Source organism: Bufo gargarizans, chromosome 5, assembly GCF_014858855.1.
Source record: "Bufo gargarizans isolate SCDJY-AF-19 chromosome 5, ASM1485885v1, whole genome shotgun sequence".
NCBI lineage: Eukaryota > Metazoa > Chordata > Amphibia > Anura > Bufonidae > Bufo > Bufo gargarizans.
The window spans coordinates 341,268,561-341,392,448 of NC_058084.1; the positions used below are offsets into that span (position 1 = coordinate 341,268,561).

Consider the following 123,888-nt stretch of genomic DNA (forward strand, 5'->3'; position numbering starts at 1 on the left):
ATGGATCTGGAACAGGCAGACGTTTTTAAAACATGACGACACAAACAAAATCCTTCTTTAAGAAATGGTGTTCGTTTGTTAGGAATTTTCCAAGTAAGCACCTGAAGTATGGTCACGTGAGGTTGGCTATCTCCTGCTTGTGTGATGTTCACTTGAGGAACCATTCATATGGAGTTTTTTTGTCAGCTGAATTTGCCACAGATTCCACGCCAAAAACATCTGTACGGAAACCACCTCCCACTGTTTTCAATCAGAGGTTTTGGTATTCTATATACCAAAACCTCCTATTGAAAACAGTGGAAGGTGGTTTCCGTACAGATGTTTTTGGCGTGGAATCTGTGGCAAATTCAGCTGACAAAAAAACTCCATATGAATGGTTCCTCAAGTGAACATCACACAAGCAGGAGATAGCACCTGAGGTATGGTCAGGTGAGGTTGGAATATCTCTCTCTCTCTATCTATTTAAAAAAAGAGGCAGCACAGTGGGTTCAATCGGTAGAAGGGTGCACGGCCCAAAGTATAAGCAGTCCTTGTATATAAAATATCAAAAAAAGGCAGCACTCCAAGGATTAAATGAAAAAACAATCGCCTTTTATTCACCCATGTGGGCAGCACAACGTTTCGGCTCAGCACTAGAGCCTTTCTCAAGGCTCTAGTGCCGAGCCGAAACATTGCGCTGCCCACATGGGTGAATAAAAGGTGATTGTTTTTTTATTTAATCCTTGGAGTGCTGCCTTTTTTTGATAGAGATATATATTTATCTATCTATCTATCTTACTTGGAAAATATACACATACATATACCCCATACATTTTTTTTTTCCTGAAAATGAAGTATTTCTCCCAGAATTTTTTTTTTTGGGTGGTGTTCCAATACACATAAAGGAAATAAACATGTGTAATTGCAATAATTTTCTGGGAAAAATGCTTCATTTTCAAAAAATTTCAGGGGTGCCAACACTTATGGCCATGTCAGTACATATACTAGTGGCAATAAGGGGCACACAGCCTCCGATTGAGAACAATGGGAACTGGTTGCTGCCCTGTGTTTTTTTGCATGGAATCTCTGCCAAATTCAGCGGTCAAAAAATTTATTTATTTTTTGTTTGTTTTTTAAATCATGGAAACATCCTCTGCCCTGATCCAATTATAAAAGCAATTATACTAACGTTCCCTGGCCCGTCTAATCCAGTACTGCAGCCAGTGACGTTGTGGGTGCAGTGGTGATGTCCTGTGCACGGCTGCAGCCAATCACTGGTCTCAGTGGTTACGTACCATACATCACTGAGGCCACTGATTGGTAGCAGTGGTGTATGGGACACTGCCACTGCAGGATGGGAAGAGGAAGGAGCAGCAGTGCTGGATTAGAGGAGAAGTTAAGTGCCTTTTATTAATTTATTAGGGCTAGGATGTTTCCAAAAATAACACTGAAACCCCTTTAATGTTAGGACACTGGCAGAGAAAATAAATAAATCACTGCTGTTAAATTCACAGCACAAACCATTTCATTGTTCACATAATCTTTGGCGTGATTTGTCAGGTTAGGCTACTTTCACACTTGTGTTCAGAGCGGATCCGTCTGGTGTCTGCACAGACGGATCCGCTCCTATAATGCAGACGATGGGATCCGTTCAGAACGGATCCGTCTGCATTATAGTTTAGAAAAAAAGTGTGAAAGTTGCTCAGACGGATCCGTCCAGACTTTACATTGAAAGTCAATGGGGGACGGATCCGTTTGAAAATTGAGCCATATTGTGTCAACTTCAAACGGATCCATCCCCATTGACTTACATTGTAAGTCTGGACGGATCCGTTTTCCTCCGCACAGCCTGGCGGACATCCGAACGCTGCAAGCAGCGTTCGGGTGTCCGCCTGCTGAGCGGAGGACAAACGGTGCCAGACTGAGGCATTCTGAGCGGATCCGCATCCACTCAGAATGCATTAGGGCAGTACAAATGCGTTCGGGGCCGCTTGTGAGAGACTTCAAACGGAACTCACAAGCGGAGCCCCGAACGCTAGTGTGAAAGTAGCCTTAGACAATCTAAGCAGATGCAGTACTAAATTCAGGACCCGTCCCGTTCCTACGCTGAATCTTGAAGTGGCATCAAGGAACAGAACTGAGAATCGTAGGATGGTCATATGTCAGACACACTGCTTTCTCAAAATAAAAACTACAAATTCCAGGTTTATTATACACGATACAAAGGACGGGGACTTTTGTTAACATAAATAAGATATTTAAGGCTTGAGCCCTTTCCCAGCTCTCGGATCGGGAAGCTTGTAAAGCTCATAACACGTCCTACTTGTCAAGAGGTATAAACTGTAGAGTGGCTCATCCGTCTGAAGTCAATCTCATGCCAGTTCTTACTGTCCAAGTCGGCATTAGAACAAAACGTATGTCTAAAAAGCACCGGTATCAAGAGGCGGTAACCGCTTCAGTATCTGTACTTGGTGGAGTAGTCCTTGGGAGACACCACTAGACCTCTGCCCTTCCTGGCACCTCTGTAGACAGTCTCCACAATGTCAATCATCTCCTGCTTGTCTTCCATTGCCCAGTTAATCTTGTTATTGTTACCTGTGCCTAAATCAATCATAATGTGCTTGTTCCTGTGGAGAGGACACAAGAGGAAATTGTATATCAGCATGTGAGGGCACTGCAGTAGTAATGAGAAGCACGGGTATTACTGTATGGACACAAAACATCACAGCTAGAACTACATAGCTCAGCAAGCTGCATGCAACCCAACTAAACGTATTCAGGGAGCCTGCACACAGTCCGGATTAACCGCAGCAGTACCAGTGAAGTGGATGAGATTAGGCAAACCTCCCGTAGACTGCTTTTTTCTTGGAAATTGACCTGCTGTGTGGATTTTGATCTATTCACGATGGCCATTGTTGTTGCGTTCCCGTTGTGCCGATTTTACCTTTTGCAATGGAAAATCCACCAAAATAGTGATAAATAGTGCGGATTTCATGCCCATAAATCTGCACTGTGTGCAGCCACACATTGTGGAATAGATGCGGTTTTTCTACACGCATTCCAATGCAGAAAAAACGCAGCTTATTACAATACCAGAAAAGTGTATCAGATGACACTAATCTCATGTACACGTTGCAGATTTTTCCCGTGTGGAAATTGACCTGCTGCCAAGATTTCAATTTAAACAGCATGTCAATTATGTTTGCGGTTTTAGCTGCGAATTTCACTCTTTTCCATGGCAGGGTCGCATCAAATCCGAACCACAATTCGCTGTTAGACCATGCAGATTTTGGTGTGGATACGCTGCAGAAACGCACAGAAATTTGTGCAGGTCTTTTGTGTGTTCACCTGCACTCATGTGAAGGTGACAACTGAAGAATTCCAACATATTCAGGATTCTTATGAAAATGGCAAGTCACCTGGAATCTTTTTTCCCTAATGGCAAAATCTTGAGCTCACTTATAGGACACAGTTAGGCTACATGCACACGACAGTTGTTTTTTGCATCTGCCCAAAAAAACGGATGCGGCATCAGTTTTTTTTGGAGGATCCATTTTTTTCCAAAGATCCCTTGTAATAAATGCCTATGCTTGTCCGCAAATGTGAAAAAAGTAGGACATGTACTATTTTTTTTGCTGAAGGGAAACACTGACAATGGACACGGAACACAAACAGATTAACTATCAGCATTTTTTTGCTGACCCATTGAAATGAATGGGTCCCCATCCTATCCGCAAAAAAAAAAAAAAAACTGAACGGAGGCCGAGAAAAACAACTGGCGTGTGCATGAGGCCTTATGCTGCAAATTTAGGATGCCTTCACACATGGTGCAGTCAATAGCAGGCGGTGACGAGCCTCCCTAGCATTGCAGGTGAGTGACACTAGGGAGGCGAGTCCTTGTCACCGGATGTTTTCATCCGCGCGCGAGGAGAAGCAGTGGCGGCCGTGTGGGGTTCAGAAGCGATGCAGGTGCCGGGGATCAATGTATGTACATTGTGTGCGAGTGGCCTGGGCATATGGCGGGGGGGCATTTCAGGGGTCAGATAACCCCTTTAAGGGTTAGGCTACATGGTTTTCTTAGTGCACGACAGCTGATGTGCCCAAAGATTGCAGTGGGATCACAGTGTTGCGGTGCTAGCATTGAAAAATGAATGCAGTCGCAGCATCACCTCCAAGTGTGTCACAGCCCCAGAATCAAAAAAAAGCCAACACTTTTCTGGTTCTGAGGTCAGAGCAAATGTGCGAGTTGTGCTGCAACCCCATTAGTTTCTATGCCAGCACCGCTACCCTGTGATCCCTGGATGCGACATGACCAAGATCGCCGTGTAGCCGAACCCTAAAAGATGAACTTGTGTTTGCCGAAAATGCAATCCCACAAATAGTAGTGATTATGTGCATATCGCCATAATTATCTTATTTTTACTAACAGAGAAACCAAATAGCACACTGCCAATATTACAGAAACCATAACGGGGGCAATTACACAGAAAGTTCAGTAAGGCCTCTTGCACACGGCTGTTGTGCGGCCGTTCCGTGCATTAGGGACCGCAATTTACGGTCCCTAATGCACGGGCTCCATCCGTGCAGCAGCCGCGACGGATCCAGACCCATTCAACTTGAGTTCTATTTTTTTGCTGTGCAGAGGCACGGACAGAAACACACGGTAGTGCTTCCGTGGGGTTCAGTGCCTCAGTTCCACACCGCAGCTCCGGATTACGGACCTATTCAAGTGAATGGGTCCACCTTCGTGATGCGGGAAGCATGCCGTGTGCATGAGGCCTAAATAACCATGATTTTCACCTGCACTGCCTACTTAGGGCCAACTGGGGCCTGCCGATGGCTGAAACATAGGGTTTGCATTTTTTATGAGGCAGAAAAGGAAATAATTCTATAAAACTCACCGGAAGAAGAACATGACTGTACAGGGATCGTATAACTCGTACATTTTATTAAAATCAGGGACTTCTGTTATATCCACCAGATAAATCACTGCAAAGTTTTTCACCTGCAGGGACAGCAAGATAATAAAAATGTCAGCTATTTAAGGCCTCTTTCACACAAACGATACGGATAGGCTATAAATGCGTTCAGTGAAACTCGCACTATTTTGCAAGCAAGTTCAGTCAGTTTTGTCTGCGATTGCGTTCAGTGTTTGTTATTTCCACACGGGTGCAATCACTTTTGATGCGTTTTTCACGCGCGTGATAAAAAAAACAACATCTCAGCAACTTTAAGTGAAAAACGCATTGCATCCGCACTTGCTTGCGGATGCAATGCGTTTTTCACTGAAGCCCCATTCACTTCTATGGGGCCAAAGCTGCATGGAAAACGCAGCATATAGAACATGCTGCGATTCTCACACTACGCAGAACTGATATATGAAAAAAAACACGCTAATGTACATTGAAATGAATGGGTCAGGATTCAGGGTGGATGCTATGCGTTCACGTCACGCAATGCACCGTCACTGAAAACTCGCTCATGTGAAAGGGGCCTAAGGGTCAAACTGCACACTTTCCAGAGACAGACCTGTCAAATATATGCATCTTAGGCCTCCTGCACACGAACGTGTGCACCCCATGGCCGTGCTGCGGCCCGCAAATGCACGACCACCGACCGTGGGGCAGCGGATCGCAGACTCATTCACTTTAAGGGTTCGAGATCCGCCCGTTCCGCAAAAAGATAGGACATGTTCTATCTTTTTGCGGAACGGAAGTACGGGACAAAACCCCACGGAAGCATTGAAGTGAATGCGGAATGCACACAGAACGGTGCCCGTGTATTGTGGATCCGCAAATGCGGTCCGCAATATGGCAACGGGACACCTACGGTTGTGTGCAGGAGGCCTTATAGTGGTTTCACACTTTTATTTTTTATGCAGCCTTTTTTTTGACAACCTAAGCGCCGTGGCCAATAGGATATTATGAAATGTCCCACAAACACAGTTTTTTTTTTTGTAGTGGTGTTTTACGATCATTTCTTTGCACCTCTGCATTTATTTATTTTTTGCAGCATACCCCGGGTGGGGCATATTTCAGATGTTTTCCCATAGACTTTGTTAAAGGAAAGAAAAAATAAATAAAGAAAAAAAAAACACCACCCCAAAAAAACGCCTGAATTTTTAAAATATTGTTATCGCTCCCCTGGTTGTTCTTTTCATTCTCTCTTTCACATCTAGTACACCGCTTCAAATTGGCTGGCCTTAAAGAGGACCTTTCATCAGAATTAAACTTCTAAAGTAACTATACAGGCATGTAGAGCAGCGTCCAGGGACCCCCCTGCACTTACTGGTATACCTGGGCGCCGCTCCGTTCTCCGGTAATTGCCTCCGTTATCTTTACAGTTAGGCTCCACCCAGTGGAACCTGCCGTCAGCTCATTCTCCCATGCTGCAGCGCTGGCCAATCACAGCGCTCAGCTCTCTCTCAGGCTATGAGCTGAGCGCTGTGATTGGCCAGCGCTGCAGCATGGGAGAATGAGCCGACGGCAGGTTCCACTGGGTGGAGCCTAACTGTAAAGATAACAGAGGCAATTACCGGAGAACGGAGCGGCGCCCAGGTATACCAGTAAGTGCAGGGGGGTCCCTGGGCGCCGGCTCTACACACCTGTATAGTTACTTTAGAAGTTTAATTCTGATGAAAGGTCCTCTTTAAGTAATTAATGCATGTAACACCACCAGGGGGCGCCGTAACAGGTAAAAAAGTAGGGAGGCGTAATTTTTAGTGACCTAGCAGAGTAAATGCAGACACATGTGGGGTCATTTATCAAGATGGTGTAAAGTAGAACTGGCTTAGTTGCCCTTGGCAACCAATCAGATTCCACCTTTTATTTTTCACAGCTCTTTTGGAAAATGAAAGTAGGAATCTGATTGGTTGCTATGGGCTACTAAGCCAGTTCTGCTTTACATCAGTTTGATAAATGACCCTCTTGGTTCGATATGCAGTAGATCTTCATTCTGACCTTCTCAGCTATGCTGTACAAAACTTCATCCATCTTCATACATGTTGGATCCCAGTCATGTCCAAAGCGGATAACCAACACACGGTCTTCCTCAGAAAGGATGGCCTGGTCGACTTGCCAGCCATTGTGTAAATGTGGAAGCATATAAGACATCCTGGCAGGTTTCTTTTACCTTTCAAGAGAAAAGCTACAAAGCAATAACAATACATTAGTATTAATACAGATGAACCCCTTCCCTGTGTCTGGTCAGAATGGCTCAATGCAAACCCAGTAGAAACATGGTCGGGCTGGAACTCGTGGCATCATAAATCATTCATTTGCTGTGAGGTTGGATGAGACGAGCCGTGCGGTTGTCACACGGACCGCACATGTTCATATCACACTGCACATATGCCAATGGTCATTCTGTTCTAGTAAGACCTATGTGTATGCCACAGGATCCAGTCAAACATATCCTTCTGATGTGGCCTACAAAATGTGAGCTTGCTGTGTCATATGGAGTTGTCCTTTAATACCTACAACCTTTCCGACCATCTGGAAATGACAAGTGGTTCACTACATCTAGTGTATGGACGTTATAGGGGGTCCCTAGCGGTGATACCCCTTTATTAGCCAGAGTGCGGTATGGAAGGGTGAAACGGCTGACATTGCAGCGATGTCAGACGTTTATACCAGAGTGTCAGCAATGTGCTGACACTCTGGTATACCACTGACCACCAATGAATATTCAGGGGGAGGCGGGGGATCGCAGACATGGTGACAGTTTAATGCCAGGACGAGTATACTCGTCCTGGAGCGCTAAGTATCAGTGCAGTATCAGGGCAGGGACGTTGTTAGGCCAAAACATTCGGGGCTTGAGCCCTGGATGTTTTGTCCAGTGCCCCAAATGTTATGCTAGTAGCATTTTATTATTTACTTTATTTGGCTATTCCAGGGCCTTTTAATATTGATTGGACCTGGGCAACCCACCACAGATCATCCCTCCAACCCCCTTGTACTTGTTCCGCTGATTTGCTATTTGCGGGCTGCGCGGGCATGAGTTGTCACTTTGGTGCGCAATCCCATCCTGTGATCCCGCGAGACCCGCAGCGGGAGGTCACAGGTCTCGCGGGATCACAAGCCGCAGGACGGGATTGCCCACCGAAGTAACTGAACTCATGCCCGCCAGCCCGCAAGTAGCTGATCAGCGGAACAAGTACAAGGGGGGTGGGGGGGATGATCTGTGGGGTTGCCCAGGGTCGACTCCCATCAATATTAAAGGGCCCAAGCAAAGATTTCTGCAGTGGTGAGGAAATTAAACTCAACAGATATTGGAAAGTTACCGAATGTTGCATCATATAATGTCTGCAGTACTGCACTTCATTTGCGTAAACTAGAACACCCCTTTAACCCTTTCGCTACCAGCACCGTACATGTATGGCGCTGGTAGCGCTGTGCAAGCATGACACCCGCTTGTGCGTGCAGCGGGCGGCATGGCCGGCAAGTCTCTGCTGTTTCAAACAGCAGAGACCTGCGGCTAATTACCACAACCGTCAATAATGCTGATCGCGGTAATCAAATGCTTTAGATGCCGTGATCAAGTGAGATCACGGCACCTGAATGCACAAAAACCCGGAAGCTCATGCTTTCGGGCTTAGTGCTGAAGCCCCGTGCAGCCAATCGGGACTTCAGTACATGCGCTGAATGCTCTGAGTCTCTGAAAAAATTGAGAGCATTAATGCTGAAATTCTTATTTTGGCCACCAGATGGCAGACCAACATAAGAAATTAGCAAAATGCAAAAAAATTTGTCATTTTTTAAATCACTTATAGGTCAAAATAAAAAAAACATAATTTATAAGATCATTTATGAGCCTTAAAATAATGATAATTTTTATTCATTTTTTTTAAGTTGAAAAATATATATAAAATAAAAAAATTATAAAAGTTTAAATCACCCCCCTGTCCGTATAATAATAATAAAAAAAAATACCTAAATAACCATAAATATAAACATCCTGGGTATCACCGTGACCGAAAACGCCCATAATATAAAAAAAAAAAAATCCAATACAGCGAATGGCCTAACGGAAAAAAAAGGGTCAAAATGGATGATTTGCCGTTTTTTTCATTGCTTAACCCCCCAAAAAAATGAAATAAAATGTGATCCAAAAGTCATGCACACTTCCAAAATGGTATCAATAAAAACTATAAATTGTCCCGCAAAAAATGAGCCCCTAAACAGCTCAGTATACATAAGTATAAAAAAGAAATGGGGGTCAGAATATGGTGATGTAAAAAAAAATAAAAAAATTATCAAAGTTTTAATTTACTTTTACACTATTTACATACAAAAAACCTATACAAATGGGGTATCGTAACCGCAATGACCCAGAGAATAAAGGGCATGAGTCAGTTTTGCCATAAACAAAAAACAGTGGGAACAAAACCTGTAAAACTGTGGAGGGATTGCTTTTTGTATTTTTTTTCAATTCCACCCCATTTGGAATCCCCCCCCCCCCCCCGCTTCCCACTACATTTTATACCGTAATTAATGATGGCACTAGAAAGTACAACTTGTCCCGCAAGAAATAAGCCCTCATACAGCTATGTGACTGGAAATATAAAAGTTATGGCTCACGGAAAATAGGGAAGAAAAATGAAAACGATCAGCCGTTTGAGAAGGCAGCGGCGCTGGCAGGAGCGCCGCGGCCTTCTCGCTGTTTACCGCAGGCCCAGTGACATCATGACTAGTATCAATTGCCTGGGCGGGGCTAAGCTCTGTTCGTTTTAATGGAGCTTAACCCCACCTAGGCCATTGATACTAGTTGTGACATCACTGGGCCTGCGGTAAACAGCGAGAAGGCCGCGGCGCTCCTGCCAGCGCCGCTGCCTTCTTAAACGGCTGATCGGCGGGATAGATCATCAGTTTAAAAAAACTGCAGAACCCTTTAAGCATGCCTTTAATGTGCAGTTTTCAACACAGTGGGCTTGTGCCCCGGATGTTTTTAGACCCTAGCAACGCCCCAGGGTCAGCTGGCATGGGCGCTTCATTAGCAGATACACAGGCTGGCAGCAGCTAAATGTTACTACAGAGGGGAACAGGGACTAAGCTGGGCATCTCTATGGCAAGTCACGAGGAGGACAAGTGCAGTCAAATCTGCAATAATAGCCTTCCTATGGACAAAGCAAAACCCCTGTCACAGCTACAAGACTGCGATCAGCCTAGGCCGGCTGTGAGGTCTGCTCCTGAGGAAAGAGTAACACAATGGCGGCAGAGAGAGCACACCGCGGCCTGGGGCTGGCAGCACGGGCACTTACCACACAGCAGCCACTGTCCTCCACCACACAAGCCAACGGCCCCGTACAGGAGCCTCGTGGAAATTTCCAGACTGGAAGCCTATGCCGCCATGTTTACTAAGGGAAATGGAAACCAATTACCACTTCCCAATTCAGGAATAAAACTGAACCGTATAATAACGAGCTATGGCCGTTTTATTATATTTTAGAAGTCTCTACAGTTGCAAATCGGGATAATTTCTCATAAGCAAAAGTGATACTAGTTCCTTTAATATCTTAGTTCCCGAATCCAAAATGGCGGCTCAAGCATCTGCCCTAACGTTGTCGCGCTAGAAGTGCAAAGTGACATCACACGCGACCCCGCCCCTTTCATTAAGCGCGCGTTAGGCTTGGTCAATGTTAACCCTATGTGCGCCGCTATTTTATTCCCTGCAGCTTTCTAGTGACCGCACTGATAATAAAGTGAGACAGTGCTGTGGGTTAGTCTGCATGTACTGGCACTGCGCATGCCCAGTACCAGCGTTAGCCATTCTCCGGGGCCGCAGCTTCTTGGCTGCAGTTTATCCCTTTCAGGTGAGTAGTAGAGGTGTGAACTCGCCCCTATTTACCGGAAGTCACCAGTTTTTTTTTAGCTTTCCTCACGGTTGCGTCTTGGAGTTGCTCCTGGTAGGTCCTCCCTACAGCAGTGAGGAGGCTAGGGTGGAGGTGCTGGAGGTAGAAACTGCCAGGAGCAGCTCCAATCCAGGACTAGCCGTCTCTCCACAGAACAGACGGCATTGGAGTTTCAGTATGGAGGATGCTAGTGACATTTATCAGTATTGCTGCAGAGCAAACACCAGGTGTAGGGTAGTGGATGTTTATATAGGGGCGCGCCCACTAACCCTTTAGAAAACAATATAGAATATGAGGGAGCTTAAAGGGCTTCTGTCACCCCACTAAAGTCATTTTTTTTGGGGGGGGGGGGGGGCTAGTTAAATTCCTTATAGTGCAATATATGAAAATATAATGGTGTTACTTACTTTCATTCAGCCGTTTCTTATAAAAACGAAGTCTTCTCTTTCGGTGATGTCATCGGCGCAGGCGCACTGAGGGAGTTCTGAGGAGACAAGCCTCCTTATCTCAGAGCGCCTGCACCGAATGAACAGAGGCGCGCGATTTTTAAAATGGTGACAGGGCCGGCCGGAGGAGGAGATTGCGGCTGGCCCTGTCAATCAACACAACGAGGGGGCGTTTTTTTGCGGCAGCTACCAGCAAGTAGACGCCCTACTTGCTGGTAGAGACCTGATTTACATATTATAAAACTTCGTTTTTTATAAGAAACGACTGAATGAAAGTAAGTAACACCATTATATTTTCATATATCGCACTATAAGGAATTTAACTAGCCCCCCCCCCTCCCCCCCAAAAAATGACTTTAGTGGGGTGATAGAAGCCCTTTAACCCCTTAAGGACTCAGCCCTATTTCACCTTAAGGACTTGGCCATTTTTTGCAAATCTGACCAGTGTCCCTTTAAGTGCTCATAACTTTAAAACGCTTTGACTTACCCAGGCCGTTCTGAGATTGTTTTTTCGTCACATATTGTACTTCATGACACTGCTAAAATTGGGTCAAAAAAGTTAATTTTTTTGCACAAAAAAATAAAATTTTTACCAATTTTTTTGAAAAATTAGCAGATTTCAAAGTTTCAGTTTCTCTACTTCTGTAATACATAGTAATACCCCCAAAAATTGTGATGGCTTTACATTCCCCATATGTCTACTTCATGTGTGTAGCATTTTGGGAATGATATTTTATTTTTTGGGGATGTTACAAGGCTTAGAAGTTTAGAAGCAAATTTTGAAATTTTTCAGAAATCTTCAAAATCCCACTTTTTATGGACCAGTTCAGGTTTGCAGTCATATTGTGAGGCTTAGATAATAGAAACCTCCCAAAAATGACCCCATTCTAGAAACTACACCCCTCAAGGTATTCAAAACTGTTTTTTCAAACTTTATTAACCCTTTAGGTCTTCCACAAGAGTTAATGGCAGATGGAGAAACAATTTAGAAATTTCTATTTTTGGGAAAATTTTCCAATATAATCAATTTTTTCCAGGAGTAAAACAAGGGTTAACTGCCAAACAAAACTCAAAATGGGTTGCCCTGATTTTGTAGTTTGCAGAAACACCCCATATGTGGTCGTAAACTACTGTTTGGCCAAACGGCAGGACATAGAAGGAGGGGAACGTCATATGGTTTTTGGAAGGCAGATTTTGCTGGACTGGTTTATTTACACCATGTACCCTTTCAAGCCCCCTGATGCACCCCTAGAGTAGAAACTCCATAAAAGTGACCCCATCTAGGAAACTACAGGATAAGGTGGTTGTTGTTTTGGGACTATTTTAGGGGTAAATATGATTTTTGGTTGCTCTATATTACTCTTTTTTGAGGCAATGTAACAAAAAAATTAAATTCTAAAAATGTTTCTACATTCGCTATTTAGTTTTGTGGAACACCTAAAGGGTTAACATAGTTTGTAAAGTAACTTTTGAATACCTTGAGGGGTGTAGTTTCTTAGATGGGGTCACTTTTTTGGAGTTTCTAGTCTAGGCTACATCAGGGGGGCTTCTAATGGGACATGGTGTCAAAAAAAAAACTGTCCATCAAAATCTGCCTTCCAGAAACCGTATGGAGTTCCCTTCCTTCTATGCCCTGCCGTGTGGCTATATAGCCATTTACGACCACATATGGGGTGTTTCTGCAAACTACAGAATCAGGGCCATAAATATTGAGTTTTGTTTGGCTGTTAACCCTTGCTTTATTACCGGCCAAAGGGATTCAAATTGAAATTTTGCCCAAAAATGGGTGTTTTGGCACCGTTTTTGTTTTATATTTTTAACACCGTTCATTCGAGGCGTTTGGTCAAATGTTATTTTTATAGCGACGACTTTTACGCACGCGACGATGCCCAATATGTATGGCTCTCAGACTTTGGAGACACTAAGCAGGCATCCTAAAAACTGCGGCCCTCCAGATGTTGTAAAACTACAATTCCCACCATGCCCTGCTGATGGCTGTAGGTTGTCTGGGCATGCTGGGAGTTATAGTTTTACAACATCTGGAGGGCCGCAGTTTGAGGATGCCTGCTCTAAAACTAATATTTTTTTGGGGAAAAAAAATTGTTTCTGTGTCTCCAAAGTCTAAGAGCCATAGTGTTTTATGTTCTCTAGTGGACTGTTGGGGATTATAAAAATTTAGTACTCCATGGAAGTGTGATACTCCCTGAAGCAATCGATAACGCAGAGGCCCGGATGATCGGGGCAAGTGTCACATTGAGTTAGGGGTGGGCGATATGGCCTAAAATCTATATTGCGATATAATTTTAAGCATGTGCGATATGCGATATATATTGCGATATATTGTTTTCTATATTGGGGGGGGTGTTTAAATTTTATTTATTTTTTACTTTTTATTTATTAACTATTGGCCTCCTTAAGGGCTAGAACCCTTGTCATATTCACCCTAATAGAGCTCTATTAGGGTGAATAGGACTTTACACTCTCCCTGCTGCCCTGTGCATAGTGCACACAACAGCAGGGAGCTGACCATGGCGGCAGCCTCTGATCTGCCCCCCCCCCCAGCCTCTGATCTGCCCCCCCCCAGCCTCTGATCTGCCCCCCTTCCCCAGCCTCTGATCTGCCCCCCTTCCCCAGCCTCTGATCTGCCCCCCTTCCCCAGCCTCTGATCTGCCCCCCTTCCCCAGCCTCTGATCTGCCCCCCTTCCCCAGCCTCTGATCTGCCCCCCTTCCCCAGCCTCTGATCTGCCCCCCTTCCCCAGCCTCTGATCTGCCCCCCAGCCTCTGATCTGCCCCCCAGCCTCTGATCTGCCCCCCAGCCTCTGATCTGCCCCCCAGCCTCTGATCTTCTCCCCAGCCTCTGATCTGCCCCCCTTCCCCAGCCTCTGATCTTCTCCCCAGCCTCTGATCTGCCCCCCTTCCCCAGCCTCTGATCTTTTCCCCAGCCTCTGATCTTTTCCCCAGCCTCTGATCTTTTCCCCAGCCTCTGATCTTTTCCCCAGCCTCTGATCTTTTCCCCAGCCTCTGATCTTTTCCCCAGCCTCTGATCTGCCCCCCTTCCCCAGCCTCTGATCTGCCCCCCTTCCCCAGCCTCTGATCTGCCCCCCTTCCCCAGCCTCTGATCTGCCCCCCTTCCCCAGCCTCTGATCTGCCCCCCTTCCCCAGCCTCTGATCTGCCCCCCTTCCCCAGCCTCTGATCTGCCCCCTTCCCCAGCCTCTGATCTGCCCCCCTTCCCCAGCCTCTGATCTGCCCCCCTTCCCCAGCCTCTGATCTGCCCCCCTTCCCCAGCCTCTGATCTGCCCCCCTTCCCCAGCCTCTGATCTGCCCCCCTTCCCCAGCCTCTGATCTGCCCCCCTTCCCCAGCCTCTGATCTGCCCCCCTTCCCCAGCCTATGATCTGCCTCCCTTCCCCAGCCTATGATCTGCCTCCCTTCCCCAGCCTCTGATCTGCCCCCTCTGGTAACGCAAACCCCCCCTCCCCAGTATTAATCATTGGTGGCAGTGGCCACAGGGTCCCCCTCCTCCCCCCCATCATTGGTGGCAGTTTGCAGTTCCGATCGGAGCCCCAGCAGTGTAATGCTGGGGCACCGATCGGTTACCATGGCAGCCAGGAGTCACGCTGCTGAAGTCCAGGCTGCCATGGTATGTTAGTGAGCAGAGAGCAGCGCATTATACTCACGTGCGCTGTGGCCGCCGGTCGCTCCTTCTTCTCATAGGTCTGTGCGGCGCATTGCTAATGCTGTAAGCATTAGCTATCCGCCGCACAGACAGAAGAAGGAGCGACCGCCGGCCACAGCGCACGTGAGTATAATGCGCTGCTCTCTGCTCACTAACATACCATGGCAGCTAGGACTACAGCAGCGTGACTCCTGGCTGCCATGGTAACCGATCGGAGCCCCAGCATTACACTGCTGGGGCTCCGATCGGAACTGCAAACTGCCACCAATGATGGGGTGGAGGAGGGGGACCCTGAGGGATATGGCCGGCACATTCATTGGTAGTGCAGTGGCCACAGTCCCTCCCCTCCTCCTCCTACTCTGTCCTCATTGGTGTTCAGCGGCAGCCGCGCACAGTGGGGAGGGAGAGACTCCCTCCTCCTCCCTCCTCCTCCCTCCGCTGTGCCGGCCGGCTCAGAACATGGTGCGCGCGATCATATCGCGGTCCGGCGATATAGGCGATATGGCGAAAATCCATATCGTGGCCCAAATTCATATCGCATATCGCCTATATCGCCTATACCGCCCACCCCTACATTGAGTGGTGGTGTCCTTCCGTATCCCCCTCTTGTGACACACTCTGCATCTTTTTTGGGTTCGTCCCTTCTTTCCAGTATGGGGGACCACACCTGGAAAGTGTTGGCCAGGGACGATCCGGGCGCCTCCAGTTCCCGAGGTACTCCGGCCTGCTCTTTCCCGGTCCGAAAAGATCAGGTCTTTGAGGACTGCCTCATAGAATTGGAGGAATGTCCCTGTGCTGCCAGCGTTTCGGGATAGTACAAAAGAGTTGTACATGGCAACCTGCACCATGTAGACCGTAACTTTTTTGTACCATGCCCGGGTTTTGCGCATGGCATTATATGGCGTGAGGACTTGATCAGAGAGATCAACTCCTCCCATATACCGATTGTAGTCGACGATACAATCGGGCTTGAGGACCGTTGCCGTGGTACCTCGCACAGAGACTGGGGTGGTGCTGTTACCGTGGATTGTGGACAGCATAAGGACATCCCTCTTGTCCTTATACCTGACCAGCAACAGGTTTCCACTGGTAAGTGCACGGGTCTCACCCCTGGGGATAGGTACCTGGAGGGGGTGGGCAGGGAGGCCGCGCTGATTTTTCCGCACGGTCCCACAAGCGAACGTGGATCTGGCGGCAAGGGACCTGAACAAGGGAATGCTGGTATAAAAGTTATCCACGTACAAGTGGTAACCCTTATCCAGCAGTGGGTGCATAAGGTCCCACACGAGTTTCCCGCTAACACCCAGAGTGGGGGGACATTCTGGGGGTTGAATACGGGAATCTCGCCCCTCGTACACACGAAATTTGTAAGTGTACCCTGAGGTACTCTCACAAATTTTGTATAGCTTCACGCCATACCTCGCCCGCTTTGTGGGAATGTATTGGCGGAAACTGAGTCTCCCCTTGAACGCAACGAGAGACTCATCAACCGCGACCTCCCTTCCAGGTACGTAGGCCTGCTGAAATGTGGCCCCAAAGTGATCGATGACCGGCCGTATCTTATTCAGCCGGTCATAGGCAGGATCACCTCGGGGTGGACATGCTGCATTATCGGAATAATGCAGACATTTCCGGATGGCCTCAAACCGGGGACGTGTCATGACCATACTGTACAGTGGGGTCTGGTATAGGACGTCCCCACTCCAGTATTGCCTGACACTGGGTTTTTGGACTAGACCCATATGCAGCACGAGGCCCCAAAATGTCCTCATTTCGGCTGCACTGACCGGCGTCCAGCCACCGGGTCTAGCCAAAAATGAGCCTGGGTTTTGAGCGACGAACTGTTGGGCGTACAGATTCGTCTGCTCCACCATCAAATTCACCAGTGGGTTACTGAAAAAAAAACTAAAAAAGTCTATTTCAGTAAACCCCACTGTGGGAATCTGGATTCCAGGATTGCCAGCGAAATCCGGAATCTCAGGCTCAAAGTCCACTGGGGGACACCAGCTAAGTTCATCGGCAGGGGGCTCCGGTGAACTTATTTGGTGGGCCGGGAAACCAGTACGAACCCCAGGGCGGCTCGTACTAGGGTGGGCCACAGGATCCCTAGCATGTGTGGCCCCTGGCTCCGCCTGGCGGCGTCTCCGCCGCCTTGGTGGCTCATCGTCATCCGATGATGATGAGGAGGATGCAGATGACAAAAGGAACGTGGGGTCATCCTCATCCTCACTGGGGCTCTCGGAGTCGGAGGCAATCTGGGCGTATGCCTCCTCGGCCGAGAACACCCGGCGGGCCATGGGTGTGTGTGTGTGCGTGTAGGTGTGCGTGTGTGGAAACCTTTATTATATGTGCGTGTGTGTGGGGGCAACGGGTGTTCGCGTACTAAAAAAAGGAAAATAAAGGGGCAAGTGTTAGGAAAAAAAAAAAAAAAAGTTCAAAGTTGCTGATCAGCGGTGGGGCGGGCGATGCGCTAACAGTGGACGGACGCTAAAGTGCCGACCAGTCAGCGAACGCAGAAAAATAAAAAAAAAGTGGTGGTAAGGGGGCTAGTGGTGAGGGGGGGGGGCTGGGGGAGGGCTGGTGGGGGGAAGGGGGGGGCTGGTGGTGGTGGGGGGAAGGGGGGGGCTGGTGGTGGTGGGGGGCTGGTAGGGGGGGGCTCTGGGGTCTGATAGATGGATCAAAAAAGTTTTGTGTAAAAGTTCTTTTTTTTTCTCCTAACTAACTTTTCCCTTCTTTCCCTTCCTAATGGTGCCTCTCCCTCACTGACCCTAACCTACCTGAGTGGCGATGGGTGCAGGAGGGTGATGGATGCCGATTAGGGGGACACAGGAGCTGGTGCTGGACAGGAAGAGGAGGGGAGAGAGGAGCGCAGGAAGTTTGAATCTCGCGCCTCTCTCCCCTGCACCAATCAGCACCCTGGACAGCAGTGTTCAGCACCAGGGCCAGCACCGCCTCCTCAAATCCTCGGACTGCGATTGGTGGTGTAAAATTACGCCACCGATCGCAGTCTTTTTCCGGTTCATCGGGTCACAGCACACCCGAATGGACCGGAAACGCAGAAAACCGCAGGTCTGAATGGACCTGCGGTTTTCTGCGATCGTCTATACGGGGGGGTCAAATGACCCCCCCCCTGCGTTGTTACGGGATGCCGGCTGAATGATTTCAGCCGGCATCCCGTTCCGATTAACCCCCGCGGCGCCGGAATCACGAATTAAAGCCATGACGTACCGGTACGTCATGGGTCCTTAAGGATTCGGGAAACATGCCGTACCGATACGTCATGGGTCCCTAAGGGGTTAAAATATAACTTTTACTATTAGACCTTTTAAGAAAATAAGCGCCACAAACAGATGATTGAGGTATGGCTTAAAAAGTATGGAGCGGTCTTACCATTCCGACGCACCCTGATAGGGATCAGCCTAGCGTGGTGGAAATAATACCGCGTCTCGGCCGATGATTAGATGTGGTCGTGGGTTGTTTGAAGATGCAGACTGGTGCAGGGAACCAATGTCCCTAGTAAGCCCTGGATGGGGAGTGGGGCATTGCTATTGTTCACCTGCTTGTCTACACCCTATTACCTATTAATGCTCAAATGTATAAATATAGTGCTTTTTGGCTTGCTATCATAGGAGCAATCATGCCCGCTCTCTAGCAGCTGATATCTGACGTCCGAGCATTTCCCAGCGTCATTTAGCTGCCAAGCAACAAGCGCCGTATTCTTCCCCGTCTCTTGGCCGCCCCACGTGACCGGGCGCTGCGCTCCCCTGCCTAGTGCGTTGCTGTCCATGTGATGGCCGCGCCTGCTGGTGGGGCGTGGCGTCCCGGTCACGTGATCAGATCATCCCACTCCGGGAGGCGGTCGCGATACACAGGGCGGGCTTTTTGGTGTTCAAATACAGCGTCCCCATGGCGATTCAGCGTGCAACTGAAGACATCATTTCAGCTGCCCCAGAGGCGCCCCCTAAACAATTTGTGGGGCCCTCCTTTCCATAGGACCATCAATGTCCTGTTCTTTCTAATCCAAGAGATCCACTGATCTAAGATATGTCCCTGACCGGTCTTTCTCATAGTTCTCAGTATATGTGAAATTTTCTGTTGTTGTCTGGATCCTCAAGTATATTCTTTCTGCAGGATTACCTTTTGCACATTTTTGATTCTCCCCCCCCCCCCCCCCTGATGATAGACCACTTGAAACGTGACACGTCGGGAACTATCCTATAGGGCAGGCATGTCCAAACTGCGGCCCTCCAGCTGTTGCAAAACTGCAACTCCCAGCATGCCCTAATAGCTGTAAGCTACCCAGGCATGCTGGGAGTTGTAGTTTTGAAACAGCTGGAGGGCCACAGTTTGGACATGCCTGCTATAGGGCATAAATAGGGATACCTCCCTATCTTAGGGTAAGGTATCCGGACAGGGCCGCCCCTTGCGGGGTAGGAACTCTGTGTAGACAGGCAGGTGAAAAAATAGCAATGCCCCACTCCACATCCAAAGATTGCTGCAGAGCAGTTTATTAATTATATGTCTCTATATATTTTTTACATATAATCTGAATTTTATCATGTCATCTTTTTTTTAATTTTTTTTTATTCTGGTTAACATAAATTTTATTTAAAGCAAATTTTTCGTTTTTGCGTTTTAATTTTTTCCTTCCTGCGTGCTAGTGGTAAAAGTCATAGGGTCAATGGTTCAAGATTATGAGTCTATGAAAAAGTGTCCTTTTTAATGATAAAAATGTAAAAATATAAAAAATAGTAATAAGTGGGTGATCGCCACTAAATAGAGGATAAACAATCGCCACTAGATAGAGGATAAATAATGTGCTTTTTGTAGTGATGCCTCTATTCATGGGATAGTCTTTCATAAATCAATAGCCGCTGGATAGAGGATAAATGGTGCGCCTTCTATAGTGATGCCTCTATTTAGAGTGGTCTTTCATAAGTCAATAGCGATATACATAGGAAATTGCATGATTTTCCTATTCTATGACGTAAAGTCATGATTTTATTAAAGACACGGAGGCGAGTATTGCATAACTCTTTCTTTACTAAAATCCACAGCAGCAAAGAATTTACATAAAAAACTAAGGACAACCCCCAAGAGAACCCCTCCCAATGGACAGTCCATAAATAGGCTCTCCCCAGCCATCTCATCCTCTTTCTTTGATGTGACCAGCCGAACGTTACACGAACACCGGAGCGAACTCCTACTTGCACGGAAAAAACTCCAAACCGGAACCACGAACTGAGACTCTAGAACCCGAGCTCAACCGGAACAGACGACAACCGGAACTACGAACGTCTTGGAGGAAACATCCACCATTTAGTGAACCCAGGAACACCGGACCAGGAATCAACCTACGAGAAGAAAACAGGAGAGTACGGGTAATATATAGGACTTGACAATCATCAATCTAGCTGAAAATAGAAAACAGCAATCATAAATATCATACAATGCGTAAGTAAGATATACACATAAAAATATATACACAAGTACCATGAACCGGTCAACAATAAAAGGGGGAGGGCAATACTCGCCTCCGTGTCTTTAATAAAATCATGACTTTACGTCATAGAATAGGAAAATCATGCAATTTTATAACAAGACACGGAGGCTTCGTATTGCAAGTTTAAAGTGACGAAATAACGGAAGAAAAAGCATGCAGAGGAGGCCTGAAATAAAACTCCCTAAAAGTGGAGGCTCTAGACCAATCTGCTAACCGTAGCACATCCTCCAGGTGGGCCTCTGCGACGGTCATGGAGGTAGCGGAAGCTCCCCTAACCGAATGCGCCGTGAATACCGAAGTATCCACCCCGGCCAAGGACAGAATCCATTTCACCCAACGGGACAAGGTGACAGCAGCAACCGGAAGGAACGGCCTGCGGAACGAAATGAACAACTGAGGCGCAGAGTTGGAACGCAGAGCGGTCGTACGTCCCAAATATTCTTTCAAACATTCCACCGGACAAAGTGCCGGATTATCCGGGAAAGCCGGATAGGACACCGACCGGATACTAGTCTTTGTACGGCGAGAGATGTTAAAGGACACACCCCCCGGGGTAAAGGATAGCGCGTCAAAATCCAAGGCTCGAACATCTGAAACCCTCTTGCAGGATATCAGACACAGCAAGGTGACCAGTTTCGCGGAAAGCTGCCGCAGAGACAAATCCGAATTGCGAGGCCATCCAGAGAAGAACTGCAGAACCACTAGCACATCCCAAGTGTTAGTAAAACGGGGCCTCGGAGGTCGAGACAAACGCGATCCCTTGAGAAGCCGACATACCAAGGGGTGCTGGCCCGCTGGACAGCCCGCAAAACCCAAGTGACGAGAAGAGATAGCCGACCGAAACAGATTAATAAACCAATAAGCCTTGCCCTCATCAAACAGAGAGGACAAAAAAATCGAGCAGGTCTTTCACAGGAGCCGAAAAGGGATCCAAACCCCGCCCCACGCACCAGCCAGCCCAACGTCGCCAGGCTGAAAGGTATGCTCGCCTGGTACCGGGGGCCCATGCACTTTCCAAGAGGATACGAGTCGTTCCCGATACGCCTGCGACATCCCAGCGCTCCCCGAAATTCTGCACGCCAACAGGCGGAGCGAACCGTCTGTTACCAGCGGATGACGCTGGCCTAGAGGTCCGCCGAGGAGATCCGGAAAAGTTGGAAGGAGACGGGGATCCTCTACAAGGAGTTCCAGAAGTTGAGGGAACCATGATTGGGCTTGCCAAAACGGAACCACCAGAACCAACTCCGCCACCTGTAGACGGACTTGAGACAGCACCCGAGGAATGAGCGCAAACGGAGGAAAAGCATAAGCCAGCTGACCCGACCAATCCTGAAGCAGGGCGTCCACAGCCTCCGACAGAGGGTCCGGCCTCCAACTGTAAAAACGCGGGAGCTGGGCGTTCCAACGAGAGGCGAAGAGATCCATAGAGAGGGAACCCCAGATCGAGACGATGGAAGAGAAAACCGCAGGATCTAATCTCCAATCGCTGAAGTCCGAAGAATGACGAGAACTCCAATCTGCGAACGTATTGCGGAGGCCTGGAATATATTCCGCAACCACTGTGAAACCCCTGTCCAGGCAAAAGGACCAAAACTCCTTCGCTATGTGGGAAAGGATCGATGAGTGAGTGCCCCCCATGGCATTGACACGGCTGCCACGTTGTCCATCCTGAGCTTGATGCACGCCGATATCCTGTGGCTGGTGAAGCTGCGGATGGCGAAGGATCCCGCCATCAACTCCAGCGCGTTTATGTGGAGCTGAGATTCGCTGCCTGACCAGGGTCCTCCGGTGGAAACCCCGTCGCAGTACGCGCCCCAACCGAGAAGGCTGGCATCCGACTCCACGATCAGGTCCGGTTGGGGTCCCACGATGGCCTTGCCATTCCATGCGTCGAGGTTGGCGATCCACCACAAGATCTCGTCCCTCGTCTCGTGATCCAGAGACACCTCGTCCGCGTAGGATGCTCCCGCTTGAAGGTGTGCGATCTTTAACCGCTGCAACGCCCGATAATGAAGAGGCGCAGGGAAAATCGCCTGTATGGAGGAAGAGAGGAGACCGATAATGCGTGCAAGGTGACGCAACGAGATCCGAGGGAGCCTCAGTACCTGACGCAACTCCTTGCGGATGGCCTTGATCTTGGAACCTGGAAGGTACAGGGTCTGTTCGTTGGAGTCCACCACAAACCCCAGAAACTCCATTGATCTCGAAGGCTGAAGACACGATTTCTCGGCGTTGATGACAAAACCAAGCCCGGTAAGAAGGGACAATGCCGATCGCAGGTGGAGCAGAAGGTCCGAGGGAGAACGAGCCATGAAGAGGATATCGTCCAGATAGATTACTAGACGAATACCCTGGCAGCGAAGCCACGCCACCACGGGCCTCATCAACTTGGTAAAACACCAAGGGGCTGATGAGAGGCCAAACGGCAGGCACGTGAATTGCCAAAGGTGGCCGTGCCACCGAAACTGGAGGAGACGTCGGGACTGGGGAGCCAAAGGAACCGTCAGGTAGGCGTCCTTCAGGTCCAACTTCACCATCCAGTCCCCCGGGAGCAGAAGGTCCCTGAGTAAATGAATACCCTCCATTTTGAAATGGCGGTATCGAACGAACCTGTTTAGGTTCCTCAAATTTATTACCGGACGGAACAGGCCACCTTTCTTTTCCACCAGGAAAACGTTGCTGACCACTCCCACCGAGTGTGGCGGAGCTGTCTCTATTGCCCCTTTGACCACAAGGGACCGGAGTTCCTGGTTCATGCACGCCCGGGCTGGCCCCGATAGCACTAAGGGCGGAGGTTCTGGAAGGGATAGACGGGCGTCTATCAAATCTATCTGAAAGCCTTGAACCGTGGCAAGTACCCACGGATCGGAGGTGACCCGGCTCCAAGCAGGCAAAAAATGTCGGAGTCTGCCCCCTATACAAGGGTTGAAAGAAAACTGAGGGTTTATGAGACTTACCAAGGGGACGTCTAGATCCCGAGTTGCCTCTGAATCCTCTGGAGCGATACGCAGGGCCTCTGGACGGGAAGAAAGAGGACTGCTGCCTCTGGTCCTGGAACGAGGAATGTTGATGAAAGGGACCTCGACCGTTTCCACGAGTCTGGAACTGGACACGGCCGGACAGTAGGCCCCTGAAGCTGCCGGCCCTAGAAGAGACACGCCCACGGAACACTTTGCGCATCGATGATTGGGCCTTATCAAGCGCCGTAAAGGCCCCTACAAATTTGCCTAAGTCCTTTATGAAACTGTCCCCAAAAAGGAGGCCCTGGGCCTCCTTACCCGTCTCAGTAAGCGCCATGTTTGACAGTTTGGGTTCTATTTTCATGAGAAGCGCTTTCCTCCGTTCGATAGAGAGGGAGGAATTGACGTTCCCTATTAGGCAAATAGCGCGTTGAGCCCAGCCACTGAGCTCCTCCGGGTCAATGGACGTGCCCTCCGTCCTGGCTGTCTCAGCCAATTCAAAAATCTTCGTAAGGGGGCCCAGACTGTCTAAGAGCTTGTCTTGACAAGCCCGCAGAACAGAATCTAGGCCCTTGCAGGGATTAAATCCCGTCTTAGATAGGAATTGTACCATCTTGGGGTCTACATTTGGTGTTTCGCACACCTTATTCTGCATCAAGGGGCGGGGACATTCCGCTTTTAATTTGTTTCGGGTCTCTTTAGATAGTGGCTTCCTGACCCTGTCCTCTAGGTAGCGGGCCACATGTGGGATGGGGAGCCACTCAGCCGACCTAGGATGGTGCAGGCTGTCTGGGTTAAACAGGGGGTCGCCCTGTGGGTCAACAAGGGAGCTAGGTCCCGGGGCATTAGTCTCCTGGGCCGCACTAGAAGCGGGTTGCGGTGACGGGGAGATTCCTTCCAACATATCAGATACTTGGATCCCATCCAGATCCACGTCTGAGGCATAATGACCCTCATCAAAAACCTCCTCATCAGACTCTATATCTGAGTCAGACCTGGGTTCGGGCTGAGCCCGAGCGGATTTCCAGGAGGGCGCTTTTTCCGCCTGGCGCTGGCAGGCTCTTTTGCGTGACCTTGGCACGCCGTCTTTTGATAGAACTAGGCTATCAGTATTAAGCATTCTGGAGGTATCAGAGACCGGAGCTGCAACCGGAGTAGTAGCTGAGGTTTGCGCTCTGAGTGCTTGGGTGATAGATTGACTAATCATGGATGACATATTGCCCATGGCATTAGCAATGGCCGTAGAGATGGACAGCTGCAGATCCCCAACCTGAGGCTCATTCTGACATTGAGCTGCAGGAACTGGGGTAGAGCTAGTGGTGGGGCCAGAAGGAGCATCGCTAGGCAGGGACATGATTGCAGGAGTAGTCACTCCAGAGCAAGCAGGATTAGGTAGGGAGAAAATCGCTACTTAGCTGAGCCCTGGCAGACAGGCACCGATGTCCGGCGAAAGAAAAAAGGCGCCGCCGGCAAACCGGAAGGGGTGGAGATAGCGAACCGCCCCCCCAGAACAAGGGAGTACCAATATGGCGCCCGAGATTCCCTGTCTCAGGCGCCTATACACCCAAAATCTAAAACAAGATGGCGCCCGAGATTCCCGAACTGGCGCCGAAACCACGCGTGACGTAAGCGAAATCTCGCGATCACCGAGACTTCGGCCGGCAAGAAGCGCACGAACGGGTAGAAGAAGAAGATGAGGAAGATGGCGTCCGGAGGGTAAGATAAACGAGGGGGGCGGGGGGGAGGAACCGGACGGAGAAGGGGAAATCGCAAACGCTACCGAGCAGGAACCCAAAAGGACAGCCCAACGGCAGATGAAACAAAAAGGGGGGGTGGAGAAAAGATGAGAGTGACCCCCCCCCCCCCCCGAATAACACAAAATAACACAAACTATTAAATAATAGCCCTAGAAGGCCAAAACGGTAAAAATAACATACATGTGAAATGAGCAATAACAATAATGAACAATACGAATTAAGACAGTAATAAGCCCCACAAGAATAACGGGACAAGAACAATACACTGCACAATGTAAAATAATGCACTTATCTGCTGTGGACAGCAGCAAAGAAAGAGGATGAGATGGCTGGGGAGAGCCTATTTATGGACTGTCCATTGGGAGGGGTTCTCTTGGGGGTTGTCCTTAGTTTTTTATGTAAATTCTTTGCTGCTGTGGATTTTAGTAAAGAAAGAGTTATGCAATACGAAGCCTCTGTGTCTTGTTATAAAATCTTTAGTTCAAGACTTCAAAATATGTGACAGTATATATATGATACAAACAAATCGCTGTATTCTTGTACAAAGCTGTGGGAGGAAGGGATGCTCTGTGCCTGAGTGCGGCGTCCCGCACTGTCTCTGGCTACAGAGGTCACTTACCCTTCACCTGGCGCTGTTGTATCAGGTCCTCCAATGACGGTCGGCTGTTCCTGGAAGAGTATCTTGAATCCAGCGCAGTTCAGAGAAGTCGACAGCGTGCCTCGTGTTGCCTAGGACGCCGGGGAGCGTGGTTCGCGCGACTGGAGTATGACGCGGGCGGTCTAGTGATCGCGATCTTCTCAATGCTTTTTCAGAGCGATCCTTTTGCTCTGGTCAGGATGATGCGCTGTAATTAGTGTTCTAACAATCCTCAGCGATCACCCACTTATTACTATTTTTTTATATTTTTACATTTTTCTACATTCTTATTATTCATTAACCACTTCAACCCCGCTAGCTGAAACCCCCTTCATGACGAGGCCACTTTTTACACTTCGACACTACACTACTTTCACCATTTATCGCTCGGTCATGCAACTTACCACCCAAATGAATTTTACCTCCTTTTCTTCTCACTAATAGAGCTTTCATTTGGTGGTATTTTATTGCTGCTGACATTTTAACTTTTTTTGTTATTAATCAAAATGTAACGATTTTTTTGCAAAAAAATGACATTTTTCACTTTCAGCTGTAAAATTTTGCAAAAAAAACGACATCCATATATAAATTTTTCGCCAAATTTATTGTTCTACATGTCTTTGATAAAAAAAAAATGTTTGGGCAAAAAAAAAAAATGGTTTGGGTAAAAGTTATAGCGTTTACACACTATGGTACAAAAATGATGAATTTCCGCTTTTTGAAACAGCTCTGACTTTCTGAGCACCTGTCATGATTCCTGAGGTTCTACAATGCCCAAACAGTAGAAAAACCCCACAAATGACCCCATTTCGGAAAGTAGACACCCTAAGGTATTCGCTGATGGGCATAGTGAGTTCATAGAACTTTTTATTTTTTGTCACAAGTTAGCGGAAAATGATGATTTTTTTTTTTTTTCCTTACAAAGTCTCATATTCCACTAACTTGCGACAAAAATTAAAAAATTCTAGGAACTCGCCATGCCCCTCACGGAATACCTTGGGGTGTCTTCTTTCCAAAATGGGGTCACTTGTGGCGTAGTTATACTGCCCTGGCAATTTAGGGGCCCATATGTGTGAGAAGTACTTTGCAATCAAAATCTGTAAAAAAAAATGACCTGTGAAATCTGAAAGGTGCACTTTGGAATGTGGGTCCCTTTGCCCACCTTGGCTGCAAAAAAGTGTCACACATCTGGTATCGCCGTACTCAGGAGAAGTTGGGGAATGTGTTTTGGGGTGTCATTTTACATATAACCATGCTGGGTGAGAGAAATATCTTGGCAAAAGACAACTTTTCCCATTTTTTTTTATACAAAGTTGGCATTTGACCAAGATATTTTTCTCACCCAGCATGGGTATATGTAAAATGACACCCAAAAACACATTCCCCAACTTCTCCTGAGTACGACGATACCAGATGTGTGACACTTTTTTGCAGCCAAGGTGGGCAAAGGGGCACATATTCCAAAGAGCACCTTTCGGATTTTGCAGGCCAATTTTTACACATTTTGATAAAAATGACGTTTTTGTTTATTTTTACTTGAAACTTTTCATTTTTTGGGCGGAAAACTTAATTTTTTCAACTTTTGTTTTCACTTTATTTTTTTTGTCCCACTTTGGGACTTGAACTTTTGGGGGTCTAATCCTTTACAATGCATTCCAATACTTTTGTATTGGAATGCATTGGCTGTATGAGTAACACTGTGTGTATTACTCATACCGCATCCGGCCTGTGAGATCCCCCTACAGCCGCATGGGGACCCGATGGCACCGCCCGCCACTGCCGCAACCACAGGTAAAAGCCGAAACCGCAAGTCTGAATTGACCTGTGGTTTGCGGCGATCGCCGATACGGAGGGGTCACATTATACACCCCCCCCCCCCTCGGCGTTGTTACAGGATGCCCGCTGAATGATTTCAGCGGGCATCCTTTTCCTATTAACCCCCGCCGTGCCGCAGTGTACTTTTAAACTTAGGACGTACCGTTACGTCCTGAGTCCTTAAGGACTCGGCAAACATGGCGTATCGGTACGTCCTAAGTCCCTAAGGGGTTAATTCCTGTGGAATACATAAAGGGTTAACAACATTTCTTAAACCAGTTTTGAACAGTTTGAGGGGTGTCATTTCTAAAATGGGGTCATTTATAGGTTTGTTCTATTATGTAAGCCCCACAAAGTGACTTCAGAACTGAACTGGTCCTTAAAAAAGTTGACTTTGGAAATTTTCTTAATTTCAAAAATTACTTCTAAAATTCTAAACCTTCTAGCGTCCTAAAAAAATAAAATTACATTACTAAAATGATGCCAACATAAAGTAGACATATGGGGAATGTTAATTAATAAATATTTTATGAGGCATCACTATCTGTCTTAGGCTACTTTCACACTTGCGTTCGGAGCGGGTCCGTCTGTTGTCTGCACAGACGGATCCGCTCCTATAATGCAAACGATGGGATCCGTTCAGAACGGATCCGTCTGCATTATCTTTCTGAAAAAATTCTAATTCTGAAAGTTAGTCAGACGGATCCGTCCAGACTTTGCATTGAAAGTCAATGGGGGACGGATCCGTTTGAAATTGCACCATATTGTGTCAACTTCAAACTGATCCATCCCCATTGACTTAGGCTAGTTTCACACGTGCGTTCGGGTCTCCGCTTGTGTGTTCCGTTTGAAGGCTCTCACAAGAGGCCCTGAATGCATCTGTCCAGCCCTAATGCATTCTGAGTGGATGCGGATCCGCTCACAATGCATCTGAACGGATCCCATCGTCTGCATTATATGAGCGGTTCCGTCTGGGCAGACCCCAGACGGATCCGCTCTAAACGCAAGTGTGAAAGTAGCCTTACATTGGAAGTCTGGACGGATCCGTTTGGCTCCGCACGGCCAGGCGGACACCCGAACGCTGCAAGCTGCGTTTAGGTGTCCGGTTGCTGAGCGGAACGGAGGTCAAACGGTGCCAGACTGAGGCATTCTGAGCGGATCCGCATCCACTCAGAATGCATTGGGGCCGTACGGATCCGTTCGGGGACGCTTGTGAGAGCCTTCAAACGGAACTCACAAGCAGAACCCCGAACACAAGTGTGAAAGTAGCCTTAAAAGCAGAGATATTTAAATTTTGAAAACTGTGAACTTATTCACATTTTCATTAACTTTTTGGGATTTTTTTTTTTAATAAATAAAGATAAAACATATTGACTCAAATTTACCATTACCATGATGTACAATCTCTGGCTTGGATAAGTAAAAGCGTTCCAAAGTTATTACCACATAAAGTGACACATGTCAGGTAGGGGGTAAATGGCCTGGTCTGGAAGTGGTTAAGGCCATATTCACACAAATACGTGTCGGCCGTGTCTGTGCTGCCGACTGCAATGCACAGGCACCATCTGTGTACCCACCGTCTACAGATGCAGACCCGTTCACTTGAATGATGCAGTCCATCATCCGCATCTAGGTTCCGCAATGCAAAAGTAACACATGCAGTAACCATTGACACTGACTGTCTAAAACCTCAAACGCTGCCCCCCAACATTCTTCGCCAGCTAACCTGGCATCTTCAGGGATTTAGGACAGAGTATGTTTTTTGAGGGCAGAAATGGTGATTTAAACTCTCTGCTTGTGACCTCAGTCGCACTGCCGGCAAATCCTCAATCACAATGTTGCGATCTGCCTGCTCAAGGTGAGTCACGGAGATTCTGATTGTATCAAGCCCGTGACTCCATCCCCTCCCTATTGCTGATGTGTTGCCCGATAGCCAACCTCTTTTCTCCCTCGGGTGATGCGCATGTGCTCGGACTTCAATACCACCGCTGCTCTTGATGTCATCATGTCCATGGACTTTTCTCCGCTAAAAATACCTCTCTCCAGCTCTGCTTTAATACGCATGTCCTGACACTTAGACTTCAGACTAGCATTGAGAATGAGACTATCTTTGATTGATTTATAGCTGTACAGGTCCTTCTAAAAAAATTAGCATATTGTGATAAAGTTCATTATTTTCTGTAATGTACTGATAAACATTAGACTTTCATATATTTTAGATTCATTACACACAACTGAAGTAGTTTTAAGCCTTTTATTGTTTTAATATTGATGATTTTGGCATACAGCTCATGAAAACCCAAAATTCCTATCTAAAAAAATTAGCATATTTCATCCGACCAATAAAAGAAAAGTGTTTTTAATACAAAAAAAGTCAACCTTCAAATAATTATGTTCAGTTATGCACTCAATACTTGGTCGGGAATCCTTTTGCAGAAATGACTGCTTCAGTGCGGCATGGCATGGAGGCAATCAGCCTGTGGCACTGCTGAGGTGTTATGGAGGCCCAGGATGCTTCGATAGCGGCCTTAAGCTCATCCAGAGTGTTGGGTCTTGCGTCTCTCAACTTTCTCTTCCCAATATCCCACAGATTCTCTATGGGGTTCAGGTCAGGAGAGTTGGCAGGCCAATTGAGCACAGTAATACCATGGTCAGTAAACCATTTACCAGTGGTTTTGGCACTGTGAGCAGGTGCCAGGTCGTGCTGAAAAATGAAATCTTCATCTCCATAAAGCTTTTCAGCAGATGGAAGCATGAAGTGCTCCAAAATCTCCTGATAGCTAGCTGCATTGACCCTGCCCTTGATAAAACACAGTGGACCAACATCAGCAGCTCACATGGCACCCCAGACCATCACTGACTGTGGGTACTTGACACTGGACTTCAGGCATTTTGGCATTTCCCTCTCCCCAGTCTTCCTCCAGACTCTGGCACCTTGATTTCCGAATGACATGCAAAATTTGCTTTCATCCGAAAAAAGTACTTTGGACCACTGAGCAACAGTCCAGTGCTGCTTTTCTGTAGCCCAGGTCAGGCGCTTCTGCCTCTGTTTCTGGTTCAAAAGTGGCTTGACCTGGGTAATGCGGCACCTGTAGCCCATTTCCTGCACACGCCTGTACACGGTGGCTCTGGATGTTTCTACTCCAGACTCAGTCCACTGCTTCCGCAGGTCCCCCAAGGTCTGGAATCGGTCCTTCTCCACAATCTTCCTCAGGGTCCAGTCACCTCTTCTTGTTGTGCAGCGTTTTCTGCCACACTTTTTCCTTCCCACAGACTTCCCACTGAGGTGCCTTGATATAGCACTCTGGGAACAGCCTATTCGTTCAGAAATTTCTTTCTGTGTCTTACCCTCTTGCTTGAGGGTATCAATGATGGACTTCTGGACAGCAGTCAGGTCGGCAGTCTTACCCATGATTGCCGTTTTGAGTAATGAACCAGGCTGGGAGCTTTTAAAAGCCTCAGGAATCTTTTGCAGGTGTTTAGAGTTAATTAGTTGATTCAGATGATTAGGTTAATAGCTCGTTTAGAGAACCTTTTCATGATATGCTAATTTTTTTAGATAGGAATTTGGGGTTTTCATGAGCTGTATGCCAAAATCATCAATATTAAAACAATAAAAGGCTTGAACTACTTCAGTTGGTGTGTAATGAATCTAAAATATATGAAAGTCTAATGTTTATCAGTACATTACAGAAAATAATGAACTTTATCACAATATGCAATTTTTTTTAGAAGGACCTGTATAGTAATTCAGATATACAGTCCTGGCTAAAAGTTTTGAGTGACACAAATATTAGTTTTCACAAAGTTTGCTGCTAAACTGCTTTTAGATCTTTGTTTCAGTTGTTTCTGTGATGTAGTGAAATATAATTACACGCACTTAATACGTTTCAAAGGCTTATATCGACAATTACATGACATTTATGCAAAGAGTCAGTATTTGCAGTGTTGGCCCTTCTTTTTCAGGACCTCTGCAATTCGACTGGGCATGCTCTCAATCAACTTCTGGGCCAATTCCTGACTGATAGCAACCCATTCTTTCATAATCACTTCTTGGAGTTTGTCAGAATTAGTGGGTTTTTGTTTGTCCACCCGCCTCTTGAGGATTGACCACAAGTTTTAAATGGGATTAAGATCTGAGGAGTTTCCAGGCTATGGACCCAAAATGTCAACATTTTGGTCCCTGAGCCACTTAGTTATCACTTTTGCCTTATGGCACGGTGCTCCAGCGTGCTGGAAAATTCATTGTTCTTGACCAAACTGTTGTTGGATTGTTGGAAGAAGTTGCTGTTGGAGGGTGTTTTGGTACCATTCTTTATTCATGGCTGTGTTTTTGGGCAAAATTGTGAGTAAGCCCACTCCCTTGGATGAGAAGCAACCCCACACAACCCTGGTCTCAGGATTCTTTACTGTTGGCATGACACAGGACTGATGGTAGCGCTCACCTTTTCTTCTCCGGACAAGCCTTTTTCCTGATGCCCCAAACAATCGGAAAGAGGCTTCATCGGAGAATATGACTTTGCCCCAGTCCTCAGCAGTCCATTCACCATATTTTCTGCAGAAGATCAATCTGTCCCTGATGTTTTTTTTGGAGAGAAGTGGCTTCTTTGCTGCCCTTCTTGACACCAGGCCATCTTCCAAAAGTCTTCGCCTCACTGTGCGTGCAGATGCGCTCACACCTGCCTGCTGCCATTCCTGAGCAAGCTCTGCACTGGTGGCACTCCAATTCCGCAGCTGAATCCTCTTTAGGAGACGATCCTGGCGCTTGCTGGATTTTCTTGGACGCCCTGAAGCCTTCTTAACAAGAATTGAACCTCTTTCCTTGAAGTTCTTGTTGATCCTATAAATTGTTGATTGAGGTGCAATCTTAGTAGCCACAATATCCTTGCCTGTGAAGCCATTTTTATGCAACGCAATGATGGCTGCACATGTTTCTTTGCAGGTCACCATGGTTAACAATGGAAGAACAATGATTTCAAGCATCACCCTCTATACTGTCCTCATACACGTTAGCACGGTGTGTAATCTGACATGTAGCTAAACCTTTTTGTCCTCTGAGAGAAAAGAGACTGTTCCGCTTTAAGGTTCTCTTTATTGCTCGTAGACTGACAGGAAAGGTGAAACTACAGAATAAACAGTAGTATTTTAGAACATAAATACCATGGTATATGGCATAAAACACAGAATAATCTGCTATACATTCAGTATATGAGATAATACAATGATAGTGAGCTATCAGATACAATAAACATAATAAAATGCAGTAAATGACACATAGATAGTGCTCTTACCGACTATGCTCAAAAACAGGCTGAATAACAGATGATGTGACAGGAAAACCAGTGAGAGAGCATGGTTGCTGAGACATAAGATGGTGGCTGCTTGCTGTACCAGCACAAGACTAGCAAGAACCAGGAACTACCCACAATGCTCTGGGACTCCCATAATGCATAGAGAAAAACAGGCTGGGTGAAATACCTAAACTCATCAATAGATGGTGCTGTTACGACACAATGTAATGCAAATGAATTACAACACAGTTAAATGCCATGTCAACTGATAAAGAGACAGAAACAACTGGAACTGAATCTGAGGACAGAACACTCCCCGCTTGACGTCAACCGACGTCACTATTGTATTCTTTTGGTGCAAACAGTAGAACGAGTTCTCCTACTGGTCTGAGGAACAATTTGGTCTCTCCCTGTCTCCGTATTTTCAATTCTACTTTGCGTATAATTCCGTCCTTACTTGGGAATGTCTTAGTCACAAGTCCTAATGGCCACTCGTTTCTCCATGACTGGCAGTCTTTCATTAGGACTACATCGCCAGTCTGGAGGTTAGGCTTGTTGGTTTGCCACTTTCTCCTCGGTTGCAGAGTGGGAATGTATTGCTTTTTCCACTTGTCCCAGAACGAGTTTGAGAGACTCTGTACTTGTCTCCATCGATTTTTGTAAAGATCTTTGGAATTGAATTCTCCAGGTGGAGCACAAATTTGTTCAGTCTTTTGGGTAAGCAGTGTGGCGGGTGTGAGAACTGTTGGGTCATCAGGATCGCTAGAAATCGGGGTTAGCGGTCTGGCATTTATGATAGCCGATACTTCTGCCATGAAGGTAGTCAGGCTTTCATGAGTCAGCTTTGAAGATCCTTCTTGTAAGAAGATTGAGTCGAGGATTCTCTGTGCGATGCCTATCATCCTCTCCCAAGCACCTCCCATGTGAGAAGAGTGTGGTGGGTTGAAGGTCCAAGTACATCCTCGTTCACTGAGGTATCTTTCTATGTTTTTAACATCCAAGTTGGAAGAGAGTTGTAGTTCTCTCGCTGCTCCGACAAAGTTTGTGCCTCGGTCAGAACGAATGTGTTTGACAGGTCCTCTAATGGCAATGAAACGTCGGAAAGCATTAATGAAACAAGAAGTATCCATAGATTCAATTACTTCAATATGGACAGCTCTGATGGACAGACAGGTGAACATAATCGCCCAACGTTTCCCGTACGCACGGCCTCCCCTGGTTTGCCGGACAACCACAGGCCAAGGTCCAAACACGTCTAGGCCAACATTGGTGAAGGGTGGATCCATACTTAGTCGGTCATACGGGAGGTTTGCCATCTTCGGTGCCTGTGACATACCACGGAGTTTCCGACAGGTAACATATTTAAATATGAATCTGCATACACATCTTTTAGCTCCAACTATCCACATTCCAGCTGCTCTTAGAGCTCCTTCAGTAAACAGACGACCTTGGTGCTTTGTCTGTTCATGGTAATGTTGCACGAGCAGAGTAGCTATATGATGCTGTCCAGGAACTATCACAGGATGTTTCTCTGCTAGGCCTACATCGGCTTCCATAAGGCGTCCACCTACCCTTAAGAGCCCATCTTCATCGATCACTGGGTCTAGTTTCCTTAAAACACTGCCTTTAGGCACGGGTCTTTGGCTGACTACACAGTCGATTTCCGTAGCATAGGTTTCATGCTGTACAGCCTGGATAATTACATTTTTTGACCGCTCTAGATCGAGAGCTGTGTAGACATGTTTACAATGATGCCAACCTCTACAGATATCTTTATCTGCCGATGAGGTTGCTTTGTACGACCGAGCAATGTGGGTCAGGCAAGTGATGGCACGGACAAGAGATCTCCAAGTAGAGAACCTACTGAATCTGTGGGATTTCAGGTGGTGGTCCAGAGTCTCCGTATGTAACACAGATACCTGAGGACGTATCTCAACATCAGCATGGGGGTCTACTAGTTCAAACATGGCAGTTTCTGTTGTGTTGGGCGTTGGTTTATACAAAAAGGTGGGGCCTGTAAACCAAATTGTATCCTTGAGACGGTCAGCAGCGACGGATCTGGTTGCTTGGTCTGCAGGGTTGAGATGAGTAGGTACATATTTCCATTGTTCAGGAGAGGTAGATCTTCTGATCCTTAGAACTCTGTTGTTGACGTAGACATAGAAGCGTCTAGATTCATTACAGATATATCCCAGAACTATCTTGCTATCTGTATAGAACTCAGAATCTTTAATCTCTAGGTCCATTTCTGTAGCGATGAGTTCGGCTAACTCCACCGCGGCACATAGTTCCAGGCGTGGTATTGTGTGTTCCTGGAGTGGCGTTAGTTTTGCTCTACTCATGACGAACCCTACATGGCATTGTCCGCTGGTATCTAACGTCTTCAAGTAAGCTACCGCCGCAATTGCTTTGACTGAAGCATCGCAGAAAACACAAAGTTTTTGTGTCTCAACCTTGGTAGTTGGTATAGAAACATATGGACGTGCTATGTGAAGATCCGATAAGGCTGTAAGGGAATTCTTCCAGGCCACCCACGTGGTTCTTTCCTTCATGGGAAGGGGAGTGTCCCAGTTCGACCCTTCTTTGGTGAAGTCTCTTAACATAGCTTTACCTTCGATGAGTATAGGAGCTGCAAATCCCAGTGGGTCATATAAACTGCTTATGGCCGACAGTACTCCTCTGCAAGTAAAAGGTTTTTCTTCTCTGCTAACCTGGAAAGTGAAAGTATCAGCTTTTATGTCCCATAGTAGGCCAAGGCTCCGTTGCATCGGAGGCGAGTCAAAGCCTAGGTCTAAATCCTTCAAGTCTTCTGAATGGTCCTGAGAAGGAAAGGCTTCCATCAATTTCTGGCTGTTAGAAGCGATCTTGTGTAGCCTCAGGTTAGACAGAGAGAGCATCTCCTGGGTTCTTTTAAGAAGACTGATTGCAGTCTCATCTGAGGGCATTGATTTCAGACCGTCATCCACATAGAAGTCCTTCTCTACAAAGAGTCTGACATCCGCTCCGTACTTTTCTTCTACTTTCTGAACTGCGCGTCTTAATCCATAGATAGCGACTGCAGGAGAAGGACTATTGCCGAAGATGTGAACTTTCATATGATACTCTGTAACATCTTTAGAGGGATCGTTGTCCTTGAACCATAGGAATCTCAAGAAATTTCTATGTGCCTTCTTAACTAGGAAGCAATGGAACATCTGTTGGATATCAGCCGTGAATGCAACGGAGTCTCTGCGAAACCGGAGAAGCACTCCTATGAGCTTGTTGTTTAGATCCGGGCCTGACAGCAAAACGTCATTCAATGATACGCCTTCACACTTGGCACTTGAGTCAAACACTACTCTGATTTGACCTGGCTTCTTCGGGTGATACACGCCAAACATGGGCAGGTACCAGCGCTCTTCCGAGTCTCGAAGTACAGGTGCTAGCTCTGCATGACCATTCCGGAATATCTTTTCCATGAAGGTAAAGAAGTGATCTCTCATCTCAGGTTTGCTTCTTAGGTTGTGCCTGAGAGAGACAAATTGCTTGAAAACTTGCTCTCTATTGTTGGGTAAGCGTTGTCTTTGAGGTTTAAAGGGTAGAGGTGCAACCCAGCTTCTTGTTTCGTCCTGCACCATTCCCTGCTCCATTATATCTAGGAACAGTCTATCTTCGAATGACATCGCTATACGATTGTCTTCTTTAGTCTTGCGGAAGACTGTGGATCCCAGGTGGTCTTGATTGGCATCCCAGACAAAGTCATCGTAGGTGGGACCTGCAAAGGTACCTGGTGATGAAGTGCTTTGAGGCAGTTCCTTGATGAAGAAGTGATTTTCGCATGGTTGGAGAAGAGATGGGCGTCCATTCTCAAGTGTACTGGTAAGCATGCTGTAGACAGTTGTTGGTTTGTGTACACCTCCCAAACAGACTTCTCCTACAATGACCCATCCTAGGTCAAGTCTCTGGGCGTATGGAGCGTTGTGAGGTCCAATAATCTGCTGTCTAACCTTGTGGACCTGTAGGATATCCCTCCCGAGGAGTAATACTATCTGAGCTTCAGGATCAAGGTTCGGGATCAGGTGTCTTATACGCTTCAGGTGAGGCTGATGCGCTGCTACTTCTGGCGTGGGTATCTCGGAACTGTTGTCAGGAATCTGGTTACATTCCAGTATAGTTGGTAAAGGCAGACGCACTTGACCATCGCTGGACTCAACTATGTAGCCGCTTGCCCTCCTTCCGGCTGTTTCCACAGTACCAGCACAAGTTCTTAGAGAGTAGGGGGCACCGGGTCCTTTGATGTCGAAGCTATTAAAGAAGGCAGACTTCGCTAACGACCTGTTGCTTTGATCGTCTAGAATTGCATACACTTTGATGGCTTTGCTTCGGTCGTCTGCTGGGTAAACCTTCACTAGGGAGATTTTAGAGCAGGATCTGCCTCCTCTGAGGTCTCTGCAAACCTCTGTACATTTAGAAGTAGCTGCCAAAGTGTCAGTATTTGTGTCCTTCAGCTCCCCGCTTTGCTCTTGGGTTTTGGATGAAGCCCACGATGGTGGCCCAGGGTGTAGAGCTGTGTTATGGTTTGAGCTGTCACATTCGGCACACTTTGCACTAACCTCACAGTCCCTGGCAAAGTGTGAAGTTGACGAGCAGCATTTAAAACGGATGTTGTTCTCCTTGAGGAAGGTCTTGCGGTCTTCCACTGACTTTTCTCTGAAGGTTCTGCACTTAAGTAGAGAATGAGGCTTCCTGTGTAAGGGACACTGTCTGGTCGGGTCCTTGGGTTTGTCTCCTCCTTGATAGGAGCTGAACTCTTTATGGACTGCGCCTGTGGAAGAAACGTTAGTTTTGTGGACCTCCACCGTTGCCCTACGAGGTTTACTGAGTGAGGTGGTGGCACATGACATCATGAAATCAAAGCTAGGATCATTTCTGATTTTTGCTAGTTCAGAGACAAAATCTACAAACACATTAAATGGAGGAAATGGTACATTGTAAGTCTGTTTATACCGAGAACCATACATGACCCACTTCTCTTGCAAGTTGTATGGGAGCTTCTGAACTATGGGATTCACACCTCTAGCAGTGTCAAGAAATGTCAATCCCACCAGATCCCCTTCTGCCTTTGCTACACTCAGTTCCATTAATAAGTCACTTAACTCTCTAAGCTTTGAATAGCCTTTGTTCACTATTTTAGGAAAGTCCTCAATTCTCTTAAATAAGGCGCTTTCTATGACCTCTGCTGCGCCATAAACCTCATTAACCACTTCAGCCCCGCTAGGTGAAACCCCCTTCATGACCAGGCCACTTTTTACACTTCGGCACTACACTCCTTTCACCGTTTATCGCTCGGTCATGCAACTTACCACCCAAATGAATTTTACCTCCTTTTCTTCTCACTAATGGAGCTTTCATTTGGTGGTATTTTATTGCTGCTGACATTTTTACTTTTTTTGTTATTAATCAAAATGTAACGATTTTTTTGCAAAAAAATGACATTTTTCACTTTCAGCTGTGAAATTTTGCAAAAAAAACGACATCCATATATAAATTTTTCGCTAAATTTATAGTTCTACATGTCTTTGATAAAAAAAAAATGTTTGGGCAAAAAAAAAATGGTTTGGGTAAAAGTTATAGCATTTACAAACTATGGTACAAAAATGTGAATTTCCGCTTTTTGAAACGGCTCTGATTTTCTGAGCACCTGTCATGTTTCCTGAGGTTCTACAATGCCCAAACAGTATAACTACCCCACAAATGACCCCATTTCGGAAAGTAGACACCCTAAGGTATTCGCTGATGGGCATAGTGAGTTCATAGAACTTTTTATTTTTTGTCACAAGTTAGCGGAAAATGATGATGATTTTTATTTTTTATTTTTTTCTTACAAAGTCTCATATTCCACTAACTTGCGACAAAAAATAAAAAATTCTAGGAACTCACCATGCCCCTCACAGAATACCTTGGGGTGTCTTCTTTCCAAAATGGGGTCACTTGTGGGGTAGTTATACTGCCCTGGCAATTTAGGGGCCCAAATGTGTGAGAAGAACTTTGCAATCAAAATGTGTAAGAAATGACCGGTGAAATCCGAAAGGTGCACTTTGGAATATGCGCCCCTTTGCCCACCTTGGCATCAAAAAAGTGTCACACATCTGGTATCGCCGTACTCAGGAGAAGTTGGGGAATGTGTTTTGGGGTGTCATTTTACATATACCCATGCTGGGTGAGAGAAATATGTTGGCAAAAGACAACTTTTCCCATTTTTTTATACAAAGTTGGCATTTGACCAAGATATTTATCTCACCCAGCATGGGTATATGTAAAATGACACCCCAAAACACATTCCCCAACTTCTTCTGAGTACGGCGATACCAGATGTGTCACACTTTTTTGCAGCCTAGATGCGCAAAGGGGCCCAAATTCCTTTTAGGAGGGCATTTTTAGACATTTGGATCCCAGACTTCTTCTCACGCTTTAGGGCCCCTAAAAAGCCAGGGCAGTATAAATACCCCACATGTGACCCCACTTTGGAAAGAAGACACCCCAAGGTATCCAATGAGGGGCCTGGCAAGTTCAAAGAATTTTTTTTTTTTTCGCATAAGTTAGCGGAAATTGATTTTTTTTTGTTTTTTCTCACAAAGTCTCACTTTCCGCTAACTTAGGACAAAAATTTCAATCTTTCATGGACTCAATATGCCCCTCAGCAAATACCTTGGGGTGTCTTCTTTCCAAAATGGGGTCAGTTGTGGGGTGTTTGTACTGCCCTGGCATTTGAGGGTCTCCTGCAATCATTACATGTATGGCCAGCATTAGGAGTTTCTGCTATTCTCCTTATATTGAGCATACAGGTAATGAGATTTTTTTTTCCGTTCAGCCTCTGGGCTGAAAGAAAAAAATGAACGGCACAGATTTCTTCATTCGCATCGATCAATGTGGATGAAAAAATCTCTGCCAAAAAAAAAAAAATGGAGGGGAAAGGCGTCTGCCAGGACATAGGAGCTCCGCCCTACATCCATACCCACTTAGCTCGTATGCCCTGGCAAACCAGATTTCTCCATTCGCATCAATCGATGTGGATGAATAAATCATTGCCGGGATTTTTTTTTTTATATATATATATATATATATATACAAAGTGCTTGCCAAAGCATAGGAACGCCGCCTCCTCCTCAGCTCGTATGCCTTGGCAAACGTATCTGTCACTGCAGAGGAGAAAATCCCGTCTTGCAGCGCCGCATACACCTGACTTGCGTGTAATCTGACAGCAGCGCAATGCTTCTGTCAGAATGCACATCGGTGCTGCAGCTAGTAGATCGGTTGGTCCACCTGGAAGGTAAAAAGACAAAAAAAAAAAAAAAGAAAAAAACAGGCCACAACGCAATAATTTTATTAACTTTGGAACAGAACATGTAACTTTAACTTTTGGAACTAAACATTAACCTGTTTGCTTACCTGTTTTTTTTTTGTTTTTTTTTGTTTTTTTACCTTTATAGAACAAACCTCTCCTTCCCCATGGGTCAATGTGCAAAGCGCAAATCGCCCAAAGATGTGGCGAAGTGCGTTATGCACTTTGTCCCATGTGAAAGGAGACGTTTGCAGCAGCAGTGAGTGAATGGGCCCTAATAGCCCTGTGTGCCTGTCCTGGTGAGATGATCCCTATGCTAATAGTGTACCTGTGAGTGGTACTTCCGGAAACACTCTCCAAAGCATAGGGCAGGGTGGTCCGGACAGTCAGGACAGAAATAGCGGGTGTCACGCCTTATTCCACTCCTGCTACAGACACGACATCTTTTTCGGGGTGACGGTTGGGTTGAGGTACCAGGAACGACATTGGGGAAATGTCGCTCGTGTAGACGGCTAACTACACTGGTGGTTGGGGCCACGGAACCTCCTGGATACAGGAGGTTCTCGATGATCTCTTCCTGAAATTTGAGGAAGGATCCAGTTCTCCCAGCCTTACTGTAGAGAACAAAACTATTGTACAGAGCCAATTGAATTAAATATACAGACACCTTCTTATACCAGCGTCTGGTGCGTCGGGAAACTAAATACGGAGACAACATCTGGTCATTGAAGTCGACCCCTCCCATGTGGAGGTTATAGTCGTGGACTGAGAGGGGCTTTTCAATGACACGGGTTGCTCGCTCAATTTGTATTGTCGTGTCTGCGTGAATGGAGGAGAGCATGTAAACGTCACGCTTGTCTCTCCATTTCACCGCGAGCAGTTCTTCGTTACACAGTGCGGCCCTCTGCCCCCTTGCAAGACGGGTGGTAACGAGCCGTTGGGGGAAGCCCGCGCGACTAGTTCGCGCGGTACCACAGGCGCCAATCCGTTCTAGAAACAAATGCCTAAAGAGGGCCACACTTGTGTAAAAATTGTCCACATAAAGATGGTACCCCTTGCCGAATAAGGGTGACACCAAGTCCCAAACTGTCTTCCCACTGCTCCCCAGGTAGTCAGGGCAACCGACCGGCTCCAGGGTCTGATCTTTTCCCTCATAGACCCGAAATTTGTGGGTATAGCCTGTGGCCCTTTCACAGAGCTTATACAATTTGACCCCATACCGGGCGCGCTTGCTTGGGATGTATTGTTTGAAGCCAAGGCGCCCGGTAAAATGTATCAGGGACTCGTCTATGCAGATGTTTTGCTCTGGGGTATAAATATCTGCAAATTTCTGGTTGAAATGGTCTATGAGGGGCCGAATTTTGTGGAGCCGGTCAAAAGCAGGGTGGCCCCTGGGACGGGAGGCGGTGTTGTCACTAAAGTGCAGGAACCGCAGGATGGCCTCAAAACGTGCCCTGGACATGGCAGCAGAGAACATGGGCATGTGATGAATCGGGTTCGTGGACCAATATGACCTCAATTCATGCTTTTTTGTCAGGCCCATGTTGAGGAGGAGGCCCAGAAAAGTTTTAAGTTCGGAAACTTGGACTGGTTTCCACCGGAAAGGCTGGGCATAAAAGCTTCCCGGGTTAGCGGTGATAAATTGTGTGGCATACCTGTTTGTTTCGGCCACAACTATGTCTAAAAGCTCCGCAGTCAAGAACAGCTCAAAAAATCCCAGGGCCGAACCGATCTGAGCCGTCTCAACCCGAACTCCAGACTGGGCAGTGAAAGGGAAAACTACAGGTGCGGCTGAAGTTGGGGACTGCCAATCAGGGTTTGCCAGCACCTCTGGGATTCTAGGGGCTCTACGGGCACGTCTTTGCGGTGGCTGCGACGGGGTCACTACTGCACGTGCCACCGTACCAGCTTCAACTGCCCTTCTGGTGCTCGCTACTTCACCAGGTAGTACGGCAGTGCTGGTACTAGGTCCAGGGAGGGCTGGGCTGCTGGTGTATGCCTCACCACGTAATCCGACAGCACCAGCCCCACTCTGCTGCTCTTGAAGCGGATCCTGCGCAACCTGCGGTCTAGCGACACGGGGCCGGGTACGCCTGGTGGTATCAGGGACCTCAGCCTCCTCGTCCGAACTTTGGGTCAGAGAGCCACTGCTTTCTACAGGTTCGTATTCTGACCCGCTGGATTCATCAGATGAGGGTTCCCACTCCTCATCCGACTGGGTCAGAAGCCTGTAGGCCTCTTCAGAGGAATACCCCCTGTTTGACATGTGGGCAACTAAATTTAGGGGTATTCCCTGAGACTACCCAAGAAAAAAAAAGCAAGCCTGTCTTACAAAGGGGAGGCTAGCGAAGTACCGGAGGCCGCTGCGGTTGATAAAAAATATCAAAACTGATTTTTTTATCGCCGCAGTGCGTGTAAAGTGAATGTGCAGTGATCAAAAAAAAATTTTTTTTTTGTCACTGCGGTGGGGCGGGTGTGGGCGAACGCACGTGTGGGCGACCGATCAGGCCTGATCGGGCAAACACTGCGTTTTGGGTGGAGGGCGAACTAAAGTGACACTAGTACTATTATAGATCTGACCGTGATCAGTTTTGATCACTTCCAGATACTATAAAAGTACAAATGCTGATTAGCGATACGCTAATCAGCGAATAACGGACTGCGGTGCGGTGGGCTGGGCGCTAACTGATCGCTAACTACCTAACCAAGGGACCTAAACTATACCTAAAACCTAACGGTCAATAACAGTGAAAAAAAAAAGTGACAGTTTGCACTGATCACTTTTTTCTTTTCACTTGTGATTGACAGGGGTGATCAAAGAGGTGATCAAAGGGTTAATAGGGGTTCAGGGGGGTGATCAGGGGCTATAGTGTAGTGTTTGGTGTACTCACTGTGAAGCCTGCTCCTCTGCTGGATCCAACCGACGAAAAGAACCAGCAGAGGAGCAGGCAGCCATATAACAGATCATATTTACAAATATGATCTGCTATCTGGCACTTTGATTGGATTTTTTAAAAATCAGCAACCTGCCAGCCACGATCATTGGCTGGCAGGTTGCTGACGAAATACCTCTCGATGAAATGCCGGCGCGAACTGCGTGACTGTGCGCCAGCCTGCCACCTCCGGAACGCACATGTGCGTTAGGCGGTCCGGAGGTGGTTAAGTCTCTCCCAGACCCTTTTTAGAGCAATGTCTGGATAATTTACATTGATGTCTCTAATCCTTCTAGCGTGTTCGGCGGACTCACTTCCCAGCCATTTTACCAGGAGATCCAGTTCTTCACTACAAGACAGACCTAAGTCTCTGATGGCATTTTGGAATGAAGCTCGCCAAGCTCTATAGTTCTCAGCACGGTCGCTGAACTTTACAAGTCCGTTGTTGACCAGCTCACGTCGAGCAAGGAACCTGGCAAAGTCCATTGTGGCTTGATTGGCGCTGGAACCGGCTGGTGGTGTGTTGTCAGAGTGAATGTGTGGTGCATGGCCATACCTGTTGGAAGTCTCTGGTTTAATCCTGTCTGTGTAATACCGTTCTGAAGCAAAGGGCATCTCTCTTAGCAGGGGCGGATTTCTGATTCTCTGTTCTGGAGAGAAGTTGTTGTAGGCAGTTTCACTCTGATGTGTATTCTCTAGTCTGCTGCAAGGAGACCGATAGTCGACTTTCTGATGATCCAAATAAGCAGGTAGGCTTGGCTTGTCAACAAACCGCTTTGTATTAAGCTGTGGATCTGGGTCGTCGTCCGACTTGGAATGTTGATAGACATATTGTAAGGTACGCTGTTCTGGATCTTGGTATTCAACTTCTGGATGGAAATTGCTGCGATGACTCTTGGTTTCCTGAAGTTCCGTGGCTTCTAGATACTCTGCTTCCGCTATGGCAGCTGCTGTCTCTTTATCTGCGGCCAGTTTTTCTAGAGAAGCTTCAAGTTGCGCTTTCTCTAGCTTTATCTGCACCTCTTGTTCTATGAAGCTGGCTTTTGCCTTTGCTGCTTCTGCTTTGGCACGGGCAATGGCGGCAGCTTCTCTGATCGATGTCCTATTAGAGCCACTTATCTGAGACCTTGTCTTAATGGAAGATGCTCGACTAATAGACATGTTGCGACTGTTAGGAGACTGCTGCGATATCCGTAAGTAGGCTCTGCGTGGATAATGGCGGGCTCCGTATAGTCAGATATTCGGTGCGACTGTTAGAAGACTGTTGCGATATCAGTATGCAGGCTCCACGTGGATAATGGCGGCTCCGTCAGTCTGATCTTCAGAGCTTGTTCTCAGCAGTCATTTCACTGCTGTCTTTGGCAGTTGTTCACTGAGCTTGTTCTCAGCAGTCGTTTCACTATACTGTCCTCATACACGTTAGCACGGTGTGTAATCTGACATGTAGCTAAACCTTTTTGTCCTCTGAGAGAAAAGAGACTGTTCCGCTTTAAGGTTCTCTTTATTGCTCGTAGACTGACGGGAAAGGTGAAACTACAGAATAAACAGTAGTATTTTAGAACATAAATACCATGGTATATGGCATAAAACACAGAATAATCTGCTATACATTCAGTATATGAGATAATTTAATGATAGTGAGTTATCAGATACAATAAACATAATAAAATGCAGTAAATGACACATAGATAGTGCTCTTACCGACTATGCTCAAAAACAGGCTGAATAACAGATGATGTGACAGGAAAACCAGTGAGAGAGCATGGTTGCTGAGACATAAGATGGTGGCTGCTTGCTGTACCAGCACAAGACTAGCAAGAACCAGGAACTACCCACAATGCTCTGGGACTCCCATAATGCATAGAGAAAAACAGGCTGGGTGAAATACCTAAACTCATCAATAGATGGTGCTGTTACGACACAATGTAATGCAAATGAATTACAACACAGTTAAATGCCATGTCAACTGATAAAGAGACAGAAACAACTGGAACTGAATCTGGGGACAGAACACCCTCCTTTTAACAGGTCAAGTCTGCCATTTTACCCAATCAGCCTGACATAATGATCTCTAGCCTTGTGCTCGTCAACATTCTCACCTGAGTTAACAAGACGATTACTGAAATGATCTCAGCAGGTCCTTTAATGACAGCAATGAAATGCAGTGGAAAGGTTTTTTGGGGGATTAAGTTAATTTTCATGGCAAAGAAGGACTATGCAATTCATCTGATCACTCTCCATAACATTCTGCAGTATATGCAAATTGCTATTATAAAAACTTAAGCAGAAACTTTTCCAATATTTATTTAATTCTCAAAACTTTTGGCCATGACTGTATATTCAAATATATACTCAGTAGTTTATTTATATCCACCATCCATAAAGATATGTGAAATGAGCTTAAATATAGACGGCATTAAGACCTTCACCCACAGCGCCGTAATAGTACAGCGCTGGCCGGGTCTTTAAAGATGGCGCCCGCTCCTGAGCACTTTTGGTGGTGCTCCGGCTCCCCCGTGTGGCGATCGGAGGAGTCGGAGCTTGTGTGCCGCAGCCTCTGTCTTTGTGAATGACAGGAGGCTGCGGCATAGTATTTCCTATGGAGCCCTTGGCTGTAATAGGGCTCCATAGGAAACTAGTGAAATCGTCATAGATTCCAATGCTAGTGCATTGGAGTCTATTATAATAGCAATCAGATGATTGATTGTTATAGTTCCCTATGCGAACTATAGGGGGGGAAGGTTAAAATAATAAATAAAAAAAACATTTACAACAAATTCAAATCACCCCCCTTTTCTCAAATAAAAATAAAAGAATTTAAAAAATACTCATCATGGGTGTCGCGATGTGCGAAAACTCTTATAGTATAAAAATATATTTCCCATACGGCAAACAGCAAAACGGAAAAAAGCATCCAAATGGGCGATTCACTGTTTTTGGTCACTTGATCTACAAAAAATTGAATAAAAAGTGATCACAAAGTCATACACATACATGGTATCAATGAAACATTCAGATCGCCCTTCAAAAAATGAGCCCCCATACAGCTCCGTACACATAATTACAAAAAAGTTATAGGGGTCAAAATATGGAGACAAAAAAATAGCAGATTTTTTTTCCCAGTTTTTAATTTTTTTATCGCTAAAAAGGTATAAGGTATCGCTGGATTTGTATTGACCGTAAATAAACAACTCGTAAAATTGTGGTGGAATTGCTTTTTTTTTTGCAATGTCACCCCATTTGGAATTTTTTTTTCCCGCCTCACACTACATCACATGCAATATTAAATGGTAGCAATGGAAAGTACAACTTGTCCCGCAAAAAACAAGCCCTCATATGGCTATGTGAACAGACAAATAAAGTTATGGCTCTGGAAAGGCAGGAGCGCAAAACAAAACCTCTGGAGGTGAAAGGGTTAAGACATTTAAAGAAATTGTCTAGATTAGTAAACAATATGACCTGGTTGGTAATAGCATAGGTAGTATAAATGGATGCTAGTGACATAGACAGTGTATGTATATATACAGTATAATAAAGCAGTATATATTAAGATGGAGCATGTATGGTAAGTAGCCTGTTTGGATAAGGGAAACCAAGGTGGTCCAAAGGTCATAGAGTATGTAGGTCAGTAAAATATTTTTGCAAGGGACGCCTGGTGCAAGATATAGTATGTTGGTAGCGAGACAAAGGTACTTGCAATAAACGCATTGGTGGCCGGTGGGTACATACCTTAGTTATAGTAGCATTTTGTGTGCAGGATAGCGTGTAGACGCCATTCAACTGCCTGGGAGTTTATGGGAGCGATGCTAGGCGTCTGACGTCATCATGAGCAGACGCATGCGTAATGAGGTTGTGGGGCACAGACAAATCTGATATTCGTTCCCAAAAAATTGAACTACCCGTTCCCACCACTTCATTTCTGCCAAACATCAGGTCAATCAACTCAAATTTCAAATTTTAGAACAAGTAGCACCTGCAAGACTATGAGGCAATAGGACTGCACGCCTGAAACAACATGAAGCATATTGGATATTTGAACTTAACACTAGAGTTGAGCAGACACCGGGATGTACGGGTTCGGCCGAACTTCACAAAAAAGTTCGAGTTCAGGACCCAAACTTGACCCCGAACCCAAACCCCATTGGAGTTAATGGAAACCCAAACTTTTGAGCACTAAAATGGCTGTAAAAAAAAAGTAATGGAAAGGGCGCGAGGGCTGCAAATGGCATCAAAATGTGGTTAAGAGCATGGCAAGTGCTCTGCAAACAAATGTGGATAGGGATAGGACTTCAAATAACATAAAATACATAAAAATAAAAAAGAATAATCTTGATCTTGGAGGACGAGGTCCATATGGAGTAGGAGGTTGAGGAGGCGGTAGACGTCGCGGTGTAGGTGGAAGCGACGGTGGAGGAGGACGAGGTAGCCAACACAGTTTTTTTGTTTTAATGTTTTTTTTAATTTTTTATTAGTGTACACCCCAAAAGAGTGGGAAATATAAAAAATACAACTGAGCAATTGCGCTATAGTATAACAATGGCTGGGTAAGGCCGGTATACATGTCTATTTCGCACAAGGTACGGACAATTCCTGTGGGATCCTTGCTTGGTTCATTTTAATGAACATGAGCTTGTCCACATTGGCTGTGGACAGGCGGCTGCGCTTGTCTGTGATAGCACCCCCTGCCTTGCTAAACACACGTTCAGATAATACACTGGCTGCAGGGCGTAAATGGCAAGCTCAAGCCATGTGCCCAATTTGGAGACCCAGAAGTTGAAGGGGGCAGACCCGTCATTCAGCACGTGTGGGCGTGTGCACACATACTGCTCTACCATGTTGGTGAAATGCTGCCTGCTGCTAAGACTCTCCATATTAGCTGGTGGTGCTGGTTGTTGTGGCGTGCTGACAAAGCTTTTCCACATTTCAGCCATGCTAACCCTGCCTTCTGAGGTGCTGGTGGTGCCCCAGCTGCGTTGGCGACCTCTTCCTCCTCCTTTGCCTTGTGCTTCCACTGTGCCCCCGCTGTCAGGTGGGAATGCCACCAGCAGCGCGTCTACCAGCATGTGCTTGTACTCGCACATCTTAGGATCACGCTCTAGTGACAGAATTAAGGACAGTAGAAACATAGAATGTGTCGGCAGATAAGAACCATTTGGCCCATCTAGTCTGCCCAATATATCTGAATCCTATGAATAGTCCCTGGCCCTATCTTATATGAAGGATAGCCTTATGCCTATCCCATGCATGCTTAAACTCCTTCACTGTATTTGCAGCTACCACTTCTGCAGGAAGGCTATTCCATGCATCCACTACTCTCTCAGTAAAGTAATACTTTCTTATATTACTTTTAAACCTTTGCCCCTCTAATTTAAAACTGTGTCCTCTTGTGGTAGTTTTTCTTCTTTTAAATATGCTCTCCTCCTTTACCGAGTTGATTCCCTTTATGTATTTAAAAGTTTCTATCATATCCCCTCGGTCTCTTCTTTCTTCCAAGCTATACATATTAAGGTCTTTTAACCTTTCCTGGTAAGTTTTATCCTGCAATCCATGTACTAGTTTAGTAGCTCTTCTCTGAACTCTCTCCAACGTATCAATATCCTTCTGGAGATATGGCCTCCAGTACTGCGCACAATACTCCAAGTGAGGTCTCACCAGTGATCTGTACAGCGGCATAAGCACTTCACTCTTTCTACTGCTTATACCTCTCCCTATACATCCAAGCATTCTGCTGGCATTTCGTGCTGCTTTATTACATTGTCTTCCCACCTTTAAGTCTTCTGAAATAATTACTCCTAAATCCCTTTCCTCAGATACTGAGGTCAGGACTGTGTTAAATATTCTATATTCTGCCCTTGGGTTTTTACACCCCAGGTGCATTATCTTGCACTTATCCACATTAAATTTCAGTTGCCAGAGTTCTGACCATTCTTCTAGTTTTCCTAAATCCTTTTCCATTTGGCGTTTCCCTCCAGGAACATCAACCCTGTTACATATCTTTGTGTCATCAGCAAAAAGACAAACCTTACCATCGAGGCCTTTTGCAATATCACTTATGAAGATATTAAACAAAATTGGTCCCAGTACAGATCCCTGTGGAACCCCACTGGTAACATGACCTTGTTTTGAATGTTCTCCATTGACTACAACCCTCTGTTGTCTGTCACTCAGCCACTGCCTAATCCACTCAACAATATGGGAGTCCATGCTCAATGACTGCAGTTTATTGATAAGTCTTCTATGTGGGACAGTGTCAAAAGCCTTACTAAAATCTAGATATGCGATGTCTACTGCACCTCCACCGTCTATTATTTTAGTCACCCAGTCAAAAAAATCTATAAGATTTGTTTGACATGATCTCCCTGAAGTAAACCCATGCTGTTTTTCATCTTGCAATCCATGGGATTTTAGATGTTCCACAATCCTATCCTTTAACCACTTCAGCCCCGCTAGGTGAAACCCCCTTCATGACCAGGCCACTTTTTACACTTCGGCACTACACTCCTTTCACCGTTTATCGCTCGGTCATGCAACTTACCACCCAAATGAATTTTACCTCCTTTTCTTCTCACTAATGGAGCTTTCATTTGGTGGTATTTTATTGCTGCTGACATTTTTACTTTTTTTGTTATTAATCAAAATGTAACGATTTTTTTGCAAAAAAATGACATTTTTCACTTTCAGCTGTGAAATTTTGCAAAAAAAACGACATCCATATATAAATTTTTCGCTAAATTTATAGTTCTACATGTCTTTGATAAAAAAAAAATGTTTGGGCAAAAAAAAAATGGTTTGGGTAAAAGTTATAGCATTTACAAACTATGGTACAAAAATGTGAATTTCCGCTTTTTGAAACGGCTCTGATTTTCTGAGCACCTGTCATGTTTCCTGAGGTTCTACAATGCCCAAACAGTATAACTACCCCACAAATGACCCCATTTCGGAAAGTAGACACCCTAAGGTATTCGCTGATGGGCATAGTGAGTTCATAGAACTTTTTATTTTTTGTCACAAGTTAGCGGAAAATTATGATGATTTTTTTTTTTTTTTTTTTCTTACAAAGTCTCATATTCCACTAACTTGCGACAAAAAATAAAAAATTCTAGGAACTCACCATGCCCCTCACAGAATACCTTGGGGTGTCTTCTTTCCAAAATGGGGTCACTTGTGGCGTAGTTATACTGCCCTGGCAATTTAGGGGCCCAAATGTGTGAGAAGAACTTTGCAATCAAAATGTGTAAGAAATGACCGGTGAAATCCGAAAGGTGCACTTTGGAATATGCGCCCCTTTGCCCACCTTGGCAGCAAAAAAGTGTCACACATGTGGTATCGCCGTACTCAGGAGAAGTTGGGGAATGTGTTTTGGGGTGTCATTTTACATATACCCATGCTGGGTGAGAGAAATATCTTGGCAAACGACAACTTTTCCCATTTTTTTATACAAAGTTGGCATTTGACCAAGATATTTTTCTCACCCAGCATGGGTATATGTAAAATGACACCCCAAAACACATTCCCCAACTTCTCCTGAGTACGACAATACCAGATGTGTGACACTTTTTTGCTGCCAAGTTGGGCAAAGGGGCACATATTCCAAAGTGCACCTTTCGGATTTTGCAGGGCATTTTTTACACATTTTGATTGCAAGGTACTTCTCACACATTTGGGCCCCTAAATTGCCAGGGCAGTATAACTACGCCACAAGTGACCCCATTTTGGAAAGAAGACACCCTAAGGTATTCCGTGAGGGGCACTGCGAGTTCCTAGAATTTTTTATTTTTTGTCACAAGTTAGCAGAAAATGATGATTTTTTTTTTTTTCTCTTTTTTCCTTACAAAGTCTCATATTCCACTAACTTGCGACAAAAAATAAAAAATTCTAGGAACTCGCCATGCCCCTCACGGAATACCTTGGGGTGTCTTCTTTCCAAAATGGGGTCACTTGTGGCGTAGTTATACTGCCCTGGCAATTTAGGGGCCCATATGTGTGAGAAGTACTTTGCAATCAAAATCTGTAAAAAATGACCGGTGAAATCCGAAAGGTGCACTTTGGCATATGCGCCCCTTTGCCCACCTTGGCATCAAAAAAGTGTCACACATCTGGTATCGCCGTACTCAGGAGAAGTTGGGGAATGTGTTTTGGGGTGTCATTTTACATATACCCATGCTGGGTGAGAAAAATATCTTGGTCAAATGCCAACTTTGTATAAAAAAATGGGAAAAGTTGTCGTTTGCCAAGATATTTCTCTCACCCAGCATGGGTATATGTAAAATGACACCCCAAAACACATTCCCCAACTTCTCCTGAGTACGGCGATACCAGATGTGTCACACTTTTTTTGCTGCCAAGGTGGGCAAAGGGGCACATATTCCAAAGTGCACCTTTCGGATTTTGCAGGGCATTTTTTACACATTTTGATTGCAAGGTACTTCTCACACATTTGGGCCCCTAAATTGCCAGGGCAGTATAACTACGCCACAAGTGACCCCATTTTGGAAAGAAGACACCCTAAGGTATTCCGTGAGGGGCACTGCGAGTTCCTAGAATTTTTTATTTTTTGTCACAAGTTAGCAGAAAATGATGATTTTTTTTTTTTTTCTCTTTTTTCCTTACAAAGTCTCATATTCCACTAACTTGCGACAAAAAATAAAAAATTCTAGGAACTCGCCATGCCCCTAACGGAATACCTTGGGGTGTCTTCTTTCCAAAATGGGGTCACTTGTGGCGTAGTTATACTGCCCTGGCAATTTAGGGGCCCATATGTGTGAGAAGTACTTTGCAATCAAAATCTGTAAAAAATGACCGGTGAAATCCGAAAGGTGCACTTTGGAATATGCGCCCCTTTGCCCACCTTGGCATCAAAAAAGTGTGACACATCTGGTATCGCCGTACTCAGGAGAAGTTGGGGAATGTGTTTTGGGGTGTCATTTTACATATACCCATGCTGGGTGAGAGAAATATGTTGGCAAAAGACAACTTTTCCCATTTTTTTATACAAAGTTGGCATTTGACCAAGATATTTATCTCACCCAGCATGGGTATATGTAAAATGACACCCCAAAACACATTCCCCAACTTCTTCTGAGTACGGCGATACCAGATGTGTCACACTTTTTTGCAGCCTAGATGCGCAAAGGGGCCCAAATTCCTTTTAGGAGGGCATTTTTAGACATTTGGATCCCAGACTTCTTCTCACGCTTTAGGGCCCCTAAAAAGCCAGGGCAGTATAAATACCCCACATGTGACCCCACTTTGGAAAGAAGACACCCCAAGGTATCCAATGAGGGGCCTGGCAAGTTCAAAGAAATTTTTTTTTTTTCGCATAAGTTAGCGGAAATTGATTTTTTTTTGTTTTTTCTCACAAAGTCTCACTTTCCGCTAACTTAGGACAAAAATTTCAATCTTTCATGGACTCAATATGCCCCTCAGCAAATACCTTGGGGTGTCTTCTTTCCAAAATGGGGTCAGTTGTGGGGTGTTTGTACTGCCCTGGCATTTGAGGGTCTCTGCAATCATTACATGTATGGCCAGCATTAGGAGTTTCTGCTATTCTCCTTATATTGAGCATACAGGTAATGAGATTTTTTGTCCGTTCAGCCTCTGGGCTGAAAGAAAAAAATGAACGGCACAGATTTCTTCATTCGCATCGATCAATGTGGATGAAAAAATCTCTGCCAAAAAAAAAAAAATGGAGGGGAAAGGCGTCTGCCAGGACATAGGAGCTCCGCCCTACATCCATACCCACTTAGCTCGTATGCCCTGGCAAACCAGATTTCTCCATTCGCATCAATCGATGTGGATGAATAAATCATTGCCGGGATTTTTTTTTTTATATATATATATACATACAAAGTGCTTGCCAAAGCATAGGAACGCCGCCTCCTCCTCAGCTCGTATGCCTCGGCAAACGTATCTGTCACTGCAGAGGAGAAAATCCCGTCTTGCAGCGCCGCATACACCGACTTGCGTGTAATCTGACAGCAGCGCAATGCTTCTGTCAGAATGCACATCGGTGCTGCAGCTAGTAGATCGGTTGGTCCACCTGGAAGGTAAAAAGACAAAAAAAAAAAAAAAGAAAAAAACAGGCCACAACGCAAATCATTTTATTAACTTTGGAACAGAACATGTAACTTTAACTTTTGGAACTAAACATTAACCTGTTTGCTTACCTGTTTTTTTTTTTGTTTTTTTTTTTTGTTTTTTTACCTTTATAGAACAAACCTCTCCTTCCCCATGGGTCAATGTGCAAAGCGCAAATCGCCCAAAGATGTGGCGAAGTGCGTTATGCACTTTGTCCCATGTGAAAGGAGACGTTTGCAGCAGCAGTGAGTGAATGGGCCCTAATAGCCCTGTGTGCCTGTCCTGGTGAGATGATCCCTATGCTAATAGTGTACCTGTGAGTGGTACTTCCGGAAACACTCTCCAAAGCATAGGGCAGGGTGGTCCGGACAGTCAGGACAGAAATAGCGGGTGTCACGCCTTATTCCACTCCTGCTACAGACACGACATCTTTTTCGGGGTGACGGTTGGGTTGAGGTACCAGGAACGACATTGGGGAAATGTCGCTCGTGTAGACGGCTAACTACACTGGTGGTTGGGGCCACGGAACCTCCTGGATACAGGAGGTTCTCAATGATCTCTTCCTGAAATTTGAGGAAGGATCCAGTTCTCCCAGCCTTACTGTAGAGAACAAAACTATTGTACAGAGCCAATTGAATTAAATATACAGACACCTTCTTATACCAGCGTCTGGTGCGTCGGGAAACTAAATACGGAGACAACATCTGGTCATTGAAGTCGACCCCTCCCATGTGGAGGTTATAGTCGTGGACTGAGAGGGGCTTTTCAATGACACGGGTTGCTCGCTCAATTTGTATTGTCGTGTCTGCGTGAATGGAGGAGAGCATGTAAACGTCACGCTTGTCTCTCCATTTCACCGCGAGCAGTTCTTCGTTACACAGTGCGGCCCTCTGCCCCCTTGCAAGACGGGTGGTAACGAGCCGTTGGGGGAAGCCCGCGCGACTAGTTTGCGCGGTACCACAGGCGCCAATCCGTTCTAGAAACAAATGCCTAAAGAGGGCCACACTTGTGTAAAAATTGTCCACATAAAGATGGTACCCCTTGCCGAATAAGGGTGACACCAAGTCCCAAACTGTCTTCCCACTGCTCCCCAGGTAGTCAGGGCAACCGACCGGCTCCAGGGTCTGATCTTTTCCCTCATAGACCCGAAATTTGTGGGTATAGCCTGTGGCCCTTTCACAGAGCTTATACAATTTGACCCCATACCGGGCGCGCTTGCTTGGGATGTATTGCTTGAAGCCAAGGCGCCCGGTAAAATGTATCAGGGACTCGTCTATGCAGATGTTTTGCTCTGGGGTATAAATATCTGCAAATTTCTGGTTGAAATGGTCTATGAGGGGCCGAATTTTGTGGAGCCGGTCAAAAGCAGGGTGGCCCCTGGGACGGGAGGCGGTGTTGTCACTAAAGTGCAGGAACCGCAGGATGGCCTCAAAACGTGCCCTGGACATGGCAGCAGAGAACATGGGCATGTGATGAATCGGGTTTGTGGACCAATATGACCGCAATTCATGTTTTTTTGTCAGGCCCATGTTGAGGAGGAGGCCCAGAAAAGTTTTAAGTTCGAAAACTTGGACTGGTTTCCACCGGAAAGGCTGGGCATAAAAGCTTCCCGGGTTAGCGGTGATAAATTGTGTGGCATACCTGTTTGTTTCGGCCACAACTATGTCTAAAAGCTCCGCAGTCAAGAACAGCTCAAAAAATCCCAGGGCCGAACCGATCTGAGCCGTCTCAACCCGAACTCCAGACTGGGCAGTGAAAGGGAAAACTACAGGTGCGGCTGAAGTTGGGGACTGCCAATCAGGGTTTGCCAGCACCTCTGGGATTCTAGGGGCTCTACGGGCACGTCTTTGCGGTGGCTGCGACGGGGTCACTACTGCACGTGCCACCGTACCAGCTTCAACTGCCCTTCTGGTGCTCGCTACTTCACCAGGTTGTACGGCAGTGCTGTTACTAGGTCCAGGGAGGGCTGGGCTGCTGGTGTATGCCTCACCACGTAATCCGACAGCACCAGCCCCACTCTGCTGCTCTTGAAGCGGATCCTGCGCAACCTGCGGTCTAGCGACACGGGGCCGGGTACGCCTGGTGCTATCAGGGACCTCAGCCTCCTCGTCCGAACTTTGGGTCAGAGAGCCACTGCTTTCTACAGGTTCGTATTCTGACCCGCTGGATTCATCAGATGAGGGTTCCCACTCCTCATCCGACTGGGTCAGAAGCCTGTAGGCCTCTTCAGAAGAATACCCCCTGTTTGACATGTGGGCAACTAAATTTAGGGGTATTCCCTGAGACTACCCAAGAAAAAAAAAGCAAGCCTGTCTTACAAAGGGGAGGCTAGCGAAGTACCGGAGGCCGCTGCGGTTGATAAAAAATATCAAAACTGATTTTTTTATCGCCGCAGTGCGTGTAAAGTGAATGTGCAGTGATCAAAAAAAAATTTTTTTTTTGTCACTGCGGTGGGGCGGGTGTGGGCGAACGCACGTGTGGGCGACCGATCAGGCCTGATCGGGCAAACACTGCGTTTTAGGTGGAGGGCGAGCTAAAGTGACACTAGTACTATTATAGATCTGACCGTGATCAGTTTTGATCACTTTCAGATACTATAAAAGTACAAATGCTGATTAGCGATACGCTAATCAGCGAATAACGGACTGCGGTGCGGTGGGCTGGGCGCTAACTGATCGCTAACTACCTAACCAAGGGACCTAAACTATACCTAAAACCTAACGGTCAATAACAGTGAAAAAAAAAAGTGACAGTTTGCACTGATCACTTTTTTCTTTTCACTTGTGATTGACAGGGGGTGATCAAAGAGGTGATCAAAGGGTTAATTGGGGTTCAGGGGGGTGATCAGGGGCTATAGTGTAGTGTTGGTGTACTCACTGTGAAGCCTGCTCCTCTGCTGGATCCAACCGACGAAAAGAACCAGCAGAGGAGCAGGCAGCCATATAACAGATCATATTTACAAATATGATCTGCTATCTGGCACTTTGATTGGATTTTTTAAAAATCAGCAACCTGCCAGCCACGATCATTGGCTGGCAGGTTGCTGACGAAATGGTCCTGAAAGAAATGCCGGCGCGAACTGCGCACGCGCGGGCGCATACTCGCGTCATCTCGCGTCTCGCGAGATGACGCGTATATGCGTGACTGTGCGCAGCCCTGCCACCTCCGGAACGCACATGTGCGTTAGGCGGTCCGGAGGTGGTTAATAGGGTTTCCATTAATTTGCCTACTATTGATGTCAGACTCACTGGTCTATAGTTGCTCGATTCCTCCTTACTACCTTTCTTGTGAATGGGCACGACATTTGCCAATTTCCAATCTTCCGGGACGACTCCTGTTACTAATGATTGGTTAAATAAATCTGTTAACGGTTTTGCCAGCTCACCACTAAGCTCTTTTAATAATTTTGGGTGTATCTTATCAGGCCCCTGTGACTTATTTGTCTTCACTTTAGACAGCAAACTTAGAACATCTTCCTCTGTAAAGACACATGCATCAAACGATTTAATAGTCATCCTTTCTAGTGGAGGTCCTTCTCCTTCTTTTTCTTTTGTAAAAACTGAACAGAAGTATTCATTAAGGCAGTCGGCTAGCCCTTTATTCTCTTCTACATACCTTCCGTCCTTTATTTTTAATTTAGTTATTCCTTGTTTTAATTTCCTTTTTTCATTTATATATCTGAAGAATGTCTTATCCCCTTTTTTCATAGACTGAGCTAGTTTTTCTTCTGCCTGAGCTTTAGAAGTTCTTATAACTTGCTTGGCCTCTTTCTGCCTAATCTTGTAGATTTCCTTATCTTCATTGCTCTGGTTTTTTTTATAATTACAAAATGCTAGCTTTTTATTTTTAATGATTTGGGCCACTTCTGCTGAGTACCACAGTGGTCTCTTCCTTTTTTTGCTTTTACTGACAAGTCTAATGCAATTTTCTGTTGCCTTCAATAATGCACCTTTTAAGTAGTCCCATTTCTCCTGGACTCCATGTAATCCGTTCCAGTCTGATAAGGACTCATTTATGACTAATTTCATTTTTGAAAAGTCTGTTTTTCTAAAATCTAAAACTTTTGTTTTTGTGTGGTGGGACTCTTTCACAGTTCTTATATTAAACCACACTGACTGGTGATCACTAGATCCCAAGGTTTCGCCTACAATGACATCATATACCGAATCCCCATTTGTGAATATCAAATCCAAAATGGCCTCCCTCCGGGTTGGCTCCTCAACCATTTGTTGTAGGGATAACCCCAGTAGGGAATTTAGAATATCTGTACTCCTGGTAGAACTTGCTATTTTGGTTTTCCAGTTTATATCTGGAAGATTGAAATCTCCCATAATGATAACTTCTCCTTTCATTGTCATTTTAGCTATTTCTTCAACTAGTAGATCATCTAGTTCTTTAACTTGATCAGGTGGTCTATATATCACACCTACACGAGTTACTGCATGATTAGCAAACTGCAACGTAACCCAAACTGACTCTATGTTGGCCTCACCAACTTGTATTAGGTTAGATTTAATGCTATCTTTCACATACAGGGCCACTCCTCCTCCTTTCTTGCCTTCTCTGTCCTTCTCTTGCCTTCTCTGTCCTTCGTTGTCCTTGTAACGGGGATCCAGCAGTGTGGCCACCCAGTAATCAGCACAAGTTAGAATGTGGGCAACTCTGCGGTCGTTGAGCGATTTTACATGCTGCAGTGTCTCCGCTCATGTGTGCCAGGCTGCCCAGAGGCAACGAAAAGCTGTCCTCTGTGGGAGGTGTATCGTCTGTGTCCTCTGTATCCCCCCATCCACGCACCAGTGGTTTGGGTGCCACCCTGCTGTGAACACGGTTCCTCATCCTCCAGAACTGTGCCCTGGCTGGACAATTGTGTACCTGGCGTTTGTGGGTGCAGAAACCCACCCTCGGAGCCACTTGTGAATGACTGTCCTGAAACCCTATGAAATTATTCCTCCTCCTCCTGTGCCACATCCTCTTCCATCATTGCCAGAAGCGTTTTTTCAAGGAGGCATAGAAGTGGGATAGTAACGCTGGGAACGGCGTTATCGGCACTGGCCATGTTGGTGGAGTACTCGAAACAGCACAAGGAACACAGGTCTCGCATGGAGGCCCAGTCATTGGTGGTGAAGTGGTGCTGTTCCGCAGAGCGACTCACCCGTGCGTGCTGCAGCTGAAACTCCACTATTGCCTGCTGCTGCTCACACAGTCTGGCCAGCATGTGCAAGGTGAAGTTCCACCTTGTGGGCACGTCGCACATGAGGCGGTGAGTGGGAAGGCCAAAGTTACACTGCAGCACTGACAGGCGAGCAGCAGCAGGGTGAGAACGCCGAAAGCGCGCACAGACGGCCCACACTTTCTGCAGCAGCTCTAACATCGGGGTAATTTTTAAGGACCCTCTGCACCACCAAATTCAGCACATGCGCCATGCAAGGGATGTGCGTCAAACCGGTTAGTCCCAGAGCTGCTACGAGATTTCGCCCATTATCGCACACCACTAGGCCAGGCTTGAGGGTCACTGGCAGGAACCACTCATCGGTCTGTTGTTCAAGGCCCGTCCACAGCTTCTGCGCGGTGTGGGGTTTGTCCCCCAAACAGATACGTTTTAAAACTGCCTGCTGTCGCTTACCTCTGGCTGTGCTGAAGTTGGTGGTGAAGGTGTTACACTGACCGGATGAGGAGCCGGTAGAGGATGAGGAAGCAGAGTAGGAGGAGGAAGCAACAGGAGGCAAACTGAAGCACCCTGAAATCCTTGGTGGTGGAAGGACATGCGCCAAACTGCTATCCGCCTCAGGCCCAGCCGCCACTGCATTTACCCAGTGTGCTGATAAGGAGATATAACGTCCCTGACCGTGCTTACTGGTCCACGTATCCGTAGTTAGGTGGAACTTGCCAAGGATGGCGTTGCGCAGTGCACACCTGATTTTGTCCCCCCACTTGATTGTGCAGGGAAGGGATGGCTCACCTAGAAAAGTAGTGGCAGCTGGGCACGACGTACTGTGGGACCGCCATAAGGCTTTTAAAGCTCTCTGTCTCCACCAGATGGAAGGACAGCATTTCAAAGGCCAGGAATTTTGAAATGCTGACATTCAGGACCAGGGATCTTAGGTGGGTAGGGGGGTACTTCCTCTTCTGCTCCAGTGTTTGGAGATGGAGAGCTGAACGCTTCCCTGGGACATTGTGGAGATGCTTGGTGACCCAGGTGGTGGTGTTGCTGTCAGGTCCTCTGTTTGCGGAGTGGCAGGTGCCACTATCATTCCAGAGGTAAAGAGGCCGAGACTGCAGCAGAAGGAGCCAGAGACCTTTCTTGGTTTTTGAGGTGTGTACTCCAATGCAGCTCGATGCCTGGTCATGTAGGTTGTGCTCAGGTTTAGAACGTAAATGCCTCACTTCAGGCTCTGATTGCACAGCGTGCAAACCACTCGTGTCTTGTCGTCAGCACATTGTCTGAAGAACTGCCACGCCAGGGAACTCCTTAGAGCTGGCTTTGGTGTGCTCGGTCCCTTGCTGCGGTGGGCAGTAGCAGGTGTACTGTCTAGGGGTCGGCTGCTCCACTTTTGCACCCTGCTCCCTCTTCTGCTGTGCTGGTGGCTCTGTGCGACCACCGCCTCTTCCTCAGAACTACACAGGTCACTCGCATAACCTTGATTCCATATGGGGTCGAGGACCTCATCGTCCTCCACATCCTCTTCCACCCAGTCTTCACCCCTGCCCTCCTTGTCGGTCTGCACACTTTCGAAAGCCACAGCAGCTGGCACCTGTGTTTCGTCATCATCCGTGACGTGCTGCGGTGGTCCTCTCATGTACTCATCTTGAAAGATAAGTGGTTGTGCATCGGTGCACTCAATCTCTTCCACTTTTGGGGCAGGGCTAGGTGGATGGCCCTGGGAAACCCTGCTAACAGAGTCATCAAAAAGCAGAAGAGACTGCTACATGACTTGGGGCTCAGATTGCTTGGCTGTTTTGCAAGGGGGTGAGGTGAAAGACTGATAGAAATCGGCTGCAGGTGCCAACTCTGTCTCCCACCCAGTCTCCTGCTGAAAGATCAATGTGAAGGAACTGGAGGCACTGTCAGCAACCCAATCTACTATCACCTGTACTTGTTCTGGCCTCACTATTCGTAGAGCCGCATTAGGCCCGACCAAATAACGCTGAAGGTTCTGTCGCCTACTCACATCTGAGGAAGGTGTTTCACTTGTGCGTGTATCTGGCACAGCTCAACCACGTCCTCTCCCTGCAACAGGAGCTCCACAACCGGGGCCACGTCCCTTATTTGACATTCTCCTCATATTTCTTAAATTTAGGATATTGCCAAAAATGGGTGGGTTTTTTTTAAACCCAGATTATTATTGCAGTATTTCAAGCTTGGATTTAAATCTTACAAATGCACATATGCTGTGCTGGTGCACTGAGCTTGCACAAAATGGCCGCTGCCGCCCACCTAACTCTTTTTCTGTGTCACTGGGCTCGGGGCAGGATAAAAAGATTGTGCACTGCACCCACAAAACTAAATCTATGTAGATCGCTGTTAGATTTGAGTTCTGATCATAGATTCTCTCCCTGAAATCACAGCAGCATCCTCTCCCTACACAAGTAACAGCAGAGTGCAGTGCAGCGCTACGTGACTCCAGCTTATATAGAGGCTGGGTCACATGCTACACTGGCCAATCACAGCCATGCCATTAGTAGTCATGGCTTCTAAGGGCACAGAGTTAAACGCTTGTTGATTGGCTGCTCTGCAGCCTTTCAAAAAGCGCCAATAAATCGCCGAACACAGAACCCAAACTTTTACTGAAATGGTCCAAAAATTCGGGTTCGCTCAACCCTACTTAACACTCTTGCACCACGTGGGTTGAATAGAGACTTTGATTTTTGCATTACATCATTGCTTGTACTATATGATCTCTATTACACAAGTTTGAATTTTGTATCACATAACTATGATGTTCTTTGTTATTTATTCTCTTTACTTTTATTCTCTGCAGACTAAATGATCACTGTCAGACAGGTAGTATTTCTCCATCTTCATAGACTAGTGACTATAGACTAAAAATTATAGAGTGGATAACTTTTACATACTAATCGATATACTAAGTTATCAATTCTATGACACCATATGATCTACATTAATCATGTTCTCTCTAGAATTGGCTGGGTAGTGACTGCATGTCTGTTCCTCGGTTCCATTTATCACTACTTTTTCATGTATTTTAAATTCATATCTTCACGAGATCTAAATTCATACAGTAGATACTCTACACATCAGAGTACTAACATATACTCTACTATACTAAAAGTATATATATGAATTCCAGTGGCTCAAACCTCACTTCAACACGGAACGGTGCACACTCCAGCAGACACACCCCTATGTCTTTGTGAGAAAATCGATTATTGTAAATAGTAGCTGGTTGGCCCTGAATATCTGGGGCTGCATAGATCACTCCATTTATAGTTCTTAAAACTGTTTATTCTTGTTAAAAACTCTAAATACACTATTAAACAACAATCTAAAATATCCAATACTGCGCAGTATTTAATTACACCACCAGGTGTCACTTTGATGTTTTCTATAGATGGGTTTATCTAGGAACAATGTTCCTAAAAGCAATTAAAAACCATAACAGTACTCCATTAGTTGACTCCTTGTTATCTTGCATTCATATTCTTTCCTTTAGTGGTTAATAATAAACACTTGCATTAGCATCACTTGATAGTTAGTAATGTTAGTTCCTTTGTTGCATGCAAAGTACGAAGTACAGAAAGTCTTTTAGAAACACTTATTTCAGCAGTTCTGTCAGACACTTGGATAACTTAATGGCCGGTTATTGCTGTTAATTTTTCTGTTATGTTTGAATATATGGGAATCCAGTTTACCACTGAGCATCTCTTTCATCCTAGAGGAGTGCAGTTCAACTCTCTCTTTCAATCTGGAATTATCTATTAGACTATTAGACCGGTGGATAGAAGTGACCACTGCAGACTGAACTTACCAGGGACAGTACTTCCCTTTTATATGATCCTGTCTATAGGAGGATGGTTATGAAAATAATTCTGTAAGAATGACCCCCAAATAAGAGAGGATCCCTACACCTCCTAGAGCAGGAGGTGTAGGGATCCTCTCTTATTTGGGGGTCATTCTTACAGAATTATTTTCATAACCACTGGGTTTCAGGTCCAAAAAGTGGGATTTATTTGACACTCTTCATACACAGCATGGCATAAAACAAAAAACTGCCCGTCTAGGGTCTACTTAAACATAATAAACCTTGTATCCCTAACTCGGCTATATGATAGCGTTCACACATGGAACCAGGTGCGGCTTACCCCCGACATACAGTACACCAGCTCTCAGGCTGTAACAAGTGCAGTACCTTTGGAGGAGGTTGTGGTCTAGCAGGCCTCACGACTCTGACCTTTCAACGCTTGTTCCCGGGCGTCGCTGAGTCCCCCAAAGTTCAGGCTATTGCATAGCCTCGTGGCCACTCAGCCTTGCCTAGCTGAGACCACACTGACAGCCTCACCAGGCCTCTGTCTGCATACTCTCCAGAGTTAGACACACCCAATTCCAGAAACCAGATTAAATGGAATCCCCGGCTGGAGCATGGGGAACAGGCACCCACCCAGCACATTGCCTGTTCCAAGTAAAATCCCTCCCCGGACTGGCTGGAACCAGCTATTCTAACAGTATTGGTGTCCACCAGCTAACTTAGTGGACACCTATCTAGGGGCCTTTACTCCACCAAGGCCGGGCCCCTTGGTTACACGCTCCCGATGCAAACAACACCCCTTTTATCATGCTTCCCCGGGACTTTACTGCACATCTTAATGTTCACATTGCCACAGAGGCCACAAGAATGCCAGATATTCTGGGGGTATTTATGTTAGTAGCCCCCCAAATAAAGCAGAACCGTGGGGAGAAAAGTGTTTTCTGCCATGACCTGTTTATTACCTGGTAGTATGATATGTACTATCGAAAATTTTATATGAAGAGAGTAATAAAAAATAAGTTATTCAAAGAGCAAAAGTCTATGTGTGAGATAATCATACTAAATCACTAAATGCACGCGATCAGGATTGCGTGCGGATTTTCTGTGTGGATTTGCGTGTGGAAAATCCGCACTGTAGGTCATGCACATTGAAATTCCCATGTACACGATATGTCAATTTATTTTATTTTTCCTGACCGAATTTTCTCCACTTCAATGCGGAAAATCCACATGCAAATCTGCATGTAAATCCGCACCAACTGATGCGGATTGTCCGCACAGATTTCCCCGCGACCACCTGCAGATTTCAGTGCGGATTCTCCGCACATAAATCCTAAACGTGTGCATATACCCTTAGAGGGGACATTGTATGTACTGACATCAGATGTGTCACAATTAAGCGGCGCATGCATCTTATGGCACATGTGTGCAGGTCCATGTGCCAGAACTGAAATCTACAGTACAGGGCTCCAGACTAAAACAAATATCAAGGAGCCATTGGCTCCTAACCTGAAAAATTTAGGAGCCAAACTAAAATTTTTAGTCGCCAAACTTAAAATAGATATAATTACGGTATAATAAAAAAAAAACACACACTTCTTACCTAGGGTTGCCACGATACCAAAATTTTGACTTGATTTCGATACCATAAAAAAGTATTGCGATACTCGATACCACGTGAAAAAAATAAAACCCCAAAAAGCCGCATGCATTCCAGATTTTATGGAACGTCTGGACCATAATGGAACAGTCCTAACCTAATTTTTGTTGGGACAAGGTGACTAAAAGATGGTAAATTGCAGATTGTTTTTTTTTTTTTCCTCTGTTATGGCGTTCACCGCTTAGTTCACACTTTTTCAGGCGTAGCGATATGTATATATTTTTTTTTATTGTTTATATATTTTATATGTAAAATTGGGCAAGGGGGTGATTTAAACGTAATATTTTTTTTTTTTTTTTTTTTTTTTACTTTTTATTTAATACCTATTTACCCCCTTAGGGGCTAGAACCTGAGATCTTTCATCCCTTGTCCTAGTCACCCTGATAGAGCTCTATTAGGATGAATAGGACTTCACACTCTCCCTGCTGCTCTGTGCTTTGTGCACACAGCAGCATGGAGCTGACTATGGCAGCCAGGGCTTCAGTAGCGTCCTGGCTGCCATGGTAACCGATCATAGCCCCAGGATTACACAGCTGGGGCTCTGATCAGAAGCTGCCGCTGCCACCAATGATAATACTTGGGGGGGGGGGGGGGCGCAGTGGGGTTAATAGCGGCGGATCGTAGCGCGCAGTCATAGAGGCTGGGTGCCGGGTATGGGATATGGCCGGCACCCGCAGCCTGAGGACCTTTCATTACAATAAAAAAATCTAAACTAAGTATGCTGACATGGAGAGCAACGTCTCTGGGAGAAAAAAACCTCTCGGGCTATGAGCTGAGCGCTGCGGTTGGCCAGCACTCCAGCCTGGGAGAAGGAGACTCCCAGGAGAACAAGAGCAGGCTCCTCCCAGTTGAGCCGAAAATCTGAAGATACTGGAGCCTATACCGAGAGAACGGAGCGGCGCCCAGGGATAATAGTTAGTGCAGGGAGATCCCTGGGCGCCGCTCTCCATGTCAGCATACTTAGTGTAGATTTTTTATTGTAGTGAAAGGTCCTCTTTAAGCATAAACGATATTCATTGGTGGCGCAGTGGCCATAGCGCCTCTCCTCCTCCTCCCTGCGAACCGCCCATACAGCAGTACAGGGGGAGGGACTGCCTCCTCCCCTGTGCTGTTGAGAAGAACATGACACACGCTGACAGCAGCACGTACCATGTCAGTAATGTGAAAGCGGCAGAGGTCTAGGCGCAAATGGCGACAAGACTACAAAGTCTTGTCGCCATTTAGCAATTCTAGGTCGCATTTGCAACCATTTTGGTCGCCATCTGGAGCCCTGCACTAGCAAGGAAGCAGCTGTAGCTTTCAGGTATAATCTCCTCCTCTCTGTAAATTATCATGAATCTGCCCATCCACTTACTGCTCTGCTCTTCCCACTTTTTAGAAAAGTAGCAATCTTGACTTAAAACCCCCAAAAAGGCACAACATTTTTCACCAAACTTTCAGACATCACTTTTCTGGCATACAAAAGTAGTAATATGTCCCTGAATGTGTAGGGGGAAGGTGAAAAGAAAGAACCGTGCAAGTTAAAATAATACCAGTAAAACCTAACTAGATGAACGATGAAAGATTTGTTTGAGTCAGAAATAAATTATTAACCAGACATTTAATGTTTAATCACGGGACAAGCCCGTAAACCAAAGGACATTTTGCACGGACCATATGTATGGCAGGTTTTCGCAGCGTTCCTAGGAAGGCAGGCAGAACCATTTTTTACTTGACTAACTCATTTTCACCTAATACTATTTGCAGGATGAGTAATGGTAAAGAGCTGCCTGGGGCATTGGTGGAGGAGATTGGAGGACCTTATGGAGTCATGGAAGAACATGTGGACTTTCTGAAGGAGCGCTTTAATCTGATTACCATGAAAGAGTTCAAGGAAAATAAGGAACAGTTATCTGAAAAGATCAAGTGCATTTTTAACTGGGCCAACAAACCAGATGTTGACAGCAAGCTCCTGAAGTGTCTACCTAGGCTCAAAGTGATAGCAAGTGCTGGAGCAGGAGTGGACCATTTGGATATAAAGATGATATCAAGCTATGGCGTGAAAGTGGCTAACACTCCTCATGCCGTCACCAGTTCTACAGCAGATTTGGCGATGACGTTGCTTCTGGTATCAGCCAGGAGTTTTATGGAGGGTAATGTATATTTGCAGCCTACACATGTATGTACATCCTTTCTGCACCTTAATAACTGCATACACACAAGAGTATGATCCTTTTTAGCAGGGTCTGTGCATTCTCTAGGAATCAGTTAGTGCATGGGTGACTACCTGCTCCTTATAAGCAGCTACTTGTACAGCGGTGGTCACAGGAAGTCCTGTCCGCTATAAGGCTACTTTGACACTTGTGTTCAGAGCGGATCCGTCTGGTGTCTGCACAGACGGATCCGCTCCTATAATGCAGACGATGGGATCCGTTCAGAACGGATCCGTCTGCATTATAGTTTAGAAAAAATTCTAAGTGTGAAAGTTGCTCAGACGGATCCGTCCAGACTTTACATTGAAAGTCAATGGGGGACGGATCCGTTTGAAAATTGAGCCATATTGTGTCAACTTCAAACGGATCCATCCCCATTGACTTACATTGTAAGTCTGGACGGATCCGTTTGCCTCCGCACGGCCAGACGGACACGCATTCGGGTGTCCGCCTGCTGAGCGGAGCAGAGGACAGACGGTGCCAGACTGATGCATTCTGAGCGGATCCGCATCCACTCAGAATGCATTGAGGCAGTACGGATCCGTTCGGGGCCGTTTGTGAGAGCCTTCAAACGGAACTCACAAGCGGAGCCCCGAACGCGAGTGTGAAAGTAGCCTTACAATACATTGGAGGACATTTACTAAGCATGTTGCACCAGAATTATGGCGGGTGATCAGAGCGCTGCCGTGCAGGGAAAAGCAACGAAGGGACCACACAGCTGAATCAGTGCTGTAGCCCTTTCATTCTCAGGACTGATGGGGGGTGCACGAGATCAAACCCCCACTAATCAGAAACTGATGGCGTCATCTAGCCGTACAGTATCCCATCACTTTATGAGACGGGAATACCCCAAAGCAGGTGCAGATTTCCTGCCACACCGGCTACCTAACCAGTTTTGGTCGAAGTCAGAGTTAATAGAAATGGTCAGACTTTAATTTTGGCTTCAAAATAAAATTATTTTAAGATTGTAACAAAAATATTGAAAAGTCTGATGTTGCTATAGTAATGGTGTATTTACACGTACCGACTGAGCAGGCAGTGATCGGGAAGAAACTGTTCCTTCCAATAATTGCATTTACACACAGCAATCACTTCCACTATATGGGGACAAGGGAGGCCTACTGCAATCCCTTATCCCCATACAGATCGACTGTTAATGGGAAGCAGATAGCCATTTACACCGCACAATCTGCTTCCCAGAAATAATGATTTTTGTTGTCCACATAAACGATTATTGATCGGTGGCACGTTTAGGGTACGGTCACTCAGGTTTCCTAATGCAGTTTTGGAAGGCAAAACTAGGAATAAATTCCAAAAAGAGGAGAACCTGTATCTGTCCTTTGTATTCTTTTCTCCTTTTATAATCCACTTCTGAAAGTGGGGAACGAGTGTTTCTGATGGACATGCTAGCAGCGATCTAGCCGTGCATGTCCGCATCTCTATAGGGTAAAAAGAGGTGACAGAATCCCTTTAATTTAATGCTAATTATTATAGATGAGCCATTTATGAAGAAGTCAGAGGTTTGACTTGCCGATTACACAAACTTGTGCCTAACCTCTGGAAATATTATAACCATGAACACCTTCCCAAATATAAAATATACCTTTTACCTAACCTCTGGAAATAGCCTTAATATAATATACAGTATATCCCTATATAGTGCCACGAATATTATTATTGGGCCACTGTATTGTGACTATGTGCTACTATGAGAACAATTTTATTATCTGAATCTTCAGCTGTTCACACACCTTAGATCCATATCCAGCTAATGTGTATGGGGCCTCCTGACTCATCCTGAAGAAGATATTGGAGAAGATAAGGATCAGATCGGCCAAGTTGGATTTCATCTGCCTGATCTTTTGTACCTAGGGAGACAAGGCTTTCTTGACTTTCACTACACATGCATGCCTTTCCCAGCTAAGGATACAAATGTATGGGAGGACTAGGACAGATAGCTGTCGGCCAACAAGCATTCAGCTTACAGCTATCTCATGTATGGCCAACTTGACTTTCCTAAAGTCTTGAGTGTTCAATTTTCTTCTCAAATAAAATAACATTTTCTAATTTTTTGATTCTGTGTTTTATTTTGTGCACAGCTCATGAGATTGCCGTGTCCCCCAAGACTGAGCGATTCCATGCTAACTGGGTAGGAGGAGATATAACAGGGATGACACTTGGAATTGTTGGAATGGGGAGGATTGGATACAAAATTGCTCAACGAGCTAAAGCTTTTGAGATGAAGATTCTGTATCACAATAGGCACCGCAGGTAACTCATGATTGCAAGTTTTCGTTACACACGGGGGAGATCACACCACTCAGACAGCCTTTGAAACTGCTAGAGAGGCTGGACTGATCTACTGTATTTAAGGGGAATGGAACACCAGCGACCTCCCTATCCAACTGTTTGCATGGACACATAGCCGTAGTTTACCTTTGGTTTATCTGAGACTCTGTTCCCGAGTTATGATACTTTTTCCTAACATGCAAACTAGGTGTTTGGTGTAATGAGGACGTCACCATTGCTCTCATTGCACCCAAACTCTGCTCCTTTGTGTTGCCAGCCTTTTTTCCGTGGCTGCCATGATTGACAAGGCCAGGCAGTGGCAAAGCAATGAGGGAGAGGCTGACCACAGAAAGAAGTGGAGCTTGGGTGCAACAAGAACAATGGTGATTCCCTTGTTGCAACAAACTCCCACGTTGCCTTAAAGGGGTTGTCTCACTTCAGCATATAGCCTTTATTATGTAGAGCAACTTAATACAAGCCACTTACTAATGTATTGTTATTATCCATATTGCTTCCTTTGCTGGCTGGATTTGTTTTTTACACCGCTTGTTTCCATGGTTACGACCACCCTACAATCCAGCAGTGGTGGTTGTTCTTGCACATTTTCGGAAAAAGCTCTAGCTTCTCTGGTGCTCAGGTCCGTGGGCGTAAGCCAGTGCTCTTTCCTATAGTGTGCAAGCACGACCACTGCTGCTGGATTGCAGGGCGGTTGTAACCATGGAAATGAGCATTGTATAATGTGATGGAAAAATTAATCCAGCCAGCAAAGCACGCACTATGGATACTAACAATACATTGGTAAGTGCCTTGTATTAAGTTCCTCTCTACATAATAAAGTCTATTTGCTGAAGTGAGACAACCCCTTTAAGGGGAGTGGGTTTGTTTGTTTTTTGGTATTGCACAGAGCTTGATAAATTCCCCCATAGTGTCTGAAGAGTTATGCCATATGTAATATTTACCAGAAGATGAGCAGGAAAGTCACAAGTTTCCAGGACAGTACTTGTTTGTCACTAGATTTTTTCATTTGAGGAACACAGAAAAGCTACAGTGTGTGTGTAGTTGCCGCTTTGATATAAGGCACATTGCTTAGTATTGCATTAATGACTGTCTGTGGTCATGAGCCATACGGCTGCTTTTCATTCATCTGTTTTATTTCTCTCATTAAGGCCTCATGCACACGACCGTCCCATTTTTTTGCGGTCCGCAAAAAACGGAAGCCGCCCATGTGCCTTTCGCAATTTGCAGAACGGAACGGGTGGCCCATTGTAGAAATGTCTATTCTTGTCCGCAAAATGGACAAGAATAGGACATATATTTATTTTTTTGCGGGGCCACAGAACGGAGCAACGGATGCGGACAGCACACGGAGTGCTGTCCGCATCTTTTGCGGCCCCATTAAAGTGAATGGGTCCGCATCCGAGCCGCCAAAACTGCGGCTCGGATGCGGACCAGAACAACGGTTGTGTGCATGAGGCCTAAGAGAAATAAAATACAAGTCTTACAGGTTTGATACGTTTTAATGGCTAGCAAAAATTAGAAGCAGTGAGGTAACATATCAGGCTTTCAAGACAACTCAGGTCTCTTCATCAGGCAGTGTCTGAAAGAGCAGAGACATGATGTAATGATTCAGATACTGTAGTATTATTTCTGATGAAGAGACCCGTGTTGTCTCGAACCCCCGTCGATCAGCTGGTTGAAGAGGAATCTGCACTCCATGCAAGTGCAGCCTTCCTCACGGCTTCTACTTTTGCTAGCCATTAAAAGGTAACAAACCTGTAAGGCTTGTATTTTGTTTCTCTTAAAGGGGTTTTCTCAGATTTTAATATTGATGACCTATCAAGATAGGTCATCAGTATCAAATTGGCGGGGGTCTGACCCCCAACACCCATGCCAATCAGCTGGTTAAAGAAAAAGCCGCACACCGCGCGAGCTCAGCCTTCCTTTGTTTGTTTACTTGCCCACTGTCAACATCGCAGCGGCGAGGACAGTGTAATTACAAGCCGTCCCATTCACTTCAATCACTACAGTTGAATTCCCGAGGATAGGTCATCAATATTACAATCCCAGCAAACCCCTTTAATGAGAGACAGAAACCAGTTTTCTACTGACTATAACAAGGTACCAGATATTGTTTTCTTCTTTATTCATCTGAAATCCGTATTGTTCTGCAGCCTGGAGGAAGAAAAATCTGTGGGAGCCTCATATTGTGAACGGCTGGATGATTTACTGCAGCAGTCGGATTATGTAATGCTTGCGGTCAACCTAAGTCCTGAAACAGAAAAGCTGATTGGAATACACGAATTTCAGATGATGAAGCCATCAGCTACATTGATAAATATAAGCAGAGGTGTGTGGCCAGTTCTAGCGACCGTGGTTATATCTATTGTGCTGTTTGCGCATTGTACTTATTTGTATATAACTTCTTACTATGATTGTGACCATGGCAGGATTGACCGTATTTTCCGCCCTATAAGATGCACCAGCCCATAAGACGCACCTAGGTTTTAGAGGGGTACAATAAAAAAAATATATTTTTCATTAGACCTCAGACCAGGCCAGCAACCCCCAATGTTAGTCAGACCTCAGCTGACAACTCCAATCAGACCCCCAATGTTAATAAGACCCCAATAAGACCTCAGATGAGACCCCCATACCTCAGATCAGCCCTCCATGCCTTATATCTGTCCCATGCCATATATTAGCCCCCCCATGCCATATATCGGCCCCCCATGACATTTATGAGCCCCCAGGCCACAGAGCAAATAAAATAATAAAAAATAAAAACTTACCTCCCCAGCTCCAGAAGCCCCCACTCGTCACCTCCAGCGCACGCATCTCTTCCTGCCGCGGCTGTGCTGTGACCCGACACGCACAGTGTGAGGTCACAGGGCACCCTCACACTGTGCACAGCCACAGTACAGCTGATGACCAGAAAGTGGTGAGTACAGAGCCTTCACTGCTTCCCGGTCCTCCGGTGCTAATGAGCACTTCCATAATGGAAGCGCTCATTAGTATTCACCCCATAAGACACAGTGAAATTTTTCCCTCACTTTTGGAAAAAAAAACTGCGTCTTATGGGGTGGAAAATTTGGTAAATGCCCAAGTACACAGGGTTGGCCCCTTATATTCTAAATATGTCTGTAAGGTTACATCAATCCGATGAAAGCAAAATGGTGTAGTAGACTATGCTGCTCCATGCAACAAAATACAGTTTTTAAAAAAATTTTTTTTTTTTTTACAATGGGACTCTAGGGTCGGACGCATCTGTTTATGTGCCAGCAAATTAAACGTGATGTGCCCAGAGCCGCACCAGCACATAATTTAGCAGGGGAGGGACCATTGGCAGTAAAATACCATAGAGAACTGAACTATTTTATCTCCTTTTACTTTCCATTTTTTTTCTATTATTACCGATGGTTAAGCGTTATATAGTGCATACTGTAGTAATGTAATATCTATGCGCTTAGGACTTGTTGTTGATCAAGAAGCTTTGGTGGAAGCTTTACAGACAGGTCAGATCAAAGCAGCTGCATTAGATGTCACTTATCCAGAACCACTGCCAAGGTAAGCACTTGACGTTCACTGTGTTCATGTTATGCTTAGCGCTTGATGTTTTCTTAGCATATAGCCTCTTGACTGTTTATCCAGGGGCATCCATGTCCATGGTACTGCAGCCCAGTACTCTTCAATTTAATGGGTTCAGCTGAAGTACCAAGCACAGCCACACTCATATGGATATAACTGTACCCGAATAACCATTGAATGGATTGTGACATTCCAGTGAGCATTGTTGCCCCTTTAGTCTCTTGATCAGAGAGGTCTGAAACATCCACCAATTAAACTTTAATGGTCTATCCTAAGTTTAGGCCATCAGAAGAAAATCAGATACATAAGGATATGTCCATTTTTTATCAGAACCCTCTTGCAAAATCAGGGACAACAAACGCATCCATAGAACTAAGTATATGGTTCATACTTGGAGCCATAATACATCCATGTGCATGTTGTCAGAGATATAAAACAAATGCTTTATATAAAAAAAAGGATCAAAGGAAAAACTTCAAAGCGAATTGATCCTAGAGGTGGACATATAAAACACCTCAGAAAGAGTTTGTCGTTAATCTAATTATATTATGCAATCAGTAAAACATCGTACAAGCATATATATAAAAATATAAATGATTTATTATACAATAACTTAGAATACAATCAAAGCTTAATCAATATAAAACTCAATAATATGCAATAATACACAGTGATATGCAGTGCCCTAAATTCACCACTAGATGGCTGTAACACAAATACCAGTGTTCCATATTACCTCTCAAACATAAAATGTAATACAACTGTCTTGACCACAATTATACTATCAGTTGATTATACACAGAAACTTAATAGTGATAAGGATAGATACAAACCCTTGCTCTGCTCAAACTATGACCAATTTTCGGGTAGTATTGCCACACAACTTATGAATTACCAGGCCTGATATTGACTATGGAATGTGAATATTCCAATCAGAGATTTTCTCCAATATCAGTATTATATCTTTTATTCAGTAATATGCTTCTTTACTGAATAGTGATAATATTGATTGAACTTTTAACATTATACATCCGCACTAAAGCGGGGAGTTACTAAATATCAGGCCAATTATATCAATCAATACTACACATAATAAAGTTATATGTTACCCGAGAATGCAGATGATATGCAGAGTCTAAGGGAAGTCGGCTCTAAAGTCCGTTCTGATCATTGGGATTTTTCTCCTTGGGTCTCTCCTTTTCTTTTTCTCTCTCTTCCTTTCTTCCCTCCTGTATGTGGTTTATTATCCAAAAACGTACCAGTTAGACACACCTTCCTAGCTTGGAGTTTTACAATCATTGTTGGCTAGGCGTGTACATATGATAACGACTATGATGTCACTGTATTACCCAGAATGCATTTATGCTGTTGGTGTAATGTTACTCATTTATACCTAGGTAGCACTATTGCATAAGCTACTAGCATCATTACTGGTAAGGTTTAAATGTCCAGGTCTGACTTCATCTTACATTCCAAACACATAACATACAGGTGCAAGAAAAAGTATGCGAACCCTTTGGAATGATATGGATTTCTGGACAAATTGATCATAAAATGTGATCTAAACTTCATCTAAGTCAGAACAATAGGCAATCACAGTCTGCTTAACCACTTCAGCCCCGCTAGCTGAAACCCCCTTCATGACCAGAGCACTTTTTACACTTCGGCACTACACTACTTTCACCGTTTATCGCTCGGTCATGCAACTTACCACCCAAATGAATTTTACCTCCTTTTCTTCTCACTAATAGAGCTTTCATTTGGTGGTATTTTATTGCTGCTGACATTTTTACTTTTTTTGTTATTAATCGAAATGTAACGATTTTTTTTCAAAAAAAATGACATTTTTCACTTTCAGCTGTAAAATTTTGCAAAAAAAACGAGATCCATATATAAATTTTTCGCTAAATTTATAGTTCTACATGATAAAAAAAAAATGTTTGGGCAAAAAAAAAAATGGTTTGGGTAAAAGTTATAGCGTTTACAAACTATGGTACAAAAATGTGAATTTCCGCTTTTTGAAGCAGCTCTGACTTTCTGAGCACCTGTCATGATTCCTGAGGTTCTACAATGCCCAAACAGTAGAAAAACCCCACAAATGACCCCATTTCGGAAAGTAGACATCCTAAGGTATTCGCTGATGGGCATAGTGAGTTCATAGAACTTTTTATTTTTTGTCACAAGTTAGCAGAAAATGATGATGATTTTTTATTTTTATTTTTTTCTTACAAAGTCTCATATTCCACTAACTTGCGACAAAAAATAAAAAATTCTAGGAACTCGCCATGCCCCTCACGGAATACCTTGGGGTGTCTTCTTTCCAAAATGGGGTCACTTGTGGGGTAGTTATACTGCCCTGGCAATTTAGGGGCCCAAATGTGTGAGAAGAACTTTGCAATCAAAATGTGTAAAAAATGACCGGTGAAATCCGAAAGGTGCACTTTGGAATATGTGCCCCTTTGCCCACCTAGGCTGCAAAAAAGTGTCACACATCTGGTATCGCCGTACTCAGGAGAAGTTGGGGAATGTGTTTTGGGGTGTCATTTTACATATACCCATGCTGGGTGAGAGAAATATCTTGGCAAAAGATAACTTTTCCAATTTTTTTATACAAAGTTGGCATTTGACCAAGATATTTTTCTCACCCAGCATGGGTATATGTGAAATGACACCCCAAAACACATGGCCCAACTTCTCCTGAGTACGGCGATACCAGATGTGTGACACTTTTTTGCAGCCAAGGTGGGCAAAGGGGCACATATTCCAAAGTGCACCTTTCGGATTTCGCAGGCCATTTTGTACACATTTTGATTGCAAGGTACTTCTTACACATTTGGGCCCCTAAATTGCCAGGGCAGTATAACTACGCCACAAGTGACCCCATTTTGGAAAGAAGACACCCCAAGGTTGTAACGCACCAAGTTGATTAGTTAGGATCTCAACTGCAGAGTCAATGGACATCAACTATTTACCACACTGCCTAAGTGCTGGCTGTGTGTTTTGCGGCTGCTCAGTTTGAACCCCAGGCGGCTCTCTCAGTCTTAGGCGGAGAGGTTGGGGTTACCAAAATCATGTACCGCAATACACATAAACAGATTAATTAATGGGGAGGAAGATCTCCTCTTAGTTGCAAAGGTCAGGAGGTATTTTTATAGCAATTCCTCAGGAATATATATAACTGCAATATCAACTCTCACCACTGTGTGGCAGCAATTCTTCAGATTAGTATGTAACTGCAATATCAACTCTCACCACTGTGTGGCAGCAATTCTTCAGATTAGTATGTAACTGCAATATCAACTCTCACCACTGTGTGGCAGCAATTCTTCAGATTAGTATGTAACTGCAACATCAACTCTCACCACTGTGTGGCAGCAATTCTTCAGATTAGTATGTAACTTCCACATAACCAGCGGAGCCTGTTAGCAGGCATGTACTTGCGATTTAGGAGTCCTCCGAGAGGGAACCAGCAGTGGGGGAGCCGTAGCAGATGGTGGTGAATCCTCCAAGAGGAAGGCAGCAGTGTGGAAGTCCGTAGCAGATGGTGGTGAATCCTCCAAGAGGAAGGCAGCAGTGTGGAAGTCCGTAGCAGATGGTGGTGAATCCTCCAAGAGGAAGGCAGCAGTGTGGAAGTCCGTAGCAGATGGTGGTGAGTCCTCCCTGAGCTGCAGGGTTCCAGACCCGCATCAACGATTCTGTCCTCTTGTGCAAATGGAGCTGACAGGGTGCGCACTCCATTAGTGGAACACCCTGTACAGCCCCTGACTCCTATTTATTGGCCAGAGCGTGAGTGGGCGGTGCCATTAGACAGCCCAGCGGCAGGTGTGTTCCATCACAGTACCCCCCCCCCCTAAGGGGACCCCTCCGGGGTACCCCAGTAGGGGAGGGTCGGTCGGGGAACCTCCGGTGGAACAACTTTTGGAGCCTGGGAGCATGAACGTCTTGCACATCTTCCCAAGAGTCATCCTGGAAGCCATACCCCTTCCATCTAACGAGGTACTGGATCCTCCCCCGTCTTCTCCTGGAATCGAGGAGCTGTTCGACTTCAAATTCCTCTTCACCTTGGACATCTATCGGGGGCGAGGGTCGAGGATCCCGTGATGGGAACGGGCTAGGTCTAAACGGCTTCAACAGTGACACATGGAATGTGGGATGTACCTGTAGTCGAGGGGGAAGGGTGAGTCTCACAGTGTTGGGGTTGATAACCCTTTCAATCGGAAAGGGACCCAAGAATTGTTTTCCCAATTTCTTGGAAGGTACCCCCAACCGAAGGTTTCTCGTCGACAGCCATACCGAGTCCCCGACCTGGTAGGAAGGATTTCCTCTTCTGCGGCGGTCGTAGTAGGTCTTTTGTCTTTCCTTTGCCCGTTGGAGGTTGTCTTTCAGCGTCTTGAGGGTAGTTTGCAGAGTAGTTAGATAATCGTCTGTGGCTGGAACATTTGTGGGAAGACTGGTTTGAGGAAAAGACCTGGGGTGGAATCCATAATTAGCAAAAAATTGACTATGTAAAGTGGAGGAATTCATGGAATTGTTATAGGCGAATTCGGCGAGGGGAAGTAGGCCTTCCCAGTCATCTTGGAGAAATGAGCAGTGACATCTGAGGAACTGTTCCAGGCACTGATTCACCCTTTCTGTCTGCCCGTTCGTTTGGGGGTGATAGGCGCTAGACATCCTGTGGTCAATTTGGAGTCTGGAACAGAGCGCTCTCCAGAATTTGGATATAAATTGCGAACCCCTGTCTGATATGACCTGGCAAGGAACTCCATGTAACTTTATGATATTGGACAGGAAGGCCTCGGCTGTTTCCCTGGAGGAGGGTAACTTTTTGAGGGCCACGAAGTGTGCCATCTTAGTCAGCATATCTACTACCACCATGATGGTGTTGTTTCCTCTGGAAAGGGGGAGTTCTACGATGAAGTCCATCGAAACCCATTCCCAGGGTCTGTTGGCGATGGGAAGACTCATTAGTAGACCATATGGTCGATTCCTGTCACTTTTGCATGAGGCACAGGTCTCGCAGGTGGAAACGTATACCTCAATCTCTTTGGACATTTTTGGCCACCAGAAGTTCCTGCGTATCAAGTTTATGGTTTTGACTATGCCAGGGTGCCCCGCGGGGGGTGAGTCATGGCAGAGTTTGATCACCTGGGTGGTGAGGGAGGGTGGTATGTACAGTTGGTTATCCTTGTAGAGGAAACCTTGTTGGTTCTGTAGAAGACCTGGGGGTGTGTTGGCATGGTCCATATTCAAAGCATCCTTAAGCTGGGTTTCCAACCCGACAGTGGCGAGGACGAGTTTCTTAGGTGGTATGATCCATGTGGGGGCTGTGTCCGCAGCGCAAAATTCAGCTAGGCGTGATAGGGCGTCGGCCTTCCCATTTTTTGAGCCTGGTCGGTATGTAATTTGAAAATTGAATCTGTCAAAAAAGAAACTCCACCGTACTTGACGGCTTGACAGTGTTTTACTGGTTTTCAGATACTGTAAGTTACGGTGATCCGTGTATATTGTGATGGGGTGTGTTGAACCTTCAAGTAAATGCCTCCAGTTTTCCAGAGAACATTTTATGGCGAGGAGTTCCTTTTCCCCTATGGGGTAGTTAAGTTCGGCGTTATTTAGCGTCCGGGAGTAGAACCCGATAGGATGTAACGGGGATGAGAAGGAGCTTCGCTGGGACAGGACCGCTCCTATGGCTGCCTGGGAAGCGTCTACTTCCAGCACGTAATGATGGTTCGGATTCGGAAGGGTCAGTATCGGTGCCGTAGTAAATCTGTTCTTTAGTAAATCAAACGCTGATTGTGCCTCGATGGACCAAACAAATTTAGTGTTGACACTAGTTAACCGGGTTAGCGGTTTAGTGGTAGCAGAGAAATCCTTGATAAATTTCCTATAGAAGTTTGAGAACCCCAGGAATCGCTGAAGGGCTTTCCTGGAGGTCGGGATCGGCCAGTTTTGAATGCAAGTGATCTTTGAGTGATCCATCTGGATACCCTGAGGAGAGATTATGTATCCGAGGAACGGAAGGGAAGTAGTCTCAAATATGCATTTTTCCGGTTTGACGTATAAGCGATGAGCGCTTAATCGTGCAAGTACCCAACGGACATGTCTCCGGTGGTCGTATAAGATGTCGGAAGACACTAGTATATCATCTATATAGATGATTACGCATACGTCCAGTAGGTCCCTAAAGATGTCATTTATAAAGTTTTGGAATGTGGCAGGAGCGTTGCACAATCCGAAGGGCATCACAGTATACTCGAAGAGTCCGTACCGGGTGCGGAAAGCTGTCTTCCATTCGTCGCCCTTCCTGATCCTAATCAAGTTGTATGCACCTCTTAGGTCCAACTTGGTGTAGATTGTGGATGTTTGAAGTCTTTCTATGAGTTCGGATATTAGCGGCAGGGGGTACCGATTTTTGATTGTTACTTTGTTCAACGCTCTGTAATCGATGATGGGCCTTAGGCTTGAATCTTTGTTTCTTACGAAGAACATCCCTGCGGCTGCCGGGGAGGTTGAAGGCCGAATGAAACCCTTCCGTAAGTTTTCTTCCAGGTACTGTTTAAGGTGAACAAGTTCTGGTTGTGCCAAGGGGTAGATTCTTCCTGTGGGTATCTCACTGCCCGGCAACAAGTCAATGGGGCAATCGTAAGATCTATGGGGCGGAAGGGATTCCGCCTTCTTTGCACAAAATACCTCCGCAAACTCTGCGTATTGGGTGGGGACCTGATTCACTCCCACATGCATGAGGGTCTTGAGAGGGAAGCAGGTCTCCACGCAATAGGGCGAGGTAAACCCAACTCTCCCCTGTTCCCACAGGATGGCCGGCTGATGTAACCGCAGCCATGGCAACCCTAAAATCACGGGGAACAAAGGAGAGTGTATGATATCAAAGGATAAGAATTCTGTGTGGTTATTTTCGCATGTCACCAGGAGGGGTTGAGTCTGACTGTGGACAAGTCTAGAAGTGGTACCGTCAATGAAACTCACGGATATCGGAACGTTTTTTCTCGTGTGGGGAATTTTATTTCGCTCTATCAGATGCATATCGATAAAATTCCCACAAGCTCCCGTGTCCACCATGGCTTCAACGATAATTCGGTTTTGGTCCCACTGTAAGGTGAGAGACGTGTAGATGTAAGCACCTGTGCTATTATTCCTATTGCCTAAGGTACAAGACGTCAACCTCTTACCTTCGTGTTTCTTTCGTATGAGGGGACATCCATCAACTGTATGGTCGGCAGACGCACAGTATAAACAGAGGTTGAGGTTACGTCTCCTGGCTTTCTCCCTCTCAGTCAGAGGACCCCGAATCGCCCCGATCTCCATCATCTCTGCTGCAGGACCCGGACTGGACTGTCTCGGGGTGGGTATGAACCCTGAGAGTCTCTCGGCCCTGCGTTCCCTCAAACGTCTGTCAATGGTGGTAGCCTTACGCATCAAGGCGTCAAGAGTATGTGGTAACTCTCCTCGGGCTAATTCGTCCTTCAGGGCCTCAGAGAGACCGAGACGAAACTGATTCCTAAGAGTGAGATCATTCCATTCAGTCTCTCGGGCCCAACGAGTGTATTCCGCAATGAAGTCTTCTACGGGTCGTCTTCCTTGCTTTAGACTGCGGATGGCGGTCTCTGCGGTCAGCTGTTTGCTATGGTCCTCGTAGAGGAGGGCCATTGTTTCAAGGAACAGGGGAAAGGAATCCAGGACTGGGTCTTCTTTTTCTAAATATGTATTGGCCCATGCTCTGGGCTCCCCCCTGAGGTACGAGATCATTGTGAGTACTTTTGTTCTGTCTGTTGGATAGGTCCGGAGCCGTAATTCAAACATTAGTTTGCACGCATTTAGGAAATCACGGAACTGCTTCCGGTCTCCCGAGAATATTTCAGGTGGGCTGACCTTGGGTTCTGGTCCATCTCGGGGGTGACCCGTGCCGTGAGTGACGAGTTCCCGTAGGGTCTGATTTTCCAACTGGAGGGTTTGTACGGTCTCATTGAGGGTCCCCACTCTCTCTGTGAGGGCGACCAGGTGTCCAGCGAGCTCTGCTGGATCCATTAAGGTTCCACTAATATGTAACGCACCAAGTTGATTAGTTAGGATCTCAACTGCAGAGTCAATGGACATCAACTATTTACCACACTGCCTAAGTGCTGGCTGTGTGTTTTGCGGCTGCTCAGTTTGAACCCCAGGCGGCTCTCTCAGTCTTAGGCGGAGAGGTTGGGGTTACCAAAATCATGTACCGCAATACACATAAACAGATTAATTAATGGGGAGGAAGATCTCCTCTTAGTTGCAAAGGTCAGGAGGTATTTTTATAGCAATTCCTCAGGAATATATATAACTGCAATATCAACTCTCACCACCGGGTGGCAACAACTCTTCAGATTAGTATGTATATGGGGTTCGGACCGCGCTTCTGGTCCAGGTCAGTATGCTAGTTCTCGATCCTTCCCACTTCCTTGTCCGCAGAGAGAGCCGAGGGCTGCAAATATCCCTCTAACAGATATCCTGCAACCAATGGATTTATAATAGTGTGAGTCCGTATGTAACAGTAACCTGCATTAAACCGGTTATACTCACAGAATGCGAAGAAAACAGGGCATGGATGTAATCCCTTCGTGGTAAATAGTTCTTATTCTATCAAAACAGCCACGCTCCTATTCGATCTGGTTAAATCTCCGCACGGACTCAAATGGTATATTCCTTAGACAAATCTGTGGTCCTTTTCTTCAGATTCCTGCAAATATTCTGTGGACAAAATGGCTTCTGCAATAGTGAAGCTCCGTGTATATTTGTTTAAAACTTTTTATTTGTCCGTACTTACAAGACAACTCTTTTAAAAAGCAATTATTTAAAACGCATAAAATTCCCAGCGTCTGCTACTTCTGCCCGACCCGGGTTTCACTCCTAGAGCTTCGTCAGGGGCACACTTGATTTCACCCTCCCCCTACCTTTTTATTCCTCCATTGCAATTAATCAGGAGTCAGATGTGTTCCTCCACCATGTTTTTCTTATCCTGCTATTAACCCTATACTGGAATCTCCTCATCCCCAGGGGAAAGAAAACGGATGCTATTAAGTCCCCATTCACATGGGCATGCTTTTTTATATATTATTTTTTACTCTAATTTTTTATATATTATTTTTTACTCTAATTCAAAACAGTTTGCAGGTCGAAGTCTACGTTTAGACCTCCCGGCTGTAGTGTACCTAATTCGTATATCCACTTGGTTTCTTGTTTATTAATTTTTTCCAAAAGACTGCCTCCCCTCCAATGATTTTGTACGGATTCTACTCCCATAAACTTTAAACCTTCTGGATTTTTTTGATGGTATTTTTTATAATGAGCTGATACTCCGTGGCTTTCAAGACCTTTTTTTATGTTTCTTATGTGTTCCTGTACACGGACTTTTAGAGGTCTAATAGTCCGTCCAACATACTGGAGGCCACAAGGGCACTCCAGTACATATACAACCCCTTTACTATGACATGTCATTTCACCTACTACTTCTAATTGTTTGTCTTTGTTGGTACTTTTTATTGACATACTCTTTTGTAATTTTTCTGTTCTTTTTCTGTTCTTGCATGAAATGCAAAAACCACACCAATTAAAGCTATTTCTCGTTTTTTTATTCTCATCTTTATTTTAGCACAAATGGCGCTATGTACCAATTTATTTCGTAAGTTGGGAGCTTTTTTATAAATGACTGTCGGTTGCTCAGGAATCACAGGTCCCAACACTGGGTCATTTTTTAAAATCGACCAGTTTTTTTTTTTATTGCGTTTTTCAGTTCACCAGAGCACTGTGTGAACTGGGTTATAAATGAAAAACGGAAATCAGTGGTCTTACCTGCTCTTTTTAGTTTATTGGGAGTTCCCTCTTGTTGTTTGATTACCTCTTTTATACACTTCTCCAAGTCTTCATTTTTATAGCCCTTTTCCACAAAGCGCTCCTTTATTACATTACTCTGTTTTTTAAAAATAGCCGAATCAGTGCAGTTGCGATGGATTCTCTGGACCTGTCCCCTTGGTACATTAAGTAACCAAGGGGCATAATGGCAGCTCGTTAATTCTATATAGCCATTGACATCAGTTGGTTTAAAAAAGTTTTTCGTTTTGAGCTGTCCTTCTTCAGCATATATAGTTAGGTCCAGAAAATCCACAGCAACCGCACTGATCGTGCTAGTAAAACTGAGGTTCCATTCCTTATTTTCCAAGTTTGCAATAAAGGTCTCAAGCAAATTTTTATCCCCTTCCCATATCAACAGGCAATCGTCTATATACCTTTTCCAGTTGGGAGACAGTAAGACCTATGCCGTGCTGAAAAAAGACCCCCTCCTAGAATATAAAAATAAACTTCAAATTTTGGTGAAATATGGTGGGGAGAAGGGCATCTTGAATAAAAAAGAGGTAGATTATTTAAATAGAAAAGAGCCAATGACCCCAATTATCTATATACTACCGAAAATACACAAAAGTATTACAAATCCCCCCGGAAGACCTATAGTGTCGGGGATCAATTTTCTTACCAGCAGAATTACGGAGTATATAGATAATTACCTACAAAAGTATGTACCAATGGCACCTTCTTACTTGAAAAATAGTGGGAGTGTGGTAGAAATAATAAAGGAATTGCAGGGGATGGGGGAGAATACGTGGATGGCTACCATCGACGTATCGTCCCTATATACCATCATCCCGAAAAAATTAGGACTGCAAGCAATAAGAGAGACCCTGTACACTGACCCGGATATGACCAGGACACAAGCGGATTTTATAATACGATGTGTCGAATTCTGTTTAGAACATAACTACTTTTGGTTCAAGGAACGGTTTTACCTACAGAAGGTCGGGACGGCGATGGGGGCGAAATTCGCGCCCAGCTTCGCTAATATTTTTATGACCAGGTGGGAAAAGCAGTTCATTGACCCCGAGTTAAAAAAATCCAGTAAAAGGGGAACCCTTAAAACCTGGAAAAGGTATATAGACGATTGCCTGTTGATATGGGAAGAGGATAAAAATTTGCTTGAGACCTTTATTGCAAACTTGGAAAATAAGGAATGGAACCTCAGTTTTACTAGCACGATCAGTGCGGTTGCTGTGGATTTTCTGGACCTAACTATATATGCTGAAGAAGGACAGCTCAAAACGAAAAACTTTTTTAAACCAACTGATGTCAATGGCTATATAGAATTAACGAGCTGCCATTATGCCCCTTGGTTACTTAATGTACCAAGGGGACAGGTCCAGAGAATCCATCGCAACTGCACTGATTCGGCTATTTTTAAAAAACAGAGTAATGTAATAAAGGAGCGCTTTGTGGAAAAGGGCTATAAAAATGAAGACTTGGAGAAGTGTATAAAAGAGGTAATCAAACAACAAGAGGGAACTCCCAATAAACTAAAAAGAGCAGGTAAGACCACTGATTTCCGTTTTTCATTTATAACCCAGTTCACACAGTGCTCTGGTGAACTGAAAAACGCAATAAAAAAAAAAACTGGTCGATTTTAAAAAATGACCCAGTGTTGGGACCTGTGATTCCTGAGCAACCGACAGTCATTTATAAAAAAGCTCCCAACTTACGAAATAAATTGGTACATAGCGCCATTTGTGCTAAAAATAAAGATGAGAATAAAAAAACGAGAAATAGCTTTAATTGGTGTGGTTTTTGCATTTCATGCAAGAACAGAAAAAGAACAGAAAAATTACAAAAGAGTATGTCAATAAAAAGTACCAACAAAGACAAACAATTAGAAGTAGTAGGTGAAATGACATGTCATAGTAAAGGGGTTGTATATGTACTGGACTGCCCTTGTGGCCTCCAGTATGTTGGACGGACTATTAGACCTCTAAAAGTCCGTGTACAGGAACACATAAGAAACATAAAAAAAGGTCTTGAAAGCCACGGAGTATCAGCTCATTATAAAAAATACCATCAAAAAAATCCAGAAGGTTTAAAGTTTATGGGAGTAGAATCCGTACAAAATCATTGGAGGGGAGGCAGTCTTTTGGAAAAAATTAATAAACAAGAAACCAAGTGGATATACGAATTAGGTACACTACAGCCGGGAGGTCTAAACGTAGACTTCGACCTGCAAACTGTTTTGAATTAGAGTAAAAAATAATATATAAAAAATTAGAGTAAAAAATAATATATAAAAAAGCATGCCCATGTGAATGGGGACTTAATAGCATCCGTTTTCTTTCCCCTGGGGATGAGGAGATTCCAGTATAGGGTTAATAGCAGGATAAGAAAAACATGGTGGAGGAACACATCTGACTCCTGATTAATTGCAATGGAGGAATAAAAAGGTAGGGGGAGGGTGAAATCAAGTGTGCCCCTGACGAAGCTCTAGGAGTGAAACCCTGGTCGGGCAGAAGTAGCAGACGCTGGGAATTTTATGCGTTTTAAATAATTGCTTTTTAAAAGAGTTGTCTTGTAAGTACGGACAAATAAAAAGTTTTAAACAAATATACACGGAGCTTCACTATTGCAGAAGCCATTTTTGTCCACAGAATATTTGCAGGAATCTGAAGAAAAGGACCACAGATTTGTCTAAGGAATATACCATTTGAGTCCGTGCGGAGATTTAACCAGATCGAATAGGAGCGTGGCTGTTTTGATAGAATAAGAACTATTTACCACGAAGGGATTACATCCATGCCCTGTTTTCTTCGCATTCTGTGAGTATAACCGGTTTAATGCAGGTTACTGTTACATACGGACTCACACTATTATAAATCCATTGGTTGCAGGATATCTATTAGAGGGATATTTGCAGCCCTCGGCTCTCTCTGCGGACAAGGAAGTGGGAAGGATCGAGAACTAGCATACTGACCTGGACCAGAAGCGCGGTCCGAACCCCATATACTGTATCTGTTTTTTACGTGATTGAACCCACATCACTTTTTCGGACCTGCTGCATAGCATTATTGCGGACTGGTGATATATTTATTTTCAGATTAGTATGTAACTGCAATATCAACTCTCACCACTGTGTGGCAGCAATTCTTCAGATTAGTATGTAACTGCAATATCAACTCTCACCACTGTGTGGCAGCAATTCTTCAGATTAGTATGTAACTGCAATATCAACTCTCACCACTGTGTGGCAGCAATTCTTCAGATTAGTATGTAACTGCAATATCAACTCTCACCACTGTGTGGCAGCAATTCTTCAGATTAGTATGTAACTGCAATATCAACTCTCACCACTGTGTGGCAGCAATTCTTCAGATTAGTATGTAACTTCCACATAACCAGCGGAGCCTGTTAGCAGGCATGTACTTGCGATTTAGGAGTCCTCCAAGAGGAAGGCAGCAGTGTGGAAGTCCGTAGCAGATGGTGGTGAATCCTCCAAGAGGAAGGCAGCAGTGTGGAAGTCCGTAGCAGATGGTGGTGAGTCCTCCCTGAGCTGCAGGGTTCCAGACCCGCATCAACGATTCTGTCCTCTTGTGCAAATGGAGCTGACAGGGTGCGCACTCCATTAGTGGAACACCCTGTACAGCCCCTGACTCCTATTTATTGGCCAGAGCGTGAGTGGGCGGCGCCATTAGACATTCCCAGCGGCAGGTGTGTTCCATCACAAAGGTATTCCGTGAGGGACACGGCGAGTTCCTAGAATTTTTTATTTTTTGTCGCAAGTTAGTGGAATATGAGACTTTGTAAGGAAAAAAGAAATAAAAAGAAAAACTTGTGACAAAAAATTAAAAATTCTAGGAACTCGCCGTGCCCCTCACGGAATACCTTGGGGTGTCTTCTTTCCAAAATGGGGTCACTTGTGGCGTAGTTATACTGCCCTGGCAATTTAGGGGCCCAAATGTGTAAGAAGTACCTTGCAATCAAAATGTGTAAAAAAATGGCCTGTGAAATCCGAAAGGTGCACTTTGGAATATGTGCCCCTTTGCCCACCTTGGCTGCAAAAAAGTGTCACACATCTGGTATCGCCGTACTCAGGAGAAGTTGGGGAATGTGTTTTGGGGTGTCATTTTACATATACCCATGCTGGGTGAGAGAAATATCTTGGCAAAAGATAACTTTCCCATTTTTTTATACAAAGTTGGCATTTGACCAAGATATTTTTCTCACCCAGCATGGGTATATGTAAAATGACACCCCAAAACACATTCCCCAACTTCTCCTGAGTACGGCGATACCAGATGTGTGACACTTTTTTGCAGCCTAGATGCGCAAAGGTGCCCAAATTCCTTTTAGGAGGGCATTTTTAGACATTTGGATCCCAGACTTCTTCTCACATTTTCGGGCCCCTAAAAAGCCAGGGCAGTATAAATACCCCACATGTGACCCCACTTTGGAAAGAAGACACCCCAAGGTATTCAATGAGGGGCCTGGCGAGTTCATAGAATTTTTTTTTTTTTTTGCATAAGTTAGCGGATATTGTTTTTTTTGTTTTTTTCTCACAAAGTCTCACTTTCCGCTAACTTAGGACAAAAATTTCAATCTTTCATGGACTCAATATGCCCCTCACGGAATACCTTGGGGTGTCTTCTTTCCGAAATGGGGTCACATGTGGGGTATTTATACTGCCCTGGCTTTTTAGGGGCCCTAAAGCGTGAGAAGAAGTCTGGAATATAAATGTCTAAAAATGTTTACGCATTTGGATTCCGTGAGGGGTATGGCGAGTTCATGTGAGATTTTATTTTTTGACACAAGTTAGTGGAATATGAGACTTAGTAAGAAAAAACAAAAACAAACAAAAAATTTCCGCTAACTTGGGCCAAAAAAATGTCTGAATGGAGCCTTACGGGGGGGGGGTGATCAATGACAGGGGGGTGATCACCCATATAGACTCCCGGATCACCCCCCTGTCATTGATCACCCCCCTGGTAAGGCTCCATTCAGACGTCCGTATGATTTTTACGGATCCATGGATCGGATCCGCAAAACGCATGCGGACGTCTGAATGGAGCCTTACAGGGGGGTGATTAATGACAGGGGGGTGATCAATGACAGGGGGGTGATCACCCATATAGACTCCCTGATCACCCCCCTGTCATTGATCACCCCCCTGTAAGGCTCCATTCAGACGTCCGTATGATTTTTACGGATACATGGATCGGATCCGCAAAACACATGCGGACGTCTGAATGGAGCCTTACAGGGGGGTTATCAATGACAGGGGGTGATCAGGGTGATCACCCCCCTGTCACTGATCACCCCCCCTGTAAGGCTCCATTCAGACGTCCGTATGATATTTACGGATCCATGGATCGGATCCGCAAAACACATGCGGACGTCTGAATGGAGCCTTACAGGGGAGTTTTCAATGACAGGGGGTGATCAGGGTGATCACCCCCCTGTCACTGATCACCCCCACTGTAAGGCTCCATTCAGACGTCCGTATGATTTTTACGGATCCATGGATACATGGATCGGATCCGCAAAACACATGCGGACATCTGAATGGAGCCTTACAGGGGGGTTATCAATCACAGGGGGTGATCAGGGTGATCACCCCCCTGTCACTGATCACCCCCCCTGTAAGGCTCCATTCAGAACGTCCGTATGATTTTTACGGATACATGGATCGGATCCGCAAAACACATGCGGACGTCTGAATGGAGCCTTACAGGGGGGTTATCAATGACAGGGGGTGATCAGGGTGACCACCCCCCTGTCACTGATCACCCCCCCCTGTAAGGCTCCATTCAGACGTCCGTATGATTTTTACGGATCCATGGATACATGGATCGGATCCGCAAAACACATGCGGACGTCTGAATGGAGCCTTACAGGGGAGTTATCAATGACAGGGGGTGATCAGGGTGATCACCCCCCTGTCACTGATCACCCCCACTGTAAGGCTCCATTCAGACGTCCGTATGATTTTTACGGATCCATGGATACATGGATCGGATCCGCAAAACACATGCGGACATCTGAATGGAGCCTTACAGGGGGGTTATCAATCACAGGGGGTGATCAGGGTGATCACCCCCCTGTCACTGATCACCCCCCCTGTAAGGCTCCATTCAGAACGTCCGTATGATTTTTACGGATACATGGATCGGATCCGCAAAACACATGCGGACATCTGAATGGAGCCTTACAGGGGGGTTATCAATGACAGGGGGTGATCAGGGTGACCACCCCCCTGTCACTGATCACCCCCCCTGTAAGGCTCCATTCAGACGTCCGTATGATTTTTACGGATCCATGGATACATGGATCGGATCCGCAAAACACATGCGGACGTCTGAATGGAGCCTTACAGGGGGGTGATCAATGACAGGCGGGTGATCAATGACAGGGGGTGATCAGGGGGTGATCAGGGAGTGTATATGGGTGATCACCCGCCTGTCATTGATCACCCCCCTGTAAGGCTCCATTCAGACGTCCGCATGTGTTTTGCGGATCCGATCCATGGATCCGTAAAAATCATGCGGACGTCTGAATGGAGCCTTACAGGGGGGTGATCAATGACAGGGGGTGATCAGGGAGTGTATATGGGTGATCACCCGCCTGTCATTGATCACCCCCCTGTAAGGCTCCATTCAGACGTCCGCATGTGTTTTGCGGATCCGATCCATGTATCCATGGATCCGTAAAAATCATACTGACGTCTGAATGGAGCCTTACAGGGGGGTGATCAATGACAGGGGGTGATCAGGGAGTGTATATGGGTGATCACCCGCCTGTCATTGATCACCCCCCTGTAAGGCTCCATTCAAACGTCCGCATGTGTTTTGCGGATCCGATCCATGTATCCGTGGATCCGTAAAAATCATACGGACGTCTGAACGGAGCCTGACAGGGGGGGTGATCAATGACAGGGGGGTGATCAATGACAGGGGGGTGATCAGGGAGTTTATATGAGGTGATCATGGGTGATCAGGGGTTCATAAAGGGTTAATAAGTGACGGGGGGGGGGTGTAGTGTAGTGTAGTGTTTGGGTGCGACTTTACTGACCTACCTGTGTCCTCTGGTGGTCGATCCTAACAAAAGGGACCACCAGAGGACCAGGCAGCAGGTATATTAGACGCTGTTATCAAAACAGCGTCTAATATACCTGTTAGGGGTTAAAAAAAATCAGATCTCCAGCCTGCCAGCGAGCGATCGCCGCTGGCAGGCTGGAGATCCACTCGCTTACCTTCCGTGCCTGTGTGCGCGCGTTCACAGGAAATCCCGGCCCTCGCCAGATGACGCGCATATGCGTCGCTGAGCGCAGGGCTGCCGCCTCCGGACCGCACATCTGCGTTAGGCGGTCCGGAGGCGGTTAAACTAATAACACACAAAGAATTAAATGCTACCATGTTTTTATTGAACACACCATGAAAACATTCACAGTGCAGGTGGAAAAAGTATGTGAACCCTTGGATTTAATAACTGGTTGAACCTCCTTTGGCAGCAATAACTTCAACCAAATGTTTCCTGTAGTTGCAGATCAGACGTGCACAACGGTCAGGAGTAATTCTTGACCATTCCTCTTTACAGAACTGTTTCAGTTCAGCAATATTCTTGGGATGTCTGGTGTGGATCGATTTCTTGAGGTCATGCCACAGCATCTCAATCGGGTTGAGGTCAGGACTCTGACTGGGCCACTCCAGAAGGCGTATTTTTTACTGTTTAAGCCATTCTGTTGTTGATTTACTTCTATGCTTTGGGTCGTTGTCCTGTTTAAACACCCATCTTATGTTGAGCTTCAGCTGGTGGACAGATGGCCTTATGTTCTCCTGCAAAATGTCTTGATAAACTTGGTAAATTGCTTTTTCATTCGATGATAGCAATCTGTCCAGGCCCTGACGCAGCAAAGCAGCCCCAAACCATGATTCCCCCACCACCATACTTCACAGTTGGGATGAGGTTTTGATGTTGGTGTGCTGTACCTCTTTTTCTCCACACAGTGTTGTGTGTTTCTTCCAAACAACTCAACTTTGGTTTAATCTGTCCGCAGAATATTTTGCCAGTACTGCTGTGGAACATCCAGGTGCTCTTGTACAAACTGTAAACGTGCAGCAATGTATTTTTTGGACAGCAGTGGCTTCCTCTGTGGTATCCTTCCATGAAATCCATTCTTGTTTAGTGTTTTATGTATCGTAGATTTGCTAACAGCGATGTTAGCATATGCCAGAGACTTTTGTAAGTCTTTAGCTAACACTCTAGGATTCTTCTTCACCTCATTGAGCAGTCTGCGCTGTGCTCTTGCAGTCATCTTTACAGGACGGCCACTCCTAGGGAGAGTAGCAGCAGTGCTGAACTTTCTCCATTTATAGACAATTTGTGTTACTGTGGACTGATGAACAACAAGGCTTTTGGAGATACTTTTATAACCCTTTCCAGCTTTATGCAAGTCAACAATTCTTAATCGTAGGTCTTCTGAGACTCTTTTGTGCGAGGCATCATTCACATCAGGCAATGCTTCTTGTGAAAAGCAAACCCAGAACTGGTGTGTGTTTTTTATAGTGCAGGGCAGCTGTAACCAACACCTCCAATCTCATCTCATTGATTGGACTCCAGTTGTCTGACACCTCACTCCAATTAGCTCTTGGAGATGTCATTAGTTTAGGGGTTCACATACTTTTTCCACCTGCACTGTGAATGTTTACATGGTTTGTTCAATAAACACATGGTAACATTTAATTCTTTGTGTGTTATTAGTTTAAGCAGACTGTGATTGTCTATTGGTGTGACTTAGATGAAGATCAGATTACATTTTATGACCAATATGTGCAGAAATCCATATAATTCCAAAGGGTTCACATACTTTTTCTTGCAACTGTATGGGATCCTAAATCAGAGCTATTGGGATTAACTTTGACACATGTCCCAATTAAAGCATAGACATTAAGGTACCAGTTTAGACATCTCCCAAACTATCAAATTTATGGTATTGATAAGAATATAATAGACATGTGAGTCTTCCCTGTCACTTCAACAGGTGATTGATTGTTAGTTAAAATAACACCGCTTTCCCTGAATGGAGACTCATTAACAAAGTCTATACTCTAAATTCTTCTCATCATATTTTAGGAGGACATGCGTTCCTAGTGAGAAATATATAAGATAATAGTTGCATTGACGTCCTTCATAATATTTAACAGTATAAAACAATACATATGTCCTATTGGTTATCTTATATAAAAAAAAACTAAGGTCCATTATATGTGTATACAGACACCACAGATTTTCTGCTTCACCAATAGACATTAACTCTAGGGGTAATTAGTACCAGATACGTCTAGAGAATATCCTTATATCAGTAATAAATCTATAAGGAGACAAGAATGACTCTTCTCAGACTGGTACATCTATAGAGAAGAAACCTTATGAACAATGTCCTTTCTATGAACCCCTCTTGGTCGACTTTAAAATACATACAAAATGGTGAATATATCACAATATGGCCTCTTATAGATAATCAAATCCACTATAATTATGATATTTTAGACATAAATGTTAAATACCTATGAAAAAGCACAACAATGTGAGGACATAGGGGAAGGCAAATTTACACGGTTTAGCTGCCTTGCCCAGGATAATGATCAGACCTGAGTGTTTCTGTTTGCCGAGCCTTGCCAAGGGCTGCATTTGAGACCCCTTCTTAATTTGTTATGTTCACCACCATATATTAAAAGGAACACTTTACCCAAAAACTATGGATAAATAGAAGAAAAATGTTGTCAGTCTGTAGGAATTTCTGAAGCTCCTGAAACAATCTTGAAATCTTGCAGAGAACATAGGTGTATTCAACCTGATTTTTTACATTCCCATCAGGTTGAGGGGTGGGACTTATTTGTCAGTTATTGCTAACTGAGCAGTGGTAGGCGTCTTCTCCACCTACAGTAGTTGCCGTAAAGCTAGATAGGTCTATCATGGGAGAATGGCTGATTTCCTGGAACACATGTAGAAAAATTCTATGCATATTTCTCAATTGCGAGGAAAATGTGATGTCTTGCCCGTGGTCATGTGTATCATTGTAGCCATGCACTGTGCTCAGCAGTGATGTGTTCCCAAGCAAGATATAACTGCAGAGGCTCAGTGATCACGTGCCACTGGGGGACATGTCACTGCTGAGGCCAGTGAATGGCTGCAGTGGTGTACATGACCATGGATGGATTGTCATACTTCTTCTGTCCATTGGGGACTGAAAGCAATGGGGATGGGCACCTCAGCACTGAAACAGAGCACCAGTAACAGGTGTCTTTCTCCTTTATTTTAAACGCATTGTGGGCCTTAGCTAATTTTAGCTTGGTATTAACAGTTTGCGTATTCTCTGTTCAGTGTGTTTTGCGACCAATTAATGCATATATAAGTCATTATAAATAATGTATGGAGTGGGCTCCTTACGTAGCTGACACCCACCAGCAGCAGCCATGATCTGAGCTAGCTCCAATTTCGGACTTTTAACAGCTCTGATTTGATGTTGCAGTGAATTCTGACTGCGGCATCTTAGTGGTTAGACAGAGGTAGCGTGATGATTGGTTGCTATGGCAGCCGGGGGTCTTCTGATACAGCACCTACTACACCCTGCCTCTGGCAGGGTTTAATAGAATATCAGTAAAAGTGCTAATGACAGCAATACAGAAATATTACTGTCAAAAGTACAAACAATCAAATGATTAAAGGTTTACCTGCCCTAGGGGACCAATAAAAACAGTAAAAATTAGCTGAATAAAGTAAGCTGAATGCCTGAAATATAAAAATACCACATTATTTATTATGCATAGTGAACACAGGAAAAAAAAAAGTTGAATTAGGGTATGGCTACACAGCGACTTTTGTTTCTGGTGAAATTGCTGGTGAAGTACTTGATTCAGACTGGAATAAAGCACAGTGTTTTAGTGTTTTCATAATTGAATTCCCCTTTTTTTCAGAGATCACCCATTGCTTAAAATGAACAATGTTGTTTTAGCTCCCCACATGGGTACCGCAACACGTGACGCGCTACGCCTTATGATGGAAGATATGGTTCACAGTATGATGGATACTGTTAATGGTCTCCCAGTGTCCAATGAAGTTACTGGCTGCTGACTTAACATTTTGTAGTTTTGATGATTTATATCAGGCGTCTCAAACTTGGACAGATATATGGGCCACACATAGAAAAAATTTCCAATTGACGGTCCGCATTCATTTGATGACACATGATATGACACAATGCTAAATTATTGTTAATAGAATATAACACAAACACTGCAAAAATAACAGTACTATACAGAAAGTCACCCCCCCCCCCATGGTAATCGTGTTCCCAGACTAACCTCAATAGTCCCCCCTACAGTACCCCAATAGTGATAATGCTCCCAAAGAGTGCACCCATTAGTAGCAATGCCCTCCATATTGTGCCCAATAATATTGCCTCCACAGTACCCCCAGTAGCAATTATTCCCCCTCTTTAGTGCTTCAGCATGTATTAATGCCCCATGCATTATAATGCCCCCCCCCCCCCCCCCCCAGTCATCTGACCTGTATTATTTTCCACATTTATCTGACTCCTGTTCTCCACCGCTGTCTGGGTAATGCAGGGTAATGGCCTCTTCGGCCTGTGGCTTGAGTTGCCGCGATTCAGCGTAGAATCTTGCAATGACATCATTGCGGCCTCCTGGCTTTCTGATGTCATCGTAACTTCCTGTGCCATTCTACTGCCTCATAGGCTATAGGCCTAGTGGCCTGAGACCTATGAGGCTGAACGGCGGGAACAGGAGCTATAGGCACCCAACTTGGACTGATGAAGGTGGTCTCCTAGTCCCCCATGCTCTGCACAAGTGGCACATGGCACAGTAGTTTTTATAGATAGGCAGTGTTTATTTAACAGACTATCTAGTTTATTAATATGTATGCATCAGGTGGTTGAGATGACTTCCAGGAAAAGAAGCAGGCCAGCCTGTATCCTCTTTCCCCAAAGAGTCTCCTTCTCAAAGTAACTGCAGAGACCATCATAATCAGTCATCATGTAGCATCTTGCTGCTGCCTGCCACTGTGTGAGAAAATAATATTTGCATGTACTTGTACAGTGGGCTCACAGAACGAATTTTACTGGTGGGCCCAAGGTGCTCCAGTCTAAAACTTATAGGCTTCTGTGGCACACTGTAAACTTCCGCTTCCTGCATTGAGGTGTCACAATGCATTTTTCATTACACACTGTACTTTATGTTAGTGGTAAATTTCAGTCATTATGTTTTATTTATTTATGACAAAATACAAAATTTACATAAAAATGGGGAAAAAATATACATTTTCAAAAAAATTTTTTTTTTTTTTCTTGTAAGACAGATAGTCTTAGCACACAAACAGGGTTGGATTGGGAACTTAAAGTGGCTCTGGAAAGACTTAACTAGTAGGTACCAAATACCACAGTGCAGAACAAAATACGGTACTTTTCCAGCACAACCAAATACCACAGTCGAGCACAAAATACTGCCCCAGCAGAAACAAATACTACAGTGCAGCACAAAATATTTACCCAGCAGTGATAAATAGCAGCACAAATTACCTCCCCAGAAGTCTCCACCCTGTGATGGCCAGCACCAGCTGCCACGTTCTGTCCTCCTCCGCTTCCCAAGTTGTCCCTAATTAAGATATGGAGGTGAGTCGTGGGCTGCAGCACAGAGCCAGCCCTACCTGCAGTATGCTGCCTGGTTTTACAGTGCTACCAAACATACAGGAGAATACAGCACTACATACCTTTTAAATCCAGTGATGTCTCCTTTGATTGTAGATGTTCTCTTTTCTCATGTTCTCCATTCATCCCAGACCACCATGATGACTTTTTGTCTCTGCAGAGCTTGCCACATAGACATCTTAGGTTCTGCACTTTGCCATCATCCACCCTACCTTCTCAACTGTAACTCCAGATCCTCCTGCCACTACCAATATTGTGCCCACTGAAAATACTACTGATTATACATGAACAATTGTGTCAAGCAGATTGTCCTCCACAGTTACAGTGCCCTCTGTAGTAATAATATTCTGTGGCCCCAGTGGTAATATGCTCTCCCTGAGTGGCTCAAGAAGAAATAAAGCCCCATTGTAGTGGCCCCGTAGTCATTATGCCCCTATAGTGCCCAATATTCATAATGGCACCTATAGAGCCCCCAGTGATAATAAACATGCCCTATATAGTGTCCTCAGACGTATTCCAACCTTTGGCCTAAGCTACCTGTGTCCTGGCTCAGGCACTCACAATGATTATTCATCATGCTGCCTGCGCTATTGTTTGCGTGTTTCCACAAGCTTCAGGCCTAGTGGCCTCATAAGGAGAAGGGTGGTCACAATGATGTCTTCATGCTGCTTTCATTACTGCACAAGTGGCTGAGATAATGCCATTGCTTCGGAGCCACCTGCACTGTTGATACAGTATCCCCTGTGGTGGATGACAAGACCCCATCAAAGTATTTAACTGTATTGCCATTGTGAGGATAGCCATCAGTGAGGGTGGTGTCAGCGGCTCTGGATTTTTGCTTGACCCTGTAACTCCATGCCCAACCCCATGAATTATATTATCAGCACATGTGCAGTAGTCATCTGTGCTGCTGGGGAAGCCAAAGGAGGTTTACTGCACATACACCGACAGTGTGAGTAAGGTGCAGGAATACAGTGCCAGGCATTTCAACCAAGGGGAGGCAGGAGTGGCAATTGAGACACAGCTGCTGGAGCTAAGGTGCACCGAGGATCTCGGGCACCAAAAACCTCTTTCATAATCATAACAAAAACTTTAAAGGGAACCTGTCACTGGAATTTTGTGTATAGAGCTGAGGACATGGGTTGATAGATCACCGCTAGCACATCTGCAATACCCAGTCCCCATAGCTCTGTGTGCTTTTATTGTGTAAAAAAAAACACTATTTGATACATATGCAAATTAACCTGAGATGAGTCCTGTCCCTGACTCATCTCATGTACAGGACTCATCTCATGTACAGGAATCTTCTCAGATCAATTTGCATATGTATCAAATCGTTTTTTTTACACAATAAAAGCACACAGAGCTATGGGGACTGGATATTGCGGATGTGCTAGCGGCCATCTAGCAACCCATGTCCTCAGCTCTATACACAAAATCCCGGTGACAGGCTCCCTTTAATTGCACATGAATGGCGCAACCGATTCACATAAGAAATGTGTGCTTTTACTCTGCAGGATCAACCTAACAGGTATTTCGCCTGGTTTAATAGGGTTAACCCTACTCCTTTATATGCACATTAGCAATTATGCCAGTTTTCTGGTGAAAACAGAATAAAACCCTTGACACTTGTTCACCAACAAAATGTTTGGGTGGAGGTTTTAGCCTTAAAATGACAGTGTACCTTCAGTAAACTTTTGATATGTCGTAGGGAAATATAGTTGGGGGTCTAAGTGCTGAGACCCTTACCGATCTCTTGCTTACTGCACGCTCTCTCCTCACTTACTGAGTCAGAAGCGAGATGGGCCTATAGACTTTTATAAAGTCCGTCTCGCTTCCTGTCCTGCGCTATAAGCAAGTTGTTCTCTCCCCTTGTTCTAGAGATCGGTGGGGGTGCCACTTTAACTATAACAAAATTAGCTAGATACTTAAAATATTATTCTCTGTGTTGTGAATAAATAATATTTGACATGAATTGCTGTATTAATGTCATTATTTAACATATGCTGCATCTGTGTCTGAATGAAAGGGGTGCAGCACTTGGATGAGCACAGTGGCGTCTTCATCCTATACCAAACACAGTTCTTGGTATTGCAGCTCAATCACAATCACATGCATGGTACTGAGGTGCAGAAAAGCCATGGATGTGAAGTTACATGCTTAGGGCCCTTGCACACGACCGTATGCCCTCCGTGAGCGGGCCATGTGTCCCGGAGTGGCATTGATTGTGCGCACGGGAGTATACAGAATCAGAGATTACAATGATGCTGTGTACTCCCGTGTGCAGGATCATTGCCACTACGGGACATATGGCCCGCTCACGGAGGGCATACGGTCGTGTGCAAGGGCCCTTAGGAAGAGGCTGCAGTGCTTACGCGAGCCAGATTTTTGGATGGTGAATACTACTGGTGCCCCTCACACCAGTAGTATGCTTGTTTTATAACTTATTTCATTTACATTTCTTCTAGAGATCACCCACTTCTAAAACTCAGAAATGTTATTATAACACCTCACATGGGTAGTGCAACCATCCAAGTCCGGCGTATTATGATGGAGAATACGGTGCAAAGTATGATCGATGCCATAAACAACCTTCCCGTTTCCTGCGAAGTTATAGCGAATTAACATAGGAGATCCTTTAACGATCTCTTATATCCATCAGGATATTACTAGAACCTAGTGAAGGTGACACTCCTGACATTGTATGCACATGTATGTTTTTGCTGTTTGTTTCATAGAAAACTGTTGCGCACCTGAAAATGAAATTTAGATCAATGCAAACATGAAATTGTATCCATGTACACATAGACGTCCTCTAATCACGTCACTCAAAGGCCTCATGCATATGACAATAGTTTTAGTCCACAAACCCATTTATTTCTATGGGTCCACGAAATGCGGAAAGTACACATATCTCATCCATGTGCTGTCCTTATCTGTGTGGCCATTAGGCAAATTATAGAACATGTCCTATTCTTATGCATTTTGCGGACAAGAATAGGTAGTTCTAGTAGGGGAGTAAGAAAAGTGTGGCACACACACAGGCGGTATCCGTATTTTGCAGAGCCACAGTTTGCGGACCACAAAATGGATACGGTCGTGTGCATGAGGCCTTAGTAAAATTGATGTCTAAAATTAGCAATTTATAAACGTCAACATTATTTTTAGTAAACCTTTAAATAATTAATTTTAGAGAAAAAAGCTGGAAATTTGATTAGCCATGTCTTTCCATTTGTCCAGGCAAGAGCTGAGAAATTTTAGTCAGTATCTGTATAGTACAGGCATGCTCAACCTGCAGGCCTCCAGCTGTTGCAAAACTACAACTCCCATCATTCCTGGACAGCCTACAGCAGGGCATGGTGGGAGTTGTAGTTTTAAAACAGCTGTAGGGCCGCAGGTTGAGCATCCCTGATATGGGATATTCAGCGACTATTTATTTCCTTGGCTGCTTTTTAGCTTAAAGAGGTTGGCCCATCTCACACATTGGTGTCATATCGCTAGGATATGCCACCAATGTCTGGGACCTGCACCTATATCTAGAACAGAGCCCATGGCTGTCGTCCATTAAATGGGTTTTCCGAGATGTTAATACTGATAACCTATCCTCTGGATAGGTCATCAGAATGTGATCAGTGGGGGTCCGTCACCCGGGACCCTGCTGATCAGCTGTTCAAGAAGGCCTTCTTGCTGCTTTCCTTAGGCCAAGTGACGACACATTCATCAGTCAAGTTGGCTTTGTGCAGCTCAGCCCCCAAAGGTGAATGAGGCTGGGCTGCAATACCAAGCACAGCCGCTATATTATGTATAGTGCTGTGCTTCGTGAGCACGGAGAAGGCCATGGCGCTTATAGGAGCGCCGGTGTCTTTTCAATCAGCTGATTGTAGGGGGTCCCACACCCAGGACCCCCACCAATCAGATTCTATTGACCTATCCAGAGTATAGGTCATCAGTATTAAAATTTTGGAAAACCTTTTTCGTTTCTGTGGTAGTGCCGAATGCTGGCTTGGCTATTTCCATCAGCCCCATAGAAGTAAATGGAGCGCTGGCCGCGCCTTAGCAGCGTACTTTACATTAATTTCTATGGCACTTATGAAAAAAGTTGAGTGGATATTTTCGGCACTCCTTTAGAAATGAATGGAGGCCTAGTCCGCTCTCCTTCCCTTTGAAGGCTCTGTTGTAGCAATGTGCCACCAATGTACAAGATGAGCCAATCCCTTTAACTTCATTGGGGCAATGCTGTGATCTGTGACTACAGTGCCTAGAGGGAGTCTAAGGTAGTCTGAGATACACCTTCTGTCTTATTATTGGCTCAGGCCGCTGCTCTCTCCCTCCCCCCTGCAGCTCTGTGAAACCACCAGTGATGAAAGATGATTATCGAGTATCACCACTCATATGCTGATCCAAGGGGAAGTCTGGAAGGTCACTTCAATCACCATTTGATCCATTGTTATATACCAGGGATGGCCAACCTGAGGCTCTCCAGCTGTTGCAAAACTACAACCCCCAGCATGCCCTGACCGCCTACAGCTAATAGTCTACAGCAGGGAATGGTGGGAGTTGTAGTTTTACAACAGCTGGAGAGCCGCAGGTTGGACATGCCTGTTCTGTACTATTGTAACGGTCAGCAGAGGAAGAGACCGTAGAGCAGGACTCAAGTACAGTGCAGCAGACAAGGAGGCTGAAGTAGAAACCGGCTTTATTACAAGAGAACTCTAACTGCCGGAGAAGCAGATTTACAATATGAACAGCTTGGGAATTCACAATAAAGATAATGGAAATTTGCATAAAGAACACAAATGAATCACAAACACACATACAGACAATAGCAGGCTACTCTCTTCTAGGTAGTCCTATCTGTCCCCGCTACCCGGGGTGCACCTCTACGATGCACTAAACTAAATCCTATTCCACTATGCCCTAGCTCAGGTTAGCATCAGTGCACTCACAGTTCGGTGTCCGCACATGCAGGCAGGTACAGTCTGGGTCCCGATCTGGTTGGTTGCTTGCTTGCTTGCTTCAGCGTGGCTCAGCTCTGGCCTCTCTTTGTAGTCTCTGTAACTCTGGTTAGAGATAATCAGCAGCTCTGGACGTGTAATCAGGCAGGGCCTGGAATTCACTCACAGTTCCTCTGGTAAGTGCCTCACACTACAGCAGACAGCACACAGATACTGTGTCACAGCAGGCAGGGAGAAATCGCTCTAATCTTCCCTGTGGATCTCCCTCTCAGTGCACAGCGTCCTTCTTCCTGTGTACTCAGACACCTTCAGCCCAGGCTCTCTGCTCAGCCCGGGAAAAACACTTAACTCCTTGTCCTCTGGAAACAACTCCTCTCACTGTCCTACTCAGCCACAGTGGCCTCTGGTGGCTGGAGGGAAACATGACAGTCTGCTATATATATATATGTGTTGGAAATGTTGCTGGATGATCAGGGCTGCCTCTTACATGCCTCCCCACTTAAAGGTGGCCGTCCTCGGCCTTGCTATATAGTCCATAGAAATAATGGTTAATGTAACTTTTTATACAGCAGTACAACATTGTCCACAATACATACAGGTGGACCAAATGAACTCATCAGCAGCGTACCTGTTTGGTGGAACCCCTGCAGTAAGCCTACTGGATCTCCGGAGGTCCTGGCTATCTGTTACGACCTGACTCTCTCCACTAGGAACTGCCAGTCTGGATTCATCCACCACAATAGGAGGTTCGGGTGTGTCCGAGGGCCCCTCTCCATTACGGGCTGGCAATGGTTCTGTGACAGTGCCTTCATCACCTGTAACCTGGGAGGCTTCTTCAGTGTTGGGAGCAGTCCACCAGTCTTCACCATAATCTCCATCAGAGATAACAAGTTCTGAGTATGGGGCAGGAGGAGGTGTCCTCTGAACAGGTGCGGGATCTTTGGACCGGCATGGCCGTAACATATTCCTATGTAGAGTCCGTGAAGCAAATTCCTCATTCTCAACCTGCACTTCGTAGACCGGACCATTAGGGTACACTCTCTTGATCACTTTATACGGCTGTACTTCCCAACGCTCACTCAACTTGCCTCTGGGACGTTTCTCTCGTACCAGTACCCGATCCCCAGGCTGCAATGGAACCTCCTGAACTGGAGGACGGTCTGTATGAGCTGCTCTCCTGTAACCGCTGACCTGCCAACCGGCGAATGGTCTGGAGACGCCGACGGTGTTCTTTCACCCATGAGGTGGTTGATCGCTCTATTAGGTCTTCTGGCTGTTCTAGGTTTAATTCCACGATCTCTCGACCAGCCCTACCGAACAGTAACATGTATGGGGTGTAACCGGTGGTGGTGTGGACACGATTATTGTAAGCCCAGACTAATTCTGGCAGGTAGTCAGGCCAGTGTGCCCTCTTGTCTTCCTCTAGCGTCCTCAGCATTTGCAGCAATGTGCGGTTAAAGCGCTCACAGGCTCCGTTTCCTTGGGGATGATAAGGAGTTGTCCTGGATTTTTCAATGCCGTACAGTCGATGTAGCTCTTCCATCACTTTTCCTTGAAAGCACGCCCCTTGATCTGAATGGATCCGCTTTGGACACCCATAGACCCGAATGAAGTCTTGACAAATGGCTCGTGCAGCGGACTCGGCCGTCTGGTCCCGAGTTGGGGTGACTACTGCAAACTTGGAGAAGTGGTCGATCATGACCAGGCAATACTGTGGACCTCTTGACGATTGTCCCACAAGAAGATAGTCTATCATCAACACTTCCAGCGGTTCTGTGGTCTGGATGGACTGTAGGGGTGCTCTCTGTTCTGTACTCTTCGTGAGTTCACACACTCGACACTGTCGGCAAACTTCTTCAACTGTGGCCTCCAGTCGCGGACAATACACATAACGCTGCAGCCACTGGTATGTCTTGACTGGCCCGAAGTGAGCTCCAAACTCATGAGCCTCTTTGGCTATCTCCCGTGCCATTCTTCTGGGTATCACTACCTGCCACCTCGCCTCTAGGTCGGCAGGCTGTTGCCACTTGCGGAACAAAACAGCTCCATGCACTTCCAGTCTGTCCCATTGATGTAGAACGGACTTCATCTCGGCATCCAGATCAGTCCTTTCTTCTTTGTTGGGTTTCCTGCACTGGGTTACCCAGCTTTTCATTTGCTGCAGTCCAATGTCTTCATCTTGCAATCTGCCCCATTCTTCATTAGTTCTCCCCAATGCTTTGGGTAGCTTACGGGCCTCCCCACTTGTCTGGGCCGCGACTGTTGGGGGAGCGAACTTGCGGAAGTCAGGAGTTTCATCTTCTTCCTTTTGTTCATCCATATCCCCTACTGGAGTTTCAAAAGTAACCCTCGAGAGACCATCAGCATTAGTGTTCTCTGTAGCGGAGCGGTAGCGAATTGAGAAGTCATACTTTGCGAGGCGAGCCGCCCAGCGTTGCTCCAGGGCTCCCAACTTGGCCGTACCCAGATGGGCCAGGGGATTGTTATCCGTCCGTACGAAGATCTTAGCTCCTGTCAGATATCCTGCAAATTTCTCCGTCATAGCCCACACCAGGGCAAGGAGTTCCAGCCGGAAGGAACTGTAGTTATGGGGGTTTCGCTCCGTATCTCGCAAGGATCTACTGGCATAAGCGATCACTCTCTCATGTCCATCCTGTACCTGCGACAGGACTGCCCCAAGTCCGTAGAGGCTGCCATCAGTAGCTAAGATGAATGGTTTATCAAAATCGGCATAAGCCAAGATGGGGGCCGATGTCAGGGCTTCTTTCAGGGCCTGGAAGGCCTCTTCCTGTTTCTGTCCCCAGGGGATACTTTGGCCCTTGGGTTGCCCAGCCGTTCCTCTCAACAACTCATTCAGAGGGCCCGCTATTTTTGCGTAGTCTTTGATGAACCGCCGGTAGTACCCAGTCAGTCCCAGGAAGGCCTTCAACTCACGCAGTGTTCTCGGCACTAGCCATTGTCGTATTGCAGCCACTTTGTCTTGGGACGGTAGCACTCCGTCTTGGGACACCCTATGGCCCAGGTACTCGATCTCCCTCTTGAAGAGATGACACTTCTTTGGCTTTACCTTCAGGCCATGGGATCGCAGTCGCTCGAGTACCTGCCCTAGCCGATTCAAGTGTTCTTGAAAAGTAGCAGAGTATACGATGATATCGTCTAGGTATATCAGAGTGGCTTCAAAATTCAGGTCTCCCAGGCATCTCTCCATCAGCCGCTGGAAGGTTCCAGGGGCATTAGTCAGTCCGAATGGCATCCTGTTGAATTCAAATAACCCCATGGGGAGTATGAATGCTGTCTTTGCCTTGTCCTGCTCAGCCACTGGTACTTGCCAGTACCCACTTGCTAGATCCAGGGTGGAGAAGTATTTGGCTCGTCCTAGAGCCGTCAGAGACTCCTCGATGCGTGGCAGAGGATATGAGTCTCGCGCAGTGCAAGCATTCAACCGCCGGTAATCCACACAAAATCGAATAGTGCCGTCCTTCTTCTTGACAAGCACCACTGGGGCTGCCCAAGGGCTCTGGCTTCCCCGCACCACTCCGGAATCTATCATCTGTTTCAATAGCGTCTTCACTTCCTGGTACAACTTGGGCGGAATCTGTCGATATCTCTCCCGAATTGGTGGAGTGTCCCCCGTCGGTATCTCATGTGTGATAGCATTCGTGCAGCCAAAGTCATCGGCGTGGCGGGCAAACGCAGCCTGATTCTCCCACAGCATGGTTTCAACTGCTCGCTGTTGGTCTAAACTGAGAGCCTTAACATCTATCTCCATTTGATCCAAGATGGTTCCCCCATTCCATTCTGGGGTCGGCGCCTCTTCTGCACTGGCAGTAACTGCCAGGGTCCAACCAGCATCCCCTACCGGAGCTAGAGTCACTTCTCTCTGACTCAGGATTTCTCCCTGATGTAGGTACACACGAGCCAGTTCCACCCCTGGCGTCAAGGGAACTTCTAGATATCCCACATTCACAGCTCTTATGGGTACTCGTCCATTCTGGACCACTCCCAGTGTCCGGGCCACCAGGACGTCCTGACCCAGCTCTCCTAGGCCTGTTGGTTCAACGAACACCTCCATGCCTTCAAGATTACGGAAAGTTCCCACGGGTAACGTCAGCACGGTCTCCCGACCAGGGGGAAGGGTGAAGGTAGCCTTTCCTGGCGCTCGGATCGTTCCCACCGCCTGGTGTGCTGGTACACTTTTCTGTGTTCCACAAAAACGGATTAGCCGTTGAAATGCTTTCTGGGTAGGTTTGTGCGGGGTGGCTTGTTTCCAGTAACCCGGCCCCCGTTTGGTGAACATGATCTGATCCAATTCTCGCAGGATATTCATGCCCATTATCACCGGCACATCTTCTTTGAACGTTTCGGGGACCAACAAGATACCTTTCCGCCCCACTTCCTGTCCACACAGCCGTACATTCATCCACACGACCCCTGTGACAGGAATCTGTTGTTGGTTAGCCGCTGTAACCCGGACCAGTGTCTCTCGTTCTGGCTTGGCCAGCGCTTGAAAGTAACGGTAGAAGAATGACTCGGGCATAGTTGTCACCTGAGACCCAGTATCCACTAAGCAGTCGACAGGAACACCTTCGAACTCAGCTCGTATAGTGGGGCACCCTGCGACCAGGTGTTCGGAGCTTTGCTGGGTAACTTGGCTCTCCACCTCCCCTGCAGTACGCCCCACTACTGCAGGGGTCGGTAGTTTAACGGCGGCTCTTGGCGTCCAGCTGGATTATTCCGACACTCTCTGGCGAAATGTCCTAGATCTCCACACCGCCAACACTGTGCCCCTTGACGGCCCACTTTTAGCCTGCGAGTGGGAGGTGCCCTCAGAGCTTGGCTGGATGGCCCCACTGAAGGGTAATGAGGGGCTTGATGGTATGGTAAACTAGCATAAGGGCATTCGGGTGTAGGAACCCACGGAGTCGCCTGATAGGTTTGTTGTCGGGCTGGATAGGCAGCCTCAGTAGTATGGCGCGACTCTATCCGTTTCTCCAGGTGTGTCAACTTTTCGTGCATGGCACTCAGGGAGCTCTGCAAGTCTTGTACCACTCTGACCAGGGCTTCCTCATTTCTTGTAACCCCGGGGGGTGTAACGGTCTGGGTCCGTATTACTCCAGAAGCATAGCCGTCTTCTTTGTTTCGCGTCACGGCCTCTGCCAAAATTTGTCGAAAGGTTAGGGTAGGGTCTACTCTGACTCGTTCCCGCAGAGCCTGTTTCAGGGGATTGCTGTAGAGCCCCAGAATAAATTGTTCCCGCAGTATCCGGTCTATGGGTCCCATGCCAGTAACCCCATCTGCCTCTTTTTTTTGTACCTCGGCCAACACTTCCTGTAGGGCTGTAGCGTACTGAGAGACACCTTCGTCTTCCCGTTGAATCCGGTAAAAAAACTTCGCCCGGAGGTGCCCTGCACTGGCTGTTTCCCCATATATTTCTTCCAGGAATCTCACCATCTCTTGCAATGTATTGCGCGTGGCTTCTGGTTGTAGGAGAACATTTCTTCGGGCCTCACCCTCGAGAGCGGCCAAAGCAATTTCTACTTGTAGTTCTGGGCTGACATTGTAAATCCTAACAGCACTCTGTAACCTTGTCACCCAGTCTGACAGTGTCATGTTCTGGCCATCAAATTTGGGTAGCAAGTTGAACAACGTGCCAATAGGAAGGGCCCTTGCAAGGGTTCCACCATTGCCTGAGGTACTCACATTAACATCATGCACATTGCCTTCAGCCGCCTCCATCTCTGTGACTGTACCCTGCTCGCAGCGCCACTTGTAACGGTCAGCAGAGGAAGAGACCGTAGAGCAGGACTCAAGTACAGTGCAGCAGACAAGGAGGCTGAAGTAGAAACCGGCTTTATTAAAAGAGAACTCTAACTGCCGGAGAAGCAGATTTACAATATGAACAGCTTGGGAATTCACAATAAAGATAATGGAAATTTGCATAAAGAACACAAATGAATCACAAACACACGTACAGACAATAGCAGGCTACTCTCTTCTAGGTAGTCCTATCTGTCCCCGCTACCCGGGGTGCACCTCTACGATGCACTAAACTAAATCCTATTCCACTATGCCCTAGCTCAGGTTAGCATCAGTGCACTCACAGTTCGGTGTCCGCACATGCAGGCAGGTACAGTCTGGGTCCCGATCTGGTTGGTTGCTTGCTTGCTTGCTTGCTTGCTTCAGCGTGGCTCAGCTCTGGCCTCTCTTTGTAGTCTCTGTAACTCTGGTTAGAGATAATCAGCAGCTCTGGACGTGTAATCAGGCAGGGCCTGGAATTCACTCACAGTTCCTCTGGTAAGTGCCTCACACTGCAGCAGACAGCACACAGATACTGTGTCACAGCAGGCAGGGAGAAATCGCTCTAATCTTCCCTGTGGATCTCCCTCTCAGTGCACAGGGTCCTTCTTCCTGTGTACCCAGACACCTTCAGCCCAGGCTCTCTGCTCAGCCCGGGAAAAACACTTAACTCCTTGTCCTCTGGAAACAACTCCTCTCACTGTCCTACTCAGCCACAGTGGCCTCTGGTGGCTGGAGGGAAACATGACAGTCTGCTATATATATATATGTGTTGGAAATGTTGCTGGATGATCAGGGCTGCCTCTTACACTATGAAACAAAATTAACGTGTTATACTCCACAAGTATTTGTCAGAATCCTGGTACTTTCTTCACTAGGTGATCTGATTGTATAAGGCTGTTTCAAAGAGCAGCATACTAGTCATTGGTGGTCAAGATTTTGGAAAGTTATAAAGTGAGGTAACATAAGATTGTTGCTCTGTAGTGAAGAATTGCTTACTTGAAGGGGATTTCTCACAAAACATGTTTATTGCATATAAAAATGACATGAAATGTGATCTATCTGGCTCCTGGGACCCCACTAATCTGAGAATAAGGATGCCTGGAGATACAGTAGTCGTCCATGTGCAGTCACTCTTCTTTAAAGCGATTGTTCACCTGCACCACACCCCGTGCACTCAAAAGCACTACATGCAGCATTATATACACTCCCCTATTATTATTTTTTTAAGATATCTGGACCATTGTAGAAAACAAGCACTCTTTTGGCACCTTTTGTGCCAGTCCTACCTCCTCATAGATTGTAAGCTCTTGTGGGCAGGACCCTCCCCTTTAATTCTTGACTTCTTTGCTGCCATGTAATGTATGATTTTGTTTGTACATGAACCCTCTGATGGTAAAGCATTGCAGAATATTCTGGTACTACAGTATATAAATAAAGATTATCATTATTATTTATATTGTTAACTATGGAAACATGAAAGTAAGCTTGAAAGAAGATGCTGCTGTTCACTGCCACCTCCCCACAGCAGCTGCAAGATGGGTTGGGGGATTCCTGTTCTCAAGATGGATGGGGGTCCCACCTCGGTGACCCAGTTTTACTGGACATCTATTTATCATAAATGTCCAGATGGGAATAACCCTTTAAGCCCTAACAATCACAATACAATTGGAAAAACCCTCCTGAAAATGTTGCTTTTTTAAAAGATAGATTTGGATTTATGTCTCTAATAAATATAGTTGGCGCACAACTCAGATACTTTAAGTGCATTTGAACCCCTTCGTGACATAAGTCATTTGTTCCTTAAAAGGGTTTACGACTATGACTTTTTACTTATGGCTTATAGCCTGCCTTATCTATTGAAACAGTCTTATGCTTTAGGCCTGAATTACACCAACGGATTATCTGACAGATTTTCGGACTATTTTTAGGTCAGATGGCCAATTACACACAAAGGGGGTAATTTATTAAGACCAGCATTTTAGACGCTGGTCTTAATAACACCTTATGCTTGCAGTGGATCTGCCGAAGTGATGTAGAGGCGACTTTGTGAATAAGGCAGTCCGCCCCTGCTAGATTCAGCGGCGATGTGCAGCCTGGGGGGACACCGCCGCTGAAGCCAGTCATTGGTTGCAGCGGCACAGGTAACAATGTCCATACCCAGCCGGAGAACAGACGTTTGGGTGCCAGTGCGCAGGACCGAAGCAGTGGGGAGCAGGTACGTTTGACTCTTACAATAGGTGAGGCAGGCTACTAGGCATAAATAAATAAAAAATCATTCATTACTGAATAGCCACTTTAAGGACCAGTAACATTTTTCCACCTCTGTGTTCCAGCAGTCATAAAATTGTATTTTTTCTTTAATGTAGCTGCATGAAACCTTGACTTTTGCAGGATTAGTTGTAGTTTTAATAAGAGCAATTTTGGGGTACATATTAAATAACCAAATTAATTTCTAACGGAATGCTAGTGGTATACGTTCCTTACACAATAATCAATTTAACCTAAGCCTGATAGGAGCGTTAAAATGAAATAAATAAACTTTATTGGTATTACTGGTTTAAAACTTACGGGTGTGTTGCCCCAAATTTCATATGCGTTAAAAACAGGCTTCAAGAGGAGCATACACTGTGTGGCTAGATAAATCACCACACAGTGAATGTTTCTGAACCAAAAAGTATGTCAGAGCTCACTGACACACGGCTCAGACCTTCCCCTAGCTAAACAGGATGTCTGAAGGCCAGCTCACAGGAGCCACTGGTCTGCCTTCAGACAATTATCCCAGAGAATTTAACTAGTAACCTCCCTAGGATTCGCAACTATAAGTCTCAATGTTGCTTAAAGTCTGGCATCCAGTATAGCCAGTACCGTGGATCAATCCCAGGTTTTAGGATAAGATCAAATACACATGGCTGAACGCGTTTCTGTGCTCTTATTGTTAGCACTTCGTCAGGAGCCATACACAGGAGACCTTGTTTGCATAATATCCCTGCCTGAAAGTAACTCTGATACTCTGGTCGGATGTGAGAGGCTTCCCCGTATTCATCCGACTGTCTGAATGCATCATAACTTCAAAAGGCAAGCCTCCGGGGGAAGCGCTGAATGCGCAAATTGTATCAAGGGGGGACAATTACATTGGTGGCAGAGTGGGTCTTCTACTATCAGATAACTGCTCTGTCTGCATCTACTCTGCCTCCAGCCAGCTATTATCTACTGCCCCCTAGGCCTGGCCACCATCTTTTTCGACCACTTTAACACCTGGCTCCTACACTTTCTTTTTGCTGGCATACCTTGTACTATCATTATGGGTGACTTCAACATCCCCATTGACACTTTCCACTCAGCTACCTCTAAACTTCTAACACATACTTTCTCCTTTGGCCTCTCACAGTGGTCCCCCTCTGCCATTCAAAAAGATGGTCACACACTGGATCTTATTTTTACCCTCCTCTGTTCCCTATTTAACTTTTCTAAAGGTACTATTACACCAGCAGATGTAATACAGATCACGATAAACGATCGAAGATGTAGCAACTCGTTAATGACAGAAATTTCTGCTCACATGCGTGAAAATCTGTACAATATTCGCTCCGTGTAATAGGGTCTTTACTCACCTCTCTCCCTATGCAACCACAACCTACTTACATTCTCTTCCCTTATCTCTTCAGCTGCCCCCAGTCCACAAACTGGCACACCCTCATAGGAAACTTAAACATCTTGACTTTTGCTTGCTTTCTGAGTCTCTTCTGCCACTCTATACTATATGTTCCCTCCATAATATAACACCACAATAACTGCAGCCCTCGACTCAGTCATCCCTCTCGTACATAACAAACCAAAAAGAAAAATAGCCTACGTCACATCTTATATCTTCCCTGTCTCACAACCCTAAAAACTATTCAACAGTTTGAATAGTTGCCCCTCCCTTACTTCTCAGCTGAGAACTCAGCTGTTAGCTATTTTTCTAGGCAGGTTTATGATGGTTATATGGAGGCATCAGACCTCATACCCGTGACTATTTCCCGGTGCAACGAATATCCCATTTGCTTCTGATCAGAGAGATAAGACAGCCCTGACTCAACATAGGTTGTCAATATCTGAAATCTTTATTCTCCCAGCACATAGTTTATAGGGTTTGTTGGGGGTGGGAACATAGTGTCCTTCCAGATTCAATTGGACCAATCCTCCTAGAATTCAGCAGGCATTTGGGAAACATGTGTTTGTGAATATACAGTTGAAACTTTGATAAACAATGCTGACATCTGCTATATACAATACATGAAAGGGTTATTTTACATTGAACAGGTTTCTTCTCTCCATGCTAACAAGTTAAATAGGAAATCGCAGGTTCCTGTGAGGTGAGGTGTTAAATGGCCCTTTGGTCAGGAAGGCTGCTATTGTCCCGGACTGGCAGAGGGTGTGATATGTTAATGCAAGGTACTGCATTTCACAAGAGAGGAGGCTTGTATAATATATGTCTAATCTGTGATGTATCAAAAGTAAGATTATGAAAATCCCTTTCATCAGCCTACAGGTCCCTCTACACAACTGTTCAGTATTCTTCCCCCAAAACCCACTTCTCCACCATTACAGACGAAAAACTTTCTACTCTACTCTCCAGCTCACATATCACCACCTGTCTGCTTGACCCAACACCATCCAACCTCACCACAGTGTTTATCTCTGTCTTAATCTATCTCTTCAACCTATCACTAACCACAGGTGTCTTTCCCTCAAAAAGCCTTCCCTCTTTGTCGCTACTTGAACAATATATCCACCTTGAACGGTCCTCCCTCCTCTCTTCCTCTTTGTCAGTTTCAGTAGAGTAGTGGGGTCAGAAGCCAGATTGTAGCTGGTCAAAGTCACTGACCTGCTAACTGCCAAAGCCAAAAAACATGCTCTGTCTGCATTCTCCTTGTCCTATCCTCTGGTTTTGACACCACTTACACCACCTCTTCGTCTCCTATCTATTGGTGTCCTTCAAGGCTCTGTCCTAGGACACCTGCTCTTCTCAATCTACACCTTTGGCCTGGGACAGCTCAGAGTCCCATAGCTTTCAGTATTATTTCTATGCTGATGACACGCAAATTTATATCTGGACCAGATATCACCTCCTTACTATCCAGAATCTCGCAATGCCTATCTGCAATATCTCCCTTCTTCTCCTCTTGCGAAAACTTAACATGAATAAAACAAAATGTATCTCTTTCCTTATCTCACTCAGCCGCCCCAAAAGACCTATCTATCACACTGGCTGAACACCCTGCCTAGTCAACAAAGTCCACTGCCTTGGAGTAACCTTTGATTCTGCTCTGTCCTTCAAACTGCACATCCAAGCCCTTTCCACCTCCTGTCGCCTTCAACTCAAAAATATCTCTTGGATCCACACAATCCTGCAAAAATGGTTGTACATGTCCTCATCATCTACGGCCTAGACCACTATAACATCATCCTCTCTGGCATCCCATCTAGCAATTTTACACTCCTCCATTCTATCCTAAACTCCGCTGCCCAACTAATCCACCACTCCCCTATTTCTCCTCTGTCTCTTCTTTCTGACAATCCATTCACTGGTTTCCCCCCTGCAAATTTCGCGCTCAGTATGCTAATACTGAGCATCGGAGCATTGGGGAGGAGACAGTCTTTCTCTGTGGGCGTCTCCTTCTCCCCTGGCTGTAGTGCTGTCCAAAAGCAGCGCAGAGTGTCACAGCCAGGGAGAAAAAAACCTCCCTGGCTGTGACTCTCTGTGCTGCGTTTAGACAGCGCTACAGCTAGGGGAGAAGGAGACGCCGACAGAGAAAGATTACGTCTCCTCCCCATTGCTCCGATGCTCAGTATTAGCATACTGAGCACAAAGTTTTCGGGGGGCCATAACGGGGGAGGTATTTTTTAAAAAACAGGCAGGGTGGCAGCATCAGCGGGGGATACCCCGCAGATAAAGATATTTATCTCACTTACTACAAACCCATGAAAGGTCCTCTTTAATAATAAATAATAATAATATGTGGTGTGCAGGCGTTTTTGATGCTGGGTTTTAGCATCAATGAACGGCCTATTTAGATACTAAGGGGTGATTAGATGGGCTCTTTTCTTTTCACTCCTTTTTTGGCAAAAAATATGCTCTCTGATTAATGAGGGATTGGAAAATAACATCCACAAAAGTCCATATTACCCCCTCTCTAGGGTCATCTACAGTTATATAGTGAAAGGGGATCTATACATCTCCCTGCGGCCTGTCAGCACATCCCCGCTGCCACCTATAATGGAGAGGAGAAAACCGCTGCCAGACAATTCTGGCAGTGGCTTATCTCCTGGGAGAACAAAACATGGGAAGTATTTACTTAGCCCACTTCTTCTCTCCGCCAATATCATCTAGGGGAGTCGGGAGTACCCACAAACATTAGACTGTTGGCCAAGACCACCTTTCTCGATAATACACTGTGTATAGCCATTATAAGCACCCCCTGCAGGCACACAGCCCGAATAGGGTCGATTTAAAACAGTATTTACCTTTTCTGCTTACCAACCCCTGTTTAGGCTAATCAGTGGAGTATTCGAGATTAAGAGACAAAAGCAGAATATACAGAGCTCAGCAGATTGGGGTTATCATCCAGTGCATTCCTTAATTGTAGATGTGCAATGGACCAGGAACAAACTTTTTATTATTCAGAAACCTCCTGATCTGGGCCCCTGGATCACTCCCATTATCGAGATAGAAGACAAGGTGGTTAGATATATGTTATTAGGGATCTGTGTTTAGGGAGTATGTCCAGTAGGTAGAGGGGGCTTTTTGAGGTGCTCTGTGGGGAAGGGGGACAGAAATCAGTAATTAGTCTTACCGGTAATTGTTTTTCCAGGAGTCCAACATGACAGCACATGGGAGGATGTCCATCCCAATCTCTGTAGGGACAGGCTGTAGGGACAGGACGTAAGAGAAGTTTAGAAGGTCCCTCCCCCCCCCCCACACACACACACACTCCCCGTCTCCAGTGTTTTCTAAATTACTACACCGGATAGATGCAACTCCATTTTATTCATTTTCTATTATAACATACAATGTTAACATCGCACTGTAATCAACAAAAAAGGCAGGGTAATAGGAGTGCTGTCATGTTGGACTCCTGGAAAAACAATTACCGTTAAGACTAATTACTGATTTCCAAGACGTCCCCCATGACAGCACATGGGAGAATTACCAAATTAATCTCTCAGGGAGGGACCATCACTTGAAGGACCCTCCGACCAAATGTCAGATTATGACTGGTTGTAAGATCCAACCTGTAGTGTTTGCAAAAGGTGCTATAACTAGACCAAGTTGCAGCTTGGCATATATGGCTACCTCCCTGGTAGAGTGAGCCCTAACTGAAACTGGACAGGACTTGTCTTGAAGACGATAGAATTCCTGGATCGTCTGTTTGATCCATCTGGATAGAGTCCTTTTAGAGACTTTCTTCCCTTTCCTGGTTCCTCCAATTTGGACGAAAAGGTCAGAATCCCTTCTTTCCTATTCTGTCTCCTGTACATATTTTAGGACAGTCCTTCAGACGTCTAGGCAGTGAAATCGAGCCTCTTGTGGATTTCTAGGAGAAGCATAAAAAGAGGTCAGGATTATCTCTTGTTCTCTATGAAAAGATGTTGCCACCTTGGGTAGAAAGCCTGGATCTAATTTTAGAATTAGTCTGTCTTCCAGGATTCTTAAATAGGGTTATTTTATAGATAGGGCCTGAATCTCCCCTATTCTACGGGCCAGAAGTGATGGCCAGTAAGAAGGCGGTTTTCCAAGATAAGTGTTTCAGGGAAATGGATTCTAAAGGCTCAAAAGGTGCCTCACATAAAGCATTAAGTACCAGAGAAAGATCCCAGGGTGGCACAGTTTGTCTCAAGGTGGGCCTTAATCTGGTTATAGCTTTTATTAATCTCTTAACCCACTGGTGATCAGCTAGTGGATAATCAAAAAAGGTGGATAAAGCAGAGAGCTGTACTTTCAATGTACTCGGTCCTAAATCAAACTCCTTCTGTAAAAAAATCTAATATTTGTACTACAGTAGGGGATGTACAATCTGGGTGAACCACTGATAGCCAGGAATTACATTATTTCCAAATTTTGTTGTATATTACCGACAGTCACCGGCTTATCAGAATTATCAGAATCTGATCATTCCTGCCTTTTTACCATCTGCCTCTTAGGATCCAAGCTTTCAGGTTCAACTTCTTCTGGTCTGGATGAAGTAACGATCCCTGGGTCAGAAGGTTCGGCATCAGAGGTAGAGATACTGGCAGTTCTAATGCCATCTTTTTTAGAAGTGGATACCAACTTCTTTTTGGCCAAGCTGGACCTATGAATATGAACTTCCCTGGGCTCTGGCTGATCTTCTTTAGAACTGCTGGGAATGGCGGAATCGGTGGAAAGGCGTATGCCAGGTTTATATTCCATATTTGCGACATAGCATCTACTCCTAAGAAATTTCCCCTGGGGTCTAGAGAAAAAATATACTTTTGTCTGTGCATTTTTTCTGGAGGCAAAGAGATCGATTTGAGGCAATCCCCATTTGCGGCACAGATCCTGAAATACCTGGATGAAATTTGTTCCTGCTCAGGAAGTCTGCCGTGGTGTAAGGCTGTAATTGACAGAACATTGTCTTGGGACCAGAGGAAAATCTGATCCGCAATTCTTTGAAGTTGAGGGTTCTGGGTTCCTCCTTGGTGTCTGAGGTAGCAGACTGTTGTCATATTGTCTGATAAGATCCTCAGATGCTCCGCCAGTTCTCTGGCATTTGAAGATCTTAGACTTTCTATTGCCGACCAATCTCCCTGGAAAAAACTGTCCCCCTACCTGAGCCCCCCAGCCCTTTTTCCTGGCATCGGTAGTCACTATCGTGAATGGACTTTTGTTCCAGCATACCCCTTTTTGAAGATTGGCTGGGTCTATCCACCAGTGCAAACAAATAAATAAATGGTGTGGTGTTAAACAGGCAGGAAGTGCTCAAACCCATATGCAGTTGTGTATATATAAACAGGGGAGCAAATCCTGCACTTGTGACCCGTTGCTAATGGCGATCCCCAGCAAAAATGCATATAGTGGAGGATGCCCGCAGCAGACCACAAGTAGCACAATAGATATCCTACACAAGATAGCAATTATGTGGATGTGATCATCAATATAATAATAGCAAAGACAGGTGCTCTCTGCAGACTTACTAAACCCTCAAACTGATGATAAAATTGAGAGATTAGCCAACATGTCCTACTAGGAGGACATGTCTGAGCCCGAGCACCGCGCCAAGTTTTCTCAAGTATCTCGGGTCCTGGTCTATCCACCAGTCTAGCGTATTCTTTACTCTGGTGGGTATAACAATTTTCTTGTCCAAGGTATTCTGTCTTTTGTTCCAGCTCGAAAGGATCAGGTTCTGTAGGGGTCTGGTATGGATCTGAGCCCAAGAAACCATGGGAATACAAGAAGTCATTATGCCTAGTAGATGCATTGCTTCCCTGATAGTACAGCTTTCTCTTTTCTGGAAGGAAGATTTTTCTTTTATAAACGCTTTGCGTTTGGGTGCTGGAAGAAAAGATACTTGACTTATGTAATCTAAGAGGGTCCCCAGAAATACCTTCCTGTAATTCATCTGGAAATCCGACTTTTTCAGGTTGATGAGACAACCCAGGATGTGGAGTAGATTCAGAGTTATCTGAAGATGCTTTTCCAGAAGTTCTTGTGATTCTGCTGTCAAGAGAAAGTTGTCTAAATATGGAACGATTAGTATATCCTGATGTCTCAGATGGGCCATGATCTCTACCACTATCTTGGTAAATACCCGAGGGGCACATGAAATCCCGAAGGGCAGACATTGAAACTGGAAGTGATACACTAACCCGTCTAACTTAATTGCAAACCTGAGATACTGATGGTGCTCCGGATTTATGGGGACATGGTAATAAGCATCCATAAGGTCGATCGTACACATTAATGCTCCTGGTGTAATGAGAGGGATTGCTGTCTGGACTGATTCCAAAAGTTTATTATAGTTCAGAATGTGCCGCTCTTTCTAGGATTATGTCCAACACAGGCCCGAAGACATAAGAACCCGAAAAAGGGATGGAGCATAATTTGTTCTTAGAGGCCAAATCACCAGACCAGTTTTTTTTTAGCCATAATGCTCTTCTAGCCGTAATATGCAGGTTTTTTTTGCAGCAAAACGGATCGATTCGGCAGACGCATCTGCTAGGAAAGCTGTAGCTACTTTCAAGAGGGGAACCGAATCCAGAATCTCTTCTCTGGATGTTTTAAGTTTGAGGTGGTTTTCCAATTGGTTTAGCCACAGCCCCATCGCTCTGGCTACCAATGTCACCGCAATATTAGTATTAATTAAGGCTGACGAACATTCCCATTCTTTTAAGTAGGCCTTCGGTTTTCCTATCCATAGGATTCTTCAAGTGAGAAGAGTCCTCAAAGGGAATAGATGTTTTCTTTGCTACCTTGGCCACCTGAACATCAATTTTAGGTATATCGTCCCACAATTTCGTATCCTCAGGATTGAACAGTAGATGACTTTTAAACTCCCTTGGGATAGTTAACTTCCTTTCTTTTTTTAAACTCGTTTTATTGAACAAGTAAAGTAGATATAACAGACATTGAGATTGTCATATAAGTAGCAGACGAAAAATGTTACCATTGTACATTGGTGATCAGTACATGTCAATAAAAAAAATAGATATAAATGACATTCAATCCGACTATTGTCATGAATTATTGAACCAATAAGCCAGAATATAGTGACATTCAATTGTATACATAAGCAGTAAGCTTACAAATGCATCAGCACATATACATCAGAATATAGGCAAGAAGCCAAATTACTGGACAAGTATATAATAAAGGTTGTTGCCCAACTCTAATGATCTATGAACCTGAAGGTAATTGGGTTTGTATAAAAATAGAATGCAATGTATTTAGGAGAAGAACACCAGGCCCCCAAACTTTTTCAAACATAGGTTCACACTTTCTATGCTTATAAACAATATTTTCGTACGGGACAATTGTGTTAATTAAACTTTTCCATTGAGAAATTGAGGGAGCACGATTCCCCATCCATCTTAGAACTATCGCTTTTCTTGCCAAAAATAATGTTTTCCGAAGGAAGGTTTTAGTGTAGTGGGTATATATCTCAGTGGATCAGTCCAGAAAGGAAGTTGGTGACTTCTGACCAGAATGTCTCAATGTAATGGCAAGCCCATATGAGATGCCAGAAATCTGCGTTCTCCTTGGCACATCAATGGCATCTCATTTTATTTAACCTAACCGGGAATAGATAGCTCTGATGAACGATGCACACCTGTATGAATCTATTATTTATTGCCAGGGAAACGTACATAGCTGATTCCAAGACCTCGGATATATCATCCTCTGTTAAGTCAGGGATCAGGTTTTGCCATTTATGTATCACAGGCAATTGAGTTAATTCAGGTATTTATCAGATGAGTGTATATGAAAGAGATGAGCCCCTTAGGGCCCTGTGACTTTAGGACTCCTATAAGGAGAAATTTAGATATAGAAGGACCTTCCGGGAATTGGGTGTTAAGAGCATGCCTGAGCTGTAGGTAGCGATTGAATGCATTATGGGGTAGTTGGACTCTAGTCTGAAAGACATGACTAATTTGTTTTGATAGATATCCTTTTTGTGGCAAATATTGTGATTTCTCCAAAAAAGGGCATCATGAAATGACAATAAATCAGGAAAGAGAGGGTTATCCCATAGTGGAAGTGACAGGGGTAGGGAGTCTTCGGAAAGTGCCTTGGTATACATCTGCTTGAGGGGCTCTATAAGGGGGTCTATATATTTGGTATACACTTCCAATGGAATGCCATCAGGCCCTGGGAACTTCCCATTGGACATAGATGAGATTGCCAATTTAATTTCCTCAGACGCAAATGGTGGCGTCCAGAGAGCCTACATCTTGGGAAGAAAGTTGAGGTAAAGCCAATACAGAAAGGTATTCCTCTATTTCACTTATGGGGACCTGTAAATGAGATCTATAAAGATGATAAAACTCATGGAAGCGGTGAGCAATCGCTTCTGTTTCGATCAATGTGGATCCTGTGGTACTATAGATTTTCCACACCGCTGGGGAACATTGATTTTGGTGTAATATGTGTGCTAATAATTTACTAGACTGATTACCTAATTCAAAGTATGATTGCTTAGTGAAGAAAAGTTGACGTTGAGCATTTTCTTTCAGGAGGTTGAGATACTGGCGGCCCTGGGATAGCCATGCATGCTTGTTAGGATCAGAAGGGTTAGTGACATATGCATCCTCCATTCTGACACAGTCCCGCGCCATATCAGACTCCTGTCGGGCAGAAGCTCTTTTAACGTATGCTATAGAAGATCTCAGACAACCCCTGAGATAAGCCTTCAGTGTCTCCCAAAGTAAAAGAGGATTCTCGTTGGGGTCCTGACAAGCCAGGAACACATATACTTGATCAGGAATTAAATCATGTGGCGTCAACAAGGTCAACCAAAAAGGGTGGATTCTCATACTACCAAAGAGACTCGTTGTTGCAGCGACAACTAAGTATAAAGGGGAGTGGTCAGAAATTTCTCTAACCATGTATTCGACCTGGGAGATAAGATTATATAGTGAAGAATTGCTGAATACTTAGTCAATGCGAGACAAAGTTTGGTGGGAAGAGGAATGGCAGGAATAGACGCGGTCAGTGCGGGTGTCTGTGTCTCCATACATCCACCCATCCCATCTCACCCACCAAGCTCGCCAGCGGAGTGGGAGCGACAGTAAGGTCTGTCGGAGCCCCCTATGTAAATCTATATATCAAGGGGTCAAGTACCATATTACAGTCACTCATACATAGAGTCAATGCTTGTGGATGCGCTGCAGCGAACGCGGCTGCTTGGTTGAGTTTCACCATATTAGCTGGTGGGGTGATATAAACAGCTATAATAACATAATGCAAGCAATTGATAAAGGCTGAGACGAAAATATATCGTCCTTCCGGGTCTACAACAAAACTCTCCACTTCCCATCTGACAGACTTGTGTACTGTGGCGAAACCAACCTCGCCACTGGGTTTTGGAGGGGCCTGGTTTCCAGCCTCTTGCCCCAGGATTATGGCCCATACTAACTTTGAAGGAGAAGACAGACCGTGAAAAATGTGTGTGTTCTGTTCTGTGAGTGATTAAGTTAGCCCATTATGCTTGGTAATTGTATTTTGTTGATAGCGTCTCAGACCATGCCAGTGTGTTAGTAAATTGCGTCTCAGACAATGCCAGTGTGTTAGTTAATTGCATCAAAGACAATGCTCATTGTATTTTGTTGTGAGGATTATGATGGCCCTGGCCTGCTGTTTCAGGCCTTCGCAGAACCGGAATTCAGAGATGCTGGAGAGTCCCGGTTCTGGGATATCTATGACTACAGGGAGGCTATGCATGATTGGGCTACAGCGAGAGATGTGACACAAGACCTGGCATCTCTAGTGACAAAGGAGTGGGAACTGGAGCAGGACTACCAATACTTCTTCAGCTCAATTCGGTCCCAATATACATTGCCAGAGAGCTGGGTGGCCGTCCCAGACCTACAACCCTACAGCTGGGAAGACCCGACTGAAGTATCCCCTGCTTCAGTATCAGCTACAGAGGTAGGGGACCTCATAGACTAGTCCTGGGGGGAAATCCATATGGTAGGTGGAGATGGGACCGAGATCTCTCCACCGGCCCTACAGGGATGCTGGGCAGTCGGCCCAGATGCCCAACGGCAGCCGGAGTTTCAGGGAGTAGGGACAGTTGGTCCTGCTCCCCAGCGGCAGTATGTTTTGCAGGGAGAGGAGAGCATCGTCTCCATTCCCCAGCGGCAGTGTACCTTGAAGGGAGAGGAGACAATCGGTCTCTCTTCCCAACCACAGGGGGACAGCACCCCTAACTCCGATGGTGCAGATGGGACTGCAGTCTCTACACCAGGCCTACCGGGATGCTGGACGGCCGGTACGGATCCCCCACCAACCCCGCAGGAATGCCAGGAGGAGGAGGTAAGCGATCCCTCCTCTCCACAGCTGATCCGCAACAAGGTCTTGGGGGCAGGATTCCCTGACCCCATCCCAGTGGAAGAGCTGGCATCTGGGTAGAGCGCAGTTGGCCTCTGCCCTCCCCTATCCTCTTGTCCAGAGGCTGACTCCTCACAGGCTAGCCCAGCAGAAGAGCTGGCATCTGGTCAGAGCGCAGTTGGCCTCTACCCTCCCCTATCCTCTTCTCCAGAGCCGGACTTCCCAAAGGCTACCCCAGCGGAAGAGCTGGCATCTGAGCAGAGTGCAGTCGGCCTCTGCCCTCCCCTATCCTCTTGTCCAGAGGCTGACTCCACACTGGCTACCCCAGCGGAAGAGCTGGCATCTGGGCAGAGCGCAGTCGGCCTCTGTCCACCAAGTACCTACATCTCCAAGCTAGAGAATACCAATGAAGCAAGGAGTAGCAGATGCCCACTCAACAGCTGGGGACGTACAGAACAGAGCCAGGCCCCAAAATTCAACAGGTCCAGTATTTGGTTGTGGGTGGACTGCCAGACTAACTCAGGTACCGACCGGCGTGAGGTCAGGTATCTGGTTAGTCTTCCCTGGGAGGGGGAGATATGTGGCAAAACCAACCTTGCCACTGGATTTTGGAGGGGCCTGGTTGCCAGCCTCTTGCCCCAGGATTATGGCCCATATTAACTTTGAAGAAGAAGACAGACCGGCCGCACAGCTTAAATCTGTGGAACTGTTTTGGGCAGGAAAGCCATGCTTGCGGCTGGCCAAATGTGACTTCCATGGAATTCGGGAACCCCTGCTCGGATCTGGGTGATTTTTGGATATGTTGTTTACCCAGATCAGAGCTATGTGTATACTATTATGGGGATGTGTGGGGTTTTGAGGTGTTTTCTGTGTGTTGGGAAAAATGTATGTGTTCTGTCTGTGAGTGATTAAGTTAGCCCATTATGCTTGGTAATTGTATTTTGTTGATTGCGTCTCAGACCATGCCAGTATGTTAGTTAATTGCGTCTCAGACAATGCCAGTGTGTTAGTTAATTGCGCCAAAGACAATGCTCATTGTATTTTGTTGATTGCGTTACAGACAGAGGCAAGGGGGTTTTGTGTACAATTGCTGGGAAGGTTTCAATACTGTAAATGCATGTGATTGGCTAAAATATAAACTGTCACAGTCTTCTACAAGGGCTCCAGGGGGAGTGTCCCTTGCTAGGAGACCTGCATAAAAGGCTGAAAAATAACCCATTAAAGGGAGTCTGTCACCACATTTTAGCATGTTAGACCGTTAAAATAAAATAAAAACGGTACCTTTGTTGTAGTAAACTGACTTTTCTTTTTGCCGAAAATGAACTTATAAGATTATGTTCTGAGCCCTCTCAAGTGCCCAGGGCGGTCTCTCAATCCTCGGAGCCCCAGGCAGCACCTCCTAAACGGCTCATAACCCCGCCCTCTGTGCGCCTCTGCCCGCCCGTTTACTCCCCTCCCCTGTCCTTTTCCACTGTGGCTGTGCGGTCCAAATCGTAGCGGGCGCATGCGCAATGCGATGCCCGCTCCTGGCAGGGCATCGCAATACCTACTGCGCATGTGCCCGCTACGATTTGGACCGCACAGCAGCAGTGGAAAAGGACAGGGGAGGGGAGTAAACGGGCGGGCAGAGGCGCACGGAGGGCGGGGTTATGAGCCGTTTAAGAGGTGCTGCCTAGGGCTACGAGGATTGAGAGACTGCCCTGGGCACTTGAGAGGGCTCAGAACATAATCTTATAAGTTCATTTTCGGCAAAAAGAAAAGTTCGTTTACTACAACAAAGGTACCGTTTTTATGTTCTGGGTGGATCACATAACCCTATTTGATCGGTCTAACATGCTAAAATGTGGTGACAGACTCCCTTTAAAGAGTTACTGTTTTACATTCAACATAGAGCCTCGTCTTATGTGTGTGGGGATTGCTATACGCTGAAGATTTGCTATACTCCCCTGGCTATAACTACTAGCTCTTGTAAGAGCTGTTCCTGGCTCCTGTGGTGGTTTTGGTGTAGAGCGGAGTGCTTGGAGTCCTCGGGAAGCACTGGGAGCATCCATCAACGGAGGTACCCGGTCGGGATGCTAGGAGATCTGTTACATGTACCAAAAGGGACACGGATCTGGAGTGTGTAGTATGACAGGCATGTCTCGCCCACTGGACCCAAGGTTTTTGTAGTCTGCTACAATGGTGTGGAATGAGATGTGTTTCCTGAATACACAAAATATGAGGGTTGTAACGCCCTGGGGAGCCCAATCGTCTAACGTTCCATGACAGAATACATATTTCAGCCATAACATTGGTTAAAAAGAATCCTAATAATGAGTAAACCAACTAGCAATGTGAGATAGGGGTATGCAACCAGTATGAATCGTGTGACACACCCTACCGCATAGGACATCATATCTAATTGTGGAAATTGAGACATGTACAAGTGCATATAGCAAGATATTATTGTCTGAATAGTAATCATAATTCACCCAAACTTTGAGAAAATACAACTGACATATCAACTATCACACATAAGTGCGGCTTGATTAAAACTCTAAGCAGATGCTAACTAGTAACAATTTAGAAATCTAACAGCCGTGGCTAAAAGCTGTACGGGGAGTGCAGATAACTAACATCAGTGTTCACACTAACAGAGGTCTACGTTGGAGCTCTAGCTCTATTTGGGTAAATATAGCCACCTTCGAATTTAGCTCAGAGTTAAGGCCCAGATTCCATATATTATGGTATAGGTTTTAACCATGTGGAGTCACTGCCAGGATCAGAAAATACCTGTATAAGGAAAAGGTTAGACAGGGTAGAGGGGGAGGGGTGAATGAAGGGGATGAAGAATGGAAAGGGACACGAGCAGAAAAAAAAAAGGGGGGGGGGGGTATAAAAGGAAAATGTTAGGTCAAATATCCCGCCAGAGAATACACAAGTAACTCAGGGAGAGCTTACAAAAACTGGAATGAGCGGCCCGCTGCTGAGTACAAGGTGAGCCTGAAGTAAACTTATATAAGTGGGCCGCGCATTCCGTTGCCGAGTACACCCATAATCATAAGGTATTATAGAAAAGAGAAAGGCCAAGCCTCCCACTGTTAATACACAGATGGTCACAGAATAACAAATGGGAGCAAGGCTAAATAACCAGGTGTTAAGTAAATGGATAAATGCAAAATATGGTAGGTAAGGAAGACTGAATAGTCCCCTGCTGAGTACACAAAAGGTCATAAGATGATGTAAAGAAGCAGGACTGAATAGCCTAAAGCTGAACACCTGAGTAAATTAAAAAAGGCGAGGTCAAACATACCGCCGCTGAATACACTAAAGGTTACATAGAACCATACTGTGGAGATGTCTCACAGACTTTCGGCGTAGATTCACAAAGTCCCAGTATACCGGATAAGTAAAGTCAAACTTTATATAAGAAGAACTCAGGGTCTGTTCTGTCCTCTTCTGCCATTCAGCCAGGGACAAGACCTCTGCCGGGGTGTTAAAGGACCTGGTATGTTCCCCATCAACTGACGTGCAATCTGGCAGGGTACGCCATGGAGTATGGGAATTTCAGTTCTTTGAGGCGTCTTTTCTGTAAATCAGCAGAAAAATCCGGGAACACCATAACGATGGTATTGTCATAGCGTATTTCTTGCTGCTTCCTAGCCAGCTGTAATACCAGATCCCGGTCATTGGATTTAAGGAGCCTGGCAAGAATCGGCCTGGGTGGAGCGCCTAGGGGAGGCAGTTTGGCCTGGGAAGGCCTGGGAAATTTAGCTCCTGGGAAGGTGTCCACCAGCCATTTCGATACAAATTTGCTGGGATTCGATCCTTTGGGTAACCCGATTATTTGCAGGTTATTTCTTCTCTAGCTGTTCTTGTAGTAGTCGCATTTTTTCTGCCAGAAATTAACCTTTGCCTCCAGGGCAGTGATTTGCACAAGCAGAGGAGCAGTGCGATCTTCCAGCTCAGAGACCCGTGTTTCCACCTCTTTAACTCTGTCTTTCAGATTGTGCATATCTTGCCATAGCAACCCCAGGTCCACCTTAACTTCTTCCAACTTGCCCGACAATGTGGATATGCAAGTAGTGATGGCATGCAGGAGTTTGTTAGTAACCTGCGCCAGTGTGGGTTCTTCCTCCTGTTCTGGATCCTTCGACACTACACTGGCGAATGCCTTGAGCATTTCAGCGGTGGTAGAGGGTTTGTTTTTAGACATGCTTCGCCCTCGTGGTCTCCCAGATCTTTTCTCCTTGGGCTGAGGAATGATGGCGGCAAAATATTGCTCAGGATGATAGTTGTTAGAGCTATACAGGGAGTGCAGAATTATTAGGCAAGTTGTATTTTTGAGGATTAATTTTATTATTGAACAACCACCATGTTCTCAATAAACCCAAAATACTCATTAATATCAAAGCTGAATATTTTTGGAAGTAGTTTTTAGTTTGTTTTTAGTTTTAGCTATTTTAGGGGGATATCTGTGTGTGCAGGTGACTATTACTGTACATAATTATTAGGCAACTTAACAAAAAACAAATATATACCCATTTCAATTATTTATTTTTACCAGTGAAACCAATATAACATC

At 45.5% G+C, this 123,888-nt stretch overlaps 2 protein-coding genes across 4 annotated transcripts; one reads left to right on the top strand and one right to left on the bottom strand.

The window, feature by feature from the left end:
- Positions 1–1,954: 1,954 nt before the first annotated feature.
- On the bottom strand, positions 1,955–10,367 carry TXNL4A (thioredoxin like 4A). Its single transcript, XM_044294618.1, has 4 exons — positions 10,238–10,367; positions 6,939–7,125; positions 4,881–4,984; positions 1,955–2,606 (listed from the first exon to the last, which is right to left on the bottom strand). Exons 2-4 carry the CDS (start codon positions 7,089–7,091, stop codon positions 2,435–2,437), a joined length of 429 nt encoding a protein of 142 aa, XP_044150553.1. The 5' UTR covers positions 7,092–7,125; positions 10,238–10,367; the 3' UTR covers positions 1,955–2,434.
- Positions 10,368–10,684: 317 nt separating this feature from the next.
- On the top strand, positions 10,685–99,040 carry LOC122937909 (probable 2-ketogluconate reductase). Of its 3 annotated transcripts, XM_044293093.1 has the most exons (6): positions 10,685–10,789; positions 65,634–66,019; positions 68,179–68,350; positions 70,540–70,715; positions 71,836–71,932; positions 92,776–95,678. In XM_044293093.1, the coding sequence occupies exons 2-6, from the start codon at positions 65,635–65,637 to the stop codon at positions 92,930–92,932; spliced, it is 987 nt and encodes a 328-aa protein (XP_044149028.1). In that variant the 5' UTR covers positions 10,685–10,789; position 65,634; the 3' UTR covers positions 92,933–95,678. The 3 variants fall into 3 exon arrangements, with proteins under 3 accessions (XP_044149028.1, XP_044149026.1, XP_044149027.1); XM_044293091.1 differs by lacking the exons at positions 10,685–10,789; positions 92,776–95,678 and adding an exon at positions 96,992–99,040 and having other exon boundaries at positions 65,547–66,019; XM_044293092.1 differs by lacking the exon at positions 10,685–10,789 and having other exon boundaries at positions 65,547–66,019.
- The last annotated feature ends 24,848 nt before the right edge of the window (positions 99,041–123,888 follow it).

Bases quoted from the DNA above. Each gene is read 5' to 3' on its own strand.
- LOC122937909 (XM_044293091.1), top strand. From the start codon at position 65,548: ATGGCAGGTTTTCGCAGCGTTCCTAGGAAGGCAGGCAGAACCATTTTT. The intron at 66,020-68,178 runs GTAATGTATATT...TTTTGTGCACAG, and splicing joins AGCCAGGAGTTTTATGGAGG to CTCATGAGATTGCCGTGTCC. The intron at 70,716-71,835 runs GTGTGTGGCCAG...CTATGCGCTTAG, and splicing joins ATTGATAAATATAAGCAGAG to GACTTGTTGTTGATCAAGAA.
- TXNL4A (XM_044294618.1), bottom strand. From the start codon at position 7,091: ATGTCTTATATGCTTCCACATTTACACAATGGCTGGCAAGTCGACCAG. The intron at 4,985-6,938 runs GTCAGAATGAAG...CTGTCCCTGCAG, and splicing joins TGTACAGCATAGCTGAGAAG to GTGAAAAACTTTGCAGTGAT. The intron at 2,607-4,880 runs GTGAGTTTTATA...TCCTCTCCACAG, and splicing joins ACAGTCATGTTCTTCTTCCG to GAACAAGCACATTATGATTG.